This window comes from Dendropsophus ebraccatus, chromosome 14 (assembly GCF_027789765.1).
Source record: "Dendropsophus ebraccatus isolate aDenEbr1 chromosome 14, aDenEbr1.pat, whole genome shotgun sequence".
NCBI classification, from domain to species: domain Eukaryota; kingdom Metazoa; phylum Chordata; class Amphibia; order Anura; family Hylidae; genus Dendropsophus; species Dendropsophus ebraccatus.
This window is the reverse complement of record NC_091467.1, coordinates 3438115-3582293: the sequence shown is the minus strand read 5'-3', so window position 1 is coordinate 3582293 and position 144179 is coordinate 3438115. Positions and strand designations below refer to the sequence as shown.

At 51.0% G+C, this 144179-nt stretch overlaps 1 protein-coding gene across 3 annotated transcripts; it reads right to left on the bottom strand.

Moving 5' to 3' along the window:
* Nucleotides 1-44209: 44209 nt before the first annotated feature.
* ZFP64 (ZFP64 zinc finger protein) lies at nucleotides 44210-109980 on the bottom strand. Of its 3 annotated transcripts, none has more exons than XR_011359705.1 (7): nucleotides 109816-109980; nucleotides 101573-101806; nucleotides 100378-100530; nucleotides 98936-98998; nucleotides 95897-96148; nucleotides 91154-92408; nucleotides 44210-44267 (listed from the first exon to the last, which is right to left on the bottom strand). XR_011359705.1 is itself a non-coding variant. In XM_069952157.1 (6 exons), exons 1-6 carry the CDS (start codon nucleotides 109856-109858, stop codon nucleotides 91231-91233), a joined length of 1923 nt encoding a protein of 640 aa, XP_069808258.1. In that variant the 5' UTR covers nucleotides 109859-109980; the 3' UTR covers nucleotides 90584-91230. The 3 variants fall into 3 exon arrangements, 1 of the variants encoding a protein (XP_069808258.1); XR_011359704.1 differs by lacking the exon at nucleotides 44210-44267 and adding an exon at nucleotides 84954-85329; XM_069952157.1 differs by lacking the exon at nucleotides 44210-44267 and having other exon boundaries at nucleotides 90584-92408.
* Between the last annotated feature and the right edge of the window lie 34199 nt (nucleotides 109981-144179).

The following is a 144179-nucleotide window of genomic DNA, read 5'->3' as shown; positions in this document are numbered from 1 at the left end:
TTGATAAATCTCCTCCATCATAACCCTATTACACATACTGTCCAACTAATTTTGGACCGCCCTGTATAACACTGATGTCATGTGTCCCTTCAGACACCAGGCCTGGGGACGGCCGCTACCGGTGCATCCTCTCTAGCATATCCTCAGACACCATGACCCTGGGCCGCCACCACTGGTGCATCCTCTCTAGCATATCCTCAGACACCATGACCCTGGGCCGCCACCACTGGTGCATCCTCTCTAGCATATCCTCAGACACCATGACCCTGGGCCGCCACCACTGGTGCATCCTCTCTAGCATGTCCTCAGACACCATGACCCTGGGCCACCATCACTGGTGCATCCTCTCTAGCATGTCCTCAGACACCATGACCCTGGGCCGCCATCACTGGTGCATCCTCTCTAGCATATCCTCAGACACCATGACCCTGGGCCGCCACCACTGGTGCATCCTCTCTAGCATATCCTCAGACACCATGACCCTGGGCCGCCACCACTGGTGCATCCTCTCTAGCATATCCTCAGACACCATGACCCTGGGCCGCCACCACTGGTGCATCCTCTCTAGCATGTCCTCAGACACCATGACCCTGGGCCGCCACCACTGGTGCATCCTCTCTAGCATGTCCTCAGACACCATGACCCTGGGCCGCCACCACTGGTGCATCCTCTCTAGCATATCCTCAGACACCATGACCCTGGGCCGCCACCACTGGTGCATCCTCTCTAGCATATCCTCAGACACCATGACGCTGGGCCGCCACCACTGGTGCATCCTCTCTAGCATGTCCTCAGACACCATGACCCTGGGCCGCCACCACTGGTGCATCCTCTCTAGCATATCCTCAGACACCATGACGCTGGGCCGCCACCACTGGTGCATCCTCTCTAGCATGTCCTCAGACACCATGACCCTGGGCCGCCACCACTGGTGCATCCTCTCTAGCATGTCCTCAGACAGTATTCACATGAAGAAAGTCTCCATATTACGCCCAGTAGTTGAGGCAGCAGGCTCACAATGGAGATATTTTAGGTGCTAAGCCCCAGTGGTCATCCTTCCTACCGCCATGTAGTTACCCCGGGGAAGGGTCAGCACTCCATACTGCAGCCGACATCCTCAGGCCATACAGGTTGTAGTAATAATCCATGTCGGACATCACACACACCGAGGACTTCTCTGTCTTTGGTTATAACAACTTTTATAAGACTTTTTACTAATGATGGATGGAAGCAGTGTGACCGAGCAGTGTGACCGAGCAGTGTGACCCAGCAGTGTGACCGAGCAGTGTGACCCAGCAGTGTGAGCGAGCAGTGTGACCGAGCAGTGTGACCGAGCAGTGTGAGCGAGCAGTGTGACCCAGCAGTGTGAGCGAGCAGTGTGACCCAGCAGTGTGAGCGAGCAGTGTGACCGAGCAGTGTGACCGAGCAGTGTGACCGAGCAGTGTGACCCAGCAGTGTGACCGAGCAGTGTGACCGAGCAGTGTGTCCCAGCAGTGTGACCGAGCAGTGTGACCGAGCAGTGTGACCCAGCAGTGTGAGCGAGCAGTGTGACCGAGCAGTGTGACCGAGCATTGTGACCCAGCAGTGTGACCCAGCAGTGTGACCGTGCAGTGTGACCCAGCAGTGTGACCGAGCAGTGTGACCCAGCAGTGTGACCGAGCAGTGTGACCCAGCAGTGTGAGCGAGCAGTGTGACCGAGCAGTGTGACCGAGCAGTGTGACCCAGCAGTGTGAGCGAGCAGTGTGACCGAGCAGTGTGACCGAGCAGTGTGACCGAGCAGTGTGACCCAGCAGTGTGACCGAGCAGTATGAGCGAGCAGTGTGACCCAGCAGTGTGACCCAGCAGTGTGACCGAGCAGTATGAGCGAGCAGTGTGACCCAGCAGTGTGACCCAGCAGTGTGACCCAGCAGTGTGAGCGAGCAGTGTGACCCAGCAGTGTGACCGAGCATTGTGACCCAGCAGTGTGACCCAGCAGTGTGACCGTGCAGTGTGACCCAGCAGTGTGACCCAGCAGTGTGACCGAGCAGTGTGACCGAGCAGTGTGACCGAGCAGTGTGACCCAGCAGTGTGACCGAGCAGTGTGACCGAGCAGTGTGACCGAGCAGTGTGACCCAGCAGTGTGAGCGAGCAGTGTGACCCAGCAGTGTGACCCAGCAGTGTGAGCGAGCAGTGTGACCGAGCAGTGTGAGCGAGCAGTGTGAGCGAGCAGTGTGAGCGAGCAGTGTGAGCGAGCAGTGTGACCGAGCAGTGTGAGCGAGCAGTGTGACCGAGCAGTGTGACCCAGCAGTGTGACCCAGCAGTGTGACCCAGCAGTGTGACCGTGCAGTGTGACCCAGCAGTGTGACCCAGCAGTGTGACCGAGCAGTGTGACCGAGCAGTGTGACCCAGCAGTGTGACCGAGCAGTGTGACCCAGCAGTGTGACCCAGCAGTGTGAGCGAGCAGTGTGACCCAGCAGTGTGACCCAGCAGTGTGAGCGAGCAGTGTGACCGAGCAGTGTGACCGAGCAGTGTGAGCGAGCAGTGTGAGCGTGCAGTGTGAGCCAGCAGTGTGAGCGAGCAGTGTGACCGAGCAGTGTGACCGAGCAGTGTGACCCAGCAGTGTGACCCAGCAGTGTGACCGAGCAGTGTGACCCAGCAGTGTGACCGAGCAGTGTGACCGAGCAGTGTGACCGAGCAGTGTGAGCGAGCAGTGTGACCCAGCAGTGTGACCGAGCAGTGTGACCGAGCAGTGTGAGCGAGCAGTGTGAGCGAGCAGTGTGACCGTGCAGTGTGACCCAGCAGTGTGAGCCAGCAGTGTGACCGAGCAGTGTGACCCAGCAGTGTGAGCGAGCAGTGTGACCCAGCAGTGTGACCCAGCAGTGTGAGCGAGCAGTGTGACCGAGCAGTGTGACCGAGCAGTGTGAGCGAGCAGTGTGAGCGTGCAGTGTGAGCGTGCAGTGTGAGCCAGCAGTGTGACCGAGCAGTGTGAGCGAGCAGTGTGAGCGAGCAGTGTGAGCGAGCAGTGTGAGCAGTGTGACCGAGCAGTGTGACCCAGCAGTGTGACCGAGCAGTGTGACCCAGCAGTGTGACCGAGCAGTGTGAGCGAGCAGTCCACCTTCCGTCCTTTCTAGAAGGAATCCTGGGTTATTGGATTGTTTACAATGAGGTTGTGGTGGGTAAGTGAGGAGGCCTGATCCCGAGGATGTGGACTAGGCCGAGCACATAATTGTTAGCAGGCCCTAAAACATTCAGGGATGGCAGAAATGATCAAATTTGACCTTTTCAGGTCAAACTAAAACTAAATATTTTTGTCACAGCTCCCTCCCTAATTTAAGTCAACAACAAAACCCGAGGCATCAGATGAACGGCCATAATACACACACTGTTTCCTTTAGACAGACAATAACGCGGCCGAAACATTCCTGGCCCTAAATACTTTCATCTGCTGGGCCCGAAAGACAAATAAATACAGCGGCCGGCTATGAGGGAGACCCCCCCCCCGCCCCAGACCCCCAGAATATGAGGAGGAAACCTCAGTCACAGCACATACTCTGCCGCAATCCGATTAGGAAATGGAACATTTACATCATATTTTTATATTTTTACATTTTATGTAAAGTTTATTATAACTTTTATAATTTTATTGTCATTTAATATTTTATGCACTTTTTTTTCTTTTATCATTTTTTTATATAAAATTTATTGACATTGAATATTTTTAGATTTTTTTTCCACTTTTTTCTTTTCTATTTTTTTATATTGAAATTATGTTGTTGACGTTCATATTTTCAGATTTTTTTGCACTTTTTTTTATCATGAATTGATTGACATTGAATAGTTTGAGATTTTTTTCCCCTTATTTCGTTATCTTTTTTTTATATTGAAATTATTTTGACGTTTAATATTTTTAGATTTTTTTGCACTTCTTTTTTATATAACGGAACAATCTAGCTGGATTTTTTTAGATGTAATGTAAATATTTCCCGGTATGATAAGACTATTCTATTTGGGGGCCGCGCGGTGAATCTCCGGCCTCCTCCGCCGCTCCTCGGAGAATGGCCCGGTGGGATTTCCTTTTGACATTGTATTTTCTTTAAACGCGTTTCTTTAGGTGAAAATAAAACCACTTAAATGCACAGGGGGAAATGTGCCTCAGTGACAAAACAAATTTGCCACAAATCATCTTACAAAAGAACAGCAGGGCCGAGCAGGGAGCGGACGGACTGTTGCCATTCATCATCCATTTGTTTGGAATTCTCCACCCTTCTCCTGCCATGTTTAATATCTAATTGGCATTCTGACACTTTGGAGCCGTCCACATCTGCCGCCGAGCGGACGTTGGGGCCTTTTCATTGCTGCAGTCACTCCGGGCTCTGGATATTGGAGATGAAGGGAAGAGTTTACTAGGAGAGCGCAGCTCCTGTACAGCCCGACAGCTGCTTCATAAAAAGCGGAGGGCCGGATGGCAGTTCATTCAGGCTTTGTGGCCATACACCATGCGTCCCCCCTCATTGTACCCGTGATGAACGGCCAACGCATGCACTATTTTATATGCTCGCAACTGAAGTGTATCGGAATAATCGCTGACAATTGTGTCTGTCAGAGGCAGAAACCTAAAGCACATAAACTTTATTAATGAAAGAGGAGGATGGCGGCGACAGCGCAGTGACAGCCTGGTGACAGCGCAATGCGAATGACTGTGGTGTAAAGAAGTACAAAAAGCAATGCAAAATATAGATATAAAGCAACATATAGATATATATAGATATACAGTATATATATATATATATATATATATATGTATACCCCCTCCCCCCCAGAGCAATAGGCTGTAATACAGTGATGTGTAATATATATATATATATATATATATATACCAGAGCAATGGATAGACATATTGAAGCCAAAGCCAGAAATAGACTATAAACAGAACAGGTCTCAAAGACTGAGATTTCTCCTCTTCTCAGATCTCTTCCTGGCTTTGACTTCAATAATCTGTCAGATAAATCTGTCTGTGTAAAAGGGCCCGTAGGCTGGGAACTATGAATCACCAGCACCTGGAAAGCCACCGGCAGGTGAACTGCAGATTAGCGAACACTAATGGAAATACACAGAGCACGATGCGGCATATCCACAGAGAGCGCAGTGTAGTACAGACACAGAGAGCACGGTGCGGTACAGACACAAAGAGAGCACGGTGCGGCACAGACACAGAGAGCACGGTGCGGCACAGACACAGAGCACGGTGCGGCACAGAAACAAAGAGAGCACGGTGCGGCACAGACACAGAGAGCACGGTGCGGCACAGACACAGAGCACGGTGCGGCACAGACACAAAGAGAGCACAGTGCGGCACAGACAGAGAGCACGGTGCGGCACAGACACAGAGAGCACGGTGCGACACAGACACAAAGAGAGCACGGTGCGGCACAGACACAAAGAGAGCACGGTGCGGCACAGAGACAGAGAGCACGGTGCGGCACATCCACAGAGAGAGCACGGTGCGGCACATCCAGAGAGCGCAGTGTAGTACAGACACAGAGAGCACGGTGCGGCACATCCACAGAGAGAGCACGGTGCGGCACATCCACAGAGAGAGCACGGTGCGGCACATCCACAGAGAGCGCAGTGTAGTACAGACACAGAGAGCACGGTGCGGCACATCCACAGAGAGCGCAGTGTAGTACAGACACAGAGAGCACGGTGCGGCACATCCACATAGAGAGGACGGTGCGGCACATCCACAGAGAGAGCACGGTGCGGCACATCCACAGAGATAGCACGGTGCAGCACATCCACAGAGAGAGCACGGTGCGGCACATCCAGAGAGCGCAGTGTAGTACAGACACAGAGAGCACGGTGCGGCACATCCACAGAAAGAGCACAGTGCGGCACATCCAGAGAGCACAGTGCGGCACAGACACAGAGAGCACGGTGCGGCACAGACACAGAGAGCACGGTGTGGCACAGACACAGAGAGCACGGTGCGGTACAGACACAGAGAGAGCAGTGTAGTAAAGACACAGAGAGCACGGTGCGGCACAGACACAAAGAGAGCACGGTGTGGCACATCCAGAGAGCGCAGTGTAGTACAGACACAGAGAGCACAGTGCGGCACATCCAGAGAGCACGGTGCGGTACAGACACAGAGAGCACGGTGCGGCGCAGAGACACAAAGAGAGCACAGTGCAGCACAGACACAGAGAGCACGGTGCGGCACAGACACAGAGAGCACAATGCAGCACAGAGACAGAGAGCACAGTGCGGCACAGAGCACAGTGCGGCACAGACACAGAGAGCACAATGAGGCACAGACACAGAGCACAGTGCGGCACAGACACAGAGAGCACGGTGCGGCACAGACACAGAGAGCACGGTGAGGTACAGACACAGAGAGAGCAGTGTAGTACAGAGCACGGTGCGGCACAGACACAAAGAGAGCACTGTGCGGCACATCCACAGAGAGAGCACGGTGTGGCACATCCAGAGAGCGCAGTGTAGTACAGACACAGAAAGAGCACAGTGCGGCACATCCAGAGAGCACAGTGCGGCAGAGACACAGAGAGCACGGTGCAGCGCAGAGACACAAAGAGAGCACAGTGCGGCACAGACACAGAGAGCACAATGCAGCACAGACACAGAGACCACGGTGCGGCACAGACACAGAGAGAGCAGTGTAGTACAGACACAGAGAGCACGGTGCGGCACAGACACAAAGAGAGCACTGTGCGGCACAGACACAGAGAGCACGGTGCGGCACATCCACAGAGAGCACGGTGTGGCATATCCAGAGAGCGCAGTGTAGTACAGACACAGAAAGAGCACAGTGCGGCACATCCAGAGAGCACGGTGCGGTACAGACACAGAGAGCACGGTGCGGCGCAGAGACACAAAGAGAGCACAGTGCAGCACAGACACAGAGAGCACAATGCGGGACAGACAGAGAGCACGGTGCGGCACAGACACAGAGAGCACGGTGCGGCACAGACACAGAGAGCACAATGCAGCACAGAGACAGAGAGCACAGTGCGGCACAGACACAAAGAGAGCACAGTGCGGCACAGACACAGAGAGCACGGTGCGGCACAGACACAGAGAGCACGGTGCGGCACAGACACAGAGAGCATGGTGCGGTACAGACACAGAGAAAGCAGTGTAGTACAGACACAGAGCACGGTGCGGCACAGACACAAAGAGAGCACTGTGCGGCACAGACACAGAGAGAGCACGGTGTGGCACATGCAGAGAGCGCAGTGTAGTACAGACACAGAAAGAGCACAGTGCGGCACATCCAGAGAGCACAGTGCGGCACAGACACAGAGAGCACGGTGCAGCGCAGAGACACAAAGAGAGCACAGTGCGGCACTGACACAGAGAGCACAATGCGGCACAGACACAGAGAGCACGGTGCAGCACAGACACAGAGAGCACGGTGCAGCACAGACACAAAGAGAGCACAGTGCGGCACAGACACAGAGAGCACGGTGCGGCACAGACACAGAGAGCATGGTGCGGCACAGACACAGAGAGCATGGTGCGGCACAATGCGGCACAGACACAGAGAGCACGGTGCGGCACAGACACAGAGAGTACGGTGCGGCACAGACACAAAGAGAGCACAGTGCGGCACAGACACAGAGAGCACAATGCGGCACAGACACAGAGAGCATGGTGCGGCACAGACACAGAGAGCATGGTGCGACACAGACACAGAGAGCATGGTGCGGTACAGACACAAGAGAGAGCACTGTGCGGCACGTCCAGAGAGCGCAGTGTAGTACAGACACAGAGAGCACGGTGCGGCACATCCATAGAGGGAGCACAGTGCGGCACATCCAGAGAGCGCAGTGTAGTACAGACACAGAGAGAGCACGGTGCGGCACAGACACAGAGAGAACACGGTGCGGCACAGACACAGAGAGAGCACGGTGCGGCACAGACACAGAGAGAGCGGGGTGCGGCACATCCAGAGAGCGCAGTGTAGTACAGACACAGAGAGAGCACGGTGCGGCACAGACACAGAGAGAGCATGGTGCGGCACAGACACAGAAAGGGCACAGACACAGAGAGCATGATGCGGCACAGACACAGAGAGAGCACAGTGCGGCACAGACACAGAGAGATCACGGTGCGCACAGACACAGAGAGCATGGTGCGGCACAGACACAGAGCGCAATGCAGTACAGACATAGAGAGCACGGTGCGGCACAGACACAGAGAGAGCACAGTGCGGCACAGACACAGAGAGCATGGTGTGGCACAGACACAGAGCGCAGTGCAGTACAGACATAGAGAGCACGGTGCGGCACAGACACAGAGAGAGCACAGTGCGGCACAGACACAGAGAGAGCACAGTGCGGTACAGACACAGAGAGCGCAGTGCGGTACAGACACAGAGAGCACGGTGCGGCACAGACACAGAGAGCACGGTGCGGCACAGACACAGAGAGCACGGTGCGGCACAGACACAGAGTGCAGTGCGGTACAGACATAGAGAGCACGGTGCGGAACAGACACAGAGAGAACACTGTGCGGCACAGACACAGAGAGCATGGTGCGGCACAGACACAGAGCGCAGTGCAGTACAGACATAGAGAGCACGGTGCGGCACAGACACAGAGAGCACGGTGCGGCACTGACACAGAGAGCACGGTGCGGCACAGACACAGAGAGCACGGTGCAGCACAGACACACAGAGAGCATGGTGCGGCACAGACACAGAGAGAGCACGGTGCGGCACAGACACAGAGCGCAGTGCGGTACAGACACAGAGAGCACAGTGTGGCACAGACACAGAGAGCACGGTGCGGCACAGACACAGAGAGCACGGTGCGGCACAGACATAGAGCGCAGTGCGGTACAGACATAGAGAGCACAGAGCAGCACATTCACACACCTCCGGGTCATCTCATGAAGAAATGTTGTCTCATATGGGATTACCCTGTACAGCATCACTGACTGTTGTTTCTGACACCGAGAAGCATCGGTTGTGTCTGAAACAGGTTTAGAAAACTTCAGGGGCAAAGGTGGAAGTCACAGTCGTCACAACGGACCTCACGGCCATCTGCAGCTCAGGAAACTCCTCCAGCTATTGTAAAACTACAGAGCCCAGCATGCCCGGGTTACTGCCGGGGTACAGAGTATTTCTGTATTAGATTGCTTGGCTATCATTAAAGGAACTCAAGTGGGAAAGAAAATCTTTTAAATAAACTGGTTATATTAATTTTTAATTTACTTCTATTTAAAAATCTCCAGTCTTCCAGTACTTATCAGCTGCCGTATGTCCTGCAGGAAGTGGTGTATTCTCTCCAGTCTGACACAGTGCTCTCTGCTGCCACCTCTGTCCATGTCAGGAACTGTCCAGAGCAGCAGCAAATCCCCATAGAAAACCTCTCCTGCTCTGGACAGTTCCTGACATGGACAGAGGCTCAGGAGCGGGCACCATTCCCTGTATACATAGAGGCTCAGGAGCGGGCACCATTCCCTGTATACATAGAGGCTCAGGAGCGGGCACCATTCCCTGTATACATAGAGGCTCAGGAGCGGGCACCATTCCCTGTATACATAGAGGCTCAGGAGCGGGCACCATTCCCTGTATACATAGAGGCTCAGGAGCGGGCACCATTCCCTGTATACATAGAGGCTGAGGAGCGGGCACCATTCCCTGTATACATAGAGGCTGAGGAGCGGGCACCATTCCCTGTATACATAGAGGCTCAGGAGCGGGCACCATTCCCTGTATACATAGAGGCTCAGGAGCGGGCACCATTCCCTGTATACATAGAGGCTCAGGAGCGGGCACCATTCCCTGTATACATAGAGGCTGAGGAGCGGGCACCATTCCCTGTATACATAGAGGCTCAGGAGCGGGCACCATTCCCTGTATACATAGAGGCTCAGGAGCGGGCACCATTCCCTGTATACATAGAGGCTCAGGAGCGGGCACCATTCCCTGTATACATAGAGGCTCAGGAGCGGGCACCATTCCCTGTATACATAGAGGCTCAGGAGCGGGCACCATTCCCTGTATACATAGAGGCTCAGGAGCGGGCACCATTCCCTGTATACATAGAGGCTCAGGAGCGGGCACCATTCCCTGTATACATAGAGGCTCAGGAGCGGGCACCATTCCCTGTATACATAGAGGCTCAGGAGCGGGCACCATTCCCTGTATACATAGAGACTCAGTAGCGGGCACCCTTCCCTGTATACATAGAGGCTCAGGAGCGGGCACCATTCCCTGTATACATAGAGGCTCAGGAGCGGGCACCATTCCCTGTATACATAGAGGCTCAGGAGCGGGCACCATTCCCTGTATACATAGAGGCTCAGGAGCGGGCACCATTCCATGTATACATAGAGGCTGAGGAGCGGGCACCATTCCCTGTATACATAGAGGCTGAGGAGCGGGCACCATTCCCTGTATACATAGAGGCTCAGGAGCGGGCACCATTCCCTGTATACATAGAGGCTCAGGAGCGGGCACCATTCCCTGTATACATAGAAGCTCAGGAGCGGGCACCATTCCATGTATACATAGAGGCTCAGGAGCGGGCACCATTCCCTGTATACATAGAGGCTGAGGAGCGGGCACCATTCCCTGTATACACAGAGGCTCAGGAGCGGGCACCATTCCCTGTATACATAGAGGCTGAGGAGCCGGCACCATTCCCTGTATACATAGAGGCTCAGGAGCGGGCACCATTCCCTGTATACATAGAGGCTCAGGAGCGGGCACCATTCCCTGTATACATAGAGGCTCAGGAGCGGGCACCATTCCCTGTATACATAGAGGCTCAGGAGCGGGCACCATTCCCTGTATATATAGAGGCTCAGGAGCGGGCACCATTCCCTGTATACATAGAGGCTCAGGAGCGGGCACCATTCCCGGTATACATAGAGGCTCAGGAGCGGGCACCATTCCCTGTATACATAGAGGCTCAGGAGCCGGCACCATTCCCTGTATACATAGAGGCTCAGGAGCGGGCACCATTCCCTGTATACATAGAGGCTCAGGAGCGGGCACCATTCCCTGTATACATAGAGGCTCAGGAGCGGGCACCATTCCCTGTATACATAGAGGCTCAGGAGCGGGCACCATTCCCTGTATACATAGAGGCTCAGGAGCGGGCACCCTTCCCTGTATACATAGAGACTCAGGAGCGGGCACCATTCCCTGTATACATAGAGGCTCAGGAGCGGGCACCATTCCCTGTATACATAGAGGCTCAGGAGCGGGCACCATTCCCTGTATACATAGAGGCTCAGGAGCGGGCACCATTCCCTGTATACATAGAGGCTCAGGAGCGGGCACCATTCCCTGTATACATAGAGGCTCAGGAGCGGGCACCATTCCCTGTATACATAGAGACTCAGGAGCGGGCACCATTCCCTGTATACATAGAGGCTCAGGAGCGGGCACCATTCCCTGTATACATAGAGGCTCAGGAGCCGGCACCATTCCCTGTATACATAGAGGCTGAGGAGCCGGCACCATTCCCTGTATACATAGAGGCTCAGGAGCGGGCACCATTCCCTGTATACATAGAGGCTCAGGAGCGGGCACCATTCCCTGTATACATAGAGGCTCAGGAGTGGGCACCATTCCATGTATACATACAGGCTCAGGAGCGGGCACCATTCCCTGTATACATAGAGACTCAGGAGCGGGCACCATTCCCTGTATACATAGAGGCTGAGGAGCGGGCACCATTCCCTGTATACATAGAGGCTCAGGAGCGGGCACCATTCCCTGTATACATAGAGGCTGAGGAGCGGGCACCATTCCCTGTATACATAGAGGCTCAGGAGCGGGCACCATTCCCAGTATACATAGAGGCTCAGGAGCGGGCACCATTCCCTGTATACATAGAGGCTCAGGAGCGGGCACCATTCCCTGTATACATAGAGGCTCAGGAGCGGGCACCATTCCCTGTTTACATAGAGGCTCAGGAGCGGGCACCATTCCCTGTATACATAGAGGCTCAGGAGCGGGCACCATTCCCTGTATACATAGAGGCTCAGGAGCGGGCACCATTCCCTGTATACATAGAGGCTCAGGAGCAGGCACCATTCCCTGTATACATAGAGGCTCAGGAGCGGGCATCATTCCCTGTATACATAGAGGCTCAGGAGCGGGCACCATTCCCTGTATACATAGAGGCTCAGGAGCGGGCACCATTCCCTGTATACATAGAGGCTCAGGAGCGGGCACCATTCCCTGTACACATAGAGGCTCAGGAGCGGGCACCATTCCCTGTATACATAGAGGCTCAGGAGCGGGCACCATTCCCTGTATACATAGAGGCTCAGGAGCGGGCACCATTCCCTGTATACATAGAGGCTCAGGAGCGGGCACCATTCCCTGTATACATAGAGGCTGAGGAGCGGGCACCATTCCATGTATACATAGAGGCTCAGGAGCGGGCACCATTCCCGGTATACATAGAGGCTCAGGAGCGGGCACCATTCCCTGTATACATAGAGGCTCAGGAGCGGGCACCATTCCCTGTATACATAGAGGCTCAGGAGCGGGCACCATTCCCTGTATACATAGAGGCTCAGGAGCGGGCACCATTCCCTGTATACATAGAGGCTCAGGAGCGGGCACCATTCCCTGTATACATAGAGGCTCAGGAGCGGGCACCATTCCCTGTATACATAGAGGCTCAGGAGCGGGCACCATTCCCTGTATACATAGGGGCTCAGGAGCGGGCACCATTCCCTGTATACATAGAGGCTCAGGAGCGGGCACCATTCCCTGTATACACAGAGGCTCAGGAGCGGGCACCATTCCCTGTATACACAGAGGCTCAGGAGCGGGCACCATTCCCTGTATACATAGAGGCTCAGGAGCGGGCACCATTCCCTGTATACATAGAGGCTCAGGAGCGGGCACCATTCCCTGTATACATAGAGGCTCAGGAGCGGGCACCATATACAGGATATATACAGACATACACAGGATATACACAGACATATACAGGATATATACAGACATATACAGGATATATACAGATATACAGATATACACAGGATATATACAGACTTAGTACAGGATATATACAGACATATACAAGATATATACAGGATATACACAGCCATATACAGGATATATACAGATATACAGGATATATACAGCCATATACAGGATATATACAGACATATATACAGGATATATACAGGATATACACAGACATATACATGATATATACACAGGATATACACAGACATATACAGGATATATACAGGATATACACAGCCATATACAGGATATATACAGCCATATACAGGATATACACAGGATATACAGGATATATACAGGATATACACAGCCATATACAGGATATATACAGGATATATACAGACATATACAGAATATATAAACAGACATATACAGGATATATACAGACATATATAGGATATACACAGGATATATACAGCCATATACAGGATATATACAGATAAACAGGATATATACAGGATATACACAGACATATACAGGATATACACAGGATATATACAGCCATATACAGGATATATACAGATAAACAGGATATATACAGGATATACACAGCCATATACAGGATATATACAGATATACACAAGATATACACAGCCATATACAGGATATATACAGACATATACAGGATATATACAGGTTATACACAGACATATACAGGATATATACAGACATATACAGGATATACACAGGATATACAGGATATATACAGGATATACACAGGATATACAGGATATATACAGGATATACACAGCCATATACAGTATATATACAGATATACAGGATATATACAGGATATACACAGCCATATACAGGATATATACAGGATATATACAGACATATACAGGATATATACAGACATATACAGGATATACACAGGATATACACAGCCATATACAGTATATATACAGATATACAGGATATATACAGACATATACAGGATATATACAGGATTTACACAGCCATATACAGGATATATACAGGATATACACAGCCATATACAGGATATATACAGATATACACAGCCATATACAGGATATACACAGACATATACAGGATATATACAGGTTATACACAGACATATACAGGATATATACAGACATATACAGGATATATACAGGATATACACAGCCATATACAGGATATATACAGACATACAGGATATATACAGGATATACACAGCCATATACAGGATATATACAGATATACAGAAATATACAGTATATATATATATATATATATATATATATACACAGCCATATACAGGATATATATATATATATATATATATATATATATATATATATATACACAGCCATATACAGGATATATACAGACATATACAGGATATACAGGATATATACAGGATATATACAGGATATATACAGGATATATACAGACAGATACAGGATATACACAGCTATATATACAGGATATATACAGGATATATACAGATATACAGACATATACAGGATATATATATATATACACAGCCATATACAGGATATATACAGATATACAGGATATATACAGGATATATACAGACATATACAGGATATATACAGGATATATACAGACATATACAGGATATACACAGGATATACACAGCCATATACAGGATATATACAGGATATATACAGCCATATACAGGATATATACAGACATATACAGGATATATACAGCCATATACAGGATATATACAGACATATACAGGATATATACAGATATACAGATTTACACAGGATATATACAGACATATACAGGATATATACAGGATATATACAGCCATATACAGGATATACACAGGATATACAGGATATATACAGGATATACACAGCCATATACAGGATATATACAGATATACACAGGATATATACAGGATATACACAGACATATACAGGATATATACAGATATACAGATATACACAGGATATATACAGACATATACAGGATATATACAGGATATATACAGACATATACAGGATATATACAGGATATATACAGCCATATACAGGATATACACAGGATATACACAGCCATATACAGGATATATACAGGATATATACAGCCATATACAGGATATACACAGGATATATACAGACATATACAGGATATATACAGGATATACACAGCCATATACAGGATATATACAGGATATATACAGGATATATACAGCCATATACAGGATATATACAGACATATACAGGATATATACAGACATATACAGGATATATACAGATATACAGATATACACAGGATATATACAGACATATACAGGATATATACAGGATATATACAGCCATATACAGGATATACACAGGATATACACAGCCATATACAGGATATATACAGGATATATACAGCCATATACAGGATATACACAGGATATATACAGACATATACAGGATATATACAGGATATACACAGCCATATACAGGATATATACAGGATATACACAGCCATATACAGGATATATATATATATATACACAGCCATATACAGGATATATACAGACATATACAGGATATACACAGGATATACAGGATATATACAGGATATACACAGCCATATACAGGATATATACAGGATATATACAGACATATACAGGATATATAAACAGACATATACAGGATATATACAGGTTATACACAGACATATACAGGATATATACAGACATATACAGGATATATACAGGATATATACAGCCATATACAGGATATATACAGATAAACAGGATATATACAGGATATACACAGACATATACAGGATATACACAGGATATATACAGATATACAGGATATATACAGGATATACACAGCCATATACAGGATATATACAGATATACACAGGATATACACAGCCATATACAGGATATATACAGACATATACAGGATATATACAGGTTATACACAGACATATACAGGATATATACAGACATATACAGGATATATACAGGATATATACAGCCATATACAGGATATATACAGATAAACAGGATATATACAGGATATACACAGACATATACAGGATATACACAGGATATATACAGATATACAGGATATATACAGGATATACACAGCCATATACAGGATATATACAGATATACACAGGATATACACAGCCATATACAGGATATATACAGACATATACAGGATATATACAGGTTATACACAGACATATACAGGATATATACAGACATATACAGGATATACACAGGATATACAGGATATATACAGGATATACACAGCCATATACAGGATATATACAGGATATATACAGACATATACAGGATATATAGAGACATATACAGGATATATACAGGATATATACAGACATATACAGGATATATACAGGTATACACAGCCATATACAGTATATATACAGATATACAGGATATATACAGGATATACACAGCCATATACAGGATATATACAGGATATACACAGCCATATACAGGATATATACAGACATATACAGGATATATACAGGATATACACAGCCATATACAGGATATATAGAGATAAACAGGATATATACAGGATATACACAGACATATACAGGATATATACAGATATACACAGCCATATACAGGATATATACAGATATACACAGCCATATACAGGATATATACAGGATATATACAGCCATATACAGGATATATACAGATAAACAGGATATATACAGGATATACACAGCCATATACTGGATATATACAGATATATACAGGACTGTCCCCTCGCACATTCCTCGCTGCTATACGCGACATTCCTGCTATTGTTTCCTCCCAGCACGCGGATGAATGGGGTCGGGGCCTTTGTTTGCGCAGCGGCCGATAACATTGGTGACGCTTCTGTTTCATCCTCTTTGTGGCAAAGTTAAAAAATGAAACATTTTGGAAAATAAAATAGTCCCATTCATCAAAGTCCCAGGGTGAGAAAAGAGGGACGTGAATGGAAGGAGGGAATCCTGCACATGTTTCACGTCCCAAAACTTTACACAGAGCAACAATCATTGCAGCTTCCGCCATCCGTTCTCAGCAGGTTTCACCCTATAGTCCACAGCGATTTCTCATCATGTGAATACGCCCTAAGGGTCTGTGTACATGACGCAGCCGAATATCTGCACCAAAACACAAAGAAAATTATCTGCGTACTTTAATAACTTACATAAAATCTGCAACAAGTAGTGTGAACGCGCCCTTACAGAGCACGCAATCCAGAAGGCAGACACATGGAGCTGCAGTGTTACAGGTGGTGTGAATGCGCCCTTACAGAATGCGCAATCCAGAAGGCAGCCACATGGAGCTGCAGTGTTACAGGTGGTGTGAACGTGCCCTTACAGAGCACGCAATCCAGAAGGCAGCCGCATGGAGCTGCAGTGTTACAGGTGGTGTGAATGCGCCCTTACAGAACGCGCAATCCAGAAGGCAGCCGCATGGAGCTGCAGTGTTACAGGTGGTGTGAACGCGCCCTTACAGAGCACGCAATCCAGAAGGCAGACACATGGAGCTGCAGTGTTACAGGTGGTGTGAATGCGCCCTTACAGAACGCGCAATCCAGAAGGCAGCCGCATGGAGCTGCAGTGTTACAGGTGGTGTGAATGCGCCCTTACAGAACGCGCAATCCAGAAGGCAGCCGCATGGAGCTGCAGTGTTACAGGTGGTGTGAACGCGCCCTTACAGAGCACGCAATCCAGAAGGCAGACACATGGAGCTGCAGTGTTACAGGTGGTGTGAACGCGCCCTTACAGAACGCGCAATCCAGAATACAGCCACATGGAGCTGCAGTGTTACAGGTGGTGTGAATGCGCCCTTACAGAACGCGCAATCCAGAATACAGCCACATGGAGCTGCAGTGTTACAGGTGGTGTGAACGCGCCCTTACAGAACTTGCAATCCAGAAGGCAGACACATGGAGCTGCAGTGTTACAGGTGGTGTGAACGCGCCCTTACAGAACGCGCAATCCAGAAGGCAGCCACATGGAGCTGCAGTGTTACAGGTGGTGTGAACGCGCCCTTACAGAATGCGCAATCCAGAAGACAGCCGCATGGAGCTGCAGTGTTACAGGTGGTGTGAACGCGCCCTTACAGAGCACGCAATCCAGAAGGCAGCCACATGGAGCTGCAGTGTTACAGGTGGTGTGAACGCGCCCTTACAGAATGCGCAATCCAGAAGACAGCCGCATGGAGCTGCAGTGCTACAGGTGCAGTATTGGGGCGTCTGTGTGTTACCCCACCACCACCTACATGAGGTGATTACGCTACGAGTCGTTATAATCTTCGGCCTCGTTCATTCTGTTTTACAACAACCTCGGCTTTGGAAATGCATTTTATGTCTTTCTGGTTTGAACAGGAAACTCATTATATGTTATCCGGAAAGCTTAGCAGCAGCGTCCAATACGCAGGGAAACTTAATGAGATACTAATCAAGATGGAGGCGCAGTTTTCTGCGTTTTGACATTTTTATGTCTTTTTCACATTTATTTCGGGTCCCATTCACTGCAGCTTTTCTTGTGGGTTAATTACAGCGTTTCACTAGACGCCTCCCGGCCGCCGACCGCGCACAGCTTCCTATGTCCTCTTCTCTCTGTTCAGAAATGACTCCATATAACTCATATAGAACTGAGAATCCTTCTGTTACTGAAGATGACAACGAATGGGACGTAATCTGTGGAGAAATGGAGGACGGGAACATTTATGGGCTATTTCCTCCTCCAGCAACAATGTTCAATGATAACAGTATAAGTGAGGTCATCCGTCCTGTGGTCACACTGAGCCTCTGCCCCCCCTTATACTGAGCCTCTGCCCCCCTCATACTGAGCCTCTGCCCCCCTCATACTGAGCCTCTGCCCCCCTCATACTGAGCCTCTGCCCCCCTCATACTGAGCCTCTGCCCCCCCCTTATACTGAGCCTCTGCCCCCCCCTTATACTGAGCCTCTGCCCCCCTCATACTGAGCCTCTGCCCCCCCCTCATACTGAGCCTCTGCCCCCCCTTATACTGAGCCTCTGCCCCCCTCATACTGAGCCTCTGCCCCCCCCTCATACTGAGCCTCTGCCCCCCCTCATACTGAGCCTCTGCCCCCCCTCATACTGAGCCTCTGCCCCCCTCCCATCCTCATACTGAGCCTCTGCCCCCCCTCCCATCCTCATACTGAGCCTCTGCCCCCCCTCATACTGAGCCTCTGCCCCCCCTTATACTGAGCCTCTGCCCCCCCTTATACTGAGCCTCTGCCCCCCCTCATACTGAGCCTCTGCCCCCCCTCCTCATACTGAGCCTCTGCCCCCCCCCTCATACTGAGCCTCTGCCCCCCTCATACTGAGCCTCTGCCCCCCCTCATACTGAGCCTCTGCCCCCCCCCTCATACTGAGCCTCTGCCCCCCCTTATACTGAGCCTCTGCCCCCCCTCATACTGAGCCTCTGTTCCCCCATCCTCATACTAAGCCTCTGCCCCCCCTTATACTGAGCCTCTGCCCCCCCTCATATTGAGCCTCTGCCCCCCCATCCTCATACTGAGCCTCTGCCCCCCTGCGATGCCCCAGGCCCCTGGGGTCCACTCCGCAGTATAGATGGTGCTAACAGGCAGGAACCGGGGCAGCTGTAGGATGTAGTGGTCAGGGTATAGGCACGAGGGTGATACAGCTGGAATCCGGGCTCCTGACCATGTGGGAATACTGGGCATGCGATTCCTCGTTGTCCTTAGTCAGGGCACCAATTATCACACCAATGCCAAGGTTCAGAAACAACGGTAGTTGTATATTTATTGTAACGGTGGTAACTAGTAGCAACAGTCTCTCTGGATGCAACCGGGAATAAGGCAGAGTAATGGGTGATGCTGCAATAGGCTGTGAGAGTAGCGTGCTGAATGATGGGAGTAGTAGTGATACTGAAGCAGAGATGCTGGGTGGAATGAGACTTGAATGAAATACTTGCTGTTGATGATTAGAGAAGATGATGAGAGGAACGACTGAAGAATCGACACCCAGATGAGAATCTTGAGACTTGAGACAGGAACACAGCCAGCGGACTGGAGCAGCAGAGCACACGCAGGTCTCTCTCTTAGCAGGGAGAGAGAACGGACAGATCCTATCCCCTATGTGGTAGGGAATAGACTGAGGTAGAACAGGAAGTCACATGGTAACCCCAGCCAAAGCTCGGTGACCATTGGAGTTACGATGGAAGCAGGGCACAGTCACGTGCCATCCAGCCATTGCATCATCACACCATTAGGCATATACAGAGAAATATACATGAGAAGTACCATACTTGAACACTGGGGGGGCGACATAATACCTTTTGGCACTGATACCTGAATAGATATACAATAAATGAATGGAATAGCAGACCTGAATACTGAGAAGGGTGACACAATACACGCAGTTTGCAGTGGACCATAGCTTTCCAGAACAGAACTGGTTATAATACAAGTGTGACCATAAGAGGGGCTGTTCTGGGACACTGCATACCTCCCTACTAGAAATGAGCAGACCTCGGTGAACCACAAGTTCAGGTAGATGTGGCCAAATGAACATAGAGGACCAGGACAACAAGACAAGAGGAAGGAATGTTAGTGTGAGTGAGTATGAGTGAGTATGTTGATGTGTGTTTCCCACGCTCAAGGCACAGGTGAGAAGAGAAAATATGAAGAGAAAGAAAACCCTAGTGGCAGGACTTCACCTAGGGGTGCCTAACATACTCTGGTTACAGGTAGTTAGTGCGTGGACCATCTGACATGGAAGCCAGGACTACTTAACTGCTGGCGGGCGACCCTCAATATTCCAGTCAGTTTGACAGTAGATTTCCAATGGCAATGAGTTACCCTACTGGAAAAAGAACGTGAAGACCTGTGTACTGCCTCGGGTGTTGGTGTGAAGTGACTTGGACACCTGGAAGAGAAAAGAATAAAATAACAAAAGCAAACATACAGTTAAGGCCTCAATACACACCACTCAATCATACGACACAAGTACTTCATAGGCCAACCACACGAAAAGGTATCCAAGGTGCAATATGTATGGACAAGTGTAAGTGTGGAGTGGGACTATGTGCAGCAACTACTGTGTTGGGACAAGACAGGGATAAACAAACAATGGAGACACAAGGAAGGGAAACATAGAGGACAACAAACACTATGAGGTCCTGAAGAACACTGGCTCAAATAATCTTTCCAGTGGATGACACAATAATACAATATATGAGGAAAAATAGAAAACCCTTTAGGAAATACACTCTTTAGAAAATAGACTTTCTCTGAGGCTATAGATATATACTGACTTCTTACTCAGAGGAGGAGGAAACTGACTGACTCTGACATGAAAATATACACTGTGAGAAGAAATACTTTTTCTAAAGACACACTTTACTCTGAGACTCTAAATGACTTTTTTGCTTACTCAGAGGTAGGAAATATATATATATATAAGACTCTGACATGAAAATAGACTTTTGACCACTGAGGTGCAATAATAAACTTCTGAAAATCACACAATCATGAAAATGCTTTAGGAAGGATTGGGTAAGTGTCTCTGTGTGGTAGAGTCTCTTTAGGCAATATACACCATCGTCCATGTAAAGGCTCTGGGACTAGAGAACAGTTTGGTCAATGAGTGTCCATCAGCACATAGCTGGGTGATAATAAGGAAACTTGGTCAGGAGGACCAGGCACGAACCCTGAACGTTGCATAGAACTTCTTAATCACACAGGAACCACAACAAAACAGGAACAGTTTAAGGACTTTGGTCTCTATAGCGGATTATTGTGAAGAGGCGGGAAGAACCTCATTAGGCCCCTTCTCCTTCCTCTGCTTTTCCTTCTCCCACGGATAATAGAAGCGTGGGGACCCTGGAGCAGAGGCGTCTGCAGACGCGGTGGTAACCACAACGCTGGGGGTCACTGTGGTGACGGGAGAGATGATGGGCGCCACATGGTAAGTGACCGTAGTGGTGGAGCAAGCGGCTTTAGCCACAGCTGCAGAGGCAACGGAGCAGGCTGCGGTGGTAGCTGAACCTGGAGCCCTGGAAGCAGCAGTGATAGAACCCAGAGGTCTAAAATCCTGCCAATCTTCGTCCCAGTTCTCTGAGGGAGTTGGTAGGAAGGGCCGCTGTACCGGATTCTTAGGCCGGGTGACTGCTGCAGCCCATGGACCCTTTGGGGATCCCACCAGGGTATACTCAATCACCTCTCCAGGGACCAGGTTATTGAGATAGGCGGGTTGGTAGTCCCGCATTACAGCTCGTCTATTCACCAGCAGTAGTAACCCGGTGTACGAATCCGTGACCAGGCCGTACCCCCGTCGCTTATCAAATTTGGTCACGGTTCCTCTCCTCCTTTCTAGGGGGGCAGCACCGGGTCGAGGTTTTTCCAGCTTGCGGATGAGCAACCGCTTAGATGCAGCATGAGATTCCAGATAGGGGGTATATGGGTGACCCCACAGCGGAGCATAATCTGGATAAGGCAAAGATGGAGGTGGTTTCGGCGCTAGGCCAGGCTGGGTAAGAAAGATATCACCGGCAGTAGGGGCTACTGTGAACTGCCGGGTAGTAGTAGCTGCTGCAGGCACCGTGGTAGACATAGCGGGCGCAGCTTTAGTGGCAGGGGGTAAAAGAGCAAGAGCCCGCTGGATCTCGTCCACCAACTGCATGACCCTCGGCTCCCGGCCAAATACCCATCGTGGGAGAGGTGGAGAATCCCGGCCAGGGGGTCGCCACAGGCCCGGGGAGATGGGGCCCTTAGAGAGAGTCTTACCCCCGAGCTCCGGGTCTGGAGGCGCTGCCAAGGACCCGTCTACGATCCGGTCATCCTCAGAGGAGAGCGATGGTCCGGTAGAGAAGGTGTAGCGGGAGGAGCCGGAATGCTCGGGGCTGGAGGCACCGCTGAGTCCAAAAGAAGTCTCCTCACCTCTGTCAGGGGAGCTTGGTGTGGAGGCCCGGCTTAGATGCCCGTCTCCGGACCGGACGGAACCCCAGCTGCTGTCACTGTCCGAGGACAGCGGGGCTAGCAAGCAGGCTGGATCGAGTTCTGGCAGAACTGTAGGAGGCTCCGGTAGAGGAAGTACGGCAGCCGCGGAGTTACACTCCTCACAGGATGCCATCTTGCTACACACTGGCGTGGTCTTGAGGACCTGGGAGGAGGCGGAGCGCAGAGGCTGAAGTTCCGGCCCAGCAGTCTGCTCAGCAACAGTGACGTCATCTGGCGCAGGCAGCCAATCAGGAGCAGTCCATGTAAAGTCTATGGCGCCGGGCGATTCCCGCGCTTTGGCAACATGGCGGTTAACCCCCTCCTCTCCGGGGTATGGCACAGTTAGAAATTGAAGAAGACAGCGGCCATCTTGTGTACAGTCTAGGGCCCTGAGCGCCTCGATTACCCCCATGGTGATATGGCAAAGTCTTTCTGGGGATCGATAGTGTACCTTGAGAATGCTGACAGTCGGCACAACGCAGTTTTTATCCTGTTCGTGACGCCAAATGCGATGCCCCAGGCCCCTAGGGTCCACTCCGCAGTGTAGATGGTGCTAACAGGCAGGAACCGATGCAGCTGCAGGGTATAGCGTTGTCATGGTGTAGGCACGAGGGCGATACAGCTGGAAACCGGGCTCCTGACCATGTGGGAATACTGGGCGTGCGATTCTTCGTTGTCCTTAGTCAGGGCACCAATGATCACACCAATGCGAAGGTTCAGAAACAACGGTAGTTGTATATTTATTGTAACGGTGGTAACTAGTAGTAACAGTCTCTCCGGATGCAACCGGGAATAAGGCAGACTTGGATAAGGCAGCGTAATGGGTGATGCTGCAATAGGCTGTGAGAGTAGCGTGCTGAATAATGGGAGTAGTAGTGAAACTGAGGATAATATGCTGGGTGGAATGAGACTTGAATGAAATACTTGCTGTTGATGATTAGAGAAGATGATGATGAGAGGAATGACTGAAGAATCGACACCCAGATGAGAATCTTGAGACTTGAGACAGGAACACAGCCAGTGGACTGGAGCAGCAGAGCACACGCAGGCCTCTCTCTTAGCAGGGAGAGAGGACAGACACACAACTTGTCTCCTGATGGTGGAGGACAAGACTAGACTCACGACCTACCCCCTATGTGGCCGGGAATAGACTGAGGTAGCACAGGAAGTCACATGGTAACCCCAGCCAAAGCTCGATGACCATTGGAGTTACCATGGAAGCAAGGCACAGTCACGTGACATCCAGCCATTGCATCATCACACCATTAGGCATATACAGAGAAATATACATGAGAAGTACCATACTTGAACACTGGGGGCGACATAATACCATTAGGCACTGATGACTGAATAGATATACAAGAAATGAATGGAATAGCAGACCTGAATACTGAGAAGGGTGACACAATACACGCAGTTTGCAGTGAACCATAGCTTTCCAGAACAGAACTGGTTATAATACAAGTGCGAGCATAAGAGGGGCTGTTCTGGGACACTGCACCCCCTCATACTGAGCCTCTGCCCCCCCCATCCTCATACTGAGCCTCTGCCCCCCCCATCCTCATACTGAGCCTCTGCCCCCCCTCATACTGAGCCTCTGCCCCCCCTTATACTGATCCTCTGCCCCCCTCATACTGAGCCTCTGCCCCCCCTCATACTGAACCTCTGCCCCCCCTCATACTGAGCCTCTGCCCCCCCCTTCATACTGAGCCTCTGCCCCCCCCTCATACTGAGCCTCTGCCCCCCCTCATACTGAACCTCTGCCCCCCTTCATACTGAGCCTCTGCCCCCCCTTATACTGATCCTCTGCCCCCTCATACTGAGCCTCTGCCCCCCTCATACTGAGCCTCTGCCCCCCTTATACTGAGCCTCTGCCCCCCCTCATACTGAGCCTCTGCCCCCCCTCATACTGAGCTTCTGCCCCCCCTTATACTGAGCCTCTGCCCCCCCCTCATACTGAGCCTCTGCCCCCCCTTATACTGAGCCTCTGCCCCCCCCCATACTGAGCCTCTGCCCCCCCCCATACTGAGCCTCTGTCCCCCCCATACTGAGCCTCTGCCCCCCCATCCTCATACTGAGCCTCTGCCCCCCCCTTATACTGAGCCTCTGCCCCCCCATCCTCATACTGAGCCTCTGCCCCCCCCTTATACTGAGCCTCTGCCCCCCCATCCTCATACTGAGCCTCTGTCCCCCCCATACTGAGCCTCTGCCCCCCCTCATACTGAGCCTCTGCCCCCCATCCTCATACTGAGCCTCTGCCCCCCATCCTCATACTGAGCCTCTGCCCCCCCTCATACTGAGCCTCTGCCCCCCCATCCTCATACTGAGCCTCTGCCCCCCATCCTCATACTGAGCCTCTGCCCCCCCTCATACTGAGCCTCTGCCCCCCCCCTCATACTGAGCCTGTGCCCCCCCCCTCAATCCTCTGCCCCCCCTCATACTGAGCCCCTGCCCCCCCCCCTCAATCCTCTGAGCACTGTGTCAGACTGGAGAGAATACACCACTTCCTGCAGGGTATACAGCAGCTGATAGGTACTGGAGGACTACCCTACACCACAGTGGATTTAATGCTTCACCTACAATGAATATCTGTGGCCAAAAGGAATTAGCACAAGTTTACTACCAAAAGTAGAAAAATTAGAAAACCTTTATTAAAGGGGTACTCCACTCAATAAAATGTAACCCTGTTCAGTCCCCGCCCATAATCTAAGATTTTTTTGTCATAGGTTTCTATAACATGAATTGGACAGTCTGCAGCACATCCGGACACCCTGAAGCTGCTGAAAAAATCCTCCCTGCCTGGTCTACATGGTCCCCACCCCTCTGCCCTCCCCCTCACTACCTGCTCCACATGGTCCTCCCCCTCACTACCTGCTCCACATGGTCCTCCGCCCTCCCCCTCACTACCTGCTCCACATTGTCCTCTGCCCTCCCCCTCACTACCTGCTCCACATGGTCCTCCCCCTCACTACCTGCTCCACATGGTCCTCCGCCCTCCCCCTCACTACCTGCTCCACATGGTCCTCCGCCCTCCCCCTCACTACCTGCTCCACATGGTCCTCACCCTCACTACCTGCTCCACATTGTCCTCTGCCCTCCCCCTCACTACCTGCTCCACATGGTCCTCCCCCTCACTACCTGCTCCACATTGTCCTCACCCTCACTACCTGCTCCACATGGTCCTCCGCCCTCCCCCTCACTGCCTGCTCCACATTGTCCTCTGCCCTCCCCCTCACTACCTGCTCCACATGGTCCTCACCCTCACTACCTGCTCCACATGGTCCTCCGCCCTCCCCCTCACTACCTGCTCCACATGGTCCTCACCCTCACTACCTGCTCCACATGGTCCTCCGCCCTCCCCCTCACTACCTGCTCCACATGGTCCTCCGCCCTCCCCCTCACTACCTGCTCCACATGGTCCTCACCCTCACTACCTGCTCCACATTGTCCTCACCCTCACTACTTGCTCCACATGGTCCTCCGCCCTCCCCCTCACTGCCTGCTCCACATGGTCCTCTGCCCTCCCCCTCACTACCTGCTCCACATGGTCCTCACCCTCACTACCTGCTCCACATTGTCCTCTGCCCTCCCTCTCACTACCTGCTCCACATGGTCCTCACCCTCACTACCTGCTCCACATGGTCCTCCGCCCTCCCCCTAACTACCTGCTCTACATGGTCCTCTGCCCTCCCCCTCACTACCTGCTCCACATGGTCCTCACCCTCACTACCTGCTCCACATGGTCCTCCGCCCTCCCCCTAACTACCTGCTCCACATGGTCCTCCGCCCTCCCCCTCACTGCCTGCTCCACATGGTCCTCCGCCCTCCCCCTCACTACCTGCTCCACATGGTCCCCACCCCTCTGTCCTCCCCCTCACTGTCTGCTCCACATGGTCCTCCGCCCTCCCCCTCACTACCTGCTCCACATGGTCCCCACCCCTCTGTCCTCCCCCTCACTACCTGCTCCACATGGTCCTCACCCTCACTACCTGCTCCACATGGTCCTCCGCCCTCCCCCTCACTGCCTGCTCCACATGGTCCTCTGCCCTCCCCCTCACTACCTGCTCCACATGGTCCTCACCCTCACTACCTGCTCCACATGGTCCTCCACCCTCCCCCTCACTGCATGCTCCACATGGTCCTCCGCCCTCCCCCTCACTACTTGCTCCACATGGTCCTCCGCCCTCCCCCTCACTACCTGCTCCACATGGTCCTCCGCCCTCCCCCTCACTACCTGCTTCACATGGTCCTCCGCCCTACCCCTCACTACCTGCTCCACATGGTCCTCCGCCCTCCCCCTCACTACCTGCTCCACATGGTCCTCCGCCCTCCCCCTCACACTGGCCCTATTACATAAGGGTGGTCGGGAAATATATCAGTAATAGGACACTGGCCCTATTACATAAGGGTGGTCGGGGGATATATCAGTAATAGGACACTGGCCCTATTACATAAGGGTGGTCGGGAATATATCAGTAATAGGACACTGGCCCTATTAGATAAGGGTGGTCGGGAATATATCAGTAATAGGACACTGGCCCCATTACATAAGGGTGGTCGGGGAATATATCAGTAATAGGACACTGGCCCTATTAGATAAGGGTGGTCGGGGAATATATCAGTAATAGGACACTGGCCCTATTACATAAGGGTGGTCGGGGACTATATCAGTAATAGGACACTGGCCCTATTACATAAGGTGGTCGGGGAATATATCAGTAATAGTACACTGGCCCTATTAGATAAGGGTGGTCGGGGAATATATCAGTAATAGGACACTGGCCCTATTAGATAAGGGTGGTCGGGGAATATATCAGTAATAGGACACTGGCCCTATTAGATAAGGGTGGTCGGGAATATATCAGTAATATAGCACTGGTCCTATTACATAAGGGTGGTCGGGGAATATATCAGTAATAGGACACTGGCCCTATTAGATAAGGGTGGTCGGGGAATATATCAGTAATAGGACACTGGCCCTATTAGATAAGGGTGGTCGGGGAATATATCTAATATAGCACTGGCCCTATTAGATGAGGGTGGTCGGGGAATATATCAGTAATAGGACACTGGCCCTATTAGATAAGGGTGGTCGGGGAGATATATCAGTAATAGGACACTGGCCCTATTAGATAAGGGTGGTCGGGGAGATATATCAGTAATAGGACACTGGCCCTATTAGATAAGGGTGGTCGGGGAGATATATGTGGCTCCTCCTCCTTTAGGGCCCGGACTCCTCTGTGACTGTAATGGCGGCACTCATCCAGCGTGCAGCAGGGACGTGGGGGACGTTCCTGTATCTGCTCCTTTATATGTCGATCCTCCCTCCGCCTCACTAAGCTGCGGCTTCCTTTGAAGCTAATGGAATCAGAGGACCATCACAATCCTATTGTACGCCTCTCGTCCTCATCCATCGGGCCGGAATCTTCCGCCGTTTCTCGAGTCTTTTCAGATTACTTTACTTTTTTCTCTCTCTAAATCTTTTTTCATTGTTTCTGAATCAGATTTTGTGTCCAGAAAACTATTGGTGTAAACCAGTAATAATGTGACTGTGATTGTACAGAAGCCGGCGGCTCTTCTAGAACCTTCCACTCCACAGCGAGATACGTCTTATTATACCGGCCGCCATGAGAGGACAGTACACATAAGGCCGACCAACAGCTATCTCCCCCATGGATATGCTGGCCTGGATCACCTGAGCGAGCAGAGAGGTGAGGAATCAGCTACCAAACTCCTCTGTTCCCTCCTCCTCCAGACTCTTCTTTCCCCTCCTCCACCGGGATACAGTAAGTATAGCTGGTATATAGCTGCCTTCAGGAGACTGGACCTGGATACAGTAAGTATAGCTGTTATATAGCAGCCTTCAGGAGACTGGACCTGGATACAGTAAGTATAGCTGTTATATAGCAGCCTTCAGGAGACTGGGCCTGGATACAGTAAGTATAGCTGTTATATAGCAGCCTTCAGGAGACTGGACCTGGATACAGTAAGTATAGCTGTTATATAGCTGCCTTTAGGAGACTGGACCTGGATACAGTAAGTATAGCTGTTATATAGCAGGAGACTGGACCTGGATACAGTAAGTATAGCTGGTATATATAGCAGCCTTCAGGAGACTGGACCTGGATACAGTAAGTATAGCTGTTATATAGCAGCCTTCAGGAGACTGGGTCTGGATACAGTAAGTATAGCTGTTATATAGCTGCCTTCAGGAGACTGGACCTGGATACAGTAAGTATAGCTGTTATATAGCTGCCTTCAGGAGACTGGACCTGGATACAGTAAGTACAGCTGTTATATAGCTGCCTTCAGGAGACTGGACCTGGATACAGTAAGTATAGCTGTTATTTAGCAGGAGACTGGACCTGGATACAGTAAGTATAGCTGGTATATATAGCTGCCTTCAGGAGACTGGACCTGGATACAGTAAGTATAGCTGGTATATAGCTGCCTTCAGGAGACTGGACCTGGATACAGTAAGTATAGCTGGTATATAGCAGTCAGGAGACTGGACCTGGATACAGTAAGTATAGCGGTTATATAGCTGCCTTCAGGAGACTGGACCTGGATACAGTAAGTATAGCTGTTATATAGCAGCCTTCAGGAGACTGGACCTGGATAAAAGTAAGTATAGCTGTTAATCATATGGCTTACGCTCTGCTTCAGGCGAACCAGAGTGCTCATCTCCAGTCATAGTCAAATGGCAGAGACACTTTAATTCAGGCTGCAGACCTGACCCCTAAACTAGTCAGACAAGACCAGCACCTTATATTAGTCAGACTCCATAGCAGAAAACATCAGAGTTAAATATATATATATATATATATATATATATATATATATATATATATACACAGTGGTACCTCGGTTTAAGAGCGTTTTGGTTTAAGAGCTCACTGGTTTTCAAAATTGTGACTTGGTTTAAGAGCATTGCTTTGGTTTAAGAGCTCCCTGTACTGGGTGGGAGGGGGAGTGGAGAAGGGGCATGGTCTGCATAGCGGGGTCTACAGTACAGTAATCTGACCCATCATATCATCAAATCATAGCAGATCCACTTCAGGCTGGGGCTTACATCAGGGGACAGGACGGTGGAGGTAATCTCTCCATAGCTGTAACCCCTCTCTCCCCGGACAGAGAGTGCTGCATGTATGTACCCACATCTGTCCTGCTCATTCCTTCCTGCTCCCTGCAGTCTCTCCGCCCTTGTGTTTCCCATCCTCTCCATTACTGGACAGTAACTTATAATATCACAGATTCTGCTTTTTCTGAATGTTTGTTTCTTTAGTTTTACATGTTATTCAGAATAATAAATTATTATTTTTTGGGTGTGGAACCAATTGTCTGTATTTCTATGATTTCTTATGGGAAAATTTGCTTTGGTTTAAGAGTGGATTTGGATTACAAGCATGGTCCTGGAACGAATTATGCTCGTAATCCAAGGCACCACTGTGTGTGTGTATATATATATATATATATATATATATATATATATATATATACAATAACATAATTTAAACCTGCCTGGTATATACATATATCTATCCTAAGGTAATAAGAATGGAAATACTAAAGGGGGCCAACTAGATGGAGCCAGTGGTCCTTTTGTGCCGACAATCTTCCATGTTTCTATATATATATATTCACCCAGCACACTACGCACTACCCTCCTGCTACACACCGGCCTCTCACACTGTGCACCGGCCCCTTGTACTACGCACCGGCCTCTCACACTACGCACCGGCCTCTCACACTATGCACCGGCCTCTCACACTACGCACCGGCCTCTCACACTACGCACCGGCCTCTCACACTACGCACCGGCCTCTCACACTATGCACCAGCCTCTCACACTACGCACCGGCCTCACCCTACGCACCGGCCTCACACTATGCACCGGCCTCTCACACTACGCACCGGCCTCTCACACTACGCACCGGCCTCTCACACTACGCACCAGCCTCTCACACTGTGCACCGGCCTCACACACTACGCACCGGCCTCTCACACTACGCACCGGCCTCTCACACTACGCACCAGCCTCTCACACTGTGCACCGGGCCTCTCACACTACGCACCGGCCTCTCACACTACGCACCAGCCTCTCACACTGGGCACCGGCCTCTCGCACTACGCACCGGCCCCTTGTACTACGCACCGGCCTCTCACACTACGCACCGGCCTCTCACACTACGCACCGGCCTCACCCTACGCACCGGCTCACACTATGCACCGGCCTCACACACTACGCACCGGCCTCTCACACTACGCACCGGCCTCTCACACTACGCACCAGCCTCTCACACTGTGCACCGGCCTCTCGCACTACGCACCGGCCCCTAGGACTACGCACCGGCCTCTCACACTACGCACCGGCCTCTCACACTACGCACCGGCCTCTCCACTACGCACCGGCCTCTTCACACTACGCACCGGCCTCTCACACTACGCACCGGCCTCTCACACTGTGCACCGGCCTCTCACACTACGCACCGGCCTCTCACACTACGCACCGGCCTCTCACACTACGCACCGGCCTCTCACACTACGCACCGGCCTCTCACACTACGCACCGGCCTCTCACACTACGCACCGGCCTCTCACACTATGCACAGGCCTCTCACACTACGCACTGGCCTCTCACACTACGCACCGGCCTCTCACACTACGCACCGGCCTCTCACACTACGCACAGGCCTCTCACACTACGCACCGGCCTCTCACACTACGCACCGGCCTCTCACACTACGCACCGGCCTCTCACACTACGCACCGGCCTCTCACACTACGCACCGGCCTCTCACACTGTGCACCGGCCTCTCACACTACGCACCGGCCTCTCACACTACGCACCGGCCTCTCACACTACGCACCGGCCTCTCACACTACGCACCGGCCTCTCACACTACGCACCAGCCTCTCACACTATGCACCGGCCTCACCCTACGCACCGGCCTCTCACACTATGCACCGGCCTCTCACCCTACGCACCGGCCTCTCACACTACGCACCGCCTCTCATACTACGCACCGGCCTCTCACACTACGCACCGGCCTCTCACACTACGCACCGGCCCCTTGTACTATGCACCGGCCTCTCACACTACACACCGGCCTCTCACACTATGCACCGGCCTCTCACACTATGTACCGGCCTCTCACACTGTGCACCGGCCTCTCACACTACGCACCGGCCTCTCACACTACGCACCGGCCTCTCACACTGTGCACCGGCCTCTCACACTACGCACCGGCCTCTCACACTATGCACCGGCCTCTCACACTACGCACCGGCCTCTCACACTACGCACCGGCCTCTCACACTATGCACCGGCCTCACACTATGCACCCGGCCTCTCACACTATGCACCGGCCTCTCACACTACGCACCGGCCCCTGTACCTATGCACCCGGCCCCTTTGTACTACTATGCACCGGCCTCTCACACTACGCAACCGGCCTCTCACACTATGCATCGGCCTCTCACACTACGCACCGGCCCCTTGTACTATACGCACCGGCCCCTTGTACTATGCACCGGCCTCTCACACTACGCACCGGCCTCTTCACACTACGCACCGGCCTCTCACACTATGGCAACCGGCCTCACCCTATGCACCGGCCTCTCACACTATTGCACCGGCCTCTCACACTACGCACCGGCCCCTTGTATATGTCACCGGCCCCTTGTACTATGCACCGGCCTCTCACACTACGCACCGGCCTCTCACACTACGCACCGGCCTCTCACAACTGTGCACCGGCCTCTCACACTGTGCACCGGCCTCTCACACTATGCACCGGCCTACACTACGCACACGCCCATAACGCACCGGACCTCTCACACTATGCACCCGACCTCTCACACTACGCACCACGGCCTCTCACACTACGCACCGGCCAACTCGTCCTCACCTACGCCAACCGGCCTTCACAATGTGCACCGGCCTCTCACACTACGCACCGGCCTCTCACCCTACGCACCGGCCCTCTCACACTACGCACCGGCCTCTCACACTATGCACCGGCCTCACCCTACGCACCGGCCTCTCACACTATGCACCGGCTCATATCACACTACGCACCGGCCTCTCACACTACGCACCGGCCTCTCACACTACGCACCGCCTCTCCTACTGGCACCGGCCCTCTCGCACTAGAGGTACCGGCCTCTCAGCCTACGCACGCGGCCTCTCACACTACGCACCGGCCTCTCACGACTACGCACCGTCCTCTCACACTACGCACCGGCCTCTCACACTACGCACCGGCCTCATCACACTACGCACCACGGCCCTCTCACACTACGCACCGGCCTCTCACACTACGCACCGGCCTCTCACACTTACGCACCGGCCTCTCACACTACGCACCGCCTCTCACACTACGCACCGCCTCTCACACTACGCACCGGCCCTCACACTATACGGCACCGGCATCTCACACTACGCACCGGCCTCTCACACCTACGCACCAGGCCTCTCACACTACGCACCGGCCTCTCACACTACGCACCGGCCCTCTCACACTACGCACCGGCCTCTCACACTAATGCACCGGCCTCTCACACTCGCACCGGCCTCTCACACTACGCACCGGCCTCTCACACTAGTGCACCGGCCTCTCACACTGTGCACGCCTCTCACACTACGCACCGGCCTCTCACACTACGCACACACGGCCTCTCACACTATGCACCGGCCTCTCACACTACGCACCCGCCTCTCACACTACGCACCGGCCTCTCACACTACGCACCAGCCTCTCACACTGTGCACCGGCCTCTCGCACTACGCACCGGCCCCTTGTACTACGCACCTGCCTCTCACACTACGCACCGGCCTCTCACACTATACGCACCGGCCTCAACCCTACGCACCGGCCTCACACTATGCACCGGCCTCACACACTACGCACCGCCTCTCACACTACGCACCGGCCTCTCACACTACGCACCAGCCTCTCACACTGTGCACCGGCCTCTCGCACTACGCACCGGCCCCTTGTACTACGCACCGGCCTCTCACACTACGCACCGGCCTCTCACACTACGCACCGGCCTCTCACACTACGCACCGGCCTCTCACACTACGCACCGGCCTCTCACACTACGCACCGGCCTCTCACACTGTGCACCGGCCTCTCACACTACGCACCGGCCTCTCACACTACGCACCGGCCTCTCACACTACGCACGCGGCCTCTCACACTACGCACCGGCCTCTCACACTACGCACCGGCCTCTCACACTACGCACAGGCCTCTCACACTACGCACCGGGCCTCTCACACTACGCACCGGCCTCTCACACTACGCACCGGCCTCTCACACCTACGCACAGGCCTCTCACACTACGCACCGGCCTCTCACACTACGCACCGGCCTCTCACACTACGCACCGGCCCTCTCACACCTACGCCACGGCCCGGCCTCTCACACTACGCACCGGCCTCTCACACTACGCACCGGCCTCTCACACTACGCACCGGCCTCTCACACTACGCACCGGCCTCTCACACTACGCACCGGCCTCTCACACTACGCACCGGCCTCTCACACTACGCACCGGCCTCTCACACTACGCACAGGCCTCTCACACTACGCACCGGCCTCTCACACTACGCACCGGCCTCACCCTACGCACCGGCCTCACACTATGCACCGGCCTCTCACACTACGCACCGGCCTCTCACACTACGCACCGGCCTCTCACACTACGCACCAGCCTCTCACACTGTGCACCGGCCTCACACACTACGCACCGGCCTCTCACACTACGCACCGGCCTCTCACACTACGCACCAGCCTCTCACACTGTGCACCGGCCTCTCACACTACGCACCGGCCTCTCACACTACGCACCAGCCTCTCACACTGTGCACCGGCCTCTCGCACTACGCACCGGCCCCTTGTACTACGCACCGGCCTCTCACACTACGCACCGGCCTCTCACACTACGCACCGGCCTCACCCTACGCACCGGCCTCACACTATGCACCGGCCTCACACACTACGCACCGGCCTCTCACACTACGCACCGGCCTCTCACACTACGCACCAGCCTCTCACACTGTGCACCGGCCTCTCGCACTACGCACCGGCCCCTTGTACTACGCACCTGGCCTCTCACACTACGCACGCGGCCTCATCACACTACGCACCGTCCTCTCACGACTACGCACCGGCACTCCTCACACTACGCACCGGCCCTCTCACACTACGCACCGTACGCGACCCGGCCTCTCACACTGTGCCACCGGCCCTCTCCACACTACGCACCGGCATCTCACCACTACCACCGCCTCTCACACTGCGCACCGCCTCTCACAGCCTACCGCACCTGGCCTCTCACCAACTACGCACCGGCCTCTCACACTAATCGCACCGGCCTCTCCACCGCTATAGCACAGGCCTCTCACACTACGCACTGGCCTCATCGAACACTAACGCACCCGGCCTCGTCACACGACGCACCGGCCTCTCATCACTAACGCACAGGGCTCTCTCCAACACTACGCACCACGGCCTCATCACACTAGCGCACCCGGCCTCTCACACTACGCACCGGCCTCTCACACTACGCACCGGCCTCTCACACTACGCACCGGCCTCTCACACTGTGCACCGGCCTCTCACACTACGCACCGGCCTCTCACACTACGCACCGGCCTCTCACACTACGCACCGGCCTCTCACACTACGCACCGGCCTCTCACACTACGCACCGGCCTCTCACACTACGCACCGGCCTCTCACACTACGCACCGGCCTCTCACCCTACGCACCGGCCTCTCACACTACGCACCGGCCTCTCACACTACGCACCGGCCTCTCACCCTACGCACCGGCCTCTCACACTACGCACCAGCCTCTCACACTATGCACCGGCCTCACCCTACGCACCGGCCTCTCACACTATGCACCGGCCTCTCACCCTACGCACCGGCCTCTCACACTACGCACCGGCCTCTCATACTACGCACCGGCCTCTCACACTACGCACCGGCCTCTCACACTACGCACCGGCCCCTTGTACTATGCACCGGCCTCTCACACTACACACCGGCCTCTCACACTATGCACCGGCCTCTCACACTATGTACCGGCCTCTCACACTGTGCACCGGCCTCTCACACTACGCACCGGCCTCTCACACTACGCACCGGCCTCTCACACTGTGCACCGGCCTCTCACACTACGCAACCGCCTCTCACACTAGCACCGGCCTCTCACACTACGCACCGGCCTCTCACACTACGCACCGGCTCTCACACTATGCACCGGCCTCACCCTATGCAACGGCCTCTCACACTATGCACCGGCCTCTCACACTACGCACCGGCCCCTTGTACTATGCACCGGCCCCTTGTACTATGCACCGGCCTCTCACACTACGCACCGGCCTCTCACACTATGCATCGGCCTCTCACACTACGCACCGGCCCCTTGTACTATGCACCGGCCCCTTGTACTATGCACCGGCCTCTCACACTACGCACCGGCCTCTCACACTACGCACCGGCCTCTCACACTATGCACCGGCCTCACCCTATGCACCGGCCTCTCACACTATGCACCGGCCTCTCACACTACGCACCGGCCCCTTGTACTATGCACCGGCCCCTTGTACTATGCACCGGCCTCTCACACTACGCACCGGCCTCTCACACTACGCACCGGCCTCTCACACTGTGCACCGGCCTCTCACACTGTGCACCGGCCTCTCACACTATGCACCGGCCTCTCACACTACGCACCGGCCTCTCACACTATGCACCGACCTCTCACACTACGCACCGGCCTCTCACACTACGCACCGGCCTCTCACACTACGCACCGGCCTCTCACAATGTGCACCGGCCTCTCACACTACGCACCGGCCTCTCACCCTACGCACCGGCCTCTCACACTACGCACCGGCCTCTCACACTATGCACCGGCCTCACCCTACGCACCGGCCTCTCACACTATGCACCGGCCTCTCACACTACGCACCGGCCTCTCACACTACGCACCGGCCTCTCACACTACGCACCGGCCTCTCACAATGTGCACCGGCCTCTCACACTATGTACCGGCCTCTCACACTACGCACCGGCCTCTCACACTACGCACCGGCCTATCACACTATGCACCGGCCTCTCACACTATGCACCGGCCTCTCACACTACGCACCGGCCTCTCACACTACGCACCGGCCTCTCACACTACGCACCGGCCTCTCACACTACGCACCGGCCTCTCACAATGTGCACCGGCCTCTCACACTATGTACCGGCCTCTCACACTACGCACCGGCCTCTCACACTACGCACCGGCCTCTCACACTATGTACCGGCCTCTCACACTATGCACCGGCCTCTCACCCTACGCACCGGCCTCTCACACTGTGCACCGGCCTCTCACACTACGCACCGGCCTCTCACACTACGCACCGGCCTCTCACACTACGCACCAGCCTCTCACACTGTGCACCGGCCTCACACACTACGCACCGGCCTCTCACACTACGCACCGGCCTCTCACACTGTGCACCGGCCTCTCACACTACGCACCGGCCTCTCACACTACGCACCGGCCTCTCACACTATGCACCGGCCTCTCACACTACGCACCGGCCTCTCACACTATGCACCGGCCTCTCACACTATGCACCGGCCTCTCACACTGTGCACCGGCCTCTCGCACTACGCACCGGCCCCTTGTACTACGCACCGGCCTCTCACACTACGCACCGGCCTCTCACACTACGCACCGGCCTCACCCTACGCACCGGCCTCACACTATGCACCGGCCTCACACACTACGCACCGGCCTCTCACACTACGCACCGGCCTCTCACACTACGCACCAGCCTCTCACACTGTGCACCGGCCTCTCGCACTACGCACCGGCCCCTTGTACTACGCACCGGCCTCTCACACTACGCACCGGCCTCTCACACTACGCACCGGCCTCTCACACTACGCACCGGCCTCTCACACTACGCACCGGGCCTCTCACACTAACGCACCGGCCTCTCACACTGTGCACCGGCCTCTCGCACTACGCACCGGCCTCTCACACTACGCACCGGCCTTCTCACACTACGCACGGCCTCTCACACTACGCACCGGCCTCTCACACTACGCACCGGCCTCTCCACACTACGCACAGGCCTCTCACACTACGCACCGGCCTCTCACACTACGCACCGGCCTCTCACACTACGCACCGGCCTCTCACACTACGCACCAGGCCTCTCACACTACGCACCGGCCTCTCACACTACGCACCGGCCTCTCACACTACGCACCGGCCTCTCACACTACGCACCGGCCTCTCACACTACGCACCGGCCTCTCACACTACGCACCGGCCTCTCACACTACGCACCGGCCTCTCACACTACGCACCGGCCTCTCACACTACGCACCGGCCTCTCACACTACGCACCGGCCTCTCACACTACGCACCGGCCTCTCACACTACGCACAGGCCTCTCACACTACGCACCGGCCTCTCACACTACGCACCGGCCTCTCACACTACGCACCGGCCTCTCACACTACGCACAGGGCCTCTCACACTATGCACCGGCCTCTCACACTACGCACCGGCCTCTCACACTACGCACCGGCCTCTCACACTACGCACCGGCCTCTCACACTACGCACCGGCCTCTCACACTACGCACCGGCCTCTCACCCTACGCACCGGCCTCTCACACTACGCACCAGCCTCTCACACTATGCACCGGCCTCACCCTACGCACCGGCCTCTCACACTATGCACCGGCCTCTCACCCTACGCACCGGCCTCTCACACTACGCACCGGCCTCTCACCCTACGCACCGGCCTCTCACACTACGCACCGGCCTCTCATACTACGCACCGGCCTCTCACACTACGCACCGGCCTCTCACACTACGCACCGGCCCCTTGTACTATGCACCGGCCTCTCACACTACACACCGGCCTCTCACACTATGCACCGGCCTCTCACACTATGTACCGGCCTCTCACACTGTGCACCGGCCTCTCACACTACGCACCGGCCTCTCACACTACGCACCGGCCTCTCACACTGTGCACCGGCCTCTCACACTACGCACCAGCCTCTCACACTACGCACCAGCCTCTCACACTATGTACCGGCCTCTCACACTGTGCACCGGCCTCTCACACTGTGCACCGGCCTCTCACACTACGCACCGGCCTCTCACACTACGCACCGGCCTCTCACACTACGCACCGGCCTCTCACAATGTGCACCGGCCTCTCACACTATGTACCGGCCTCTCACACTACGCACCGGCCTCACCCTACGCACCGGCCTCTCACACTATGCACCGGCCTCTCACACTATGCACCGGCCTCTCACACTACGCACCGGCCTCTCACACTACGCACCGGCCTCTCACACTATGCACCGGCCTCACCCTATGCACCGGCCTCTCACACTATGCACCGGCCTCTCACACTACGCACCGGCCCCTTGTACTATGCACCGGCCCCTTGTACTATGCACCGGCCTCTCACACTACGCACCGGCCTCTCACACTATGCATCGGCCTCTCACACTACGCACCGGCCCCTTGTACTATGGCACCGGCCTCTCACACTACGCACCGGCCTCTCACACTGTGCACCGGCCTCTCACACTGTGCACCGGCCTCTCACACTATGCACCGGCCTCTCACACTACGCACCGGCCTCTCACACTATGCACCGACCTCTCACACTACGCACCGGCCTCTCACACTACGCACCGGCCTCTCACACTACGCACCGGCCTCTCACAATGTGCACCGGCCTCTCACACTACGCACCGGCCTCTCACCCTACGCACCGGCCTCTCACACTACGCACCAGCCTCTCACACTATGCACCGGCCTCTCACACTACGCACCAGCCTCTCACACTATGCACCGGCCTCACCCTACGCACCGGCCTCTCACACTATGCACCGGCCTCTCACACTACGCACCGGCCTCTCACACTACCTACCGGCCTCTCACAATGTGCACCGGCCTCTCACACTATGTACCGGCCTCTCACACTACGCACCGGCCTCTCACACTACGCACCGGCCTATCACACTATGCACCGGCCTCTCACACTATGTACCGGCCTCTCACACTATGCACCGGCCTCTCACCCTACGCACCGGCCTCTCACACTACGCACCGGCCTCTCACACTACGCACCGGCCTCTCACACTACGCACCGTCCTCTCACACTATGCACCGGCCTCACCCTATGCACCGGCCTCTCACACTACGCACCAGCCTCTCACACTATGCACCGGCCTCACCCTACGCACCGGCCTCTCACACTACGCACCGGCCTCTCACACTGTGCACCGGCCTCTCACACTGTGCACCGGCCTCTCACACTGTGCACCGGCCTCTCACACTACGCACCGGCCTCTCACACTACGCACCGGCCTCACCCTACGCACCGGCCTCTCACACTACGCACCGGCCTCTTGTACTATGCACCGGCCTCTCACACTACGCACCGGCCTCTCACAATGTGCACCGGCCTCTCACACTATGTACCGGCCTCTCACACTACGCACCGGCCTCTCACACTACGCACCGGCCTCTCACCCTACGCACCGGCCTCTCACACTATGCACCGGCCTCTCACACTATGCACCGGCCTCTCACCCTACGCACCGGCCTCTCACACTACGCACCGGCCTCTCACACTACGCACCAGCCTCTCACACTACGCACCAGCCTCTCACACTATGTACCGGCCTCTCACACTGTGCACCGGCCTCTCACACTGTGCACCGGCCTCTCACACTACGCACCGGCCTCTCACACTACGCACCGGCCTCTCACACTACGCACCGGCCTCTCACAATGTGCACCGGCCTCTCACACTATGTACCGGCCTCTCACACTACGCACCGGCCTCACCCTACGCACCGGCCTCTCACACTATGCACCGGCCTCTCACACTATGCACCGGCCTCTCACACTACGCACCGGCCTCTCACACTACGCACCGGCCTCTCACACTATGCACCGGCCTCACCCTATGCACCGGCCTCTCACACTATGCACCGGCCTCTCACACTACGCACCGGCCCCTTGTACTATGCACCGGCCCCTTGTACTATGCACCGGCCTCTCACACTACGCACCGGCCTCTCACACTATGCATCGGCCTCTCACACTACGCACCGGCCCCTTGTACTATGCACCGGCCTCTCACACTACGCACCGGCCTCTCACACTGTGCACCGGCCTCTCACACTGTGCACCGGCCTCTCACACTATGCACCGGCCTCTCACACTACGCACCGGCCTCTCACACTATGCACCGGCCTCTCACACTACGCACCGGCCTCTCACACTACGCACCGGCCTCTCACACTACGCACCGGCCTCTCACAATGTGCACCGGCCTCTCACACTACGCACCGGCCTCTCACCCTACGCACCGGCCTCTCACACTACGCACCAGCCTCTCACACTATGCACCGGCCTCACCCTACGCACCGGCCTCTCACACTATGCACCGGCCTCTCACACTACGCACCGGCCTCTCACACTACCTACCGGCCTCTCACAATGTGCACCGGCCTCTCACACTATGTACCGGCCTCTCACACTACGCACCGGCCTCTCACACTACGCACCGGCCTATCACACTATGCACCGGCCTCTCACACTATGTACCGGCCTCTCACACTATGCACCGGCCTCTCACCCTACGCACCGGCCTCTCACACTACGCACCGGCCTCTCACACTACGCACCGGCCTCTCACACTACGCACCGTCCTCTCACACTATGCACCGGCCTCACCCTATGCACCGGCCTCTCACACTACGCACCAGCCTCTCACACTATGCACCGGCCTCACCCTACGCACCGGCCTCTCACACTATGCACCGGCCTCTCACACTACGCACCGGCCTCACCCTACGCACCGGCCTCTCACACTACGCACCGGCCTCTTGTACTATGCACCGGCCTCTCACACTACGCACCGGCCTCTCACAATGTGCACCGGCCTCTCACACTATGTACCGGCCTCTCACACTACGCACCGGCCTCTCACACTACGCACCGGCCTCTCACCCTACGCACCGGCCTCTCACACTATGCACCGGCCTCTCACACTATGCACCGGCCTCTCACCCTACGCACCGGCCTCTCACACTACGCACCGGCCTCTCACACTACGCACCGGCCTCTCACACTACGCACCGGCCTCTCACACTACGCACCGGCCTCTCACACTATGCACCGGCCTCACCCTATGCACCGGCCTCATGCTATGGTGCAGCGCAGGGGGTGACCATGCATTGATGCTATTTATTTGAACAGGGCGGATTAGTATAAAGAAGGACACAATGTCAGCTCTCAGCTCCGTCTGGTAGCCCGGCTCCTAACTGGTTTATAGCTGTGAAATAATGGAGCGAGGAGATTTAGGAAACTAAATATTTATGCCGGTGGTGAGCGGAGTCAGGTGGGAGGCCTCAGCTCCACTCCCAATGTTTATTGGCATTAGGTGGGGTCTGGGCCGCCATCTCCATCCGTCTGGGCAGCGTCAATGTCATCTCCAGAGCATTAGCTTCCCTCACTGTACAATGTATGGTATGGACACCAGGGACTGTACGGAGGGTCAGAAGGAGATCTGATGATGGATCTCTGAGGATCTGATGATGGATCTCTGTTGATGGATCTCTGATGAAGTGATGATGGATCTCTGATGATGGATCTCTTCTTATGGATCTCTGATTATGGATCTCTTATGATCTGATGATGGATTTTTGATGATCTGATGATGGATCTCTTATGACAGATCTCTGATGATGAATCTCCAATGATGGATCTCTGATGATGGATCTCTGATGACGGATCTCCGATGAACTGATGATGGATCTCTGATGATGGATCTCTGATGATCTGATGGTAGCAGATGAATGGATGGATCCAGTTACCATATAGGAAATGACTAATGTGATAGGAAATGACTAATGTGATACCCCGGTGACATCAGTTCCAGTAATGTCTGCACTAGAAGTGATAACTCTGCTCCCTCCTGTTTGCTCTTACCTTGTGCATGTGGCTCCCCCTGCCTGCTGCATTGGTTACTACATGGAGACCTCTGCTATCAGTCAGCTTTGCTGTACTGCGTCTTTGTGGTGTTTGAGGCGTTACACGTATAACTTTACTGTTCTGTTCACACATTGCAGCTAAAGAAGACAAAGCCGCGAAGGGTTTGAGGAGGAAACCCAGTCTTTCCTTTATAACCTGTTCCTGGCTTTGGCTTCATTCATTGCACTGGAAAACCTGACTGTGTGAACACACCATAAGCTGCAGGTGTTTTTATGAGTTGTTTTTTTTTAACTTGTCCATAAACATAAGAAACTGAAGCCGCTTATTCTGACTGGACGACTGTCTGATGGTAGGATAGAATTGTAAATAAAATCTATACTATTATCTAATATATATGGGGCCGCCCGTCTGTCCCCCGAATGATGAGGATTAACATGTTGGATTTCAGCTGCCGGATCCTTTTATTCTCGGGATGATAAGCCGCCACCAAAGGACGCTCGGCCGCACTGAGTGTGCATGAGGAGAGAGCAGCGGGCAAATACTTAGACCCATTCACATATATGGCTGAACAATCATTATAACTTCTACCCGGTATAAATGTACAAAGAAATCAGTGATAGATAACGGGGAAGATTTATCAGACATGGTGTACAGTGAGACTGGCTCAGTCGCCCCCGGCAACCAATCAGATTCCACCTTTCATTTTCCAAAGAGTCTGTGAGGAATGAGAGGTGGAATCTGATTGGTTGTCGGGGGCGACTGAGCCTGTGTCACCTTACACCATGTTTGATAAATCTCCCTCATAGTATAAGACTATCATTTATCCAAAAACTAAAAATGTTGCTGCGTTTGGCACAAGCTGCTCATCCAGTATCTGTAATACACTTTCAGGCCATGTTCACACAGCGTCATTTTAGGTGAATATAATGCTCATTATTTATGACCTCCATTATAATAGCCCCCATTGTTTTACCCTAGCTGCCATTATAATAGCCCCCATTGTTTTACCCTAGCTGCCATTATAATAGCCGCCATTGTTTTACCCTAGCTGCCATTATAATAGCCCCCATTGTTTTACCCTAGCTGCCATTATAATAGCCCCCATTGTTTTACCCTAGCTGCCATGTAGTAGTAACAGCAGTAATAAACGTGCAGAGAACGCGTCCAGGCGCTGTGTGTGTGAATGCGGCCCTCACCGGTCACCTGTGGTCAGCCGTCTGATATCATCCACATGACTTCTCTGGAGGAACCTGTATTGTGAAACAGAAGGACAAGTAAACACGTTAATGGGGGGTGTAATGAACGCGCCGCATTGTCCCGGGAAGCTTTGTTTTGAAATGAAGAGACGGCAATTCTGTGACTCAATGATATGTGAGTGTGAGTCATCTGGCAGCAGCTGGCGGCCGTCGCTAGAGAGAAACCCTGGACATTCCTGGAGAGTTTGTTTTGCCAGGGCATGGTGGTGGTGGTGGTGGTGGCGTTGTGGTGGTGGTGGTGGTGGTGGTGGCGTTGTGGTGGTGGCGTTGTGGTGGTGGTGGTGGTGGTGGCATTGTGGTGGTGGTGGTGGTGGTGGCGTTGTGGTGGTGGCGTTGTGGTGGTGGTGGTGGTGGTGGTGGTGGTGGCGTTGTGGTGGTGGTGGTGGTGGTGGTGGTGGTGGCGTTGTGGTGAATGTTATCAAATACTGAAGCGAAAGCAAACCCCCCCCCATCCATCCTCCACTGAGCCCGGCCATCCACACAAGGGGCATTATCATATGGTATCCCCAACCTGTGGCTCTCCAGCCGCTGTAGAACTGCAACTCCCAGCATGCCCTAACACCTGAAGATGAGCCCAGCCATCCACACAAGGGGCATTATCATATGGTATCCCCAACCTCCAGCCGCTGCAGAACTGCAACTCCCAGCATGCCCTGACACCTGAAGATGAGCCCGGCCATCCACACAAGGGGCACTATCATATGGTATCCCCAACCTGTGGCTCTCCAGCATTCGCACATCTACAACCCCTCAGATGTCACGGCATTGCTGGAACTGTAGTCTAGAATTGGTTACGTTATATGGTATTTTGGATTAGCGTCTTGATGCCTTTGGCTGGCCGGACACGATGGGAGTTGTAGTTTAGCAACAGCTGGAGAGCGGCAGGTTGGGGGACACTGCCATATCATGATGCACCTAATCCATGTGGATGGCTGGGCTCACCGGAAGATGGGGGCAGCCTTTAGCTGGCAGGGCATGATGGGAGTTGTAGTTTTGTAACTGCCGGAGATCGAGATTTTATTAGTGGATTGTTTTCCAGTATAAAAACCTGTACAGAAATGTAAAGATGAGAGAGGATCTCCGCCCTTACATGATAGAGAGAAGTAACACTGTGAATGACTGGAGCCAATATATTAATACTCTAAACTGGAAATAAAGCGAGAGTCCGACTCACTGTTTGCTGTCTTCTTGTTTCTTTCATTCATATGTCCATAAGGCTGAGGAGGCTTAAAGGTTTGATAGACGAGGGTCCCGTCTGCCGCGCGTGCTGACAGGATTAAGGCCTCACCTTTTACTCCAATGAAGCCCGCCCCTATTTCATGACATCACATATATTCAATATAGGTACATGTTCACACATGCGTTTTTTTCATCCCCAACAAAACGTTGCATAATTTATTATATATATTGATATTGACCGGACCATAGTATAATAAGGGGTGGGAGTCCCTATTAGTAATTTAGTACATTGTAGTAGGACCACCCACTGGACTCCTGAGGCTTGAGAGGACACAGGTTTAGATGGATAAATGACAAGTTATCCTCAATCATTTCCAACCAAACATGATATAGTCAGTAGTGAGTGCAGAGGATGAGGCTCTTCTATAATCGTCCATGTGAGCAGCAGTCAGTGATATAGGAAGCTGGTCAGCGGCCATTGTTTCCCTTTTACACCATACACTTATCGGATCGGTTTAAGGAACCCCGTCCGTCATGTTCCCCTCCTCCTCCCATAGACATATTACACATGTTCCCCTCCTCCTCCCATAGACATATTACACATGTTCCCCTCCTCCCATAGACATATTACACATGTTCCCCTCCTCCTCCCATAGACATATTACACATGTTCCCCTCCTCCCATAGACAGATTACACATGTTCCCCTCCTCCTCCCATAGACATATTACACATGTTCCCCTCCTCCTCCTCCCATAGACATATTACACATGTTCCCCTCCTCCTCCCACAGACATATTACACATGTTCCCCTCCTCCTCCTCCCATAGACATATTACACATGATCCCCTCCTCTTCCCATAGACATATTACACACGTTCCTCTCCTCCTCCCATAGACATATTACACATGTTCCCCTCCTCCTCCCATAGACATATTACACATGTTCTCCTCCTCCTCCCATACACATATTACACATGTTCCCCTCCTCCTCCCATAGACATATTACACATGTTCCCCTCCTCCTCCCATAGACATATTACACATGTTCCCCTCCTCCCCCGCCCTTCCATGGGGAGATGTGCTATTACACATGTTTATGTGGACGTGCATTTGCACGTTGCTTTCTTGGATGTTTACACTGGTCAGTGGTTGAGGACGTCTTAGGGATGTTTATTATGCAGCTATTAGTCCTTAAACAACGTGGACAATGTAGACATTAGAAGAGGATTCTACATGCGGTTTGTTAGTGGTTTTCCTTACGGTAACTGTGCCGAGACCTCCCAGTAATAAATGTTAGATGTGAGGTCTATGTCAGGAGTCTTTCTATACCTGTACACAGCCCATGGGAGTCTCCCCTACAGACTGCCTTGTATTCATTTCTCCTCTTTCTCTAACCAGAGTGAACTACCCTCTATGTATGCTTTTCTCCCCTTCTACAGCCTGTAGCATCTGCCCTCCATTTATGCTCTCTTGTCCATCTACAGCCTAAATGAGTTGCTTTACACACGTGCTCTTCTCCCTATCACCAGCCTGTGTGAGCTGCTCTCTATGTATGCTGTCCTCCCTATCACCAGCCTGTGTGAGCTGCTCTCTATGTATGCTGCCCTCCCTATCACCAGCCTGTGTGAGCTGCTCTCTATGTATGCTCTCCTCCCTATCTCCGGCCTGTGTGAGCTGCTCTCTATGTATGCTCTCCTCCCTATCACCAGCCTGTGTGAGCTGCTCTCTATGTATGCTCTCCTCCCTATCTCCGGCCTGTGTGAGCTGCTCTCTATGTATTCTCTCCTCCCTATCACCAGCCTGTGTGAGCTGCTCTCTATGTATGCTCTCCTTATCTTCTCCCTGTGTGAGCTGCTCTCTATGTATGCTCTCCTTATCTTCTCCCTGTGTGAGCTGCTCTCTATGTATGCTCTCCTCCTTATCTTCTCCCTGTGTGAGCTGCTCTCTATGTATGCTCTCCTCCTTATCTTCTCCCTGTGTGAGCTGCTCTCTATGTATGCTCTCCTCCTTATCTTCTCCCTGTGTGAGCTGCTCTCTATGTATGCTCTCCTCCTTATCTTCTCCCTGTGTGAGCTGCTCTCTATGTATGCTCTCCTCCTTATCTTCTCCCTGTGTGAGCTGCTCTCTATGTATGCTCTCCTCCTTATCTTCTCCCTGTGTGAGCTGCTCTCTATGTATGCTCTCCTCCTTATCTTCTCCCTGTGTGAGCTGCTCTCTATGTATGCTCTCCTTATCTTCTCCCTGTGTGAGCTGCTCTCTATGTATTCTCTCCTCCCTATCACCAGCCTGTGTGAGCTGCTCTCTATGTATTATTTCCTCCTTATCTTCTCCCTGTGTGAGCTGCTCTCTATGTATGCTCTCCTCCTTATCTTCTCCCTGTGTGAGCTGCTCTCTATGTATGCTCTCCTCCTTATCTTCTCCCTGTGTGAGCTGCTCTCTATACTCTCTGCAGTCTGAGAAGCCGTGCAGAATCTCCAGCCCCTGTCTGCTGCTATCTCACATGTGGTTACAGTCGGTGCACAGAAGCTTTATCATTATGATGCCGGGAGCTCGGAAACAGTCTAAGTCTTTGGCTGCTGTCCTGACGCGCTGCGTCCTCTCCTGGACGTTGGAGGTGATGCCCGTCGCAGGCCGCACACTGATTATTCCTGGAATTGTGGAATGAGAGGAATTTGTTTGTGATCTGGCTCTGCGCACGACAAATCCTTTGAGCTCAGTAATTATGCCGGTCCCTGTGAGAACATTCACGTAACATCATTATGCTGTAATCCCCACCCAAACCACAGCCGCGGTGGAGCAGCACCGAGCGCCGCTATTACTGCTGCCCAAAAGCGAAATCAGCAAGTGATGACGTATAACTATGAAACGCCATGAGTGTAGGATCACCGGCCTCTGAAACCAATGAAAGTATTACCCCCCCCCCCCCCCCACAGCACTGCAGGGCAGTATTATCTATGCATGGTATAGCAGCACTATTACCATAGCTTCATATACTGTATACACACCACTAACATATATACATTCCGTGTATACCCACCACTAACATATATACATTCCGTGTATACTCACCACTAACATATATACATCCCATATATACCCACCCCTAACATATATACATTCCATATATACTCACCACTAACATATATACATTCCGTATATACCCACCACTAACATATATACATCCCATATATACCCACCCCTAACATATATACATTCCGTATATACCCACCACTAACATATATACATCCCATATATACCCACCACTAACATATATACATTCCATATATACCCACCACCATATATACATCCCATATATACCCACCACTAACATATATACATTCTTATGTCTGGATACATTATGGGGGTCCCTAGTCTCTGTTCTGATCCCTTCATCCTGTCATGTGGTCGGGGGGGGGGGGGGGGGTCCTCCATCTTGCCCTTCCCTAAGTATTTCCACACCCACTTGTCTTGTACATTTCCAGAAGTTGAGAGGTGACCCCTGCCGCCTCATACTTTATTTAATTGTCCCGCACTTTATTATTGACCTTAACCAGTCCAAGTAACTCATTCCAGGAACTGATATTCCTGCTGACCCCTCGGGGCTGTGCTAATGCAATCAGGAATAGGAAAGTCAGAGCAGGACCCGAAATCAAAGGGCAAGGGAAAGCTGGGGATAAATTACAGCTGCTAGAAAGAAATCACCTTTTCACCTTGGCCGCTCTATTCTTTCCAGTTTACAGTCATAATTCAGCAGCACCTACAACATTTGTCATTAATAAAGATCCCCGAGTGAACATGGCTGATGGATTAACAAGTCCTGGGGACCATGCGAGATACGCCACATAAGCGGGGGCCCTGCGAAATCTCATTTCCTTCCTATATCGCCATCCAAGAAAGTGTTCAATTAGCAGAGCAAAGTTATGACGGCGCTAAACCTGGAAAAGAATATACAAGAAAATACCATAGAAGAAAGCAAGATTGTACATAAAGGCCTATAAACAATCTCTGCTGTGGGGTGCAGCTCTCTGGATGCACCATAGTTGCTCTCTATGTATGACACCCTCCCCTCCGGCCTGTGTGAGCTGCTCTCTATGTATGCTCTCCTCCCTATCTCCAGCCAATGTGAGCTGCTCTCTATGTATGACACCCTCCCTATCTTCAGCCTGTGTGAGCTGCTCTCTATGTATGACACCCTCCCTATCACCAGCCTGTGTGAGCTGCTCTCTATGTATGACACCCTCCCTATCACCAGCCTGTGTGAGCTGCTCTCTATGTATGACACCCTCCCTATCTTCAGCCTGTGTGAGCTGCTCTCTATGTATGACACCCTCCCTATCTCCAGCCTGTGTGAGCTGCTCTCTATATATGGTATTCTCCCTATCTCCGGCCTGTGTGAGCTTATCTCTATGTACGCTCTCCTCCCTATTTTCAGCCTGTGTGAGCTGCTCTCTATCTATGCTCTCCTCCCTATCTCCAGCCTGTTTGAGCTGCTCTCTATGTATGCTGTCCTCCCTATCTCCAGCCAGTGTGAGCTGCTCTCTATGTATGCTCTTCTCCTAATCTCCAGCCTGTGTCAGCAGCTCTCTATGTATGCTCTCCTCCTTATCTTCTCCCTGTGTGAGCTGCTCTCTATGTATGCTCTCCTCCCTATCTTCTCCTTGTGTGAGCTGCTCTCTATGTATGCTCTCCTTATCTTCTCCCTGTGTGAGCTGCTCTCTATGTATGCTCTCCTCCTTATCTTCTCCCTGTGTGAGCTGCTCTCTATGTATGCTCTCCTCCCTATCTTCTCCCTGTGTGAGCTGCTCTCTATGTATGCTCTCCTCCTTATCTTCTCCCTGTGTCAGCTTATCTCTATGTATGCTCTCCTCCCTATCTCCAGCCTGTGTGAGCTGCTCTCTATGTATGCTCTCCTCCCTATCTCCAGCCTGTGTCAGCTTCTCTCTATGTATGCTCTCCTCCCTATCTACAGCCTGTGTCAGCTTCTCTCTATGTATGCTCTCCTCCCTATCTCCAGCCTGTGTCAGCTTCTCTCTATGTATGCTCTCCTCCTTATCTTCTCCCTGTGTCAGCTTCTCTCTATGTATGCTCTCCTCCCTATCTCCAGCCTGTGTGAGCTGCTCTCTATGTATGCTCTCCTCCCTATCTCCAGCCTGTGTCAGCTTCTCTCTATGTATTCTCTTCTCCCTATCTCCAGCCTGTGTCAGCTTCTCTCTATATATGCTTTTCTCCCTATCCACAGCCTGGACATAAAGCCCTATAAACAATCTAAGTTTTGTGTTGCAGCTCTCTGGATGCAGCCTGCAGTGTAAAGTATGGTGGATTGTATTCTGCACCCAGGGACATGCATACAGGTGAGGACAGTTTCTTCTCTTCTCTATGATACATACACTTGCTCCTATAGATCGGCCCGTAGGGGCTTTAGTCACTTCCTATAGATCCTGATCCAGCACATGGCCCTTCTGAAATACTCTGTGCTGCTGGAGGGATAGTCCCAGCCTGCTCTACAGTGAGAGGCCAGCTTCAGATACATTCTTCTCAGATATAATGATCCAATCTGAAAGCATCAGACAGATCAGGATGGATACGTGTGTCCGTGACGTGAGCGCATCCATATTATGCCCGTCCCCCCACATGAAGACGTTTGCCCTCCCTGGTTCCCCTGCTGTAAGGAGCGGCTGGTAACTAAGGGTTAACATCTATTTCTTGTCATAAAAGCTTTGATAGGTTTAAGCCATCTGGTCACATTGAAAGAAACTCATAAAAAGCCCCTATTCCTCCCCCCTCCCCTATTAGGGTCAGAGGTCATCTTCTTCTTTGGGTCAAGGGGCCTAGAAGGGTTCTCTGTGTATCCCGGCCGCACAAAACACTTGTCAGGAAGGATTATTGACAAATTATTGGACATTCCTGTTAAACAAGTTACACGGAGTAAAAACTGCAGAAGGGGGGGGGGCAGTCCGAGTATAATGGTCCTGAGTATACAGAGGGTGGCTGAGGCCTGATCCTCCATGGATAAGTATACAGAGGGTGGCTGAGGCCTGATCCTCCATGGATGAGTATACAGAGGATGGCTGAGGCCTGATCCTCCATGGATGAGTATACAGAGGGTGGCTGAGGCCTGATCCTCCATGGATGAGTATACAGAGGGTGGCTGAGGCCTGATCCTCCATGGATGAGTATACAGAGGGTGGCTGAGGCCTGATCCTCCATGGATGAGTATACAGAGGGTGGCTGAGGCCTGATCCTCCATGGATGAGTATACAGAGGGTGGCCGAGGCCTGATCCTCCATGGATGAGTATACAGAGGGTGGCTGAGGCCTGATCCTCTATGGATGAGTATACAGAGGGTGGCTGAGGCCTGATCCTCCATAGATGAGTATACAGAAGGTGGCCGAGGCCTGATCCTCCATGGATGAGTATACAGAGGGTGGATGAGGCCTGATCCTCCATGGATGAGTATACAGAGGGTGGCCGAGGCCTGATCCTCCATGGATAAGTATACAGAGGGTGGCTGAGGCCTGATCCTCCATGGATGAGTATACAGAGGATGGCTGAGGCCTGATCCTCCATGGATGAGTATACAGAGGGTGGCTGAGGCCTGATCCTCCATGGATGAGTATACAGAGGGTGGCTGAGGCCTGATCCTCCATGGATGAGTATACAGAGGGTGGCTGAGGCCTGATCCTCCATGGATGAGTATACAGAGGGTGGCTGAGGCCTGATCCTCCATGGATGAGTATACAGAGGGTGGCCGAGGCCTGATCCTCCATGGATGAGTATACAGAGGGTGGCTGAGGCCTGATCCTCTATGGATGAGTATACAGAGGGTGGCTGAGGCCTGATCCTCCATGGATGAGTATACAGAAGGTGGCCGAGGCCTGATCCTCCATGGATGAGTATACAGAGGGTGGCTGAGGCCTGATCCTCCATGGATGAGTATACAGAGAGTGGATGAGGCCTGAGCCTCTAAAGATGAGTATACAGAGGGTGGATGAGGCCTGATCCTCCATGTATGAGTATATAGAGGGTGGCTGAGGCCTGATCCTTCATGTATAGCCAGGCAGCTAGAGAGTCTAACCAGGCCAGTCTTATGGCTGAGGCCTGATCCTCTAAGGATGAGTATACAGAGGGTGGCCGAGGCCTGATCCTCTATGGATGAGTATACAGAGGGTGGCCGAGGCCTGATCCTCCATAGATGAGTATACAGAGGGTGGCTGAGGCCTGATCCTCCATAGATGAGTATACAGAGAGTGGATGAGGCCTGATCCTTCATGGATGAGTATACAGAGGGTGGCCGAGGCCTGATCCTCTATGGATGAGTATACAGAGGGTGGCCGAGGCCTGATCCTTCCTGGATGAGTATACAGAGGGTGGATGAGGCCTGATCCTCCATGCATGAGTATACAGAGGGTGGCCGAGGCCTGATCCTCCATGGATGAGTATACAGAGGGTGGCCGAGGCCTGATCCTCCATGGATGAGTATACAGAGGGTGGATGAGGCCTGATCCTCCATGGATGAGTATACAGAGGGTGGATGAGGCCTGATCCTCCATGGATGAGTATACAGAGGGTGACTGAGGGCTGATCCTCCATGGATGAGTATACAGAGAGTGGATGAGGCCTGATCCTTCATGGATGAGTATACAGAGGGTGGCTGAGGCCTGATCCTCTATGGATGAGTATACAGAGGGTGGATGAGGCCTGATCCTCCATGGATGAGTATACAGAGGCAGGGCCGTATTTACCACTAGGCACCCGTGGTCCGGTGCCTATGGCAGCATCTTGCAGGGGGGCAGCACCAGGGAGCAGGGGGACAGAAAAAACACATTTTTTTTGTTTTTATTTTTTTAGTTTCCCTCCTCCTGTTCAGACTTGCCAGTAAATCTGGTGTCTTTTCCAGGGGGGTGGGGGGTATGGTGGGATTGGTCAGGTCTGGTATCGCCAATAGGTGCGTGTAGATGGGGCGTCTTCAGGTTTAGTGCCTAGGGCAGCAGCAGCTGTTAATACAGCCCTGTACAGAGGGTGGCTGAGGCCTGATCCTCCATGGATGAGTATACAGAGGGTGGCTGAGGCCTGATCCTCCATGGATGAGTATACAGAGGGTGGCTGAGGCCTGATCCTCTATGGATGAGTATACAGAGAGTGGATGAGGCCTGATCCTCCATGGATGAGTATACAGAGGGTGGCCGAGGCCTGATCCTCCATGGATGAGTATACAGAGGGTGGCTGAGGCCTGATCCTCCATGGATGAGTATACAGAGGGTGGCCGAGGCCTGATCCTCCATGGATGAGTATACAGAGGGTGGCCGAGGCCTGATCCTCCATGGATGAGTATACAGAGGGTGGATGAGGCCTGATCCTCCATGGATGAGTATACAGAGTGTGGATGAGGGCTGATCCTCCATGGATGAGTATACAGAGGGTGACCGAGGCCTGATCCTCCATGGATGAGTATACAGAGAGTGGATGAGGCCTGATCCTTCATGGATGAGTATACAGAGGGTGGCTGAGGCCTGATCCTCCATGGACGAGTATACAGAGGGTGGCTGAGGCCTGATCCTCTATGGATGAGTATACAGAGGGTGGCTGAGGCCTGATCCTCCATGGATGAGTATACAGAGGGTGGCTGAAGCCTGATCCTCCATGGATGAGTATACAGAGAGTGGATGAGGCCTGACCCTCCATGGATGAGTATACAGAGGGTGGATGAGGCCTGACCCTCCATGGATGAGTATACAGAGGGTGGCCGAGGCCTGATCCTCCATGGATGAGTATATAGAGGGTGGCTGAGGCCTGATCCTCCATGGATGAGTATACAGAGGGTGGATGAGGCCTGATCCTTTATGGATGAGTATACAGAGGGTGGCTGAGGCCTGATCCTTTATGGATGAGTATACAGAGTGTGGATGAGGCCTGATCCTTCCTGGATGAGTATACAGAGGGTGGCTGAGGCCTGATCCTTCCTGGATGAGTATACAGAGGGTGGCCGAGGCCTGATCCTCCATGGATGAGTATACAGAGGGTGGATGAGGCCTGAGCCTCTAAAGATGAGTATACAGAGGGTGGATGAGGCCTGATCCTCCATGGATGAGTATACAGAGGGTGGCTGAGGCCTGATCCTTCCTGGATGAGTATACAGAGGGTGGATGAGGCCTGATCCTCCATGGATGAGTATACAGAGGGTGGCTGAGGCCTGATCCTCCATGGATGAGTATACAGAGGGTGGCTGAGGCCTGATCCTCCATGGATGAGTATACAGAGGGTGGCTGAAGCCTGATCCTCCATGGATGAGTATACAGAGGGTGGCCGAGAACTGATCCTTCATGGATGAGTATACAGAGGGTGGCTGAGGCCGGATCCTCCATGGATGAGTATACAGAGAGTGGATGAAGCCTGACCCTCCATGGATGAGTATACAGAGGGTGGATGAGGCCTGACCCTCCATGGATGAGTATACAGAGGGTGGCCGAGGCCTGATCCTCCATGGATGAGTATATAGAGGGTGGCTGAGGCCTGATCCTCCATGGATGAGTATACAGAGGGTGGCCGAGGCCTGATCCTCCATGGATGAGTATACAGAGGGTGGCTGAGGCCTGATCCTCCATGTATGAGTATATAGAGGGTGGCTGAGGCCTGATCCTCCATGGATGAGTATACAGAGTGTGGCTGAAGCCTGATCCTCCATGGATGAGTATACAGAGAGTGGATGAGGCCTGACCCTCCATGGATGAGTATACAGAGGGTGGATGAGGCCTGACCCTCCATGGATGAGTATACAGAGGGTGGCCGAGGCCTGATCCTCCATGGATGAGTATATAGAGGGTGGCTGAGGCCTGATCCTCCATGGATGAGTATACAGAGGGTGGATGAGGCCTGATCCTTTATGGATGAGTATACAGAGGGTGGCTGAGGCCTGATCCTTTATGGATGAGTATACAGAGTGTGGATGAGGCCTGATCCTTCCTGGATGAGTATACAGAGGGTGGCTGAGGCCTGATCCTTCCTGGATGAGTATACAGAGGGTGGCCGAGGCCTGATCCTCCATGGATGAGTATACAGAGGGTGGATGAGGCCTGAGCCTCTAAAGATGAGTATACAGAGGGTGGATGAGGCCTGATCCTCCATGGATGAGTATACAGAGGGTGGCTGAGGCCTGATCCTTCCTGGATGAGTATACAGAGGGTGGATGAGGCCTGATCCTCCATGGATGAGTATACAGAGGGTGGCTGAGGCCTGATCCTCCATGGATGAGTATACAGAGGGTGGCTGAGGCCTGATCCTCCATGGATGAGTATACAGAGGGTGGCTGAAGCCTGATCCTCCATGGATGAGTATACAGAGGGTGGCCGAGAACTGATCCTTCATGGATGAGTATACAGAGGGTGGCTGAGGCCGGATCCTCCATGGATGAGTATACAGAGAGTGGATGAAGCCTGACCCTCCATGGATGAGTATACAGAGGGTGGATGAGGCCTGACCCTCCATGGATGAGTATACAGAGGGTGGCCGAGGCCTGATCCTCCATGGATGAGTATATAGAGGGTGGCTGAGGCCTGATCCTCCATGGATGAGTATACAGAGGGTGGCCGAGGCCTGATCCTCCATGGATGAGTATACAGAGGGTGGCTGAGGCCTGATCCTCCATGTATGAGTATATAGAGGGTGGCTGAGGCCTGATCCTCCATGGATGAGTATACAGAGTGTGGATGAGGGCTGATCCTCCATGGATGAGTATACAGAGGGTGACCGAGGCCTGATCCTCCATGGATGAGTATATAGAGGGTGGCTGAGGCCTGATCCTCCATGGATGAGTATACAGAGGGTGGATGAGGCCTGATCCTCTATAGATGAGTATACAGAGAGTGGATGAGGCCTGATCCTTCCTGGATGAGTATAAAGAGGGTGGCCGAGGCCTGATCCTTCATGGATGAGTATACAGAGGGTGGCCGAGGCCTGATCCTCCATGGATGAGTATATAGAGGGTGGCTGAGGCCTGATCCTCCATGGATGAGTATACAGAGGGTGGATGAGGCCTGATCCTTCATGGATGAGTATATAGAGGGTGGCTGAGGCCTGATCCTCCATGGATGAGTATACAGAGGGTGGATGAGGCCTGATCCTCTATGGATGAGTATACAGAGAGTGGATGAGGCCTGATCCTTCCTGGATGAGTATAAAGAGGGTGGCCGAGGCCTGATCCTTCATGGATGAGTATACAGAGGGTGGATGAGGCCTGATCCTCTATGGATGAGTATACAGAGGGTGGATGAGGCCTGATCCTCCATGGACGAGTATATAGAGGGTGGCTGAGGCCTGATCCTTCATGTATAGCCAGGCAGCTAGAGAGTCTAACCAGGCCAGTCTTATGGAGCTGGACAAACCATCAGCAGCCAGGACTCTGAGGCACTGTTCACACTAGTAGAATACGGGGCAATTGTGCTGCCATAATATGGATGCAGATTTTGTATTACGCTGGTGTGCATCTAGTCATAGGCCGCCACAGGTAAGTACTGAAGATGCGACACGCTGCTGGAGTATCTGGCTTCCAGGATAGCCGGTCAGTTTAAGGCCTGTCTTATATTATTTCTGTATGGAAGGGGTTAGTCAATTCCCCAATAAGCGCTGCAGTTCAGAGCTGTAACTTTAGGTGCCGTGTTTCCACACATGCGTTCAGAATGCAATCCCAGCATTGAGGAAACCGTGCCCCCAATTCTCACCCATGTTCCCGGGATTATCAAGAGCATGGTTGTGGCCACATGTAGGGACCCAGTGTGGAACTACGGCCGAATAGTACCCCCTAGATGGTTCATTAGTATTCAGCACTCTCTGCCAGGACAGCGTTCAATAGTAAGTACCTATTATCTGGTTTTGGAGGAAGAGATCAGAATAGAGAAGAAATCTGAGTAGAGAAAAAGAGAACGGAATAAAAAAGAAGAGAACAGAGTAAAGAAGCAGAGATCTGAGGAGAGGAGCAGGGATCTGAGGAGAGGAGAGATGAGTAGAGGAGCAGGGATCTGAGGAGAGGAGCAGGGATCTAAGGAGAGGAGCAGGGATCTGAGGAGAGGAGAGATGAGTAGAGGAGCAGGGATCTGAGGAGAGGAGAGATGAGTAGAGGAGCGGGGATCTGAGGAGAGGAGCAGGGATCTGAGGAGAGGAGAGATGAGTAGAGGAGCAGGGATCTGAGGAGAGGAGAGATGAGTAGAGGAGCAGGGATCTGAGAAGAGGAGCAGGGATCTGAGGAGAGGAGAGATGAGTAGAGGAGCAGGGATCTGAGGAGAGGAGCAGGGATCTGAGGAGAGGAGAGATGAGTAGAGGAGCAGGGATCTGAGGAGAGGAGCAGGGATCTGAGGAGAGGAGCAGGGAACTGAGGAGAGGAGAGATGAGTAGAGGAGCAGGGATCTGAGGAGAGGAGCAGGGATCTGAGGAGAGGAGTTACTCCCCTCTGTCTGCAAGTTGTCCAGCAATGAGAGAGTTAACAGCAATCAGGAAGGGCATCCAGTTATGGTCCTTTTACACGGAACGATTATTGTTCGAATTTGCACAATAACAATCGAATTGGAACGATAACCGTACGTGTAAACGCAGCAAACGATCAAACGACAAGCGAGAAATCGTTCATTTTGATCTTTCAGCATGTTCTCAAATCATCGTTGGTCGTTCGCAAAAAAGTTGCAGATCGTTCCGTGTAAACAGTCGTTCACCAATTTAACCTATGTGCGAGATAGGCTTAAACGATCGCAAACCGATTTTTCTATACGATATATATTTCCGTCTAGATGCTGATCGTTATAAAAAAAAATTGTTACTTCGAAATTGTGCGATCGTGCGATCGTGTTAATCGCTCCATTTAAAAGTACCATTAGTGTTCTGTGAGGTAAAATGAAGCACACCTGTGTGTGTGAGGTAGACACAGTGACAGAAAGCCAGATATATGTGGTAACAGCAGCCAGAGATGACAGAGCTGGATTTGCCACAAGTGGAGAGAATTCAGCCCAGTGGAAATGAGATGGATTACATGATGGGATTGGTGAGACCTGTTAGTATCCCCCCTGTGAGAGGCAGCCGGACTGTGTGGGGGCGAGGAAGCATTGAGGCATCCTACTGTTGGAGTTTACTGTACTGTATACACCGGATGAAACCTGTTACAATTCACTACAATTATGTCTGTCTAACTTCATTAGGTGTGCTATAGAGAGGAAACGTTTAAGGCCCCCCTCCCAATACCCCCAGAATCTCAAAGAACCCACAATCCCCCACGCTGCCGTACCATAAGAGCGGCTGTGCAGAACAGACAGATTGAGCCAGCGATGGGCAGGTACTTGGCAGTGTGCTCTGAGGTGCAATGCATGCTGGGAAACGTAGTTTCCCGGACGGCACCATCTTGGATATAGACTGGCTTGTAGAAAAACCTGTAGCTCAGGAACATCAGCAGCTGGAAAGATGGGGCATGTCCCAAATTACTCAGGGGGACTTGGTGAGTAAGACCAGCTAGGTCTGGGACCATTTCATTTTTTAGCCCTTTAAGAGGAATACCCCTTTAAATGGGTAGTCTGGAGAATTTTCTTTCTTTCAAGTCAGAAACGTTTACAGATTTATAATTTACCTCTACCTTAAAATATCCAGTCTTCCAGTACTTATCAGCTGCTGTATGTCCTCCAGGAAGTGGTGTATTCTCTCCAGTCTGACACAGTGCTCTCTTCTCATACAGTAATAGACGACCTCTGTAGGGTCGCTTTCTTCACATTTAGTAATAGACGGCCCCAGTAAGGTCGCTGTAACGCCCGGAGTAGTGGATCCACTGGACCGGCACCAGCGATGGCACAAACCTCACCAGGGAGCGGAGTCTAAGGGGCCGCTGGTTTTCACCAGAGCCCGCCGCAAGGCGGGATGGACTTGCTGCGGCAGGCGACCCCCAGGTCGCTACCCCTGGCTTGGTTGCTGGTGTCGGCAGGCGAGGCGTGGCAGGAGATGGCACAGGCAATAGTCTGCAGATGAGAGAGCACGTGACAGGCTGGACACGGGAACAGGTGGCGTGACAGGGAAACAGGAACCAGGAACGGGGACTTGGGACCAGGTAACGGACAGGACTCAGGAACAGGGACTTGGGACCAGGTAACGGACAGGACACAGGAACAACAGGGAGCTGGGCCAAACGCTATGGGAAGCATGTAGAGGCTCCAACACAGGGGACAGGGCATGCTGGGATTTATAGGGGAGTGATTGGGTGCAACTACCAATTAGGAGCGCACTGCCCCTTTAAATCTGAGACAGCCGGCGCGCGCGCGCCCTAGGAGGCGGGGACGCGCGCGCCGGCCGGCACAGCGAGAGACAGGAGCGTGGAGAGGTGAGGCGCCCCCCGGGGCCGAACGTGTAGCAGCGCCGGGTCCCTGCACAGGGACCCCGGCAGCTGCATAAGATGGAGGGAGGTCGCGGCGGCGGCCCGGAGCACGGGACGCCGCCGCGGCCGTGACAGTACCCCCCCCCCTTTGGCCTCCCCCTCTTTCTAACCTGCAGGAACCTCTTGATGAGATCTTGGTCCAGGATGTTAGCCTCGGGTTCCCAGGACCTCTCCTCAGGACCAAATCCTTTCCAATCCACCAGGAAGAACCTTCTCCCTCTGACAGTCTTCATGGCCAGAATGTCTTTAACAGCGTAGACGTCGTCAGAGACGGCTTGAGGAGCAGAGAACGAAGACTTATCTGAGAACCGGTTCAGAACCACTGGTTTTAAGAGGGAAACATGAAAGGAGTTCGGAATCCGCATAGTGGGGGGTAGGCGGAGCTTGTAGGTGACAGGGTTGATGCGTCTTAGCACCGAGAAAGGACCGAGGAATCGAGGACCCAACTTGTAGCTGGGAATCTTGAGTCGGACATATTTGGCCGAGAGCCAGACTTTGTCACCTGGGAGAAAATTTGTGGCAGGTCTCCTCCTCTTATCAGCCTGATCCTTCATGCGTTTAGAGGCTTTGAGTAATGACTGTCGAGTTTGTTCCCAGATCGATTGCAGGTCAGATAACAACTCCTCCACGGCAGGGACCTCGGAGGATGGAGAGAGAGGCAGAGGAGGACGAGGATGATGCCCGTAGACCACATAGAAAGGAGACTTGCCTGTGGAAGTCGAGTCCAGATGGTTATATGAGAATTCTGCCCATGGGAGTAGATCGGCCCAGTTGTCTTGGCGGCTGGAAACAAAATGGCGTAGGTAGTTACCCAGAATCTGATTGACTCTCTCCACTTGCCCGTTAGTCTGAGGATGATAGGCTGAAGAGAAGTCCAGCTTCACTTGGAGTTGCGAGCAGAGGGCACGCCAAAACTTAGAGACAAATTGAGAGCCTCGGTCGGACACAATGTGAAGAGGAAGTCCATGCAGGCGGAAGATGTGTCGGAAGAACAACTGAGCCAGACGAGGAGCCGAGGGCAGACCAGGAAGGGCCACGAAGTGAGCCATTTTGGAGAAGCGGTCCGTCACCACCCAAATGACTGTATTGCCCGCAGATGGAGGTAGGTCTGTGATAAAATCCATCCCAATGTGGTGCCAGGGATGGTCCGGGACTGGCAAGGGTAAAAGTAGGCCGGCAGGTCTTTGACGGGGAGACTTATTCCTGGCACAAACTGCACAGGAAGCCACAAAATCCTTGACATCCTGGAGGAGATTGGGCCACCAGTAGTGACGGGAGATCAATTGCCCGGTCTTTTGGGTTCCTGGATGCCCGGCTACCAAGGAGGAATGCCCCCACCTCAAGATGCGTTTACGGAGTGCGGGGCGCACATAAGTCTTCCCGGGAGGCAGTCTCTGCAGAGCAGAAGTGGCAACTGGTACTAGGCGGTCGGGAGGTATTATGTGACGAGGAGATTCCTCTTGCCCCATGACATCGGATGCTCGGGATAATGCATCGGCCTTTAGGTTCTTCTCGGCTGGACGGAAGTGGATGGTATAGTTGAACCGAGAAAAGAAGAGGGACCACCGAGCCTGCCTGGGATTGAGGCGTTGAGCCGATTGGAGGTAGAGGAGGTTCTTGTGGTCCGTGTAAATGTTAACAGGGTGTTTAGCCCCCTCTAGTAGATGACGCCACTCCTCCAGTGCCAACTTAATGGCCAGGAGTTCGCGGTCCCCAATGGTATAGTTCCTCTCGGCAGGGGAGAAAGTCTTGGAAAAGAACCCGCAGGTTCTGGTCTTGCCTGATGTGTCCCTTTGCGAGAGAATGGCTCCTGCGCCCACAGAAGAAGCATCGACCTCGAGAGAAAACGGCCTGGAGACATCCGGGCGGACTAGAGCAGGAGCAGAGGCAAAGGCAGACTTGAGGCTATTGAAGGCTTGTTCGGCCTCTGGAGGCCAACGTCTGGGGTCCGCCTTCTTTTTAGTGAGAGCCACAATGGGTGCGACCAGGGTAGAGAAGTGAGGGATGAATTGCCGGTAATAGTTGGCGAAGCCCAGGAAACGTTGGATAGCTCTAAGTCCCACAGGGCGTGGCCATTGAAGGACAGCTGCGAGCTTGGCTGGATCCATTTGTAGGCCCTGATCGGAGACGATATAGCCAAGAAATGGAAGACTGCGCTGATGGAAAACACACTTCTCAAGCTTGGCGTATAGATGATTGGCCCGTAGTCTTCGTAGAACCTGACGCACTTGTGCCACATGAGTCTGCTGGTCCGGGGAGAAGACCAAAATGTCATCCAAATAGACAATGACGCAGACATAGAGGAGGTCTCGGAAGATATCGTTCACGAATTCCTGGAAGACCGCTGGGGCATTGCATAGGCCGAATGGCATGACCAGATATTCGTAGTGCCCATCCCTGGTGTTGAAAGCGGTCTTCCATTCGTCTCCTTTACGAATTCGGACCAAGTTATACGCTCCCCTGAGATCCAGCTTGGAGAAGATCTTAGCTCCACGAAGACGGTCGAATAGTTCCGGAATAAGCGGAAGAGGATAGCGGTTCTTAACAGTCACCTTATTTAAGCCCCGATAGTCTATGCATGGGCGGAGGGAACCGTCCTTCTTCTGAACAAAGAAAAATCCGGCGCCAGCTGGAGACGTGGATTTACGGATGAAGCCCTTTTGTAAGTTCTCCTGGATGTAGGAGGACATGGCTTCAGTCTCGGGCACAGAGAGAGGGTATACTCGACCACGTGGAGGAGAAGCCCCTGGAAGGAGGTCTATAGGGCAATCATAGGCCCGATGGGGTGGTAGTGAGTCCGCCTCCTTGGCCGAGAAAACATCGACAAAGTCTTGGTAGTCCTCCGGTAGCCCGGATAGAGGCTTGACATAAGCAGGTGACCTTGTAGAGCACTTGGGTTGAGGAGATCTCAGACACCGGTTATGACAGTCCTGACCCCAGCTGAGAACCTCCCCAGTTCTCCAGTCCAGCTTAGGGGTATGGAATTGCAGCCAAGGAAGACCCAGCAGGAGGTTGGAAGAGGAATGGCGCAAGACATAGAAGGAGATCTTCTCCTGATGTAAGGCGCCCACCTGGAGGACTAGGGGTGCCGTCTGGCTGTACACAGCTTCGGAAAAAATCTCCCCCGTAACCGAAGAGATAGACCGGGGTTGGGCAAGCTGGATAACGGGTAGCCGCCATCTTTGGACCAACGAAGCAGAGATGAAACTGCCAGCAGAGCCAGAGTCGATGAGGGCAGTAGACTGAAAAACTTGCCCTGAGGGTGTCTGGATGGAGACGGGCATAGTCAACCTTGGAGAGGTGGCATTCACACCTAGGGAGGCCTCTCCCACCGGACCTAGGTGCGAGCGTTTCCCGGACGCTGAGGGCGTTGGGGACATCTCTGCCGATAGTGATCCGCGCCACCGCAATAGAGGCAGAGATTTTGGGCCAGTCGACGGTTCCTCTCATCAGTCGTCAGGCGAGCACGTTCCACCTGCATAGGAACCTCTGGAGGCGACTGGGACATGGGAGCCACGGGATTCTGGAACACCGGTGCCAGCCGGGGATGGCGACGGGGCAGACTCAGACGCCGTCCTTGCCGGACCTCCTCCTCTCTCTCGGCGAACCTGGTGTAGACTCTGGTAGCCAGTAGGATAAGTTCGTTCAGGGAGGTAGGCAGGTCCCGGGCAGCGAGCACATCCTTCACTTGACTGGACAGGCCCTTTTTAAAGGTGGCAATCAGAGCGGCCTCATTCCAGTCTAGCTCCGCAGCCAGGGTGCGGAACTGGATGGCGTAGTCACCAACGGAGGAAGTACCTTGGGATAGATTGAGAAGAGCAGTCTCAGCTGAAGACGCACGGGCAGGCTCCTCAAAGACAGAGCGGAACTCGTCCAAGAAGATTCGGAAATTGGCAGCAACCGGATCATTACGGTCCCATAGTGGTGTGGCCCAGGCCAGAGCTCGACCTTCCAATAGGCTGATAATGAAAGCCACTTTAGAGCGCTCGGTGGTAAACTGACTGCTTAAAAGTTCGATATACATAGTGCACTGGGTCAGGAATCCTCTGCACAACTTGGGGTCACCTCCATATTTACTTGGGAGAGCCAGTCGTAGTTTTGAAGAGGTTGCCGGGGGTGATGACTGCTGAGCTGTGGTATGCTGCTGTACGGCTGCAGTCAGTTGTTGGATCAGCTGTGACTGTTGCTGGATCTGTTGAGCCTGTAGGGCGACCACTCGGGCTACCTCACGGATATCAGGCACCTCGCCGGGATCCATGGTTGGAGCCTACTGTAACGCCCGGAGTAGTGGATCCACTGGACCGGCACCAGCGATGGCACAAACCTCACCAGGGAGCGGAGTCTAAGGGGCCGCTGGTTTTCACCAGAGCCCGCCGCAAGGCGGGATGGACTTGCTGCGGCAGGCGACCCCCAGGTCGCTACCCCTGGCTTGGTTGCTGGTGTCGGCAGGCGAGGCGTGGCAGGAGATGGCACAGGCAATAGTCTGCAGATGAGAGAGCACGTGACAGGCTGGACACGGGAACAGGTGGCGTGACAGGGAAACAGGAACCAGGAACGGGGACTTGGGACCAGGTAACGGACAGGACTCAGGAACAGGGACTTGGGACCAGGTAACGGACAGGACACAGGAACAACAGGGAGCTGGGCCAAACGCTATGGGAAGCATGTAGAGGCTCCAACACAGGGGACAGGGCATGCTGGGATTTATAGGGGAGTGATTGGGTGCAACTACCAATTAGGAGCGCACTGCCCCTTTAAATCTGAGACAGCCGGCGCGCGCGCGCCCTAGGAGGCGGGGACGCGCGCGCCGGCCGGCACAGCGAGAGACAGGAGCGTGGAGAGGTGAGGCGCCCCCCGGGGCCGAACGTGTAGCAGCGCCGGGTCCCTGCACAGGGACCCCGGCAGCTGCATGAGATGGAGGGAGGTCCCGGCGGCGGCCCGGAGCACGGGACGCCGCCGCGGCCGTGACAGTCGCTTTCTTCACATTTAGTAATAGACGGCCCCTGTAAGGTTGCTTTCATTTCATATAGTAATAGACGGCCCCTGTAAGGTCGCTTTCTTCACAGATAGTAATAGACGGCCCCTGTAAGGTCACTCTCTTCACATATAGTAATAGACGGCCCCTGTAAGGTTGCTTTCTTCACATATAGTAATAGATGGCCCCTGTAAGGTCGCTTTCTTCACATATAGTAATAGACGGCCCCTGTAAGGTGGCTTTCTTCACATATAGTAATAGACGGCCCCTGTAAGGTCGCTTTCTTCACATATAGTAATAGACGGCCCCTGTAAGGTCGCTTTCTTCAGCTATAGTAATAGACGGCCCCTGTAAGGTCGCTTTCTTCACAGATAGTAATAGACGGCCCCTGTAAGGTCGCTTTCTTCAGCTATAGTAATAGACGGCCCCTGTAAGGTCGCTTTCTTCACAGATAGTAATAGACGGCCCCTGTAAGGTCGCTTTCTTCAGCTATAGTAATAGATGGCCCCTGTAAGGTCGCTTTCTTCACATATAGTAATAGCCCCTGTAAGGTCGCTTTCTTCATACATAGTAATAGACGGCCCCTGTAAGGTCGCTTTCTTCACATATAGTAATAGACGGCCCCTGTAAGGTCGTTGTCTTCAGTATAGTAAAAGACGGCCCCTGTAAGGTCGCTTTCTTCACGTATAGGAATAGACGGCCCCTGTAAGGTCGCTTTCTTCACATATAGTAATAGACGGCCCCTGTAAGGTCGCTTTCTTCACATATAGTAATAGACGGCCCCTGTAAGGTCGCTTTCTTCACATATAGTAATAGACGGCCCCTGGAAGGTCGCTCTCTTCATATATAGTAATAGACGGCCCCTGTAAGGTCGCTTTCTTCACATATAGTAATAGACGGCCCCTGTAAGGTCGCTTTCTTCACGTATAGTAATAGACGGCCCCTGTAAGGTCGCTTTCTACACATATAGTAATAGACGGCCCCTGTAAGGTCGCTTTCTTCACGTATAGTAATAGACGGCCCCTGTAAGGTGGCTTTCTTTTCATATAGTAATAGACGGCACCTGTAAGGTCGCTTTCTTCACATATAGTAATAGACGGCCCCTGTAAGGTCGCTCTCTTCACATATAGTAATAGACGGCCCCTGTAAGGTCGCTTTCTTCACAGATAGTAATAGACGGCCCCTGTAAGGTCGCTTTCTTCACAGATAGTAATAGACGGCCCCTGTAAGGTCGCTTTCTTCACATATAGTAATAGACGGCCCCTGTAAGGTCGCTTTCTTCAGCTATAGTAATAGACGGCCCCTGTAAGGTGGCTTTCTTTTCATATAGTAATAGACGGCACCTGTAAGGTCGCTTTCTTCACATATAGTAATAGACGGCCCCTGTAAGGTCGCTCTCTTCACATATAGTAATAGACGGCCCCTGTAAGGTCGCTTTCTTCACATATAGTAATAGACGGCCCCTGTAAGGTCGCTTTCTTCACAGATAGTAATAGACGGCCCCTGTAAGGTCGCTTTCTTCACATATAGTAATAGACAGCCCCTGTAAGGTCGCTTTCTTCAGCTATAGTAATAGACGGCCCCTGTAAGGTCGCTTTCTTCACAGATAGTAATAGACGGCCCCTGTAAGGTCGCTTTCTTCAGCTATAGTAATATACGGCCCCTGTAAGGTCGCTTTCTTCACAGATAGTAATAGACGGCCCCTGTAAGGTCGCTTTCTTCAGCTATAGTAATAGACGGCCCCTGTAAGGTCGCTTTCTTCACATATAGTAATAGACGGCCCCTGTAAGGTCGCTCTCTTCACATATAGTAATAGATGGCCCCTGTAAGGTCGCTCTCTTCACATATAGTAATAGACGGCCCCTGTAAGGTCGCTTTCTTCAGCTATAGTAATAGACGGCCCCTGTAAGGTCGCTTTCTTCACAGATAGTAATAGACGGCCCCTGTAAGGTCGCTTTCTTCACAGATAGTAATAGACGGCCCCTGTAAGGTCGCTTTCTTCAGCTATAGTAATAGACGGCCCCTGTAAGGTCGCTTTCTTCACAGATAGTAATAGACGGCCCCTGTAAGGTCGCTTTCTTCAGCTATAGTAATAGATGGCCCCTGTAAGGTCGCTTTCTTCACATATAGTAATAGACGGCCCCTGTAAGGTCGCTTTCTTCACATATAGTAATAGACGGCCCCTGTAAGGTCTCTTTCTTCACATATAGTAATAGATGGCCCCTGTAAGGTGGCTTTCTTCACATATAGTAATAGACGGCCCCTGTAAGGTGGCTTTCTTCACAGATAGTAATAGACGGCCCCTGTAAGGTGGCTTTCTTCACATATAGTAATAGACGGCCCCTGTAAGGTCGCTTTCTTCAGCTATAGTAATAGATGGCCCCTGTAAGGTCGCTTTCTTCACATATAGTAATAGCCCCTGTAAGGTCGCTTTCTTCATACATAGTAATAGACGGCCCCTGTAAGGTCGCTTTCTTCACATATAGTAATAGACGGCCCCTGTAAGGTCATTGTCTTCAGTATAGTAAAAGACGGCCCCTGTAAGGTCGCTTTCTTCACGTATAGGAATAGACGGCCCCTGTAAGGTCGCTTTCTTCACATATAGTAATAGACGGCCCCTGTAAGGTCGCTTTCTTCACGTATAGGAATAGACGGCCCCTGTAAGGTCGCTTTCTTCACATATAGTAATAGACGGCCCCTGTAAGGTCGCTTTCTTCACGTATAGGAATAGACGGCCCCTGTAAGGTCGCTTTCTTCACATATAGTAATAGACGGCCCCTGGAAGGTCGCTCTCTTCATATATAGTAATAGACGGCCCCTGTAAGGTCGCTTTCTTCACATATAGTAATAGACGGCCCCTGTAAGGTCGCTTTCTTCACGTATAGAAATAGACGGCCCCTGTAAGGTCGCTTTCTACACATATAGTAATAGACGGCCCCTGTAAGGTCGCTTTCTTCACGTATAGTAATAGACGGCCCCTGTAAGGTGGCTTTCTTTTCATATAGTAATAGACGGCACCTGTAAGGTCGCTTTCTTCACATATAGTAATAGACGGCCCCTGTAAGGTCGCTCTCTTCACATATAGTAATAGACGGCCCCTGTAAGGTCGCTTTCTTCACAGATAGTAATAGACGGCCCCTGTAAGGTCGCTTTCTTCACATATAGTAATAGACGGCCCCTGTAAGGTCGCTTTCTTCACATATAGTAATAGACGGCCCCTGTAAGGTCGCTTTCTTCAGCTATAGTAATAGACGGCCCCTGTAAGGTGGCTTTCTTTTCATATAGTAATAGACGGCACCTGTAAGGTCGCTTTCTTCACATATAGTAATAGACGGCCCCTGTAAGGTCGCTCTCTTCACATATAGTAATAGACGGCCCCTGTAAGGTCGCTTTCTTCACATATAGTAATAGACGGCCCCTGTAAGGTCGCTTTCTTCACAGATAGTAATAGACGGCCCCTGTAAGGTCGCTTTCTTCACATATAGTAATAGACAGCCCCTGTAAGGTCGCTTTCTTCAGCTATAGTAATAGACGGCCCCTGTAAGGTCGCTTTCTTCACAGATAGTAATAGACGGCCCCTGTAAGGTCGCTTTCTTCAGCTATAGTAATATACGGCCCCTGTAAGGTCGCTTTCTTCACAGATAGTAATAGACGGCCCCTGTAAGGTCGCTTTCTTCAGCTATAGTAATAGACGGCCCCTGTAAGGTCGCTTTCTTCACATATAGTAATAGACGGCCCCTGTAAGGTCGCTCTCTTCACATATAGTAATAGATGGCCCCTGTAAGGTCGCTCTCTTCACATATAGTAATAGACGGCCCCTGTAAGGTCGCTTTCTTCAGCTATAGTAATAGACGGCCCCTGTAAGGTCGCTTTCTTCACAGATAGTAATAGACGGCCCCTGTAAGGTCGCTTTCTTCACAGATAGTAATAGACGGCCCCTGTAAGGTCGCTTTCTTCAGCTATAGTAATAGACGGCCCCTGTAAGGTCGCTTTCTTCACAGATAGTAATAGACGGCCCCTGTAAGGTCGCTTTCTTCAGCTATAGTAATAGATGGCCCCTGTAAGGTCGCTTTCTTCACATATAGTAATAGACGGCCCCTGTAAGGTCGCTTTCTTCTCATATAGTAATAGACGGCCCCTGTAAGGTCTCTTTCTTCACATATAGTAATAGATGGCCCCTGTAAGGTGGCTTTCTTCACATATAGTAATAGACGGCCCCTGTAAGGTGGCTTTCTTCACATATAGTAATAGACGGCCCCTGTAAGGTGGCTTTCTTCACATATAGTAATAGACGGCCCCTGTAAGGTCGCTTTCTTCAGCTATAGTAATAGATGGCCCCTGTAAGGTCGCTTTCTTCACATATAGTAATAGCCCCTGTAAGGTCGCTTTCTTCATACATAGTAATAGACGGCCCCTGTAAGGTCGCTTTCTTCACATATAGTAATAGACGGCCCCTGTAAGGTCATTGTCTTCAGTATAGTAAAAGACGGCCCCTGTAAGGTCGCTTTCTTCACGTATAGGAATAGACGGCCCCTGTAAGGTCGCTTTCTTCACATATAGTAATAGACGGCCCCTGTAAGGTCGCTTTCTTCACGTATAGGAATAGACGGCCCCTGTAAGGTCGCTTTCTTCACATATAGTAATAGACGGCCCCTGGAAGGTCGCTCTCTTCATATATAGTAATAGACGGCCCCTGTAAGGTCGCTTTCTTCACATATAGTAATAGACGGCCCCTGTAAGGTCGCTTTCTTCACGTATAGGAATAGACGGCCCCTGTAAGGTCGCTTTCTACACATATAGTAATAGACGGCCCCTGTAAGGTTGCTTTCTTCACGTATAGTAATAGACGGCCCCTGTAAGGTGGCTTTCTTTTCATATAGTAATAGACGGCACCTGTAAGGTCGCTTTCTTCACATATAGTAATAGACGGCCCCTGTAAGGTCGCTCTCTTCACATATAGTAATAGACGGCCCCTGTAAGGTCGCTTTCTTCACAGATAGTAATAGACGGCCCCTGTAAGGTCGCTTTCTTCACAGATAGTAATAGACGGCCCCTGTAAGGTTGCTTTCTTCACATATAGTAATAGACGGCCCCTGTAAGGTCGCTTTCTTCAGCTATAGTAATAGACGGCCCCTGTAAGGTCGCTTTCTTCACGTATAGTAATAGACGGCCCCTGTAAGGTGGCTTTCTTTTCATATAGTAATAGACGGCACCTGTAAGGTCGCTTTCTTCACATATAGTAATAGACGGCCCCTGTAAGGTCGCTCTCTTCACATATAGTAATAGACGGCCCCTGTAAGGTCGCTTTCTTCACAGATAGTAATAGACGGCCCCTGTAAGGTCGCTTTCTTCACAGATAGTAATAGACGCCCCTGTAAGGTCGCTTTCTTCACAGATAGTAATAGACGCCCCTGTAAGGTCGCTCTCTTCACATATAGTAATAGACGGCCCCTGTAAGGTCGATTTCTTCACATATAGTAATAGACGGCCCCTGTAAGGTCGCTTTCTTCACATATAGTAATAGACGGCCCCTGTAAGGTCGCTTTCTTCACATATAGTTATAGACGGCCCGCGTTCTTGTGGCATCCATGCACTGTGACCAGACCTGAAACAGTTAAGTTACACTACATCGCCGGGGATGGCGTCCTCTATTTGTTCTGCTAATAAACTCCGATTTGATAGCATTTCTATATGAACAAAGCTCGGGAACTTTCCGAGTCTCCGATTCTGTAGAAATTTTCGCACATCTGATTCTTCTTTTCTGAGAAGAAATTAACAAATGAAATGGAAAGATATTACCATAATGGCGCTCTGCCGTCTGACATCCTTTATCTACGCGAAGGAGTTTGCAGCCAGATAATCATTTGCTCGCTTCAGTGAACGCCAAAAAATCTGCCAGAATGGAAGATGCGAGCGGCCGAGTGTCGTATTTCTGGGGAAGGATAAAGTGGCGGCGCGGCCTGGAAGGACACATCCGAACTCCGTACGCCCCATTAAACTTTGGAAGGGAAAGGGGTTTTGCCAATTAATTTCCATCCACCAACAATGTGACTGAATTAGTAACCTGGGATTCTGGTTACAGCTGAGTAGAAAGTAATACTTGTGTCCGTGATGGAGCGGAAGATCAGCCAGAGGTCATGTGACCGGTGGTCTGGTCGATCAGCCGTTTACAGCAGGTGCACTGTACACCACCCGGAAAATTGAAGGGGGGGGGGGGGAATCTTTGGAATTTAACTTCTTCAATTCTGGAAAAATTCCAGATTCTAGAACAAGTGATGAGGAAGGTGAGATGATGGCGGGTCACTTAAAGGGGTAAATAATAATCACTGTATGATGGAAACTGATGGATTCTGATAGAATTCTGCATTGTTATTAAGGTTGGGTTCACACTGCGCTTTTGCCGTCTGTTTAACGTATTTATTTTTTAATGGTTACACTTTAAACTGTACCTAAAAATCTAAACCAGCAGTAGCCTAGCAATAGTTATCACTTAAGTAGGCACTTCCTGTTTTCTGACTGTTTTTTCATATAGTCAGAAAATAGGAAGCCCTGTGTATCCCCGGCCATCGGAACGCTCACAGAGAAGGCTGTCATGTCACTGACGGGCACATTGAACCGTGACTCTCAGTACAGGCCAGGACTACATGTGTTTAGTCTGTTTTTTCAACCAGCACAAGTCCAAAATTCAGCTCTCAGGAGACTGGACCTGGATACAGTAAGTATAGCTGTTATATAGCTGCCTTCAGGAGACTGGACCTGGATACAGTAAGTATAGCTGTTATATAGCTGCCTTCAGGAGACTGGACCTGGATACAGTAAGTACAGCTGTTATATAGCTGCCTTCAGGAGACTGGACCTGGATACAGTAAGTATAGCTGTTATATAGCTGCCTTCAGGAGACTGGACCTGGATACAGTAAGTATAGCTGTTATATAGCTGCCTTCAGGAGACTGGACCTGGATACAGTAAGTATAGCTGTTATATAGCTGCCTTCAGGAGACTGGACCTGGATACAGTAAGTATAGCTGTTATATAGCTGCCTTCAGGAGACTGGACATGGATACAGTAAGTATAACTGTTATATAGCAGCCTTCAGGAGACTGGACCTGGATACAGTAAGTATATCTGTTATATAGCTGCCTTCAGGAGACTGGGCCTGGATACAGTAAGTATAGCTGTTATATAGCTGCCTTCAGGGGACTGGACATGGATACAGTAAGTATAGCTGGTATATAGCAGGAGACTGGACCTGGATACAGTAAGTACAGCTGTTATATAGGTGCCTTCAGGAGACTGGACCTGGATACAGTAAGTATATAGCTGTTATATAGCAGCCTTCAGGAGACTGGACCTGGAGACAGTAAGTATAGCTGTTATATAGCTGCCTTCAGGAGACTGGACCTGGATACAGTAAGTATAACTGTTATATAGCTGCCTTCAGGAGACTGGACCTGGATACAGTAAGTATAGCTGTTATATAGCTGCCTTCAGGAGACTGGACCTGGATACAGTAAGTATAACTGTTATATAGCAGTCAGGAGACTGGACCTGGATACAGTAAGTATAGCTGTTATATAGCTGCCTTCAGGAGACTGGACCTGGATACAGTAAGTATAACTGTTATATAGCGGCCCTCAGGAGACTGGACCTGGATACAGTAAGTATATCTGTTATATAGCTGCCTTCAGGGGACTGGACATGGATACAGTAAGTATAGCTGGTATATAGCAGGAGACTGGACCTGGATACAGTAAGTACAGCTGTTATATAGGTGCCTTCAGGAGACTGGACCTGGATACAGTAAGTATATAGCTGTTATATAGCTGCCTTCAGGAGACTGGACCTGGATACAGTAAGTATAACTGTTATACAGCTGCCTTCAGGAGACTGGACCTGGATACAGAAAGTATAGCTGTTATATAGCAGCCTTCAGGAGACTGGACCTAGATACAGTAAGTATAGCTGGTATATAGCTGCCTTCAAGAGACTGGACCTGTACACAGTAAGTATAGCTGTTATATAGCAGTCAGGAGACTGGACCTGGATACAGTAAGTATAGCTGTTATATAGCTGCCTTCAGGAGACTGGACCTTGATACAGTAAGTATAGCTGTTATATAGCCGCCTTCAGGAGACTGGACCTGGATACAGTAAGTATAGCTGTTATATAGCTGCCTTCAGGAGACTGGACCTGGATACAGTAAGTATAGCTGTTATATAGCTGCCTTCAGGGGACTGGACATGGATACAGTAAGTATAGCTGTTATATAGCAGGAGACTGGACCTGGATACAGTAAGTACAGCTGTTATATAGCAGCCTTCAGGAGACTGGACCTGGATACAGTAAGTATAGCTGTTATATAGCTGCCTTCAGGAGCCAGGACATGGATACAGTAAGTATAGCTGTTATATAGCTTCCTTCAGGAGACTGGACCTGGATACAGTAAGTATAGCTGTTATATAGCTGCCTTCAGGAGACTGGACCTGGATACAGTAAGTACAGCTGCTATATAGCAGCCTTCAGGAGACTGTACCTGGATACAGTAAGTATAGCTGTTATATAGCCGCCTTCAGGAGACTGGACCTGGATACAGTAAGTATAGCTATTATATAGCAGCCTTCAGGAGACTGGACATGGATACAGTAAGTATAGCTGGTATATAGCAGCCTTCAGGAGACTGGACTGGATACAGTAAGTATAGCTGTTATATAGCTGCCTTCAGGAGACTGGACCTGGATACAGTAAGTATAGCTGCTATATAGCTGCCTTCAGGAGACTGGACCTGGATACAGTAAGTATAGCTATTATATAGCAGCCTTCAGGAAACTGGACCTGGATACAGTAAGTATAGCTGGTATATAGCTGCCTTCAGGAGCCTGGACCTGGATACAGTAAGTATAGCTGTTATATAGCTGCCTTCAGGAGCCTGGACCTGGATACAGGAAGTATAGCTGTTATATAGCAGCATTCAGGATACTGGACCTGGATACAGTAAGTATAGCTGTTATATAGCTGCCTTCAGGAGACTGGACCTGGATACAGTAAGTATAACTGTTATATAGCTGCCTTCAGGGGACTGGACCTGGATACAGTAAGTATAGCTGTTATATAGCTGCCTTCAGGGGACTGGACCTGGATACAGTAAGTATAACTGTTATATAGCTGGTAAAATAACATAATACATGTATTCTCTGGGTCACTACGGGTATGTTGATACCAAATTAGAATTTTTTATTTATTTTTTTACTATTACCACTTTGGCACATTAGAAACAATCTTCCTAAAAAAAACAACAAAAACCGTTGCCACTTTGCAGGATCCATATTGTTCTCATCTTTTGCGTGACACAGCTTTTTGATCTCTTTTATGACCTTCTTGACAAAATCAAGCAATTCTGTTTTTTTATTTTTATTTATTTTACAGCGTGTGTCGTGTGGTATAAATAGTGATATAATTTTTATATTGGGTCATTACAACGTAGCGATACGAAATACGTATAGGTTTTGTGTTTTTTAAAGGATGCCTGTCACCCCGGCTGCCGGGGTAAAGCCCACCCAACCCGCTGGTGGAGCCCCTTATACTTACCTCTTCCTGGAAGTCCCGGTCCTGGACCCCGTCCCGCCGCCGAGAAATCCCTGTCAGAAGCCGTGCGCGCACTCACCAGAGATGAGCCGACGGCTATAGAGAATTACTGGGAGCAGTCATTATCAATGGGCGTCTGATTCATCTCTGGTGAGTGTGAAGAATCACACAGTCTCTTTCCCATAAATAATCTTGTTTACTTTAGTTCTTGTGTGCAGCAGAACATACAGCTGTGCCTTGACAGGATAAGTTACACTTGATAATACACTCGAGAACACAGTCGTGCTGACTGGATTGTGCGTTGAGAAGGATCAAGTAGTAATGTGCTCTGCCGGGATGTTGGAGGATGAGGTAGACATTTAATAATACTTGAGAGAGAATACTTGTGCCCGTGCATCGACCTTAGTCAGAATGAACCACTTGTTGCCCTACCAGTGTCAGGGGACCCGTCCTAGAGGGTGACACAAGCCCCAGACCCTGTTACCTGAGATGAGCGGAATGCTGAGGGTTCCCTGCTGACACCCATGCAGCGGGATAGAGTTCATAGGCTTTTAGCAACTTTGCTCTATCCAGATCAGTTCTTAGCTTTTCTTGCTTTTGTGGCTACTGTCCTGCACTGTGACTCTCCTAGTCCACGGTGTGGGTTGAGATAATCTCTGACATGTCTTCTCCTGTGAGCTTGGCTGCTGCTGGGACTGTGCTGTCTGGCTTCCTCACTGCACAGGAACCTGAATAAGACTGAGCTACACCTCCTCTACTCATATCACTTCCTATCTCCAGCCCCTGTAAGGTGTGCTGTGAGTGGGTGAGAGGAGAGTGTGAGAAAAGAGAAAGAAAGGGATAGGTAGAGAAGAGAGAACTCATTGGCTCACAGATCCATGTGGTACAAGAGAAAACACAGTAACCTATTAGTAACTACAGCTGTGCAATACTCAAACATGTACAATGCTGACATCTAGTGGTGGACAATAAAATAACTTTTAAATACTGAAGCATTACTCAAGGACTGCAGTGCCGCTGTTTATAGTCCTGTGCAGTCTGGCACTGTGCCGATTTTAGCTAATTCCCAATATGCTAATAAGCGGCTTCTGAGCATTTGGGGCGTTCCCCATCAGCCCGGAGCACCCGCCCAGCCCGCCCTCCCACTATGCGTAGCCATATATGCATAGCTAGGCCGCTTGTTACGGCGCATGTGCAGGGAGCAGCCTGTGACAACCAGCCTAGCTATGCATATATGACTATGCATAGTGGGAGGGCCGGGAGGGCTGATGGGGAACGCCCTAAAAGCTCGGAAGCTGCTTATTAGCATATCAGTAATTAGCTAATATCGGTACAGTACCGGACCGCACAGGAGTATAAACAGCGGCACTGCAGTCCTAGGCTGGGTTCACACTACATATATTTCAGTCAGTATTGTGGTCCTCATAGCAACCAAAACCAGGAGTGGATTGAAAACACAGAAAGGCTCTGTTCACACAATGTTGAAACTGAGTGGATGGCCGTCATATAACAGTAAATAACGGCCATTATTTCAATATAACAGCCGTTGTTTTAAAATAACAGCAAAAATTTGCCATTAAATGGCGGCCATCCACTCAATTTCAACATTGTGTGAACAGAGCCTTTCTGTGTTTTCAATCCACTCCTGGTTTTGGTTGCTATGAGGACCTGACATAAGTACCAAATACTGACTGAAATATACGTAGTGTGAACCCAGCCCTAAGGTAGATAGTGGCTTGCGCATATCAGCAGGTTCAGGTTCCTGACAAAGGAACTTTTTGGACAAGTGTATGAAACACAAAAAAAAAGAAAAAGAACCACCGTGGTGGGACACCACATGAGGAGCTGAGGGGGGACACTGTGACAGCGGACGCCGGGCTGTCTGTGTGTGAGTGAGTGGGGGGGACACTGTGACAGCGGACTCCGGGCTATCTGTGTGTCTGTGTGTGAGTGAGTGGGGGGGACACTATGACAGCGGACGCCGGGCTATCTGTGTGTCTGTGTGTGAGTGAGTGGGGGGGGACACTGTGACAGCGGACGCCGGGCTATCTGTGTGTGAGTGAGTGGGGGGGACACTGTGACAGCGGACGCCGGGCTATTTGTGTGTGAGTCAGTGGGGGGGACACTGTGACAGCGGACGCCGGGCTATCTGTGTGTGAGTGAGTGGGGGGGACACTGTGACAGCGGACGCCGGGCTATCTGTGTGTCTGTGTGTGAGTGAGTGGGGGGGGACACTGTGACAGCGGACGCCGGGCTATCTGTGTGTCTGTGTGTGAGTGGGGGGGACACTGTGACAGCGGACGCCGGGCTATCTGTGTGTGAGTGAGTGGGGGGGACACTGTGACAGCGGACGCCGGGCTATCTGTGTGTGAGTGAGTGGGGGGGACACTGTGACAGCGGACGCCGGGCTGTCTGTGTGTGAGTGAGTGGGGGGGACACTGTGACAGCGGACGCCGGGCTGTCTGTGTGTGAGTGAGTGGGGGGGACACTGTGACAGCGGACGCCGGGCTATCTGTGTGTCTGTGTGTGAGTAAGTGGGGGGGACACTGTGACAGCGGACGCCGGGCTATCTGTGTGTGAGTGAGTGGGGGGGACACTGTGACAGCGGACGCCAGGCTATCTGTGTGTGAGTGAGTGGGGGGGACACTGTGACAGCGGACGCCAGGCTATCTGTGTGTGAGTGAGTGGGGGGGACACTGTGACAGCGGACGCCGGGCTATCTGTCTCCCAGATCATGGCTGATGTTACATATGTGTGTCAGACACTGCTCTCCTGCTCCCAGATGATCGGCACAGGTTTGTATTAAACCCATGAATGGCTCCTTGACTGAAGAAGAAGGTGATGGTCAGATTACAGGAGGAGGAAGGCTCTGAGGCTTGTTTATTCTGACAATGGAGACATTGTGGATTGTTTCCCCCCATGTGGGGAATGTCCGTGTGTATCGCCCCCGGCCGCGCAGCATCTACTGGGGAATGACAATGATAGCCCCTCCATCTCTCCTGCATAATGGGAGTTGTAGTTTTGCAGTAGCTGAAGATCAGCAGGTAATGGTGTCATGATGGGAATTGTGGTACAGCATGAACAGAGACGCTGTCAGGGTGTGATAGGAGGTGTAATCCAGAAACACAGCTGTACATTGTCTCCTGATGGGAGTTGTAGTCTTGCAGTGGCTGGAGGGCTGTACATTGTCTTATGACAAAAATTGTAGTCTTGTTGTGGCTGGAGGGGTGTGCGTTGTCTCCTGATGGGAGTTGTAGCCTTGTAGTGGCTGGAGGGGTGTGCGTTGTCTCCTGATGGGAGTTGTAGTCCTAAGTACAGCAGGCATGCCTGGTCTGTGTGTGTCCTACTCTTCAGAGAATCAGAAGGAAACTAATTGACTGACTCTCCCCATGTGACTACTTCCTACAGGGTGTGTAAAAGTCCCTGTGAGTGGTGGAGAAGAGAGTGTGCAGAGAAAGGAGAATAGAGATAGGTAGAGAAGAAAGGAGTGTCTCCTATTGGGCGACACAGAATGACATAACAAAAACAGTAACCCTATAGTGAGTACAAAAAACAAATTATATATAGAACACTGACATCTGATGGCGAAACTCATATACAACCTCATAACCACCTTAAGTTTGAGTACTTGGCTATTGCGACAGGTGCCAGACAAGGAACACCAGTGGTGGGACCCTACAGAGCTGCGGGAGGAGGCTCACCGATCAAAACCTGTGAGGTGTCTATGTGAGAAGTTTTTCTAATGACCGGCAGACCTTTCATTGTGCTCTCTCCTTGCCGCCCCCTTGTACCACACGTATTATCAGTCTGTGCTTCCTCCATTATGTTATAGTGTGATGTAATATGTCGCCACTTTACAGAATTATTGTTCCAGAGGTTTTCATGTTAAATCTTTTTTCTCAGATGTTGGAATCTCCAGTTATATCTCCGCTACGTCATAGTCACTTTACACGGACGATTCCTCCTGTCACTTTACTCTCTATAGATTCCGACTGGTTAATATGAGAAAACATAACGGAGCGAGCGCCTGGTCCTCACCGGAGTCCATGTTTTCCCACGTACAAGAGCAGAGTGATCGCCACCTAGTGGCCGCCATGAGTATCGCCGCTCCTATTAGAGTGCTACTATGTATTGGGTTATTTTGCTATATTTAGGTTGTTTGCTTCTATGGACGTCCGTCAGGTCAGAGGAGAAGAAACCTACACTCATCTATATGATCCCCCATTGTGATTTGGTTCTTCCACCTCATCCTCTTAGAAGCAAAACTTGTGTCCCTAGATGATGTGCTAGAACACAGTACAGTAACTTATATATCACATATCCTGCTGCTGTGTTATCAGGGTTATACAGTTACTATACATTATATACCACATGCTGATTGCTGTACTGTACAGTAACTTATATATCACATTTTTAGCTGCTGTGTCATCAGGGTTATACAGTTACTATACATTATATACCACATGCTGCTATACTGTACAGTAACTTATATATCACATATCCTGCTGCTGTGTTATCAGGGTTATACAGTTACTATACATTATATACCACATGCTGATTGCTATACTGTACAGTAACTTATATATCACATATCCAGCTGCTGTGTTATCAGGGTTATACAGTTACTATACATTATATACCACATGCTGCTATACAGTACAGTAACTTATATATCACATATCCTGCTGCTGTGTTATCAGGGTTATACAGTTACTATACATTATATACCACATGCTGATTGCTATACTGTACAGTAACTTATATATCACATATCCAGCTGCTGTGTTATCAGGGTTATACAGTTACTATACATTATATACCACATGCTGCTATACTGTACAGTAACTTATATATCACATATCCAGCTGCTGTGTTATCAGGGTTATACAGTTACTATACATTATACACCACATGCTGATTGCTATACTGTACAGTAACTTATATATCACATATCCAGCTGCTATGTTATCAGGGTTATACAGTTACTATACATTATACACCACATGCTGCCATACTGTACAGTAACTTATATATCACATATCTAGCTGCTGTGTTATCAGGGTTATACAGTTACTATACATTATATACCACATGCTGCTATACTGTACAGTAACTTATATATCACATATACAGCTGCTGTGTTATCAGGGTTATACAGTTACTATACATTATACACCACATGCTGCTATACTGTACAGTAACTTATATATTACATATCCAGCTGCTGTGTTATCAGGGTTATACAGTTACTATACATTATATACCACATGCTGATTACTATACTGTACAGTAACTTATATATCACATAACCAGCTGCAGTGTTATCAGGGTTATAAAGTTACTATACATTATATACCACATGCTGATTGCTATACTGTACAGTAAATTATATATCACATATCCAGCTGCTGCTGTGTTATCAGGGTTATACAGTTACTATACATTATACACCACATGCTGATTGCTATACTGTACAGTAACTTATATATCACATATCCAGCTGCTGTGTTATCAGGGTTATACAGTTACTATACATTATACACCACATGCTGCTATACTGTACAGTAACTTATATATCACATATCCTGCTGCTGTGTTATCAGGGTTATACAGTTACTATACATTATATACCACATGCTGCTATACTGTACAGTAACTTATATATTACATATCCAGCTGCTGTGTTATCAGGGTTATACAGTTACTATACATTATATACCACATGCTGCTATACTGTACAGTAACTTATATATCACATATCCAGCTGCTGCTGTGTTATCAGGGTTATACAGTTACTATACATTATACACCACATGCTGATTGCTATACTGTACAGTAACTTATATATCACATATCTAGCTGCTGTGTTATCAGGGTTATACAGTTACTATACATTATATACCACATGCTGCTATACTGTACAGTAACTTATATATCACATATACAGCTGCTGTGTTATCAGGGTTATACAGTTACTATACATTATACACCACATGCTGCTATACTGTACAGTAACTTATATATTACATATCCAGCTGCTGTGTTATCAGGGTTATACAGTTACTATACATTATATACCACATGCTGATTACTATACTGTACAGTAACTTATATATCACATAACCAGCTGCAGTGTTATCAGGGTTATACAGTTACTATACATTATATACCACATGCTGATTGCTATACTGTACAGTAAATTATATATCACATATCCAGCTGCTGCTGTGTTATCAGGGTTATACAGTTACTATACATTATACACCACATGCTGATTGCTATACTGTACAGTAACTTATATATCACATATCCAGCTGCTGTGTTATCAGGGTTATACAGTTACTATACATTATACACCACATGCTGCTATACTGTACAGTAACTTATATATCACATATCCAGCTGCTGCTGTGTTATCAGGGTTATACAGTTACTATACATTATACACCACATGCTGCTATACTGTACAGTAACTTATATATCACATATCCAGCTGCTGTGTTATCAGGGTTATACAGTTACTATACATTATATACCACATGCTGCTATACTGTACAGTAACTTATATATTACATATCCAGCTGCTGCTGTGTTATCAGGGTTATACAGTTACTATACATTATACACCACATGCTGATTGCTATACTGTACAGTAACTTATATATCACATATCCAGCTGCTGTGTTATCAGGGTTATACAGTTACTATACATTATATACCACATGCTGCTATACTGTACAGTAACCTATATATCACATATCCAGCTGCTGTGTTATCAGGGTTATACAGTTACTATACATTATATACCACATGCTGATTGCTATACTGTACAGTAACTTATATATCACATATCCAGCTGCTGCTGCTGTGTTATCAGGGTTATACAGTTACTATACATTATATACCACATGCTGATTGCTATACTGTACAGTAACTTATATATCACATATCCAGCTGCTGCTGTGTTATAAGGGTTATACAGTAACTTATATATCACATATCCAGCTGCAGTGTTATCAGGGTTATACAGTTACTATACATTATACACCACATGCTGCTATACTGTACAGTAACTTATATATCACATATCCAGCTGCTGCTGTGTTATCAGGGTTATACAGTTACTATACATTATACACCACATGCTGCTATACTGTACAGTAACTTATATATCACATATCCTGCTGCTGTGTTATCAGGGTTATACATTTACTATACATTATATACCACATGCTGATTGCTATACTGTACAGTAACTTATATATCACATATCCAGCTGCTGTGTTATCAGGGTTATACAGTTACTATACATTATATACCACATGCTGATTGCTATACTGTACAGTAACTTATATATCACATATCCAGCTGCTGCTGCTGTGTTATCAGGGTTATACAGTTACTATACATTATATACCACATGCTGATTGCTATACTGTACAGTAACTTATATATCACATATCCAGCTGCTGTGTTATCAGGGTTATACAGTTACTATACATTATATACCACATGCTGATTGCTATACTGTACAGTAACTTATATATCACATATCCAGCTGCTGCTGTGTTATCAGGGTTATACAGTTACTATACATTATATACCACATGCTGCTATACTGTACAGTAACTTATAATATCACACATTCTGCTGTTTCTCATTGTTTCGTCTCTTCTACATGTTATTCAGAATAATAATCAATATATTTGCGGTGTGGAACCAATTGTCTGCAGATCAGTGATTTCTGGAAAAATTTGCTTTGGTATAAGAGTGGATTTGGATTACAAGCGCCGCCCCGGAATGAATTATGCTTCTAATCCAAGGCACCACTGTATATATAGATATATACAGTATATATATATATATATATATATATATATATATATATATATATATACCCTCTGTCTGTCCGCCAGTCCTCCTGGTATATTGGGCTGTAGCTGCTATATATATATACACTCTCCGCTGTCCTCCCGCCATCCCTCCTATATTTTTTGGTTTATTGGACGCAGCAGTGCTGCCAGACACTTTCCCCCATCTCTGGCTGTGTCGGAGCGGCAGGATTTACACAGTCCTGGGAATAGCTCATGAAGCCATTACCCCTGATAGATAATCAATGGCCGCACTTTACACCCGCTCAGCGCTGCAGAATAGTTCTGTTAGCAGTTTTCTCAGAGGAACGAAGTCCAATTGGAACGGCGACCTCTGGTGATATCGGCCATATTGTCTGTGCTGATTCATGTCCTGTCCCTTGTAGGAGAGATGTCTGCTGATCTGCCTGATACTACATGGTGACCGCCTGGCCCAGTCCCATCATATCCCTCCAGGTGTAGACTGACTATGAAACCTATCACTTGCTGTGCTGCCCATAGACTAGAATGGATGGAATACGCCCCCCGCCTGTCACCGCGCTGTGAATGTCTGTATACGGTATATAGGATGGAGAAGAGACTCCTTACGCCTCCATACGTGTCTGATGTCCATAGGCCCCGGCCGTAACAGGAACATTTACTGCCAAACATACAGAGCCGTCACCTAGAAGCATACAGCCTGTATACAGAAACGTCCCATCTAGTTATCTACAGTGTTTAACCCCATCATGACCCCCCGCCCGAAATGGCCGTAATGACCCCCTAGCCCGAAATGTCCTAAATGCTCCCCCCCAGCCCGAAATGGCCGTAATGACCCCCCCAGCCCAAAATGGCAGTAATGACCCCCCCAGCCCAAAATGGCCGTAATGACCCCCCCCAGCCCGAAATGGCCGTAATGACCCCCCCCCCAGCCCGAAATGCCCCCCCCAGCCCGAAATGGCCATAATGACCTCCCCAGCCCGAAATGGCCGTAATGACCCCCCCAGCCCGAAATGGCCGTAATGCTCCCCCCCCAGCCAGAAATGCCCCCCCCAGCCCGAAATGGCCGTAATGCTCCCCCCAGCCCAAAATGGCCGTAATGACCGGGCACCAATTTTTGTATTTGCATTTTGTTTCTTCCTCCTCGTCTTCTAAGAGCTCTGGCGCCTTTCTTTCTCCATCTTCACGGCCATGTACGGCCTTGTTGTTGTTTTCAGAAACGGCTGGGACTTTGTGTCTTTTTCTCCATCATAAAATATGAGGAAACACCCAAAATATTATTTATAGGGGGAATTTGGAATGCAAATTAGTAACTTTGGGGAGGGGGGGGGGGTTCTGTCCCTAGGTAACGCACTTTATCATAAAACTGAGGTGATATCGTTATTCTACAGGTCGGTCTGAACACAACGATATGCAGATTTACCGGTTTTCTGACATTTTACTATTTTTTTTTCAGCAAAACTTTATTTGTAAATAAATCTGAATACAACGTCCCTATTGCGGCTCTTATCACGGTTTTAATCTACAACCTCCGGGGCCGTCTGGGATGTCGTTTCTTGCGCCATGATCTCCAGTTTTTATTAATATATTTGTATATCTTTTGATCACTTTTTATACATTTTCCCTGATATATAATAGCAAAAAATCATCAATCCTGGTGTTTTTTCTCTTTTCGTTTACGCCATTTACAGACCCCTCTATATTACTTACTGAGCTGTAGATTTCTGTAATGTTATAATATTACATGTCGGGAATGAAATACAATGTGAGAGTAGCGGCAGGCGACAATGACCCCTTCATGGCTGCCGTCGGTGATGCCTGCCGGTGACAGCAGTGACATCTCCAGCCTGCCGCTCAGTCAGGGTCCCGGCTGTGGCTGGATGAGATTTGTCTCCTGGTCGGGGTCACCAGCCGCCTTATCTTTCCTGTTCATCTGAACCAGCAGCCAGGGAGCGGAGCGCGTGGCAGTGATGAGGACAGCCATCTACCCGTCTCCTAGTTTGGGGTAAACAATTCTTTGCTGCAGAAGACGATGAGAAGCAGATAGCGGAGCTGGAGAGAAGTGTCAGTTGCCGCCTGTCGGGGAGGAAGGTGCAGCGGGGGGGGGGGGGGGGGGAACGCTGCCGTTATCTGATATTAAACAACACTCGTGGTTTCACTCATAGATGGAGGAGGATGTATATATATATATATATACACACACACACACACACAGAGACACACGGGGGGCCACAGCACCAGAACCACAAGGAAATAGTCGAGAAGTTTCCGTGATGCGACCACCTGTAGAAGCTGTAGTAAGATGATGATGAGGATGGTGCAGGCAGAGGAGGGATGATGGCCGATCAGTGGGAGCCTGACCCCTCCGTCCCTGCAGACATCCCAAGTGCAGCCTCCCAGCCGGTACAGGGCCCTCTGCTGCCTTAAAGGGGGATTCCGGCAATATTACATCTCTTCCAAATCAACTGGTGCCAGAGATTTCTAATTTACTTCCATTTAAAAATGTCCAGTCTTCCAGTACTTATCAGCTACTGTATGTACTGCAGGAAGTGGTGTATTCTCTCCAGTCTTCCAGTACTTATCATCTGCCGTATGTCCTGCAGGAAGTGGTGTATTCTCTCCACTCTGACACAGTGCTCTTTGCTGCTGTATGTCCTGCAGGAAGTGGTGTATTCTCTCCTGTCTGACACAGTGCTCTTTGCAAGACAAGGTTCCTGCAAAGGTTTTTTCAAATGTTAGGCACGTACAAGTGTGTTGTCCCACTAGGGATATTACTATTGTTTACACCCTTAGTAAAAGTCTGTATTTTGTATGGTTTTATTGCAGCCAAAGTAGTATTTAGAGATGACCACTAGATGTTGCTCTATTATGTATTGAAGTGTGACAGCTGCCCAGCTGAAGTGTCTCAAAGGGTTATTGTGAGTCTGTGAACCAGTAGGATCTTCACTTTCTTCTGTCCTATCACCTCTTCTCTCCGCTCTTCTGTTGCCCTCTTTCCACCCAACCACAGCGCACCTTACACGCTGGATAGGAAGTTAGTCCCTTGGGTGAAGGAGGAGTCTTAGTCGGGATTCTGTGAAGGAAAGATGCAGATTAGATTGCTCTCCACAGTGGTTCTACCTGGGCCCTGGCCCTCTGACAGGTCCCCGTAAGATGCAGTGTTGAACCTCTCAGGAGAGGACTAGCCAATAGATCACCTCAACCCACGCTGTGGACAAGGAGAAGTCGCAGAGCAGGACAGTATCCGCTAGAGAGCCAAAGAGCCAGGAACTGATCCGGGTGGAGCAAAGTTACTGTAAAAGTCTATGAACTCCATCTCGCAGCACGAGTGTCAGCAGGAAACCCTCAGCACTCTACTCATCCCGGGTAATAAGGTCTGGGGCCTGTGTCACCCATTAGTATGGTTCCGCCAAAGCTAGTGTGCATAAGGCGGTGTGAAGACTATAAGGAAGTCAATACACAGGCATTCTCATTCTTCTTCTACAAGTATTCTTCTCTACACTCCAACCTCCCGGCAGAGCACATTACTAATTGGGTTGAGACTCTCACGGCCCCCTCCTCTCTACTACACTACCTCTGTACAACCTTATTAACTCTACTACATCCTACTCAGCACTTATCACACAGATCTGATGGTTCTATGTTCGTGTATTTATTGGAACTGTATCAGTACCTGAAGATTTGCTGTATTACCTGCTGCACATTACCAAGTAGTAACCAAGTCAGCGTTATCACCTGAGTCTGTGATTATTCATCATAACCTGCACAGTATATACACCGCAACCTTGGGACCTCTCCCCTATCTGTGGGTGGGGGGTCCTACTATCCGGGAGGGTCAGTACACCGCTCTGACCATATGTGACATAATCCCAAGGGACCCTGCAGCATCCCGACAGGACACCGACCACAGGGGAGAAGGGTACAGCCGACCTTAGACCCTAAAAGCAGACGTGCCATCACACCTGTGTGCCCACCTGGCACTGGCGTCACGTGACAAAACCCTAAGGTCCGGCTGTATCTCGGCCACCCACCACAGTAGTGGCGTCACACTTCCATCTAGCAAGTGTCCGGCCGTCCCACCGCTATAACATCATCCGGGGGTCTCCACACATGTACTCTGTGTCAGTTTGCAGAACCAAGGAAACAATGTAGTAGATGTGATGGATCTGATGAACATGAAATAACAATGTTCTGCGGCAGCAATCCTCCATCTGCAGTATATATATGTATATTATACAATGTATAGCGTGCCACCTGCTCTGTGGGCTCTGTAGACTAGCAGCACACCTATACAGCATCAGGCCTCCTAGTACTGGACGTCGACCAGGGGCCGGACCTCACTTACTGTCTGTGTGATTGATAGAGTGAGGGCGCCCCCTAGGGGTGGTGATACTACAGGAGCCAGAAGCTACAGACCAGCCACCCTGATGGGAGGGAATTACCAGGAGAGTTGCTGTTATATCACTAGGTTATCACACAGTAGTCAGGGGGTCGGACATTTTCCATATTACATCACTGTCCCCTCCCCCCTTTTTGCATTCTGACGTCTCTACACAAGTGTAAAGGGTAAATTTAGCAGTTTTCGTACCTTATTTTATATTATACGTCATGGTGCTTGTTCCAGCAAAAAGTGATCTTTTATAATCTGCAGATTGAGCCCCAGCCCGGAGTACCCCTTTAATCTTCTGTGGATATAACAGATATAAATAGCATAAATCCGCAGCATCAAGTACTCAGTATAATATTCTACATCAATAAACTCCATGTGAACAGACCCTAAAGGTGTAGAGATTGCTGCAACCCGGGAGCGAGCGGCCTCAGCCTGCGCTTCTCCGTCACTGGACTCTCAGCAGCTAAACCTTTCATATCTCTGGGATGTATTCCATTATTATTAATGTCGGTGTCCATATGTGAGCGGTGTTCTTACCGGAACCGATACCGGCAGCAGTGATTACCGGCACATGTAGATGTGTGAGCTGGGGCTGTGGTCGTCCATGTATATGTGAGCGGTGTTGTTATTGGCAGCAGTGACAGCCGGCACATGTAGTCGTGTGGGCTGGGGCTATGGTCGTCAGTGACAGCTGTGAGGGGATAGTGGAGACCAGCGTGGCGTTTTGTATGCAGCACACCTGCGGGCTGGACTCGTCTCACAGTCCTGGGATATTAGATTCCTCGGAGTGACGGAGCCCTGGTGTGTGCATGGAGGAGCCCCGCTGTGTGCATGGAGGAGCCCCGCTGTGTGCATGGAGGAGCCCCGGTCTGTGAGTGGAGGAGCCCCGGTCTGTGAGTGGAGGAGCCCTGGACTGTGCATGGAGGAGCCCCGGCCTGTGCATGGAGGAGCCCCGCTCTGTGCATGGAGGAGCCCCGGCCTGTGAGTGGAGGAGCCCTGGACTGTGCATGGAGGAGCCCCGGCCTGTGCATGGAGGAGCCCCGGCCTGTGCATGGAGGAGCCCCGGCCTGTGCATGGAGGAGCCCTGGCCTGTGCATGGAGGAGCCCTGCTCTGTGCATGGAGGAGCCCCGCTCTGTGCATGGAGGAGCCCCGGTCTGTGAGTGGAGGAGCCCCGGTCTGTGCATGGAGGAGCCCTGGACTGTGCATGGAGGAGCCCTGGACTGTGCATGGAGGAACCCTGGTCTGTGCATGGAGGAGCCCCGGACTTTGCATGGAGGAGCCCCGCTCTGTGCATGGAGGAGCCCCGCTCTGTGCATGGAGGAGCCCCGCTCTGTGCATGGAGGAGCCCCGCTCTGTGCATGGAGGAGCCCCGCTCTGTGCATGGAGGAGCCCCGCTCTGTGCATGGCCTCAGGTCAGGAGGGTTTCAGCACAAATTAGCTAATCTGACCACTAATCCTTTAAACCTCTCACCACCATTAGCTCAGTAACAGCAGCGCCTGTAACTCCCGCAGCAGATCTATCAATGTGACAAGGTCTGCAGCGCCATAATGATTCCCCCCAGAGGTGGAGACTTTATCTCTGCTCCTCTGTGATAGGCAGCTTCCGTATAGGTTCAAATCCCACCAAGGGCAACATCTGCAAAGAGTTTGTATGTTCCCTCCGTGTTTGCATGGGTTTCCTCCAGGTTCTCCGGTTTCCTCCCACATCCAAAGACATACAGATGGGGAATTTAGATTGTGAGCCCTAACGGAGACAGGGAGCAATAATTGGCAAAAACCTATGTAACGTGCTGCGGAATCTGTGCGCGCTATCTAACGTGCTGCGGAATCTGTGCGCGCTATCTAACGTGCTGCGGAATCTGTGCGCGCTATCTAACGTGCTGCGGAATCTGTGCGCGCTATCTAACGTGCTGCGGAATCTGTGCGCGCTATCTAACGTGCTGCGGAATCTGTGCGCGCTATCTAACGTGCTGCGGAATCTGTGCGCGCTATGTAACGTGCTGCGGAATCTGTGCGCGCTATGTAACGTGCTGCGGAATCTGTGCGCGCTATGTAACGTGCTGCGGAATCTGTGCGCGCTATGTAACGTGCTGCGGAATCTGTGCGCGCTATGTAACGTGCTGCGGAATCTGTGCGCGCTATGTAACGTGCTGCGGAATCTGTGCGCGCTATGTAACGTGCTGCGGAATCTGTGCGCGCTATGTAACGTGCTGCAGAATCTGTGCGCGCTATGTAACGTGCTGCGGAATCTGTGCGCGCTATGTAACGTGCTGCGGAATCTGTGCGCGCTATGTAACGTGCTGCGGAATCTGTGCGCGCTATGTAACGTGCTGCGGAATCTGTGCGCACTATGTAACGTGCTGCGGAATCTGTGTGCGCTATGTAACCTGCTGCGGAATCTGTGTGTGCGCTATGTAACGCGCTGCGGTATCTGTGTGCGCTATGTAACCTGCTGCGGAATCTGTGTGCGCTATGTAACGTGCTGCGGAATCTGTGTGTGCTATACAAATAACAGCATTATTATTAGGGTCTGTGCACACTGAGGATCACCCGCAGATTCTGCTGTCCGCCTCAGCAATTAACCTTTTCATTCTTCAGGCAGATGGCGGAATCTGCCTGACTGTACAATAGAGTCTATGGCGGAGGCGGAGAGTGCAGCAGGAGTGCGGGGACAAGTGGCAGAATCCATGGCGGGCGATTCCTAGTGTGCACAGACCCTTATACTTTACAATTGATATTAAGTCTTGAATGGCAGCAATAGTCTATATGATTGCAGACACCTCATTGCTCTGCAGCTCAATAGTTACAATCAATCTCATAGCTAGAGAGTCACAGTGTGGGCCTGGCCTTACAAATTCCACCTGTGTACACACTTAGTATTGTTTTACTTCCACCTCTACTGCCCCCTCTTGGTATCTACAATCATTTCTCTCTCTTCTCCTGGGTAATAGGAGCGACACACACACACAGAGCCGGACAGATCCTGATAGATTACTCCGCACAATCGTGGTCTCTAGTGCCACCTGCTGGCCACACAGCTAACTGCAGTACTCTACACACCATTCTGTTACATTTGGCTTATGTGCGGGGAAAGCTCCCACAGACATGCTGAACGTATCCATATTCCCCCAATGGGCCAGTAATGATGCTCCAATAGACTTCTATGGGGAATAGGACAGGTTCTATAATTTCCTGACCTATTTTCCTGAAGGATGTCTGTGACTAATGTATGGGTTCGATTCTTCTGACGTGTTAAAGGGGGCCTAACCATTTGCTTGTAATCTATGCTTTCCTATACAGAGGGACACAGTACGCTTTTTTTGTTACAGTGGGAGGCAGTGGCAGACACATGACTATACAGTGACATGCTGGAAAAAATGGACAAATCCTTTCAGGCAGCAGAAACATATGAGGTTTCCAGTCATAGCCAGAAGTCTGCCAGGGAGCTTGTTTGCTTTCATCTGCTGTAGGGCTCGGACCGGCATAAAAAAAATGTAAAAAGAAGTAATACTCACCTTCTCTGATCCCCCAATGCACTTATCCCAATGGTGAACTAATTCGGCTATTTTTCTGCTGAAATGCATCACCACGATAGCCAGTGATTCACTGAACAGATACTTTCTCTGTGTCAAGACAGAAGCAGGGAGCATTGCTAAGCTAGGGGGCAGCTGTTTCGGGCTGGATGCCCTTCTTCTGGCCAGGTACACACTTGCAATCGCATATATCCCTTCTATGAATATGGTTTGTATGAAAAACTAAAAGGCTTTTTAAACCCGCAGATGGTGAGCACCCAGTTCCACACAATGTGGCCTGTCTAATGTGAGCACCACATGGAGTCTGGATGGGCAATCTAGCAGCCTCAGTCATGTGACATTGGACTAAATACTCAGACGGATACATCAGGATATTATCATTTCATTTGTAGTATCTGCCAGTGTGTTATAGACACATAAATGTATAGTAGATTTGGCACACACCATGAGGGTGTTACCTTGTACAGCACATTTAGGGAGGACGTATCAGTAGTGTAGGAAATACCCAAACTTATCGACATGAAGCACATGGCAGGATAACTTGGATAACTCACGCGACGTGTTGGACATGTTCCTCTTCCTCATACCTCCTCAACTCTGCTATAAGTTTATACCAGTGCCGAGAACTTCTGCCCATCCATAACGTATCGGTACATTTCCCACCGGACGCCATTTATTATACTTCATGTAAGAAAACATGTGAAGTAGAATGTATGTCCTTCCCTGGCACTGATCAGAGGGGGTAGGTATGGATGGATGGAGGTATGGAAGACCCGGGTGTAGCTCTTTGTGGAGATACTTTACCACCAATAAACTCAACATAGACTCCTATCTGTACGATGGTGCAAACCGCCTGGGATGGGCCCACCTGCATGAAAGCAATGGTGCGGTGCTTCCAATTTACTCCCAGTACATTCACAGCTTAGAAGACCAACTATTGGCTCTAACCAGCACAACCAACAGGGGTACGTACCATGCTGCAAACCTTGCACCAGTACCAGTGCATAGTTACTATCTAAGAAACAGCCTCGTCCTTCAAGATGCATGCAGTCAGTCAGGAATGGCGTCGGCAGGGCAGAGGACATCACGACTTTCATCGTCCTGGATGATGATGTACTTCTCTTTGGGGGACACAACTGGGGGTGAAGGGTATTCTGGGGAGGACGGAGAGTTGGGTGCACCAGAGTCTGCATCTCCCACCCTGACCACCGTCACATCATTGGACTCCTCGTGTATTAATACATTGAGGCCCTCCAGGTCTGTACAGGTCATGCCGGCAGCATTGATAAAGGTTGGGTTGGCTGGGGATCCCTGGCTGTGGTGCACATCATTGCCTATCAGGACCTCATGTGTAGGGTCGCTATTGGCCTGCACTGGTGGGACAGGTATGACCATCTCTATGTCACCTCCTTGAGACGCCCTGGTCTGAGGAGAGGCCATTAGGTTGACATGGCTCAGCATCTGCAGCTGGTTGCTAGTCACCTTCCTATCTGGATTGAAGGCATTTTCCATAGTGTCTGATTGGTCTTTGTCCTGAAGTGTTTGCCCGGCTTTCTGATTGTCATTGGCTCTTACCGTCTCTATTGACAGCTGCAGCACAGACAAGGTTTGGTTCTTCTGTATGATGTACTCGTTGTGCTGCTTCTTATGACTGCGCAGAGAGTCCTCCCTAACAAATGAAGCCTCACAGAGGTCGCACCTGAAGGTTTTCTTGGCCTCCACCTTGTTATTTTTCCGTGCGGTGGATTGCCTTTGGAAATTGCCTTCTGTCTTGTGGGAATCGGACTTCTCCTTGACCTGGTCCCCGTGAACCTTTTTGATGTGGGTAGTCAGGTTGCTGCGCTGCTTCGTGTCAAATTTGCAGAAATGGCATTTAAAGGGGCGGTCATTGGAGTGGATGCGCTCATGCACCTTCAGAGCCGCTCTGTTGGCGCAGGAATAGCTGCACGCGAGGCATTTCACAGGTTGCTCTGGTAGGTGGGAGCGTAAATGCTGCCGCAGATCGGCCTTACTGCCGCAATGGAACTCACATTGGTTACACTTAAAGGTGCTCTCAGCATTGTGCTTCATCCGTATGTGAGACTTCAAGTTCCCCTTCATCGCACAATAGAAATCGCAGAACTCGCAGCGATACGGCTTCTCCCCTGTGTGCACTCGCATGTGACGCTTCAAGTCAGAGTTGATCTTAAACTTGGAGTTACAGAGAATACAGTGGAAAGGTGCGTCTCCTGCAACAGAGGGAACAAAAGAGACTGCGTGAGAAGACGAGAAAGAGACCGTGTGTAAGAAGACGAGAAAGAGACCGTGTGTAAGACGACGAGAAAGAGACCGTGTGTAAGACGACGAGAAAGAGACCGTGTGTAAGAAGACGAGAAAGAGACTGTGTAAGAAGAAGAGAAAGAGACCGTGTGTAAGACGACGAGAAAGAGACCGTGTGTAAGAAGACGACGAGAAAGAGACAGTGTGTAAGACGACGAGAAAGAGACAGTGTGAGAGACGACGAGAAAGAGACCGTGTGTAAGAAGACGAGAAAGAGACCGTGTGTAAGAAGACGAGAAAGAGACCGTGTGTAAGAAGATGAGAAAGAGACCGTGTGTAAGAAGACGAGAAAGAGACCGTGTAAGAAGACGAGAAAGAGACCGTGTGTAAGACGACGAGAAAGAGACCGTGTGTAAGAAGACGAGAAAGAGACCGTGTGTAAGAAGACGAGAAAGAGACCGTGTGTAAGAAGACGAGAAAGAGACCGTGTGTAAGAAGACGAGAAAGAGACGGGTGTTATTATTTCCATGAACACCACGGACATTATTCTGGATTCGTTCCCTGGACTCCATGGAGCAGCTTTGTGATGTTAGAGCGGGGTTTATATTTAAGTCGGACTCCAAAACCCCACAGAGTTATATTCAGGGTCGGGCTTATTTTTGAAGAAACAGGGTATACATCCCCAACACACTCCACAGCGTCACTGATAGGAGCCGGCAGAGGGAAGGGCCACCGCACACGAGCCGGCAGAGGGAAGGGCCACCGCACACGAGCCGGCAGAGGGAAGGGCCACCGCACACGAGCCGGCAGAGGGAAGGGCCACCGCACACGAGCCGGCAGAGGGAAGGGCCACCGCACACGAGCCGGCAGAGGGAAGGGCCACCGCACACGAGCCGGCAGAGGGAAGGGCCACCGCACACGAACCGGCAGAGGGAAGGGCCACCGCACACGAGCCGGCAGAGGGAAGGGCCACCGCACACGAGCCGGCAGAGGGAAGGGCCACCGCACACGAGCCGGCAGAGGGAAGGGCCACCGCACACGAGCCGGCAGAGGGAAGGGCCACCGCACACGAGCCGGCAGAGGGAAGGGCCGCCGCACACGAGCCGGCAGAGGGAAGGGCCGCCGCACACGAGCCGGCAGAGGGAACTCCGTCCATTCATCTGCTTGTAGAACTGTGCAGGTTGGCAGCATCCTTGTGGCCGTTCCTCAGGCAGACGTCCCTCTCACACCCCGCGGGTCTCTGAGGATTTTTGTTATTTTTGGTGGAGTGACCTCCTAACCTCTCGGCAGGCACCGGGGCTGGATGACGGATGTCGGCGTTTACCCCTGCCCCCCCCCCCCCCCATATATACGTATAAAGTGCTTTTAATTTAAATATCAGTAGGAAACAGATTTGCGGTTTTCCATTATATTTTAACTTTTTTTTTTCCTTACTGAAATTTATTCATCTAATAATGAAGAATATGGCGGGGCTGTAAACAGGGCAGCGGCGGTCGGGGGATGTGCCGCTGAATCTCACACTTAATTCCACTGAAAGCTTTGTATACAGATTAGTATGTGTTTATATTATTATCCTCCCAGATCGGGGGGCGCAGTATCATCGCTCTATATACCCACTGTACCCGCTAACTGCTCCACATCCCCAAAAACAGCTGTGTTACCACAGTGGTAAATGCGACGTCTCCAGACACTTTAACTCCTTCCTGCCTGATACTTTTACATTGAAGACTCTGTGAAAGACAAATCTGACAAGTAGATGAGTGAAGCGGGATGATATGACAGCAGGATTATATGGCAGCGAGTATGGGGCAGGTGTCCTATGGAGAGGACTGATGACAGCCATTGCTGGCCTATGTGAATATGGTACGGAAAAGAAGTCAAGAAAAGGGCGATAAATGCAGGAACATAAACGATATTATCTCTGCAAGATACCGGCAGCGTCCTGGAAAGAGACCAATTAGATGAGAAGAGGTAAAATACACTACTGGCACTATGCTAAAGGAGAATTACACTATATATCTATAGGACCCCTATATATATATCTATCTATAGGACCCCTATATATATATCTATCTATAGGACCCCTATATATATATCTATGGGCCCCCTATATATATATATCTATGGGCCCCCTATATATATCTATGGGACCCCTATATACCTAATAACTGTACAGCACTACTGAAATAAGAGAAATTCACACAGCGGGGAAAGGCTTGGATTTTGCTCATATGAAATCTATAAATTGAATCCTAACAATATGGTCATGTTCACACATAGGATTTCCATGAGTCTTTTTTAAAAACTAAAACCAGGAGAGGGTAGAAAACACAGACACTGTGCAAATCTTCCTATTATTCCATTATTGTGTGTGACTATAGCCTTAAAGGGAACCTAACCTGCTGATCTGTCCTGTTTGTGCGGGTCTCTTACCATTATGCTCGGCACCATAGTATACAGTAGTTTTATCCTTAGGCTAATATGTAGGTTTGCAGCACTGGAGGCGGGGCCATGTTGATATTCATTAAGAGGGATGGGCCAGCTAGGCATGGGCGGTACTCTGGGGTGGTAGTCCCGCCCACAGTGCTCCATACTAGCCTAAGGATAGAACTACTGACTCCATGGAAACCGCACAGGAGAGGACACAGCATATAAGATCCGTCTAACCCGCTGAGAGTTTCCCTTTAACCCTTTCGGGACGGGGCTCATTTTGGCCTTAAGGACCAGAGCCCATTTTTCATATCTGACCTCTCACTTTATGTGGTTATAGAGATATAACCACATAATATATATTTTTTGTGACATATTGTACTTTAGGTGAATGGTACATTTTGGCCGATATCCTCATGATTTCCGCTCACTGTGGTCACCGTGCGGGCTATATCATGTGATCATTTTATTGCCACCACCGTTACACATGCCGTGATACCAAATAAATCTCTGCATTGATGTTTTCCATTAGGGGGCATGGGGATTAGGGGCTTCATGTATCTTTTTAGTGTTTTTTACTTGTTTTTTTTACCTTCGCAGCAGGGGCCTGGACTGTGTGACGACCTGATCACTTCGCCGATCTGCAGTGTATGATGCCACAGATTGGTGTCACATATGATGTAGAAGAAGCCATAAGTCTACAGGATACAGAAATGCCGCCATCTTCTGCTGTGAGAGACCACCCAGCGGGTTATCAGTGCACAGTGTCGGCATGTCTGCTGGGCTTGGGGTTGCACTGGTGCCTATGGTGCGGGCGGCTTACACATCTAGGAGGGCATCATCCAGGTCTTAGAAGAACACCAGGACTATGGGGCTGATTTACTAACGTGTTGCTGGGAGTAAATTGTACGGGTTTTCTCCATTTTCCCCAGCGGTTTCGTGCGCCGACATATTTACTAAAGGTTTTTTAGAATTGGGGTTGGACAATGTGACAGTGTAAGAAGTTTCTCTGGAATCCTGAGCTTACCCGTGTGAGAGCGGAGGTGTACGGTCAGCTGGCTGGAGTTGCGACTGGCGTACGGGCAGATCTGGCACTTAAAGGGTCGCTCATCTGTGTGGATCCGCTGGTGCTTGCACAGGCTGCTGCTGTCCGCCGCGCTGTAGTCGCACTCCTTACACTTATACGGCTTCTCTCCCGTGTGGGAGCGTAGGTGCGTCTTCAGCTTATCCTTCCGGCTGAAACATTTCCCGCATGTCTCACACTTGTGGGGTTTGTCTCCTGAGGGTAAAGGAATAGAGATCAGGCACCTATACATGTCGTATAGCCACATATATATATATATAGAATGTCTGTGGTCACTGAGCAGGAGGACATCAGATACGTAACACAAGAAGGGCAGAGGATTTCCTGCTGCTCTCTGCTCAGTGGATGGAGATATATAGGAGAATACTATACAGGATGATTCCAAAGGGAAAAAATCATAGCCTCAGTATTCAGAGCCAAGAGAACACAGATATGTGAACATGAAAAGACACACAATCCATAGAAGTTTTATCTATACACGGCTGGTGGCACCGCAATACCTCTGTTCTGTCCAGACACGTGCAGCATATCCCCGGATATGGATTCCACTGTATCGGGGATGCATTGTCTTTGGTCATTCACATCCTGTGGTTGGAGGTGCGGATACACAGCGGGGACTGGTGACTGCGGGGGACTGGTGACTGCGGGGAGACAGCGGGGGACTGGTGACTGCGGGGGACTGGTGACTGCGGGGAGACAGCGGGGGGCTGGTGACTGCGGGGGACTGGTGACTGCGGGGGACTGGTGACTGCGGGGGACTGGTGACTGCGGGGGACTGGTGACTGCGGGGAGACAGCGGGGGACTGGAGACAGCGGGGGACTGGAGACAGCGGGAGGCTGGTGACTGCGGGGAGACAGCGGGGGACTGGAGACAGCGGGGGGCTGGTGACTGTGGGGAGACAGCGGGGGACTGGAGACAGCGGGGGACTGGAGACAGCGGGAGGCTGGTGACTGCGGGGAGACAGCAGGGGACTGGTGACTGTGGGGGACTGGTGACTGTGAAAGACCGCGGGGGCTGGTGACTGCGGGGAGACAGCGGGGGACTGGTGACTGCGGGGAGACAGCGGGGGGCTGGTGACTGCGGGGAGACAGCGGGGGGCTGGTGACTGCGGGGAGACAGCGGGGGGCTGGTGACTGCGGGGGACTGGTGACTGCGGGGAGACAGCGGGGGACTGGTGACTGCGGGGAGACAGCGGGGGGCTGGTGACTGTGGGGAGACAGCGGGGGGCTGGTGACTGCGGGGAGACAGCGGGGGACTGGTGACTGTGGGAGACAGCGGGGACTGGTGACTGCGGCGGACAGCGGGGGAATGATGACTGCGGGGAGACAGCGGGGGACTGGTGACTTTGGGAGACAGCGGGGGACTGGTGACTGTGGGAGACAGCGGGGGGCTGGTGACTGTGGGAGACAGCGGGGGACTGGTGACTGTGGGAGACAGCGGGGGACTGGAGACAGCGGGGGGCTGGTGACTGTGGGAGACAGCGGGGGACTGGTGACTCTGAAAGACCGCGGGGGCTGGTGACTGCGGGGAGACAGCGGGGGACTGGGGACTGCGGGGAGACAGCGGGGGACTGGTGACTGCGGGGAGACAGCGGGGGGCTGGTGACTGCGGGGAGACAGCGGGGGACTGGTGACTGTGGGAGACAGCGGGGGACTGGTGACTGTGGGAGACAGCGGGGGACTGGTGACTGTGGGAGACAGCGGGGGACTGGTGACTGTGGGAGACAGCGGGGGACTGGTGACTGTGGGAGACAGCGGGGGACTGGTGACTGTGGGAGACAGCGGGGGACTGGTGACTGTGGGAGACAGCGGGGGACTGGTGACTGTGGGAGACAGCGGGGGACTGGTGACTGCGGGGAGACAGCGGGGGACTGGTGACTGCGGGGAGACAGCGGGGGACTGGTGACTGCGGGGAGACAGCGGGGGACTGGTGACTGTGGGAGACAGCGGGGGACTGGTGACTGTGGGAGACAGCGGGGGACTGGTGACTGCGGGGAGACAGCGGGGGACTGGTGACTGCGGGGAGACAGCGGGGGACTGGTGACTGCGGGGAGACAGCGGGGGACTGGTGACTGCGGGGAGACAGCGGGGGACTGGTGACTGCGGGGAGACAGCGGGGGACTGGTGACTGCGGGGAGACAGCGGGGGACTGGTGACTGCGGGGAGACAGCGGGGGACTGGTGACTGTGGGAGACAGCGGGGGACTGGTGACTGTGGGAGACAGCGGGGGGCTGGTGACTGCGGGGAGACAGCGGGGGACTGGTGACTGCGGGGAGACAGAGGGGAACTGGTGACTGTGGGAGACAGCGGGGGACTGGTGACTGTGGGAGACAGCGGGGGACTGGCGACTGTGGGGGACTGGTGACTGTGGGAGACAGCGGGGGGCTACGCTCATACACGGCTCCAGGCCTGGCCTTTTTGTGCAGCCTTCTACCAAACTTATTCTAAAGGTTTGTCCGTTCTGTCACAACAAACACAAAAAATCTTTTCCTCGCTTAGATATCATCATGTTATATGAGGGTAGGTCCACACTACAGAATCCGCGCGGATAAGTTCCAATGGATTCCGTCACTCGTACCCATTCGTGGCGGCGCGCCTCTCCGCCCTTGCCATAGACACCATTCTATGGCCAGGTGGATCCGCCAAAAGTACTGACAGATAGCAGAATTGGCCCGGCCATAGAATATCGTCTATGGAGACGGTGGATATGCGCGCCGCCGTGAACTGGTACGATCCACCAGAACTTAGTGTGAACCTACCCTCCCACTCGGAACTAGAGTCTATGGTAATATAATATAGCGGTTATAGTGCTACACATGCTGCGCGGACGTCATATTTACACAGCGCAACTGTATCGCAGGTTTTTCATAAAACAGAACAAAAACGAAGTATCCACATCATGTGATCACAGCCGTACCATCCATGTGATATAATAATATATAGATAAATGAAGCTTAGCCTGACCTCATCTTCCACAAATACCTGTATGGGTCCTCAGGTGACGCTCCATGTCTTTCATCCCATAAGCTGTCTTGAACTGACAGCCTAAATATAAGAGGAGAGTCTGTATAATTATATATACTGTATACTGTATATAAGAGGCTGGTGGGGAGACAATACAGCAGAGTCTGGAGGATCCGCCATGTCTGCGCAGCGAGCAATCTGGCAGGTAATGCTTAGCACAGCACCCCACCCCCGCCCGGCTGTCACAGCATTAAGAGGTTATGGCTGATGGTTTCCCCTCTACACAGCAGCAAGAGGTGTGATACAAAAGCTAAAATGACCGCAGTGGCATATAAAATGGCGGTCGGAGTCCACCAAACCACACAAAATGGCGCTAAACCATACAAAGATGGCTGTTTGGAAACAGCGTGAAATATAACCACGCCTTTGTGATCAATTGACAGCAGTGATTGGGGACGCCGAAAGCTGCTTGAAGTGACCTGTCGCTGAGGCTTGGCGATATTTTCCTGAAGAGACCCATTCCGGAACTGATCAATGAAGTGTGACGGGAAGTGATAGATGATATTTTCAATAAACCATGTTTAACTATTGCTGATTTGTCTGACTTTCTTTTCATGTTCTATAACCAAAGAATCTAACTCTAAGCAAAACAAGAGGTTATGGCTGATGGTTTCCCCCTCTATACAGCAGTAAGAGGTTATGGCTGATGGTTTCCCCCTCTATACAGCAATAAGAGGTTATGGCTGATGGTTTCCCCCTCTATATAGCAGTAAGAGGTTATGGCTAATGGTTTCCCCCTCTATATAGCAGTAAGAGGTTATGGCTGATGGTTTCCCCCTCTATACAGCAATAAGAGGCTATTGCTGATGGTTTCCCCCTCTATATAGCAGTAAGAGGTTATGGCTGATGGTTTCCCCCTCTATACAGCAGTAAGAGGTTATGGCTGATGGTCTCCCCCTCTATACAGCAGTAAGAGGTTATGGCTGATGGTTTCCCCCTCTATACAGCAATAAGAGGCTATTGCTGATGGTTTCCCCCTCTATATAGCAGTAAGAGGTTATGGCTGATGGTTTCCCCCTCTATACAGCAATAAGAGGTTATGGCTGATGGTTTCCCCCTCTATATAGCAGTAAGAGGTTATGGCTGATGGTTTCCCCCTCTATATAGCAGTAAGAGGTTATGGCTGATGGTTTCCCCCTCTATACAGCAATAAGAGGCTATTGCTGATGGTTTCCCCCTCTATATAGCAGTAAGAGGTTATGGCTGATGGTTTCCCCCTCTATACAGCAATAAGAGGTTATGGCTGATGGTTTCCCCCTCTATATAGCAGTAAGAGGCTATTGCTGATGGTTTCCCCCTCTATATAGCAGTAAGAGGTTATGGCTGATGGTTTCCCCCTCTATACAGCAGTAAGAGGTTATGTCTGATGGTTTCCCCCTCTATACAGCAGCCCCCATCACCTGGGTAGTGGCAGCTCTGCTTCTTTTGGGATAAGGAAGCAGACACTTTCCTGGAGCGACATTTTGTGGCGATGGCGATGCTCTGGGATGTCGGCCCTTCACTTGGCAAAAAAGTTTGATATCCGTGTTCAAAGACGAATTCAGGAGCTGAAACTGGAAGAAAAAGATAGTCACATAAGGTGGTACCCCGTATGAGGGGCTGAAAATCCAATGTATGTCAGTCCTCTCACTGTCTGTAATATCCAAGAATGTTTTAAATTTACTACTACTAAAAAAAAAATAAAAAATATCTCAACTCTCCCAGTACTTATCAGCTGCTGTATGTCCTGCAGGAAGTGGTGTATTCTCTCCAGTCTGACACAGTGCTCTCTGCTGCCACCCCTGTCCATGTCAGGAACTGCCCAGAGCAGTAGCAAATCCCCATAGAAAACGTCTCCTGCTCTGGACAGTTCCTGACATGGACAGAGGTGGCAGCAGAGAGCACTGGGTCAGACTGGAGAAAACACACATAGAAGTAAATTACAATTCTCTTGCACGAGTTGATTTGAAAGAAAAACATTTTTTGGTGAACAACCCCTTCAAATAAGTGATGCTGCGCGCCTGTAGTCCGTGGAGAGCTGCAGATTCCACTAACAAGAACATTGAGAGGGAGATTTTCTTCCCAAATGAATGGGTTCACATTATAGGTATCTGGGGATTGTATCTTTAGTATCACTTTAAGGCAATTAAGATTATTGTATCAAAAAAAAAAAAGTTTTATTTTAACAGGATGAGGTTGCTGACAAGGTGGTCTCTACTCCGGGCCACAAGCCTGAGGATATCCTGCAATTGTGGTGGTGCTGATCACATGGCATAGCCAATACAGTCAGACACTATGGCAGAGCCTATATATATAGGTTACAATTATGTAGGTGATTGCTGAGGAAGTCAGGAGAGCGGTTATAGATACGGTACTGTGTAAGAGCACCCCAAGGTAGCGCTCCCACATACTGGGACTGGCGGCACTGTCACTGGTGATGTGTGGGGGGGTTACAGTTACATTCATCGGCATGTGGGGGGGGGGGGGCGGCCTCAATAAGACAGGTCACTCACACCTGATTGTCACCCGCTGATTGAAAAGGAAAGTGATATCAATCTATGTGTGCCGCCTTCAGATGTAATGGAAAGCACAGAGGCTCCTGGGTCCTGGACCTACCAGTGATGGTCTGTGTCTCCGAGGTGATTGTCCGCGCTACAGTCTGGGATGGAGTCACAGTCTCCGCTGATACAAACTGGACGGTGTTTGCTCCTCCGGCGGTGGCTCCGGTAAGATGGCAGCCGCTCTGCTTGTGCGCCACAAAAGCATCCAAGTTGTTGAACTGCGTCTTGCAGAGGCCACAGATGTGAATGTCGGCTGTCAGCTCCACCAGCACCGTGGCTCCTCCTGAAACTAGACACAACAGCAAGGCAATGAACACATCTAGTAACCAGACTGCAGTACATGTACATAACTGACTGGCAGCACAGGGTGTGGTGTCTATCCCCATATAATGAACAACCACTACCAGTATACCTACAGTGCCGTCAGCTTCATCCCTGCTCTGCCCCATCCATACATTACATGTGTGTGGTATCTATCCCCATATAATGCACAATCAATACCATAGTGCCGTCAGCTTCATCCCTGCTCTGCCCCATCCATACATTACATGTGTGTGGTATCTATCCCCATATAATGCACAATCACTACCACTATACCTACAGTGCCGTCAGCTTCATCCCTGCTCTGCCCCATCCATACATTACATGTGTGTGGTGTCTATCCCCATATAATGAACAACCACTACCAGTATACCTACAGTGCTGTCAGCTTCATCCCTGCTCTGCCCCATCCATACATTACATGTGTGTGGTATCTATCCCCATATAATGCACAATCAATACCATAGTGCCGTCAGCTTCATCCCTGCTCTGCCCCATCCAGACATTTCATGTGTGTGGTATCTATCCCCATATAATGAACAATCACTACCACTATACCTACCGTGCCGTCAGCTTCATCCCTGCTCTGCCCCATCCAGACATTTCATGTGTGTGGTATCTATCCTCATATAATGAACAATCACTACCACTATACCTACAGTGCCGTCAGCTTCATCCCTGCTCTGCCCCATCCAGACATTTCATGTGTGTGGTATCTATCCTCATATAATGAACAATCACTACCACTATACCTACAGTGCCGTCAGCTTCATCCCTGCTCTGCTCCATCCAGACATTTCATGTGTGTGGTATCTATCCCCATATAATGTACAACCTCTACCACTAGGCCTACAGTGCCATCAGCTTCATCCCTGCTCTGCCCCATCCATACATACATTACATGTGTGTGGTATCTATCCCCATATAATGCACAATCAATACCATAGTGCCGTCAGCTTCATCCCAGCTCTGCCCCATCCATACATTACATGTGTGTGGTATCTATCCCCATATAATGCACAACCTCTACCATTATGCCTACAGTGCCGTCAGCTTCATCCCTGCTCTGCCCCACCCAGACATTTCATGTGTGTGGTATCTATCCCCATATAATGCACAACCTCTACCATTATGCCTACAGTGCCGTCAGCTTCATCCCTGCTCTGCCCCATCCAGACATTACATGTGTGTGGTATCTATCCCCATATAATGTACAACCTCTACCACTAGGCCTACAGTGCCGTCAGCTTCATCCCAGCTCTGCCCCATCCATACATACATTACATGTGTGTGGTATCTATCCCCATATAATGCACAATCAATACCATAGTGCCGTCAGCTTCATCCCTGCTCTGCCCCATCCGTACATTACATGTGTGTGGTATCTATCCCCATATAATGTACAACCTCTACCATTATGCCTACAGTGCCGTCAGCTTCTTCCCTTGCTCTGCCCCATCCACACATTTCATGTGACACAGACAACCAGAAGTGGTCAGTCCTGGATCAGCTGACTTCCTGTGAGGATCACTCCTGCCAGCTCTACCTGTATGCTGCTGCTATGATTATATGGGATGAGGCTGTACGCTAGTTATACTCCTCCCCTCCTGTGTTCACATTCTGCATTTTTGTTCTTTTTCTGCATTTTGCTGTAATTGTTACAAATCTGAGACAAAAATGGTGATACAGTACAGCAACTGCGCAAATCTCCATAACAAAGCATCACTTTACTTAGGAATTATATGCATGAATTGTGTGCGGACCCCTCCCCCCAGAGCCATGCGGCCCACACACAACCCCTGCAGCAAGGTGACCATTCCCCAGCTACGCTATATGCAAAAAGAGCCCGAGAAGCCTCACGTAAGAGTCTAGGACTAGCCAGCAATGCCGCCAGGGAAGGGCCCAGCCAAGGGATGGCTCCTGTACGGAGACCACCAAATTAAGTGGCCCCCCCAGTCAGTATCCAACTCCTTTTGAAGAAGGCATAGCCGAAACGTACGTCAGGGTGGGGGCTGCCGGTGGACATTTCACTCCACTTATACTTTGGTAATATACCTTTCCTAGTTTTGATACTTTATACTTATATTTACTATCTTTGTGATTCCACACATAGGTGTATGTTCCTCTGATGTCACTAGATAGGGCATTACCTTTATTTATATTACACCTTGTGTGGTCCCCTGCATCCCCCCTGCTTGTATGTTCGTTGTTTCTTCTAATATCTTCTACAGTAGTGAGTCATTGTGTCTATATGTGCAGTCTAGAACAATAAAGACTTTTTCATGTTAATATAAGTTCGAGGTTCAGTTGTTTGTCAATTTACAAGTCTATGGAGATGACCAGGGAAACCAAGGCCAGCCGCCCCGGGGGTCTCCCTCCACAGACAGCCGCCCCGGGGGGTCTCCCTCCACAGACAGCCGCCCCGGGGGTCTCCCTCCACAGACAGCCGCCCCGGGGGTCTCCCTCCACAGACAGCCGCCCCGGGGGTCTCCCTCCACAGACAGCCGCCCCGGGGGTCTCCCTCCACAGACAGCCGCCCCGGGGGTCTCCCTCCACAGACTGCCGCCCCGGGGGTCTCCCTCCACAGACTGCCGCCCCGGGGGTCTCCCTCCACAGACTGCCGCCCCGGGGGTCTCCCTCAACAGACAGCCGCCCCGGGGGTCTCCCTCCACAGACAGCCGCCCCGGGGGTCTCCCTCCACAGACAGCCGCCCCGGGGGTCTCCCTCCACAGACAGCCGCCCCGGGGGTCTCCCTCCACAGACAGCCGCCCCGGGGGTCTCCCTCCACAGACAGCCGCCCCGGGGGTCTCCCTCCACAGACAGCCGCCCCGGGGGTCTCCCTCCACAGACAGCCGCCCCGGGGGTCTCCCTCCACAGACAGCCGCCCCGGGGGTCTCCCTCCACAGACAGCCGCCCCGGGGGTCTCCCTCCACAGACAGCCGCCCCGGGGGTCTCCCTCCACAGACAGCCGCCCCGGGGGTCTCCCTCCACAGACAGCCGCCCCGGGGGTCTCCCTCCACAGACAGCCGCCCCGGGGGTCTCCCTCCACAGACAGCCGCCCCGGGGGTCTCCCTCCACAGACAGCCGCCCCGGGGGTCTCCCTCCACAGACAGCCGCCCCGGGGGTCTCCCTCCACAGACAGCCGCCCCGGGGGTCTCCCTCCACAGACAGCCGCCCCGGGGGTCTCCCTCCACAGATCACAGATCTCAGGGAGACCAGCAAATGATAACACCGCCGACTGCTGGTTAAAGCGCTCAATGCAGTGATATCCTAGGTGCATTGCCCTATTACACACCGCTCCAGGCAAAAGACTAAGTACAATACTAAACCACAGACGGCAGGTGTGCCAAACCCAACTACACTGTCTGTGGCTTCGTATTGTACTATTATATCTGGATATAGTCTTTAGCCTGGTGTAATATATTCCTACACTTTCTTCTGGTGATGGTTAGCTTTTGGTACGCAGGGGTCATAGCACAAAGTTTATATATGCCACGTATATAGCGCACACATCTACAGCATACACCATGTATACAGCTCACCCCACGTATATAGCGCACACATCTACAGCACACACCATGTATACAGCTCACCCCACGTATATAGCGCACACATCTACAGCACACACCATGTATACAGCTCACCCCACGTATATAGCGCACACATCTACAGCACACACCATGTATACAGCTCACCCCACGTATATAGCGCACACATCTACAGCACACACCATGTATACAGCTCACCCCACGTATATAGCGCACACATCTACAGCACACACCATGTATACAGCTCACCCCACGTATATAGCGCACACATCTACAGCACACACCATGTATACAGCTCACCCCACGTATATAGCGCACACATCTACAGCACACACCATGTATACAGCTCACCCCACGTATATAGCGCACACATCTACAGCACACACCATGTATACAGCTCACCCCACGTATATAGCGCACACATCTACAGCACACACCATGTATACAGCTCACCCCACGTATATAGCGCACACATCTACAGCACACACCATGTATACAGCTCACCCCACGTATCTACAGCACACACCATGTATACAGCTCACCCCACGTATATAGTGCACATCTACTGCACACACCGCGCATACAGGGCACACCATGTACACCCCGCACACCCCGCATACAGCGCACCCCACGTATACAGCGCACCCCACGTATACAGCGCACCCCACGTATACAGCGCACCCCACGTATACAGCGCACCCCGCGTATACAGCGCACACCACGTATACAGCGCACACCGCACCCCGCGTATACAGCGCACCCCGCGTATACAGCGCACCCCGCGTATACAGCGCACCCCGCGTATACAGCGCACCCCGCGTATACAGCGCACACCACGTATACAGCGCACACCACGTATACAGCGCACCCCGCACACCACGTATACAGCGCACACCACTTATACAGCGCACCCCATGTATACAGCGCACCCCGCACACCACGTATACAGCGCACACCACTTATACAGCGCACACCACGTATACAGCGCACCCCATGTATACAGCGCACCCCGCACCCCACGTATACAGCGCACCCCACGTATACAGCGCACACCGCACCCCACGTACATCCCGCACACCACGTATACAGCGCACCCCGCACCCCACGTATACAGCGCACACCATGTATACAGCGCACCCCACGTATACAGCGCACACCGCACCCCACGTATACAGCGCACCCCACACCATGTATACAGCGCACCCCACGTATACAGCGCACACCGCACCTCACGTATACAGCGCACCCCACGTATACAGCGCACAGCATGTATACAGAGCACACCGCACACCATGTATACAGCGCACCCCACGTATACAGCGCACCCCGCACCCCATCTATACAGCGCACTCCACTTATACAGCGCACCCCGCACCCTATCTATACAGCGCACCATGTACAACCTGCGCACCCCACTTACACAGCGCACCCCACTTACACAGCGCACCCCACTTACACAGCGCACCCCACTTACACAGCGCACCCCACTTACACAGCGCACCCCACACCCCACGTATACAGCACACCCCGCACCCCACGTATACAGCGCACACCACATATACACCGCACCCCACATATACAGCGCACCCCACGTATACAGCGCACTCCGCACAACACGTATACAGCGCACCCCACGTATACAGCGCACCCCGCACCCCACGTATACAGCGCACCCCACGTATACAGCGCACCCCGCACAACACGTATACAGCGCACACCGCACCCCACGTATACAGCGCACCCCGCGTATACAGCGCACCCCGCACACCACGTATACAGCGCACCCCGCACACCACGTATACAGCGCACCCCACGTATACAGCGCACCCCACGTATACAGCGCACACCACGTATACAGCGCACCCCACGTATACAGCGCACCCCACGTATACAGCGCACCCCACGTATACAGCGCACCCCGCACTCCAGGTATACAGCGCACCCCATGTATACAGCGCACCCCGCGTATACAGCGCACCCCGCACCCCACGTATACAGCGCACCCCACGTATACAGCGCACCCCGCACCCCACGTATACAGCGCACCCCGCGTATACAGCGCACACCACGTATACAGCGCACCCCGCACCCCATGTATACAGCGCACACCGCGTATACAGCGCACCCCGCGTATACAGCGCACCCCGCACCCCACGTATACAGCGCACCCCGCGTATACAGCGCACACCACGTATACAGCGCACACCGCACCCCGCGTATACAGCGCACCCCGCGTATACAGCGCACCCCACTTATACAGCGCACCCCATGTATACAGTGCACCCCGCACACCACGTATACAGCGCACACCACTTATACAGCGCACCCCACTTATACAGCGCACCCCACGTATACAGCGCACCCCACGTATACAGCGCACCCCGCACACCACGTATACAGCGCACACCACGTATACAGCGCACCCCACGTATACAGCGCACACCACGTATACAGCGCACACCACGTATACAGCGCACACCACGTATACAGCGCACACCACGTATACAGCGCACCCCGCACCCCATGTATACAGCGCACCCCGCACCCCATGTATACAGCGCACCCCATGTATACAGCGCACCCCGCACCCCATGTATACAGCGCACCCCATGTATACAGCGCACCCCGCACCCCATGTATACAGCGCACCCCATGTATACAGCGCACCCCACACACCACGTATACAGCGCACCCCATGTATACAGCGCACCCCATGTATACAGCGCACCCCATGTATACAGCGCACCCCACGTATACAGCGCACACCACGTATACAGCGCACCCCACGTATACAGCGCACCCCATGTATACAGCGCACCCCACGTATACAGCGCACCCCACGTATACAGCGCACCCCGCGTATACAGCACACCCCGCACCCCATGTATACACCGCACCCCACGTACATCCCGCACCCCACGTATACAGCGCACCCCACGTATACAGCGCACCCCACGTATACAGCGCACCCCGCACACCATGTATACAGCGCACCCCATGTATACAGCGCACCCCCCACCCCACGTATACAGCGCACCCCCCACCCCACGTATACAGCGCACCCCCCACCCCACGTATACAGCGCACCCCCCACCCCACGTATACAGCGCACACCACGTATACAGCACACCCCGCACCCCACGTATACAGCGCACCCCGCACCCCACGTATACAGCGCACACCACGTATACAGCGCACACCACGTATACAGCGCACACCACGTATACAGCGCACACCACGTATACAGCGCACCCCGCACCCCATGTATACAGCGCACCCCGCACCCCATGTATACAGCGCACCCCATGTATACAGCGCACCCCGCACCCCATGTATACAGCGCACCCCATGTATACAGCGCACCCCGCACCCCATGTATACAGCGCACCCCATGTATACAGCGCACCCCACACACCACGTATACAGCGCACCCCATGTATACAGCGCACCCCATGTATACAGCGCACCCCACGTATACAGCGCACCCCACGTATACAGCGCACACCACGTATACAGCGCACCCCACGTATACAGCGCACCCCACGTATACAGCGCACCCCACGTATACAGCGCACCCCACGTATACAGCGCACCCCACGTATACAGCGCACCCCACGTATACAGCGCACCCCATGTATACAGCGCACCCCACGTATACAGCGCACCCCGCGTATACAGCACACCCCGCACCCCATGTATACACCGCACCCCACGTACATCCCGCACACCACGTATACAGCGCACCCCACGTATACAGCGCACCCCACGTATACAGCGCACCCCGCACACCATGTATACAGCGCACCCCATGTATACAGCGCACCCCCCACCCCACGTATACAGCGCACCCCCCACCCCACGTATACAGCGCACCCCCCACCCCACGTATACAGCGCACCCCCCACCCCACGTATACAGCGCACACCACGTATACAGCACACCCCGCACCCCACGTATACAGCACACACCATGTATACAGCGCACACCATGTATACAGCGCACCCCACGTATACAGCGCACCCCACGTATACAGCGCACCCCACGTATACAGCCCGCACACATCTCTCTTTTCCAGCTGTTTTCCTCGCTCCGTATTATTCGCCGTTTCCGCCCCGTCCACCACTTTGGCAGTCTCCGCTCGGGCTCGCCCACTACCTTCCTACATCACCGACATCCTAACAAACTTATTCAGCATTTAGTCAATTAATCACAATTTTTGCCAGAAAAAAAAGAGACAAAAACTACAAGGAGAACGAATGAGGCGGCGTGTGAGGAGCCGAGCTGTCAGCCTGGAGCCGCCATACTGGCCGCACTGCACTCTGGGAGCCGTCAGGGGATCAGCGTTATGAGTGCAGACACGTTCCCGGGTTACCTGTGATACTCTGCCCAGAGCGGCGCCCCGGAACCTGCACGCTCACCCAGTACTCACACTGCACAGCGGGGAATCCCTCGGCGGCTGAGCTGGGGTTCATGGCCGCCCCCGACACCCCCTGCTGCTGCCCCGGGGATACTACAGGGGGCTGCGGGGGGGCGAGGAGGCCGCTGGGAGCCCCTAATAATGGGGAGATGCTAGATCCGAGGAGGATACAGGACCTTAGATGACGTCACAGTCATGTGATCAGTCACGTGGGTGGGCGGGGTCTGGGCTGTGCGGCTGTGGTGGGAGATGGTCGCACCTGGAGCTGTAGTCACGTGATGTGCTGTGTGTTACCAGGTTAGGAGAGCTGGATGTGCTGTGCAGCAGAGCTGTGTGTGTTACCAGGTTAGGAGAGCTGGATGTGATGCAGCAGAGCTGTGTGTGTTACCAGGTTAGAATAGCTGTATGTGATGTAGCAGAGCTGTGTGTGTTACCAGGTTAGGAGAGCTGGATGTGATGCAGCAGAGCTGTGTGTGTTACCAGGTTAGGAGAGCTGGATGTGATGCAGCAGAGCTGTGTGTGTTACCAGGTTAGGATAGCTGGATGTGATGCAGCAGAGCTGTGTGTGTTACCAGGTTAGGAGAGCTGGATGTGATGCAGCAGAGCTGTGTGTGTTACCAGGTTAGGATAGCTGTATGTGATGCAGCAGAGCTGTGTGTGTTACCAGGTTAGGAGAGCTGGATGTGATGCAGCAGAGCTGTGTGTGTTACCAGGTTAGGAGAGCTGTATGTGATGCAGCAGAGCTGTGTGTGTTACCAGGTTAGGAGAGCTGGATGTGATGCAGCAGAGCTGTGTGTTACCAGGTTAGGAGAGCTGGATGTGATGTAGCAGAGCTGTGTGTGTTACCAGGTTAGGAGAGCTGGATGTGATGTAGCAGAGCTGTGTGTGTTACCAGGTTAGGAGAGCTGGATGTGATGTAGCAGAGCTGTGTGTGTTACCAGGTTAGGAGAGCTGGATGTGATGTAGCAGAGCTGTGTGTGTTACCAGGTTAGGATAGCTGTATGTGATGCAGCAGAGCTGTGTGTGTTACCAGGTTAGGAGAGCTGGATGTGCTGTGCAGCAGAGCTGTGTGTGTTACCAGGTTAGGAGAGCTGGATGTGATGCAGCAGAGCTGTGTGTGTTACCAGGTTAGGAGAGCTGGATGTGCAGCAGAGCTGTGTGTGTTACCAGGTTAGGAGAGCTGGATGTGCAGCAGAGCTGTGTGTGTTACCAGGTTAGGAGAGCTGTATGTGATGTAGCAGAGCTGTGTGTGTTACCAGGTTAGGAGAGCTGTATGTGATGCAGCAGAGCTGTGTGTGTTACCAGGGTAGGAGAGCTGTATGTGATGTAGCAGAGCTGTGTGTGTTACCATATTAGGAGAGCTGGATGTGATGCAGCAGAGCTGTGTGTGTTACCAGGTTAGGATAGCTGGATGTGATGCAGCAGAGCTGTGTGTGTTACCAGGTTAGGAGAGCTGGATGTGCTGTGCAGCAGAGCTGTGTGTGTTACCAGGTTAGGAGAGCTGGATGTGATGTAGGAGAGCTGTGTGTGTTACCAGGTTAGGAGAGCTGGATGTGCTGTGCAGCAGAGCTGTGTGTGTTACCAGGTTAGGAGAGCTGGATGTGCTGTGCAGCAGAGCTGTGTGTGTTACCAGGTTAGGAGAGCTGTATGTGATGCAGCAGAGCTGTGTGTGTTACCAGGTTAGGAGAGCTGGATGTGATGCAGCAGAGCTGTGTGTGTTACCAGGTTAGGAGAGCTGGATGTGCAGCAGAGCTGTGTGTGTTACCAGGTTAGGAGAGCTGGATGTGATGTAGCAGAGCTGTGTGTGTTACCAGGTTAGGAGAGCTTGATGTGCTGTGCAGCAGAGCTGTGTGTGTTACCAGGTTAGGAGAGCTGGATGTGATGCAGCAGAGCTGTGTGTGTTACCAGGTTAGGAGAGCTGGATGTGCTGTGCAGCAGAGCTGTGTGTGTTACCAGGTTAGGAGAGCTGGATGTGCAGCAGAGCTGTGTGTGTTACCAGGTCAGGAGAGATGGATGTGCAGCAGAGCTGTGTGTGTTACCAGGTTAGGAGAGCTGGATGTGATGTAGCAGAGCTGTGTGTGTTACCAGGTTAGGAGAGCTGTATGTGATGCAGCAGAGCTGTGTGTGTTACCAGGTTAGGAGAGCTGGATGTGATGTAGCAGAGCTGTGTGTGTTACCAGGTTAGGAGAGCTGGATGTGCTGTGCAGCAGAGCTGTGTGTGTTACCAGGTTAGGATAGCTGGATGTGCAGCAGAGCTGTGTGTGTTACCAGGTTAGGAGAGCTGGATGTGCAGCAGAGCTGTGTGTGTTACCAGGTTAGGAGAGCTGGATGTGCAGCAGAGCTGTGTGTGTTACCAGGTTAGGAGAGCTGGATGTGATGCAGCAGAGCTGTGTGTGTTACCAGGTTAGGAGAGCTGGATGTGATGCAGCAAAGCTGTGTGTGTTACCAGGTTAGGAGAGCTGGATGTGCTGTGCAGCAGAGCTGTGTGTGTTACCAGGTTAGGAGAGCTGGATGTGATGCAGCAGAGCTGTGTGTGTTACCAGGTTAGGAGAGCTGTATGTGATGCAGCAGAGCTGTGTGTGTTACCAGGTTAGGAGAGCTGTATGTGCAGCAGAGCTGTGTGTGTTACCAGGTTAGGATAGCTGTATGTGATGTAGCAGAGCTGTGTGTGTTACCAGGTTAGGAGAGCTGTATGTGCAGCAGAGCTGTGTGTGTTACCAGGTTAGGAGAGCTGGATGTGCTGTGCAGCAGAGCTGTGTGTGTTACCAGGTTAGGAGAGCTGTATGTGCAGCAGAGCTGTGTGTGTTACCAGGTTAGGAGAGCTGGATGTGCTGTGCAGCAGAGCTGTGTGTGTTACCAGGTTAGGATAGCTGTATGTGATGCAGCAGAGCTGTGTGTGTTACCAGGTTAGGAGAGCTGTATGTGCTGTGCAGCAGAGCTGTGTGTGTTACCAGGTTAGGATAGCTGGATGTGATGCAGCAGAGCTATGTGTGTTACCAGGTTAGAATAGCTGTATGTGATGTAGCAGAGCTGTGTGTGTTACCAGGTTAGGAGAGCTGGATGTGCAGCAGAGCTGTGTGTGTTACCAGGTTAGGAGAGCTGGATGTGCTGTGCAGCAGAGCTGTGTGTGTTACCAGGTTCGGAGAGCTGGATGTGCTGTGCAGCAGAGCTGTGTGTGTTACCAGGTTAGGATAGCTGGATGTGATGTAGCAGAGCTGTGTGTGTTACCAGGTTAGGAGAGCTGTATGTGATGCAGCAGAGCTGTGTGTGTTACCAGGTTAGGATAGCTGTATGTGATGCAGCACAGCTGTGTGTGTTACCAGGTTAGGAGAGCTGGATGTGCTGTGCAGCAGAGCTTTGTGTGTTACCAGGTTAGGAGAGCTGGATGTGCTGTGCAGCAGAGCTGTGTGTGTTACCAGGTTAATAGAGCTGGATGTGATACAGCAGAGCTGTGTGTGTTACCAGGTTAGGAGAGCTGGATGTGATGCAGCAGAGCTGTGTGTGTTACCCGGTTAGGATAGCTGGATGTGATGCAGCAGAGCTGTGTGTGTTACCAGGTTAGGAGAGCTGGATGTGATGCAGCAGAGCTGTGTGTGTTACCCGGTTAGGAGAGCTGGATGTGCAGTGCAGCAGAGCTGTGTGTGTTACCAGGTTAGGAGAGCTGGATGTGATGCAGCAGAGCTGTGTGTGTTACCCTGTTAGGATAGCTGGATGTGATGCAGCAGAGCTGTGTGCGCTGGGATAGACATCCGGCTTTCCTCACCATTGTGTGATCGCTCATGGATTTCCCCGGCCGCACTGTGATACAGCTGTATAATGGCCTCTGTGTACAGATTTGTAAATGATTTCCATTTAAAAATCTCCAGTCTTCCAGTACTTATCAGCTACTGTATGTCCTGCAGGCTGTGGTGTATTCTCTCCAGTCTTCCAGTACTTATCAGCTGTTGTATGTCCTGCAGGAAGTGGTGTATTCTCTCCAGTCTGACACAGTACTCTCTGCTGCCACCTCTGTCCATGTCAGGAACTGTCCAGAGCAGCAGAGGTTTTCTATGGGGATTTGCTGCTGCTCTGGACAGTTCCTGACATGGACAGAGGTGGCAGCAGAGAGCACTGTGTCAGACTGGAAGGAATTAGGGGCATTTTTACTAAGGATCCATTTACACAGAAAGATTATCTGACAAACATTTGAAGCCAAAGCCAGGAATGAATTAGAAGAGAAATCTCAGGCTTTTCTGTATGACCTGATCTCTGCTTATAGTCTGTTTCTGGCTTTGTCTTCAAGTCTTTGGCAGATAATCTTTCTGTGTAAATGGACCCTAACATTGGGCATTGAGGGGTCTTATAAGTAAGAGGGGTAACAAGAGGGCATTACTCTATAAGGGAGGGGGGAGAGGGGGACCATCTATAAGGGGGGGGGGAGGGGGACCATATATAAGGGGGGGGGAGGGGGACCATATATAAGGGGGGGGGGAGGGGGACCATCTATAAGGGAGGGGGAGAGGGGGACCATCTATAAGGGGGGGGGGAGGACATGTATAAGGGAGGGGGAGAGGGGGACCATCTATAAGGGAGGGGGAGAGGGGGACCATCTATAAGGGAGGGGGGAGAGGAGGACATGTATAAGGGAGGGGGAGAGGGGGACCATCTATAAGGGGGGGGGGGAGGGGAGGACATGTATAAGGGAGGGGGAGAGGGGGACCATCTATAAGGGAGGGGGAGAGGGGGACCATCTATAAGGGAGGGGGAGAGGGGGACCATCTATAAGGGAGGGGGAGAGGGGGACCATCTATAAGGGAGGGGGGAGAGGGGGACCATCTATAAGGGGGGGGGGGGAGAGGGGGGACCATCTATAAGGGGGGGAGGGGGGGAACATGTATAAGCGAGGGGGAGAGGGGGGACCATCTATAAGGGGGGGGGGGAGAGGGGGACCATCTATAAGGGGGGGGAGAGGGGGACCATCTATAAGGGGGGGAGGGGGGGAACATGTATAAGCGAGGGGGAGAGGGGGACCATCTATAAGGGAGGGGGAAGAGGGGGACCATCTATAAGGGGGGGGGGAGAGGGGGACTATCTATAAGGGAGGGGGGAGAGGGGGGGTCCATCTATAAGGGAGGGGGGAGAGGGGGACCATCTATAAGGGAGGGGGGAGAGGGGGACATCTATAAGGGAGGGGGACCATCTATAAGGGAGGGGGGAGAGGGGGACCATCTATAAGGGAGGGGGGAGAGGGGGACCATCTATAGGGGAGAGGGGGACCATCTATAAGGGTGGGGGAGAGGGGGACCATCTATAAGGGGGGGGGAAAGAGGGGGACCATCTATAAGGGAGGGGGGAGAGGGGGACCATCTATAAGAGGGGGGGGGGGAGGGGGGAACATGTATAAGGGAGGGGGAAGAGGGGGACCATCTATAAGGGAGGGGGGAGAGGGGGACCATCTATAAGGGAGGGGGGAGAGGGGGACCATCTATAAGGGTGGGGGAGAGGGGGACCATCTATAAGGGGGGGGGGGAAGAGGGGGACCATCTATAAGGGAGGGGGGGAGAGGGGGACCATCTATAAGAGGGGGGGGGGAGGGGGGCACATGTATAAGGGAGGGGGAAGAGGGGGACCATCTATAAGGGAGGGGGGAGAGGGGGACCATCTATAAGGGAGGGGGGAGAGGGGGACCATCTATAAGGGAGGGGGGAGAGGGGGACCATCTATAAGGGGGGGAGAGGGGGACCATCTATAAGGGGGGGGAGAGGGGGACCATCTATAAGGGAGGGGGGAGAGGGGGGGACCATCTATAAGGGGGGGGGGGGAAGAGGGGGACCATCTATAAGGGAGGGGGAGAGGGGGACCATCTATAAGGGGGGGGACCATCTATAAGGAAGGGGGGAGAGGGGGACCATCTATAAGGGAGGGGGGAGAGGGGGACCATCTATAAGGAAGGGGGGAGAGGGGGACCATCTATAAGGGAGGGGGGAGAGGGGGACATCTATAAGGGGGGGAGAGGGGGACCATCTATAAGGAAGGGGGGAGAGGGGGGACCATCTATAAGGAAGGGGGGAGAGGGGGACCATCTATAAGGGGGGAGAGGGGGACATCTATAAGGAAGGGGGGAGAGGGGGACCATCTATAAGGGAGGGGGGAGAGGGGGACCATCTATAAGGGAGGGGGGAGAGGGGGACCATCTATAAGGGAGGGGGGAGAGGGGGACCATCTATAAGGGGGGGAGAGGGGGACATCTATAAGGAAGGGGGGAGAGGGGGACCATCTATAAGGGAGGGGGGAGAGGGGGACCATCTATAAGGGAGGGGGGAGAGGGGGACCATTTATAAGGGAGGGGGGAGAGGGGGACCATCTATAGGGGGGGGGACAGGGGGACCATCTATAAGGGGGGGAGAGGGGGACCATCTATAAGGGAGGGGGGAGAGGGGGACCATCTATAAGGGAGGGGGGGAGGGGGACCATCTATAAGGGAGGGGGGGAGGGGGACCATCTATAAGGGGGGGGGGAGAGGGGGACCATCTATAAGGGGGGGGGAGAGGGGGACCATCTATAAGGGAGGGGGGAGAGGGGGACATCTATAAGGGAGAGGGGAGAGGGGGGAATCTATAAGGGAGGGGGGAGAGGGGGGACCATCTATAAGGGAGGGGGGAGAGGGGGACCATCTATAAGGGGGGGGAGAGGGGGACCATCTATAAGGGAGGGGGGAGAGGGGGACATCTATAAGGAAGGGGGGAGAGGAGGTCATCTATAAGGGAGGGGGGAGAGGGGGGACCATCTATAAGGGAGGGGGAGAGGGGGGACCATCTATAAGGGAGGGGGGAGAGGGGGGACCATCTATAAGGGAGGGGGGAGAGGGGGACCATCTATAAGGGGGGGAGAGGGGGACCATTTATAAGGGAGGGGGGAGAGGGGGACCATCTATAAGGGAGGGGGGAGAGGGGGACCATCTATAAGGGAGGGGGGAGAGGGGGACCATCTATAAGGGGGGGGGAGAGGGGGACCATCTATAAGGGAGGGGGGAGAGGGGGACCATCTATAAGGGGGGGGGGAGGGGGACCATTTATAAGGGAGGGGGGAGAGGGGGACATCTATAATGAAGGGGGGAGAGGGGGACCATCTATAAGGGAGGGGGGGAGAGGGGGACCATCTATAAGGGAGGGGGGAGAGAGGGACCATCTATAAGGGAGGGGGGAGAGGGGGGACCATCTATAAGGGAGGGGGGAGAGGGGGGACCATCTATAAGGGAGGGGGGAGAGGGGGACCATCTATAAGGGAGGGGGGAGAGGGGGGACCATCTATAAGGGGGGGGGGGAGAGGGGGACCATCTATAAGGGGGGGGGAGGGGGGGCCATCTATAAGGGGGGGGGAGGGGGGGGCCATCTATAAGGGGGGGGGAGGGGGGGACCATCTATAAGGGAGGGGGGAGAGGGGGACCATCTATAAGGAGGGGGGGGGGGGGCAGGTTGGGTGGACAGCCCGGGGCCCAGGGTACATTTAATCCGCCACTGCCCATCAGGTAGTATCACAGGTGATATCATTATACCCATCAGGTAGTATCACAGGTGATATCATTATACCCATCAGGTAACACAGGTGATATATCATTATACCCATCAGGTAGTATCACTTATACCCATCAGGTAGTATCACAGGTGATATCATTATACCCATCAGGTAGTATCACAGGTGATATCATTATACCCATCAGGTAACACAGGTGATATATCATTATACCCATCAGGTAGTATCACTTATACCCATCAGGTAGTATCACAGGTGATATTTAATTATACCCATCAGGGATTATCACAGGTGATATATAATTATACCCATCAGGTAGTATCACAGGTGATATATAATTATAACCATCAGGTAGTATCACAGGTGATATATAATTATACCCATCAGGTAGTATCACAGGTGATATATAATTATACCCATCAGGTAGTATCACAGGTGATATATAATTATACCCATCAGGTAGTATCACAGGTGATATATAATTATACCCATCAGGTAGTATCACAGGTGATATATAAATATACCCATCAGGTAGTATCACAGGTGATATATAATTATACCCATCAGGTAGTATCACAGGTGATATATAATTATACACATCAGGTAGTATCACAGGTGATATATAAATATACCCATCAGGTAGTATCACAGGTGATATATAATTATACACATCAGGTAGTATCACAGGTGATATATAAATATACCCATCAGGTAGTATCACTTATACCCATCAGGTAGTATCACTTATACCCATCAGGTAGTATCACAGGTGATATATAATTATACACATCAGGTAGTATCACAGGTGATATATAATTATACACATCAGGTAGTATCACAGGTGATATCATTATACTCATGAGGTAGTATCACAGGTGATATATAATTATATACATATATATTGTATAGTATATTACACATCCCAGTATTAGGTCTTCAGTATATTACACACCCCAGTATTAGGTCCCCCAGTATATTACACACCCCTGTTACAGGTCCCCACTATATTACACACCCCAGTTACAGGTCCCCAGTATATTACACACCCCAGTATTAGGTCCCCAGTATATTACACACCCCAGTATTAGGTCCCCAGTATATTACACACCCCAGTTACAGGTCCCCAGTATATTACACACCCCAGTATCAGGTCCCCAGTATATTACACATCCCAGTATTAGGTCCCCAGTATATTACACACCCCAGTATTAGGTCCCCAGTATATTACACACCCCAGTTACAGGTCCCCAGTATATTACACACCCCAGTATCAGGTTCCCAGTATATTACACACCCCAGTATTAGGTCCCCAGTATATTACACACCCCAGTTACAGGTCCCCAGCATATTACACACCCCAGTATCAGGTCCCCAGTATATTACACATCCCAGTATCAGGTCCCCGGTATATTACACACCCCAGTATTAGGTCCCCAGTATATTACACACTCCAGTATCAGGTCCCCAGTATATTACACATCACAGTTACAGGTCCCCAGTGTATTACACACCCTAGTATTAGGTCTCCAGTATATTACACACCCTAGTATTGGGACCCCAGTATATTACACACCCCAGTTACAGGTCCCCAGTATATTACACACCCCACTCAGAGCAGGCTGAGACTCAGAGATAGCACTCTACTGACTGACTGTATATACTGGTAGTTTGTACCCATATGATGCACCTGCACTCCATATCACCAGTGGCGGTCTTTGGCACCAAGCACCCCAAGCGATCGCTTGGGGCCCCAACATCCAGGGGGGCCCCCACGCTCCGCTCTTGTGCTCAAGACCGCTGGACAGGGCCGCTGCCCCTCTCGTTGCTGTCATCTGAACTGTAACTATGAGCACTCGTAATGAGCGCTCATAGTTACATGCAGCAGCACTGACAGGGCGGGAGACATTGGCCCCCTTCCTGTCAGTCACTCTTGTGGTCGCAGGAAGACTTTTCCCTGCGGTCACAAGTGGCAGCTTTGTCCTTGTGGTGCCGGCGCTCCAGTGACATCACTGGAGCATCGGCGCCAGGACAAGGGGAGTGCGGCCTCTTGTGACCGCAGGGACAACCCTTGCTGCAGCCACAAGAGTGAAGAGAAGAGGAGACGCCCGGACCCAGGTGAGTATAAGTGTTTGTTTTATTGTTATATACTATATGGGAGGGGGAGCACAAAGGGGCCTGTGTAACTGGGGGAGTGCACATCGGGGGTCTATATAAATGGGGGGAGCACACAGGGGGGGCTATATAACAGGGGGAGCGCACAGGGGGGCTATAGACTACTGGGGCTTCACAGAGGGGTCTATATACTACTGGTGGGGCACACAGGGGGTCTATATACTACTTGGGGCAGCAGAATGGGGTCTATATCCAAGTGGGAGAGCACACAGGGGGGCTATATACTACTGGGGGAGCACACAGGGGTCTATATACTACTGGTGGGGCACACAGGGGGTCTATATACTACTGGGGGAACATACAGGGGGTCTATATACTACTTGTGAGGCATACAGGTGGTCTATATATAACTGGGGGAGCACACAGGGGTCTGTATACAACTGGGGCAGCACACAAGGGGTCTATATAATACTGGGGGGGGCACACAGGGGGTCTATATACTACTGGGGTAACCACACAAGGGGTTTATATACTACTGGAGGAGCACACAGGGGTCTATATCCAAGTGGGGGAGCACACAGGGGGTCTATATCCAAGTGGGGGAGCACACAGGGGGGCTAAATACCGATGAGGGAGCACACAGGGGGCCTATATACAGTGGGGGAGCACACAGGGGGTATATACAACTGGGGGCAGCACACAGGCGGTCTATATACAACTGGGGCAGCACACAGGAGGTCTATATACTTCTGGGGGGAGCACACGGGGGGCTATATATAACTGGGGGAACACAGGGGTTTATATACTACTGGGGGAAGCAAACAAGGGCTATATCCTACTGGGGGCAGGACACAAGGGGTATATACTATTGGGGGCAGCACACAAAGAGTATATATTACTGTCGGTAGCGCACAAGGGGTATATACTACTGGGGGCAACACACAGCGGTCTATTGTTTTGGAACGCGTGTCGAGGGGGGGGGGGGCCCAGACATAACTTTGCTTGGGGCCCCAGAAATGCCAAGACCGCCCCTGCATATCACCATACTACTACCCCCTTCACCCTCCTGCCCCTCCATCATCATACTACTACCCCTTCATCCTCCTGCCCTTCTATCATCATACTACTACCCCTCTCATCCTCCTTCCCCAATCATAATACTACTACCCCTCTCATCCTCCTTCCCCCATCATCATACTACTTCCCCTTCATCCTCCTGCCCCTCCATCATCATACTATTACCCCTCTCATCCTCCTGCCCCTCCATCATCATACTACTTCCCCCTTCATCCTCCTCCTGTCCGTCATCATTATACCAGTACCCCCCTCAGCATCCTCTTGTCCATGGGTCTCCAAACTGCGGCCCTCCAGCTGCTGCAAAACTACATTTCCCATGCAATCCAAAGCTTTAGCTGTCCAGGCATGATGGGAGTTGTAGTTTCACAACAGCTGGAGGGCCGCAGTTTGGAGACCCATGCTCTTGTCCCTTTATCTGTATTTAAAATGAATAAAAATTGCTATACTTACCTCACTAGTATGGTTCCTCTAGTCCCCAGGGACTCCTCTCCCTGCTCTGCATTAATGACATCACTCACGCTGGAAGGGGCGTAGCTTACCGCAGCAGGGGCGGAGCTTCCCGGGACATACCCGGGCGTGGTTTTGCCAGGGCTGTCTCCTCAGAATCGGGACAGTCCCGGCAAAACCGGGACTTTTGGCAACTATGTGGCTATCATCTCCACAGCGCTCACCCCAGAGAGGGGGAATGATTCCAGGACTAATAGAGGAATACACCGGCTAGCCCAGCCTCCATGTCTGTAGGATTACAGGGCTGATAGATTCCTTATTGGAGCGTATGGAGATTGTGGGATGATTGGGACCCTCCGTTATTAGACCAGAGACATCCGGTGGGCCCATATGGTTGCTCTTCCATCTCTCGGTGTCACTCGGTGTGTGCACTTAGCAAAATGAGATCTTTCTGTGTTTTCTGTGAGGAAAGTGTAAGATGGTGAAACAACCAGAGAAATGGATACTAATATGGATGAGGCATGGTTTTACACTGACATTCTGCATGTGGCCACAAGATGGCGCTGTTTTGCAGCACACGGCTGGGCTGTTGTCATGGGAGACGAACCTGGAAGGAAGAAGGAGCAGATGAGGGAAGTCTGGAGCCGCCATTTTGATGAGAGGGCGGGCTGGAGACTGAGAGACGCCATCTTCAGGGGCCCCCTAACTGCTGTGGAAGGCAGCTACACTTACCGGTGACTGGGTATTGTTGAGAGGGGAGAGGTTCACTGCCCTGTCAAATCTAGTTGTGAGGAGGAGCGACGGCCATCTTTGGTACAGAACTTTGACAAGAGGGGCCCCCTCATTCAGTAACCATCTAAAGGAGACCTGGGTCAGTAAGCGTGCGCGCCAAACTTCCAGGACCACTAACAGGCCTGTAGTTAGTATAGTCAGGGCTACTATCTGTGACAGGCCACATTATATTGTGTAAGAGACATCCCAGCTTGTGTCAGTGACATCCCAGCTTGTGTCAGTGACATCCTAGCTTGTGTCAGAGACGTCCCAGCTTGTGTCAGAGACATCCCAGCTTGTGTCAGTGACATCCTAGCTTGTGTCAGAGACATCCTAGCTTGTGTAAGAGACATCCCAGCTTGTGTCAGAGACATCCCAGCTTGTGTCAGTGACATCCTAGCTTGTGTAAGAGACATCCCAGCTTGTGTCAGAGACATCCCAGCTTGTGTCAGAGACATCCCAGCTTGTGTCAGAGACATCCCAGCTTGTGTCAGAGACATGCCAGCTTGTGTCAGAGACATCCCAGCTTGTGTCAGAGACATGCCAGCTTGTGTCAAAGACATCCTAGCTGTGTCAGAGTCATCCCAGCCTGTGTCAGAGACATCCTAGCTTGTGTCAGAGACATCCCAGCTTGTGTCAGAGACATCCTAGCTTGTGTCAGAGACATCCCAGCTTGTGTCAGAGACATACCTCCCAACTGTCCCGGATTCTGCGGGACAGTCCCGTTTTTCGGGGTGCTGTCCCGCGTTCCTGGAACGGCCCCCCGTGTCCCGCATTATATGTGGCCCCACCGAAAAAAACAATAAACCAGTAACTCACCTGTCCGCCGGTCCCAGCAGCTCCTCTCCCGGCAGAGCGCGCACTCCCGTCATCCTCCGGGGTGGGCAGCGGGGTATACAGACACTGACTGTGCCGGAAGTGACCTGCAGCCTCTGTCATGAATCACTTCCGGTACAGTCAGTGTCTGTATACCCCGCTGCCCGCCCCGGAGGATGACGGGAGTGCACACTCTGCCGGGAGAGGAGCTGCTGGGACCGGCGGACAGGTGAGTTACTGGTTTATTGTTTTTTTCGGTGGGGCCACACTAATGGGGGGATTGGCTACTATTTGGGGGGATTGGCTACTATTTGGGGCGCTATATGGGGAGATTAGATAATATGTGGGGCACTATATGGGGGCATTGGCTACTATGTGGGGCACTATATGGGGGCATTGGCTACTATGTGGGGCACTATATGGGGGATTGGATACTATGTGGGGCACTATATGGGGGATTGGCTACTATGTGGGGCACTATATGGGGGCATTGGATACTATGTGGGGCACTATATGGGGGATTGGATACTATGTGGGGCACTATATGGGGGATTGGATACTATGTGGGGCATTGGCTACTATGTGGGGCACTATATGGGGGCATTGGCTACTATGTGGGCACTATATGGGGGATTGGCTACTATGTGGGGCACTATATGGAGGCATTGGCTACTTTGTGGGGCACTATATGGGGGCATTGGATACTATGTGTTGCACTATATGGAGATTGGCTACTATGTGGGGCACTATATGGGGGATTGGCTACTATGTGGGGCACTATATGGGGGATTGGCTACTATGTGGGGCACTATATGGGGCATTGGCTACTATGTGGGGTACTATATGGGGGATTGGATACTATGTGGGGCACTATATGGGGGATTGGATACTATGAGGGGCACTATATGGGGGATTGGATAATATGTGGGGCACTATATGGGGGCATTGGCTACTATGTGGGGCACTATATGGGGGCATTGGCTACTATGTGGGGCATATATGGGGGGATTGGCTACTATGTGGGGCACTATATGGGGAATGGATACTATGTGGGGCATATATGGGGGCATTGGCTACTATGTGGGGCACTATATGGGGATTGGCTACTATGTGGGGCATATATGGGGGCATTGGATACTATGTGGGCACTATATGGGGATTGGCTACTATGTGAGGCACTATATGGGGCATTGGATACTATGGGGAGCACTATGTGGGGGATTGGATACCGTGTGTGGCACTATTGGGGGATTGGATGCTATGTGGGGCACTATAATGGGGGATTGGATACTATATAGGGCATTTTTGGGGGGATTGGATACTATATCGGGCACTATTCAGTCAGCAGCATGTGGTGACTGTAGGGGAGTGGCTGTACAGTAGAAACCACGGCATTCGTTTTTCATGCAAGGATAGGTGTAAGTTTTATTTAACAGTGAGATACAAGGTTTAAACTTCGACCATAAACAGAAAATACTTGAGATGAGACCAATGTAATATGCAACGTTTCGGTCCAACCAGGACCTTCCTCAGGCCATAGGGTCTCTTGTGTGCTTCATATGGAGAAAAGGGTCGGTGGAGTGTAGGGGAGTGGCTATGGATGGTTGCTATGGGGGCGTGGCTATGGAGGGTTGGTATGGGGGCGTGGCTATGGAAGGTCGCTATGGGGGCGTGGCTATGGGGACCGTGGCGCACATGTCCCTCTTTGCTCTTTCCAAAAGTTGGGAGGTATGTCAGAGACATCCCAGCTGTGTCAGAGACATCCCAGTTTGTGTCAGACATCCCAGCTTGTGTCAGAGACATCCTAGCTTGTGTCAGAGACATCCCAGCTTGTGTCAGAGACATCCTAGCTTGTGTCAGAGACATCCTAGCTTGTGTCAGAGACATCCCAGCTTGTGTCAGAGACATCCTAGCTTGTGTCAGAGACATCCCAGCTTGTGTCAGAGACATCCCAGCTTGTGTCAGAGACATCCTAGCTTGTGTCAGAGACATCCCAGCTTGTGTCAGAGACATCCCAGCTTGTGTCAGAGACATCCCAGCTTGTGTCAGAGACATCCCAGCTTGTGTCAGAGACATCCTAGCTTGTGTCAAAGACATCCCAGCTTGTGTCAGAGACATCCCAGCTTGTGTCAGAGACATCCCAGCTTGTGTCAGAGACATCCCAGCTTGTGTCAGAGACATCCCAGTTCGTGTCAGAGACATCCCAGCTGTGTCAGAGACATCCCAGTTTGTGTCAGAGACATCCCAGCTGTGTCAGAGACATCCCAGCTTGTGTCAGAGACATCCCAGTTTGTGTCAGAGACATCCCAGCTGTGTCAGAGACATCCCAGCTTGTGCCAGAGACATCCCAGCTGTGTCAGAGACATCCCAGCTGTGTCAGAGACATCCCAGTTTGTGTCAGAGACATCCCAGCTGTGTCAGAGACATCCCAGCTGTGTCAGAGACATCCTAGCTTGTGTCAGAGACATCCCAGTTTGTGTCAGAGACATCCCAGCTGTGTCAGAGACATCCCAGCTTGTGTCAGAGACATCCCAGCTTGTGTCAGAGACATCCCAGCTTGTGTCAGACATCCTAGCTTGTGTCAGAGACATCCCAGCTTGTGTCAGACATCCTAGCTTGTGTCAGAGACATCCCAGCTTGTGTCAGAGACATCCCAGCTGTGTCAGAGACATCCCAGCTTGGGTCAGAGACATCCCAGCTTGGGTCAGAGACATCCCAGCTGTGTCAGAGACATCCCAGCTTGTGTCAGAGACATCCCAGCTTGTGTCAGAGACATCCCAGCTGTGTCAGAGACATCCCAGCTTGTGTCAGAGACATCCCAGCTGTGTCAGAGACATCCCAGCTGTGTCAGAGACATCCCAGCTTGTGTCAGAGACATCCCAGCTTGTGTCAGAGACATCCCAGCTTGTGTCAGAGACATCCCAGCTTGTGTCAGAGACATCCCAGCTGTGTCAGAGACATCCCAGCTTGTGTCAGAGACATCCCAGCTGTGTCAGAGACATCCTAGCTTGTGTCAGAGACATCCCAGCTGTGTCAGAGACATCCTAGCTTGTGTCAGAGACATCCCAGCTTGTGTCAGAGACATCCCAGCTTGTGTCAGAGACATCCTAGCTTGTGTCAGAGACATCCTAGCTTGTGTCAGAGACATCCTAGCTTGTGTCAGAGACATCCCAGCTTGTGTCAGACATCCCAGCTTGTGTCAGAGACATCCCAGCTTGTGTCAGAGACATCCTAGCTTGTGTCAGAGACATCCCAGCTTGTGTCAGACATCCCAGCTTGTGTCAGAGACATCCCAGCTTGTGTCAGAGACATCCCAGCTTGTGTCAGAGACATCCTAGCTTGTGTCAGAGACATCCCAGCTTGTGTCAGAGACATCCCAGCTTGTGTCAGAGACATCCTAGCTTGTGTCAGAGACATCCTAGCTTGTGTCAGAGACATCCCAGCTTGTGTCAGAGACATCCCAGCTTGTGTCAGAGACATCCAAGCTTGTGTCAGAGACATCCCAGCTTGTGTCAGAGACATCCCAGCTTGTGTCAGAGACATCCCAGCTTGTGTCAGAGACATCCTAGCTTGTGTCAGAGACATCCCAGCTTGTGTCAGAGACATCCCAGCTTGTGTCAGAGACATCCCAGCTTGTGTCAGAGACATCCCAGCTTGTGTCAGAGACATCCCAGCTGTGGGACATTGGAATACATCCTTTACCTGTGATCCCGCCTCATAGCACACTCCGCCATTCCTCTTCTTTATACTGTCATTTGTGTTTTGGTAACAGTGTAAATAGTGTATAAGATTGTGAGCTGCTGCGCTACACGGCAACGTCCATGAGGCGCTACGCCACATAATTGTTCCTGATTATTCAGGGGATTATTCACGGCCTATCTCAGCCTGCTCGTAGGTAAAATTAGTGTAAGTGTGTTCATACCACATATATCTGGGCGACACGCTGTTATCACCTTTTAGACACAGGTGCGTTTTTTTACTAAATAGTAGTTTTGGTTAAACTGGTGTTGGATTTGATTTACTCGTTCGTGACTTCGCTGTATCCTGGGGAGCCCCCCGGTACACCGCGAAGTGAATATATATATATATATAGATAGATATATATCAGTCCTGCTGGGCTTTAATGTCCCTTCCTAGTTAGGGCCGTGGACTCCATTGACTTTTAGTATTTGACAATGTAAAATGTCTTTGTAAATCTTCAGTCTATGAGTAGTCAGCGTGGGGGTCGGCTTCAGAGTTGTGTATCACACTTCTACCCTGAACACCGGAGCCGAGCTTTCCCCCATTAATAAATGATAGATTCTCGGGCTCCGAAGGAAATTGTTGCCGCTAAACCTCAGTTCTGTTCTCTGAATTCTCCCCCTTGTGGATCTGAACCCAAAAAATCCCATCGCTCAATGACTTGTTAGTTTGATAAACTGTCATAAGTGAAGAGCTACAACAGGCGGCACTAAGGCGGCAGCGTTTATGGGGCTCCGGGGAGATCTGCAAACACAAGACGTCTCGAGGAGCTGAAACGCAGCCAGCAACGTGCAGGTAGACGTGTGACTGTGGAGCAATGGAGCCCGGGGTTCCCTGCAGGTTTCTATTAGTCTCAGTGATGCCGGGGTTTGTAGAGTGGGTGAGCTTTGTAGGTAATCCATTGTCATTGCGCGCTCTCTTAGTCGGCCCCATTTACATCTTCTCTGGAAAAGCAGGTGACGCTCAGAGACTGATCTATAATTCACAAGCAGGAGCACAAACACGCTGTATATGAATGTGAAAACTGAACTTCAAAGCCACCCGGCATGTTTCAACAAGGAGTGACAAGGTGCGCGGCTCACCACCGCCCCGCCGCTTCCCCCAGACAGAAGGCAAGCACTTGTCATATTAAGCAAGCAATTTACCCAAATCACATCATGAATGGGATAGATAGATAGATAGAAAGGAACGAGAGAAAAGACCAGAGGGATTAATCCCAGTTTGGCAAAGTATGTAGACAGTTATGGCCCTAGGGATAATTATCACTCCGTGTACAACTATGTTAGATAGTCTAACACCAACATCATCGGCCGCCGACCACGCCTGGCTATGTGTAATAAAGACAACAATCAGCGGCGATGGTGCCAAATGGTCTGACACCAAAATCATTGGCCGCCGACCACGCCTGGCTATGTGTAATAGAGACAACAATCAGCATCGATGGGGCCAAATGGTCTGACACCAAAATCATCGGCCGCCGACCACGCCTGCCTATGTGTAATAGAGACAACAATCAGCATCGATGGGGCCAAATGGTCTGACACCAAAATCATCGGCCGCCGACCACGCCTGCCTACGTGTAATAGAGACAACAATCAGCGGCGATGGGGCCAAATGGTCTGACACCAAAATCATCGGCCACTGAGCGCACCTGCCTACGTGTAATAGAGACAACAATCAGCATCGATGGGGCCAAATGGTCTGACACCAAAATCATCGGCCACTGAGCGCACCTGCCTACGTGTAATAGAGACAACAATCAGCATCGATGGGGCCAAATGGTCTGACACCAAAATCATCGGCCGCCGACCACGCCTGCCTACGTGTAATAGAGACAACAATCAGCATCGATGGGGCCAAATGGTCTGACACCAAAATTATCGGCCGCTGACCACGCCTGCCTACGTGTAATAGAGACAACAATCAGCGGCGATGGGGCCAAATGGTCTGACACCAAAATCATCGGCCGCCGACCACGCCTGCCTACGTGTAATAGAGACAACAATCAGCGGCGATGGGGCCAAATGGTCTGACACCAAAATCATCGGCCGCCGACCACGCCTGCCTATGTGTAATAGAGACAACAATCAGCATCGATGGGGCCAAATGGTCTGACACCAAAATCATCGGCCGCCGACCACGCCTGCCTACGCGTAATAGAGACAACAATCAGCGGCGATGGGGCCAAATGGTCTGACACCAAAATCATCGGCCGCCGACCACGCCTGCCTACATGTAATAGAGACAACAATCAACGGCGATGGGGCCAAATGGTCTGACACCAAAATCATCGGCCACTGAGCGCACCTGGCTACGTGTAATAGAGACAACAATCAGCGTTGATGGGGCCAAATGGTCTGACACCAACATCATCGGCCACTGAGCGCATCTGGCTCTGTGTAATAGCTACGTGTAATAGCGACCAATGGCTAATGATTGGATAAACTGAATATACATCATCCTTTCCATGCTCCGGGTCTTCTGCCATCTGCCATCACTCCCGGCTCTGTGGCTGCAGCTTCAGAGCGGCCTGTTTTTGCTAATAGGCTACTCAGCCAATCATTGGCCGGGACTCTCCTGACCAGTGATTGGCTGAGCGGTGGGTCAGCCCACAGACCTGCCCTGAAGCTGCAGCCGCGGCTCTATCAGATCGGCGCTCGTTCACACTATTGATCGGGCTCCCTGCTCTTGTACATTCTGTGACATGCTGCACCAAATAATGGAAGCAAATCAGCGCAGTCATCTCGCCGGACACCACATCTGTATAGGGAAGCAATATAACAATATGTCGCCATTGATGCCGCATTGGAGGAATGTTACGGCATTCAGATTTTCTTGAATAAATAACAGAACATGATAAATCAGAGCTGAATCCTGAGAGTCGCTGCTCCATATACCTGGAACGTTGCTGTTAGTGGATGAGATTAAGCAGCTTCTTTCTACTGATGTGTTTGGACGTTCTTCTTGGGTAGATACTACAACCATTGCCAATCGTCTGGATTGCCTACACTTCTAGGATGTCATCGGCTATTCATAGGAAATGCAGAAGTCCCACATATGACTCAGAAGAAGCTTTAATAGCTGAACGTTCTCTTCCATGTAACGTCCCTCACACACAAGGCCTTTATTGTATTCATGTTTATTCGGGTGAAGAGGAGGGAAAATCTATTTCTATAACAAACTCCAACACTGATCTAATAAATAGTCAATGATTCTCCGGGTAAAAGTATCATCGAGGTTACTGAACTCTGCACTGAAAGTATGGCCCCAGCAAAAGAGCCTGAACACGTATCAATGGGAAGGAATATACACGTCCTGCAAGATGGAAATCCAACCCAGAGTGCGACACAAGATGATGGTTGTTTCCAGTCAGCTGTGTGTAAAATGTGGTAAATGTGATCTACTATAGGGATCTCTTCTCTCCATCAGTATCACAACCATCAGGGATTATACAGAGTATTCGTCTTGCCCTGGCATCAGCTTTCATTACCTGCTGTGTGAATCGGCAATTCAGTGATTTGTGGCCCTATGAGTCCTTGTTTGCTGTAAGTCACTGTGAGTTCAGACCATCCCTAGTGAAGACCCATCAAGCTACTGTATATGTACAATCTAGTACTGTACTCCTTCCCTATGGCGCCTGCAATGTATATTATGGCCACTAGAGGTCACCAGTGTACAGCGATATTAGTTACATCTCTTGCTGCTTCTATCTAATAGACCATCGACATCAGGTAATCGGGGGCAGCTACCACATCTTTTGTGGGGATCCACCAGTGATCGGATGTCCCCTGTAAGATCATGTTACCCCCAATATAATAAGTGATGCCTGCATTTACACATCTGTTTTCCTCCTAGCCCTGATTCTTTGCAGCTTATATAGAAGGAATTCCTGCCGCGTCTGGTGAGTATGGCTCCTCGTCCAGCTCTCCCGTCATCACTTGCAGCAAATATAGAAGCAATTCCTGCCGCGTCTGGTAAGTATGGCTCCTCATCCAGCTCTCCCGTCATCACTTGCAGCATATATAAAAGGAATTCCTTCCGCATCTGGTGAGTATGGCTCCTCGTCCAGCTCTCCCGTCATCACTTGCAGCATATATAGAAGGAATTCCTGCCGTGTCTGGTAAGTATGGCCCATCGTCCAGCTCTCCCGTCATCACTTGCAGCATATATAGAAGGAATTCCTGCCGTGTCTGGTAAGTATGGCCCCTCGTCCAGCTCTCCCGTCATCACTTGCAGCATATATAGAAGGAATTCCTGCCGCGTCTGGTAAGTATGGCTCCTCGTCCAGCTCTCCCGTCATCACTTGCAGCATATATAAAAGGAATTCCTGCCACGTCTGGTAAGTATGGCTCCTCGTCCAGCTCTCTCGTCATCACTTGCAGTGTTCATATCTGACACAAGTCCTCGTCCTCTGATTCCAGTTTTGCAGGTGTATACATGACTGTAATGGATATCCGCATCTATTGCAGTCACTACCTTCCACATCTGCTCGTATATTACAGCCCCAATCCAAAGTCGCAGCCGGCGGTCAGAGCCAAGTGAGTGACATCAGCGCGGTGATTTATGTCGCCGGTGTCGGGAGTTATGATTAATTCCAGTTTTATGATGCCGATAACGTCTCGGTTATTAGCACTTAGCGCACATTACAACTTGTTTTACACTCTTCCATTAACCTCTCACCCTACGCGGAGATCCTGTTCCTGGCTGCACTGATGGATGCTCGCCACGCAGTGTACCCCCAGTCCATCAATCCATGGAACAAACGTGCGACCGAGTCACCAGCAGCACTACAGGGAATAGTATCAGCCCCCAAAGCTCCGACTATATAGATAAGACCGGAAACAATCTGCAGCTATCAGGCCAGGACGCTTGCCGACCACCCACTTTGTTCTCTCCTTCTAGGTGGATACGTTTCCAACCAGGGCAGAACTGCATAGAATAATGTATGTATGTAATGGGATAAGGTTACATATATACTGCCCTATGTGACAGGTCCATCATGGTCCTAGCTGACAGATCTGCGCCGGACACCATAGCGCTTCATGTGCGGATGATTAGATTGTAAGAAAATCAGGTGAGTAAATCTGCGCCTTTTCTTTGGATATTTTCCAGAATTCATTGCGAACGGCGGCCCTGGCCCACCAAGGTCTCATTCCGAATCCCACAGTACAGGCCCAGAACCTGGTATCTTTTGTATACAGGCCCAGAACCTGGTATCTTCTGTATACAGGCCCAGAACCTGGTATCTTCTGTATACAGGCCCAGAACCTGGTATCTTCTGTATACAGGCCCAGAACCTGGTGTCTTTTTTTATACAGGCCCAGAACCTGGTGTCTTTTTTTATACAGGCCCAGAACCTGGTGTCTTTTGTATACAGGCCCAGAACCTGGTATCTTCTGTATACAGGCCCAGAACCTGGTATCTTCTGTATACAGGCCCAGAACCTGGTATCTTCTGTATACAGGCCCAGAACCTGGTGTCTTTTGTATACAAGCCCAGAACCTGGTATCTTCTGTATACAGGCCCAGAACCTGGTGTCTTTTGTATACAGGGCCGCTTCTGGCATGGGACGGCATAATTTTCCCGCTGCTGTCAAGTTTAACATTACAAAAATGACAGCAGCCTGGACCCCGCTCACTCCCTGGGCAGCCGCTCATCTATCCCCATGTACCACCAGCCACGCTCACTGCTGTCCCCACGTACCGGGCTTAGTAAGATGGTGAATAATACACAGAACATGTGGGAGTCCAGCCGCTGCCTGGCTATCTTCAGAAGTCCCATACCATGTAAAGCATCTATACTTCTACTCCAGTCACCCTGCGGGCATACCCCCCCCCCCATTCTCATGATTAGCGGTGGTCCTAGCAGATGGACCCACACCATTCAGATACCCATCTACTATCCCAGGAGGGCACAACTTGTGGTCTTTCAGCTGTTGCAAAACTAAAATCACACCTGGTTAGGTAAAGGGTGTCCAGGCATGCTGGGAGTTGTAGTTCAGCAACAGCTAGAGGGTCTCAGGTTATGCTCCCTTGACCTATCCAGTGGACAGGTGATAAAAATTTTGTGAAATAACCCCCTTCATACAGCGGACATGATGGCCAGTCCAGTCATATCCCTATCTTCACTACCTAGGATTCCTGTAACTTTATGCCTGGTTTAGCTCTGACCTGTAAGACCCCCAGTGATCCTGAGAATGGAGGGGCCATAGTGAGGATATAGCGCTGTATCACCTGACCAAAGCGTCTTCTTTTAAAGGGAAAGACATATCTTACCTGCTGACATGTCCCTATAGGGCACCGGGTGCTAAGGATGATGGTAGGTTTCTGCCGGCCAGGGGCATATCAATGCAATTGGGGTGCTCTACTCGGCCGGTGATGTTATTTGTCGTGACGCCAGCACTGTAGTAGTGCACAGTTGTGATGTTGGTACCTGTCTTGTATATAGTTGGTATATGTCCCCAAAATGTCGGTCGCCTTCGGGTTGTTGCGGGTCCCTTGGGCTCTTGTCACAGCAACATGGAGTGGTAACTGACCCACCCGGAATGTCGGTACCACCACCCACAGAAGGGGGAAAATAACCCAAGGTGTGTATAGGTGTAAACAGAGATAGACAGAAAAAGCAGAGTCCTGTACGTTTTGTATAAAAATATAACAATTTACTGGAGAACTTGACAAATACACAGTACACACTGTGCAATCTTGACACAGACTCAAGTGCTGACTTAGTGCTTTAGAAGTAAGTGCTTGGAAAGAGTAGAAGCTTTGGTAGAAGTAGTAGTAGTGCTTCGTAGAGGTAGAGAGGAGAGGAGTTTGCCAGAGGAGCCCTTGCCCAGTGTAGATCCTGTAATCTGCTGGAACTATATTGTAGATAGATAAGTAAAACAGATCACTGACCTACCAAACGATAACACTGCCGGCTGCCTGTTAAAGGCCTAATGCAGTGAAATCCTAGGTGCATTTCTCCCTGGGAAACATGAATATGCAAAAGAAGAGCCCGTGGAGCCTCATTTAAGAGTCTAGAAACACAGGACTAGCCAGATATCCCTCCAGGAAGCACCCAGCCGGGGGGTGGCTCCTGTCGGGAAACCACCAAAACCACCATATTAAGTGGCCGTATAAGTCAATGTAATGACAAGGGAAAGCCCTTGTATCCATCCACAGACAGCTGTTTCGGGGTGTTGCCCCTCATCAGTGTGGAGCAGGATAGATAGATAAGTAGTGACGTGATCCTCATACTCACGTTTAGACCTATGACTGACCAGACTGTGAGAATAAGGGCCTTGTGTGAGCTCCTTCAGCTGGGGATTTTAAAGACGTACTTCCTGCTTCTTGCAGTGTTCCTCAGCATGGTGTTCCTGGCGTGGTATAGGGTGTTCCTAGGTGGCTTCTCCCCCTGCAGTAGTGTGGTGGTTGCTATGAGCGGTGATGGTAATGTTGTGACGCCAGTGCTAGTCCAGCACACAGTTGTGGTGTTAGTACCTGCTTTAGTATGGCCGGTCTGTAGTGTTCCCCAAATGGTCAGTGACCTGCCGGGTTGTGATGGGTCCCTGTCATGGTATTCCTGAGTGGCAATTACCTGGACTATCAGTAGCACCACCCACAGAAATGGGAAAAATAACCCAAGGTGTGCGGCTAGTGTGTATAGGTGCTGGTGCCACAGAATGGATGACCCAGTGAACGGACTGTACAGCTTAACTGTACAGTCTCTTGATAGTACAAAACACTTTTGCAGCAAATAGATAGATCTTTACACAGACTTTAGTGCTTGAACTCGTTTGTGCTGAGGAGATAATCAAAGGAGTAGAGTAGGGGTATTTGTAGTGGGGCTTGAAGAGTTTAAAGTAGAGTAGAGCAGAGAAGAGGAGTTTGTCAAGGGGTCCCAACCCAATGTAGTAATGTGCTGTGCCGGAACTTAAGAGAATACTTGAGAATGATACGTTTAATTGTACCCGTGTATAGACTATAGTCTGACCACCTTCTGCCAGTTGCGTAGCTACCATAGAGGAAGGGTAGGTAGGCAGTTGCTATGGGGCCCCATGCAGGAGGGGGCCTGGGGGAGAAGATAAGAGCGTCCTGTGTCCTTCTGCTTAACCCCTTATGTACTGCAGTGTGTAAGTGACCCAATGTTTACTTACATGCTGTAACACAAAAAAAGGATGACAGAAGACAAAGAGATCTCTGCTTCACTGCACTGATAACCCCTGACCTCTGTTCTCCGCCGCCTGCTGCAATCAAGTAGGAAAATGTGCAGAGCTCTGTGAAGAGGTCAGGGGTTATCAGTGCACCAGCAGTAAAGCAGATATCTCTTTGTCTTCTGAACTTTGAGTCACACACTGCAGAATATAAGGAGTTAAGCAAAAGTAGTCCGCTCCTGCACCTATATATTTAACTGCTCTCTGCTCTGCCAGTCATTCTTGTGAATGCCTCTGGTTACAAGACATTTTATTTTTTTGGCCACATCACCTATATATAATATATATATATATATACAGTGCTTTGTGTTGTGCGTAGGGGGGGCCCTTACAGTTTTTTGCTATGGGGCCCCATGAATCCTAGTTATGTCGCTGCCTTCTGCCCTAAAGTGTCAAGGGACTCGTCCTAATAGGGTGATACAAGCCCCAGACTTGGTTACCTGATTTAAGCTAAGGATACGCAGACCCTCTGGTAGCTTTGGTTGTCCTATCCAAGCTAGTTCCTCTTGTGTATCAGGATACTGCCCTGCACTTTTTAGACTGGTTCACGACGTGGGCTAAGATGTTCCCAGACTCTTCTCCCTCTGTAGTGTTTAGCACTGCATAGTTGATATAGTAGGAATACTGAAAGAGCGGAGTGTGTCTAGTTGCATCTGTATACACGTGTCTTAGACTCAACTAATTTGGCCTGAACAAGGGTTCTGACAGAGTAACTTCCTACAGGGGTTAAATAAGGTACCCTTTGAGTGGTTAAAAAGGAATGTGTGCAAGAGAAAGAAGAAGAGTGATAGGCTAGACGTAAAGAGCATCTCCTATAGACCAGCAAAAACACATGGTACAGACAAAACAGTTACCCTTTATTAACTTCAGCTGTGCAGTACATAAGAGCATATATACAAAATACTGACATCTAGTGGTGAAACCTTAAAGTGTGCTACATCACCACTTAACCTGGAGTAAGAAGCTTTTGCGACAGGTGTACAGGAGAAAAGAGCACCTGGTGTGGGAACCACAGCAGTTTAGCACTGCATAGTAGAAATAGTGGTTGCTTGTATAGAAGAAGGCTTTAGTTGCATCTGTCCTTGGTCCCTGTCAGGGGTCCTGGTAAAAGCCAGGCTCTGGCTTAACTTTAGCAGGAACTTGATTTGCTGTGTCCTCTCTCACTAGAAACGAACTAAAGACTGCCTACTCACTTCCTCCACCAGTTTAACCTCTCCTACAGGGGTACTATCCAAACCCTCCTGTGAGGGGTAGGGCTGAGTGTGGGTAAGAGAGAGGAAGAAGAGGCAGGATAGACAAGAAACAGCACCTCCTAGTGGTCAGCACATAACACATAGTGCCGAAACACTTAATCCATGACCTTCAGCCGTGCAGGAGAAATAATACATAAATACACAGTAACGAGACCTAGTGGGGGAATTACAGAATTCACCCACCATTTAACCTGAGTGCGAACTTTAGGACAGGTGCACAAGAGAAACACCAGTGGTGGGACACCTCACCGTGGTGATGGTAGCCCCACCTCCAGTGCACCAAATCGCCTCATCTTACCCTCATCCTCAGCGTCCTGCACCCTATAGGGACATGTCAGCAGGATAAATGCCTCTCTGGGCTATCCTCCTTATAGGCCACCAGTATAGTATACTGCAGGGTTCTGACCCAGGAACCCTTGACAATCGTCAGACTGAAGGGGGCGCAGTGTTGGGCTAGGTACTATACACTTATAAAGTGATACGTGGCCCCAGGATGTTGTATAAGAAAGCATTGCCAATAGAGAAGAGTAAGGCTTGGCTATACAGAAGCCATTCAGCTGCTCCTGAGCCTCCAGCTGTGTAGTATGAATGATGCTGACCCGCACCTTGAAGGGCAGCCTCGCCCGCACTCTCTCTTCCTTCTCTCTGTCGGTGATGTCTGGGATCTCTATTCCGGTCACATACGTATAAGTGGGGATAGAAATGCTGAGCGCTTCTCTTGGTGTTGCATTAATTGGCGATTTCCTGGCAGCTAATTTACCATCACTTGTTGGCTGCTTGGAAATGCCCCGTGTGCCTGGATTTATGGCTGCAGTCAGATGGTCTGTAGCAGCACATTATACACAGGGTTAGGGCCGGTTCCCAGTAATGCTTAAATAAATCCCCACATATTACACTTATCTCCCAGAGATCCCTCCGGAGTCACTGAGCTCTGAGCATCACTGTGATTCAGAGGGGACAGCCGCAACCTGATCCCCATTCATGTTCCCAAAGCTCAGAAACTCATGTCCATATATTCCTCTTATCCTGAGTTACATCCTGTATAAGGGCCGAGCACGTCACCGCCCGTGACATACATAGACTCCATTCTATGGTCAGACACATTCTGCCATCCGCCCGAAGAATTGACTTGTTAATTCTTTGGGCGGACGGTGGAATCTGCTTGACGATAGTGTGCCCCTAACCACCTGCCCCTAACCTCCCAGTATTACAAAAATAGAACAGCTTTACTGTACAGTCTCTTTACTTGTACAGCAATACAATACACTTTGGTAATATAGATAAAGCTTTTCATAGACTTTAGTGTTTCACTTGGTTGTGCTTGAGGAGGTGCATTGAAGGAGGTAGTTGTAGCGGTGCTTGAAGAGTTAAAAGTAGAGTTTGTTGAGGGAGTCCTAACCCAATGTAGCAATTTACTCTGCCAGAACTTGAGAAAATTCTTGTAGAGTGAGATATTACTTGTACCCGTGTATAGACTATTGTCTAACCACCTTCTGTCCTACAGTGTCGAGTCACCCGTCCTAATAGGGTGATACAAGCCCCAGCCGTGGTTATCTGGGTGAAGTTAAGCTCTCGGGGGTGTCCCAGTTACTTGCACTGCAAGATAGAATACGTAAACCTTCCTTGGTAGCTTTGTCCTATCCAGGCTAGTTCCTCTTGTGTCTTAGGATACTGCCCTTCACTTTTTAGATTGTTTCACAGCGTGGGCTAGTGTGGTGTCCTATCATGGGTGTTACTGTTATATACACCCTTTGTAAAAGTCTGTACTAGAGATGAGCTAACCGGGTTCGGGTTCGAGTTGATCCAAACCCGAACGATCGGCATTTGATTAGCGGGGCTGCTGACCTTGGATAAAGCTCTAAGGTTGTCTGGAAAACATGGATACAGCCAATGACTATATCCATGATTTCCACATAGCCTTAGGGCTTTATTCAAGTTCAGCAGCCACCACTAATCACATGCTGAACGTTCGGGTTTGGATCGATTCGAGCATGCTCCAGGTTCGCTCATCTCTAGTCTGTTCCCTTTTATACTTGTGTGGTAATGAAAGTAGTACTAAAGTTTCGCCACTAGATGTCACTCTATTAGATATATGTATTTGGAAGTGTATAAAGGGTTATTGTTTCTTTGTATGTCACACGAATCTGCAGAACAATAGGAATCTGTTCTTCTCTCCTATCAGCTCTCTCTTTACTCTTTCTATTGCAATCTTGACTCACTCACAGTGCATGTTAGATGCCCTGGAGGAAAGAAGTCACATGGGTGGAGAAAGTGTGTGTGTCTTTCGTGTTGGACATTGTAGAGGAAGGACACAAGCTAGACAGATCTCTACAGTGGTCCTATCTGGGCCCTGGCCCTCTGCCAGGTCCCCTACTTAGGTCAGTCTTAGCTGGGTAGGAAGCAAGACACAACTCACAGTTTCTTTTCAGTAAGGCTACACAGCACTTTGCAGTGTTAAACCCCTTCTAAGAGAGACAATCTCAACCCACACCATGGACTAGGAGAGTCACAGAGCAGGACAGTATCCACAGACAGCAGTAAGCTAGGAACTGATCTGGATAGAGCAAAGTCGTAGTAAGCCTAGGAACTCAGCAGGAAATCCTCAGCATTCCGCTCATCTTTGTGTCACCCTCTAGGACGGGTCCCCCAAATCTAGTGGGCATTAGGTGGTGTGAAGACTAACAAAAAGGTCAATACACGGGCACAAGTATTCTTTTTCTTCTAAGTATTCTTCTACCTCATCCTCCAACATCCCGGCAGAGCACAGTACTACTTGGGCTGAGACTCTCACGACATCCTCCTCTCTGCTACTCTGCTTCTTTGTATCACTCAGTACACTACTCAGTCGCCACGACTGTATCCTACACTGCATTCCTACTACAGATTTGGTTGCTGTATTGTCAAGTATTTGTCTGGAACTATAGTCGTGTGTTACCAAGTGCTTTATCGAGATAAACCTCATAATCGAGTAACCTTACCTTAAGCACATATCTTCTTAGTAAAACAAGCTTATTTAAATGAAAGAGACTCTGGGATCTTTCGCTTTCCACCGAAACAGTATACACCACATAACCTTGGGACACTTCCCCTTTCTGTGGGTGCGGGTTCCAATAGTCCGGGAGGGTCACTACACCACTCTGACCATCCGTTATGACACTGACCCAAGGGCCCCCGTAGAAACCCGGCATGACACTGACCACAGGGGAAAAAGGTACAACCGACCTTGTAAAATAAAAGCAGACGTGCCATCACACCTGTGTGCCTTCCCGGCACTGGCGTCACAAAGTAACACTCCAAGGCCCGGCTGTATCTCGGCCAACCACCTTCAGAGTGGAGTCACACTTAACCATCTAGCAAGTGACCGGCCGCTCCTCCGATGTAACATCACCACCGGGGGCTCACACTACACTGTACTAACTTCCTCATAGAGCTAACTAACGCCTCCTACTGGGTTGTGTGTCTAGGACAAGCATAGGTAGAAGTAGAGAAAGAACCTCCTATAGGTCAGCACTGAACACATGGTACAACAATAACATTAAACCATTCCTAACTTCAGCTGCACAATCAAGAACAGAGGTGTATAAGGGACACTGACACCTAGTGGTGAAACTACAGAATACTACCTTCATCTTCACTTAACCTGGAGTGAAAACTTTGCAACAGGTGCCTAGGGCACTTAACAGTGGGACACCACAGTAGCATAGACCGGAAGATACCCATGTGGTATGCGAAGATCCTTCAGTCGCCCTCCTGTCTCCTAGAAGTAAGGCTGAAACCCTCCCCTACAGGAGAATACTCACAGGGGAGCCCTCTCTTTCCAGAGGTTTGCAATGTTGGTCTTAAAGGGGTACTCCAGCCCCGGGGTATTTTTGAGCTATGGCCGATGAGGGGGTGGTTATAGACTGCGGCGGTAACTTACCTACCCGGTTCCAGTTCCGGGTCCCGGATTGCGCCGCCCCGTACACCCGTCCCGCGGCCGCTTCCTAGTGTGAGCTACAGCATGAGTTGTGATGTCTCAGTCATTCAGGGGCCAAGGTGGGACTCCGCTACGGCCGCTGAATGGCTGAGACGTCATATCTCATGCCGCAGCTCACACCAGGATGCGGTTGCGGGATGGGTGTACGGGGCGGCGCGATCCGGGACCCGGAACTGGAACCAGGAAGGTAAGTGACGGCCGCCTTCTATAACCACCCCCTCCCCGGCCATAGTTCCAAAATACCCTGGGGCCGGAATACCCCTTTAAGAAAGGTATTCACCAGGAATACCACGGGGTTGACCATACACAACCCCCCTTTGTCTTCTCATATGGTAAGTAACCTCCCTCTTGACTTGGTTCAGTCTATTCCCCCTAGACAGTGGGAAGAATGTAGTGACCTGCTACGGGTTCCTAAGTTCTCTCACCCGAGTAAGGTAACTCTCTCAGGCTCACACAAATGGGATGAGGTGTCCGCTGTAACTAGCATTTTTCCCACTAGGTGTCACTACTGTGTTTCTGTTTAACCTGTTCTATGCACAGCTAAAGTCTTTTGGGGGATAACTGTTATGTATTATGTGTTGCCTTTTTGACCACTCACAGGTGCAGGTGTTTTCCCTCCTTTTTCTAGTCTATCTCTTTTCGCTCTCTTATCTACCCACACACAGGCCCACCAATCACAGATAGGGTTAGATAAACCCTGCTAGTGCCTGACTTTGGCCAGGTCCTATGACAGGGACACAGCTAGCAAGGTGAAGTTTCTTCTTGATGGGCACTAGAACCGCTATGCAGTGGTAAGCTTTTCACAAGGGGAGAGAAGCCTAACAGGGATAACCTTGCCCACACCGTGAACCTCTTTAAAAAGTGCAGGGCAGTTACCTTCAGAGTAATAGGAACTAACCCCAGTGGAACAAAGGTACTAAGGAAAAGTCTACGTATTTCACTGTGCAACGCAGGACAACTGGGAAGGCTCGGGAGTCTGCTCAACCCAAATAACAAGGCCTGGAGCTCGTATTACCCACCTAGGACACAACTAGGGGACATAAGGCAGTCAAGACTAGAAGTCATCCATGAGTATGAGTATTCTCTATTCTAGTCTTCTACACACCTCTACCGTTCCGGCAGAGTACATTTCTACATTGGGCAGGGCCCCTCTGGCAACCCCTCTCCTCTATCCTCTCTACGGAAAAGCACCTTCTTACTACAAGCACCTGATCTTTACCTCAACTACTAGCACCGGAGTTATTACAAGACTGTAACAACTGTATTGCACTGGACTTTATTGTTGCCACCAGTTTCCTATGTATTGCACTATGGTTATTCTAAGTAAAGTGCTCCATCTCTCTGAAGTACTGGACCCTGGTTTGTCTCTTCCACACCCGCACACATATCTGTACACTTAGGTTTGTTTTGGGACTGGTGAGGTGCCAAACTGTTTAGGGTGGGTCCTATACCACTCCAGGCTACCGTGACAAGTGCCCAAGTGACCCGATACCCCACCACCGTACCAGCTGACCCAGCAGGAGTGTATTCCAAAACCTACACTCCCCGGGCAAGAACACACTGTAGACCTGAGTCCAGAGCTGTTCTGGCAAAATGCAAACACTGCCCAGATATATCAGCAAAGAGAGCAGGAAGGTTTTCATCAGGTTAACCCTTTCCCTGAGGGTCAAAGACCAACCCTTCCACTGATCCACCTTCTGAGCGGTGATCTTAAGCCTGCCGTCACAGTTTTGTTTGGGGTAATCCCCTTGGCCAAATTCAATGCCGAGAATTTTGCAGACTTCTGGGGCTCTGGAAGATGAAATTATTCCTTTATAAAATTCCTTTTCCGTTCCCCTGTCCTCATCTTGGTCTTCCCTGTAGACTCTCACAAACAGTGGCAGCTCCTGGTGGTGTTGTATCCTACAGCTGAGCTCTGGGACCGGGATGGTTAGGAGGACGTCAGGGCTGTGTGTGTGGGTCACTACCGCTATATGGTCACTGTGTGGGGGAATATTGCTCTGTGTATATTGGCTCTTGTTAGTTACAGGTATGGTGGTATTAGCAGCCTAAAGACTACTATATACCAGCTATACTTACTGTATCCAGGTCCAGTCTCCTGAAGGCAGCTATATACCAGCTATACTTACTGTATCCAGGTCCAGTCTGCTGAAGGCAGCTATATAACTGCTATACTTACTGTATCCAGGTCCAGTCTCCTGAAGGCGGCTATATAACAGCTATACTTACTGTATCCAGGTCCAGTCTCCTGAAGGCAGCTATATACCAGCTATACTTACTGTATCCAGGTCCAGTCTGCTGAAGGCAGCTATATAACTGCTATACTTACTGTATCCAGGTCCAGTCTCCTGAAGGCAGCTATATAACAGCTATACTTACTGTATCCAGTTCCAGTCTCCTGAAGGCAGCTATATAACAGCTATACTTACTGTATCCAGGTCCAGTCTCCTGAAGGCTGCTATATAACTGCTATACTTACTGTATCCAGGTCCAGTCTCCTGAAGGCGGCTATATAACAGCTATACTAACTGTATCCAGGTCCAGTCTCCTGAAGGCAGGTATATAACAGCTACACTTACTGTATCCAGGTCCAGTCTCCTGCTATATACCAGCTATACTTACTGTATCCAGGTCCAGTCTCCTGAAGGCGGCTATATAACAGCTATACTTACTGTATCCAGGTCCAGTCCCCTGAAGGCAGCTATATATCAGCTATACTTACTGTATACAGGTCCAGTCTGCTGAAGGCAGCTATATAACAGCTATACTTACTGTATCCAGGTCCAGTCTCCTGAACAGGGGCGTAGCTAGGATTCATGGGGCCCCATAGCAAAAAACTGTATGGGGCCCCATAAATCCTGTACGCCCCCCCCCCCCCCAACACAGACATTGACGCACATATACACACACAGAGGCATAGCAGTCGCCTTCCCTGCCTTCACTGTAGCTACGCCACTGCCCCTAAAGGCAGCTATATAACAGCTATACTTACTGTATCCAGGTCCAGTCTCCTAAAGGCAGCTATATAACAGCTATACTTACTATATCCAGGTCCAGTCTCCTGAAGGCTGCTATATAACAGCTATACTTACTGTATCCAGGTCCAGTCTCCTGCTATATAACAGCTATACTTACTGTATCCAGGTCCAGTCTCCTGAAGGCAGCTATATAACAGCTATACTTACTATATCCAGGTCCAGTCTCCTGAAGGCTGCTATATAACAGCTATACTTACTGTATCCAGGTCCAGTCCCCTAAAGTCAGCTATATAACAGCTATACTTACTGTATCCAGGTCCAGTCTCCTAAAGGCAGCTATAGAACAGCTATACTTACTGTATCCAGGTCCAGTCTCCTGAAGGCAGCTATATAATAGCTATACTTACTGTATCCAGGTCCAGTCTCCTGAAGGCTGCTATATAACAGCTATACTTACTGTATCCAGGTCCAGTCTCCTGAAGGCAGCTATATAACAGCTATACTTACTGTATCCAGGTCCAGTCTCCTGAAGGCTGCTATATAACAGCTATACTTACTGTATCCAGGTCCAGTCTCCTAAAGGCAGCTATATAACAGCTATACTTACTGTATCCAGGTCCAGTCTCCTGAAGGCAGCTATATAATAGCTATACTTACTGTATCCAGGTCCAGTCTCCTGAAGGCGGCTATATAACAGCTATACTTACTGTATCCAGGTCCAGTCTCCTGAAGGCTGCTATATAACAACTATACTTACTGTATCCAGGTCCAGTGTCCTGAAGGCTACTATATACCAGCTATACTTACTGTATCCAGGTCCAGTCTCCTGAAGGCAGCTATATACCAGCTATACTTACTGTATCCAGGTCCAGTCTCCCGAAGGCAGCTATATACCAGTTATACTTACTGTATCCAGGTCCAGTCTCCTGAAGGCAGCTATATAACAGCTATACTTACTGTATCCAGGTCCAGTCTCCTGAAGGCTGCTATATAACAGCTATTCTTACTGTATCCAGGTCCAGTCTCCTGAAGGCTGCTATATACCAGCTATACTTACTGTCCCCAGGTACAGTCTCCTGAAGGCAGCTATATAACAGCTATACTTACTGTATCCAGGTCCAGTCTCCTGAAGGCTGCTATATACCAGCTATACTTACTGTCCCCAGGTACAGTCTCCTGAAGGCTGCTATATAACAGCTATACTTACTGTATCCAGGTCTAGTCTCCTGACTGCTATATACCAGCTATACTTACTGTATCCAGGTCTAGTCTCCTGAAGGCTGCTATATAACAGCTATTCTTACTGTATCCAGGTCCAGTCTCCTGAAGGCAGCTATATAACAGCTATACTTACTGTATCCAGGTCCAGTCTCCTGAAGTCAGCTATATAACTGCTATACTTACTGTATCCAGGTCCAGTCTCCTGAAGGCTGCTATATATCAGCTATACTTACTGTATCCAGGTCCAGTCTCCTGAAGGAAGCTATATAACAGCTATA

Bases quoted from the DNA above. Each gene is read 5' to 3' on its own strand.
- ZFP64 (XM_069952157.1), bottom strand. From the start codon at position 109,858: ATGAACCCCAGCTCAGCCGCCGAGGGATTCCCCGCTGTGCAGT. The intron at 100,531-101,572 runs GTAGGTCCAGGA...TTTTTCTTCCAG, and splicing joins GGAGACACAGACCATCACTG to TTTCAGCTCCTGAATTCGTC. The intron at 96,149-98,935 runs GTATTTGTGGAA...CTTTACCCTCAG, and splicing joins TCACCTGAGGACCCATACAG to GAGACAAACCCCACAAGTGT.